Source organism: Eulemur rufifrons, chromosome 8, assembly GCF_041146395.1.
Source record: "Eulemur rufifrons isolate Redbay chromosome 8, OSU_ERuf_1, whole genome shotgun sequence".
Lineage (NCBI taxonomy): Eukaryota > Metazoa > Chordata > Mammalia > Primates > Lemuridae > Eulemur > Eulemur rufifrons.
Genome location: NC_090990.1, coordinates 31,121,252 through 31,234,232, shown reverse-complemented (window position 1 = coordinate 31,234,232; position 112,981 = coordinate 31,121,252). Strand labels below are relative to the sequence as shown.

Here is a 112,981-nt window from a genome sequence, read left to right as displayed (position 1 = left end):
CCCTGCCATGTTGACGTGGACTATCTGGGTGTCTATGCAATTATTTTTCAAAATAAACAGAGTAAGAGTCCCAACTTTGCTTCTTGGATTTAAGTCAAACTATTATATATAAACTATGTACGGTCAGTATGTGAAGTTGAATGCTGCTTTGTTTTGCTTAGTGATTTTAAAGGAAACGAGTAGTTCCAATTTTCCTCCCAAGTTACATTCTTATGTTCTCCTAAAGCATGCCCTTGTGTCTTGGCTCCTAGAATATTTTGAAAACTATTTAAGATATTTCTTTGTTATGTGCAACTCCAAACGCTGGTGTCTTTGTATATCCCATAAGTGCCTTAACTCTCTCTACTGTTTGTTACAATTGCTTTTTGAAGAACCAAGTAAATTTTGCCCAAACAACATTATGAAGTTTTCTTTTGGTTGAAACAAGCAACACATTAACCAGATTCCTCAGTTCTGTCTTTGCCTGAAATCGACTTTACTGATTAATCATTCTTCATATTGATCAGCAAAGAAAGGAAAAGTATCTTTTTCTTATTGTCAAAAGAAAAAAAAAAGAAAAATAAAGTAATTCTATTAAGATTTTTTTTTTTTAGGTTAATAGTAACAATGGTACTTTCACTTAACTTCAGCAGCAACTAAAGCCATCTTGTCAATTCAAAAACAATTTTTGCTGTTTTCCCAGGAAATAACTCTGTAGTGAGAGGAAGTTTATTAGCAAATGCTTTTGGAACATCAGGCTGAGGCTGTGTCCCTGAAGTTAGCAAGTGAGTGTGTGTTTGTGTTTTCACTCTGGTCTGAAAAGATGTGCCAGGTGTTTGTGACAAGCTGTGATGAGGACAGTAGATTACTTGGAATCCATTGTGTTCTTTTCCTTGTTGGAAAAAGAGAGCTTCTAAAAACAAGCCCTTATTTAAAGGAAGCCCCAGTTAATTCAACAAGGCTTTGAATGAAGTCCCTTTTATACAAACTGCTTGACAAAGGCCATTTGGCCCTGCGGAGTCCTATGAGGTCAGAAGCTGAAATCAACGCCACACAGGGTTCAGACAGTTTGAAGTTCAGGACTTATTAAAGCATAACAAACTTTTACTTACCGTGGTCAGAATGAAATTTACTCAGCAATGCAGTCTTGCATTGCTAGAACACCAGCCAACCTCAATTACAATGGCTAACAATTATTAAACATTTACAGGTGCCAGGAAAAGGTGTTAGCTACACTTCATGGACTCCCACCCTTTTAAGATAGGTTTCACTATTATCATCTCCATTCTGCAGATGCAGAAAATGATGCAACCTCAGGTTAGTAAAGTGATGGAGCCACAGCCAGAGTTTAACTATGCACTGGCCTGTTGGACTGTGTTACCTAGACAGGCAGGAGGTTAAGAGTCTCTGCCGGCACACACAGGGAGGCTGCAACCGTCTGCACACGTCATCCCTCAAATGCTTGAAAATGATTTAAGGAAATCAGTCCTTATGTACTCAGAAAGCATTAGAGATTTTATTCTGAACAAACAAGGAGCGTGTGTATTATTGACCGGGCAGGGCCTTTGAAAAGGCACGGACAGACCAGGAGAGATGGGTGAGTGAGAATCTTAAGGGCCTCTTGCCTTTAAAATATACCAGGTCTTTGCTTCACCCCAGGTCACTCTGAAATCCTAGAACCAACAGCACACCCAATAGCACTAGACACAAGTGACTCATTGTCCTTCTGCCTCAAACAATAGCAGCCTACTTAGCATACAAAACACATTTTATGAGGGACAGCTGCCACCACAGGCCACAGCCACACTCTCCTCACGGCCTCCCGGTTGTTCAGTCTTATTTTAATTGTTGGCTTGAGGATAAGAGGTAGTGACAACACAAGGCCATTAGGCTCACTCCTTTTTTTTTTTTTTTATTTCATCTTATTGTTATGGAGGATACAGAATTGCAGGTTACATACGTTGCCCATGTACCATCTGTCCCCCCAAGTCAGAGCTCCAGGCGTGTCCGTTCCCCAGATAGTGCGCGTTGCACCCATCATGTAGGTATATGTCCCTCCCCCCCACCCCCCCCTTCCCGAGTCAGCACCTTCAAGTGTTACCATTCCCCAAGCGGTGTGCAATGCACTCATTGTGTAGGCTCACTCCTTATTTACTTCCTTGTTTACACTGGGATTAGGAAAGAGTTGAAGGCAGCATCCCAACTGCACCCTTTTCTTAACCCTTCTCCACGAAGGCATATTGGCACTTTGCCAGCTCCACCCCTTCCCCACCCTGAGGAAGGGACACTAGTTCCAAATGGGGAGCGGAGGACTGAGTGTGTGCTGTCACAACATGCTGGTGTGGGTGTCCTGCCCCCAGGGGGACAGACCTCTCCTTCCAGGCTTAAGTGGCGTCTGCCACCAGTGAATTTCTACGTGGGAACTGCTCCAACACCCCTGGGGGCTCAGGTGGGCACCGAGCTTCCTATTTCTCCCTTTCTAACATGGCTTCCATGAGAAAGCAAGAATGTGGCAGAGATCACTCTTCGAATTGCCGGGGCCCACCTCTGGCCACTTGCATGGACATGACATCCTCAGGAGAGGGTGTGGTAGTCCCTGCCAAGCCTGCCAAGCTTTGTTCCTCCTGGACCTGGCGGCCCAGAGATAACTAACCACGGGGGCTCAGAGACTGCTAGTCCTTACACTGTGCATGTGTGATGTCTAATCATCTTGGGATATCTGATGTGGCAGGCTGGAGCTGGTGGCTGGGGAAGAAACTGTCTCATGAAGCTGGATGTTGGATGGGACGTGGCAACTCTGTGAGTTAATTATACCGGAGTTTCAGGGTGGTGCGGTTGGTATGCAAGAGGCTGGATCAGCTCTCCCTCGGAGCTTCGTGGGAAGCCCTGGGCCTGGATAGTCTTGTTGCCCTTGGAGAAGTGAGGAAACCCTAGAAGCTGCAATCAGGTAACGTTTCCCTAGTTTCAGGCCTCCTGGGAAGCTCCACTGAGGATATATCCTTTGACCTTACTCTGTGAACTGTGACTTCTTAGAGGTAACTGTTTCAGAGGGCTCGTTTTTGCCAAGCTTCAAGCCCAGTCCTTCGTGGGACCGCAGGGATGCTTCAAATGCTGGGGCATGTCTGGGGAGTTAGGGATGGCAGACCAGGAGTGGGGAAAGGCAGCCTCCCAGGGACGTGGCGACTGACTGAAGGAGGAAGAGTGTGGTGTCCCCCTAAGGACGCTTCTAAGTCCCAAGGAGGTGCTGACTCCTCTCTGGAAGGCTGGAAGTGGCCGGAAGCATGGGAGACAGGCCTCCTCTAGAGGCTTGTAGAGAGAAAGTGCTCTCTACCTATCCACAAGGGTCGTTTGTTTACAATAGAGCAGAGTGAAAAGGGTTAACACCAGCTCTAACCTGGAGTGAGCAAGTGACCCCCTGGAACTAACCATTCGTCCACGCAAGTTTTTCTTGAGCATCTATCAGGGCAGGCCTGTGAGCACATTTGAGACTGGCGACTGGTGCCCTCACGTGTCTTCCTGCTCTCCTCAGCTTCTCAGAGGGGCTCGGCAGCTACCCCAAGGCGGAGGCCCCGGCTGGAAGTCCTTTCTGCTGCAGGCAGGGGTGCGGGTGGGGACGCGGCCCCGGGGTTTGGCTTGTTCAGCATCCATTCCTGGTCTGGTAGCAGCGCCCCGAGCTTCCTTTGGGAAATACAATCCCATTTTGAAAGGAAGGTGATTGCTACCTGTCACTCGGAATGATTGTGAGGACTCGAACACCTTGATTGTCAACGGCACTCCTAGGAGCAGAGGGGTGTAGCTGGGATGTAACTCAAAGGTGCCGGAGCTGGGGTCAGAAGCCTGGGTTGAATCCTGGCTCTGCCGCTCATTAACAGAGCTCTTAGAGTGCCATCCTTGGCCCTCTGCTTCAGAAGGCTGAGTTCATCACGCGCCTCAGATAAGAGAAAACCGCCTTTGGTCTGTAGCCCCCGTCTCCGGGTCACCCCATGGTTCGAACGCTGGGACTGTATCGAGAACTGCCTCCCTCAGGGAGCTTCCATTTCCACGTGGTGACATCCGCCCAACACTTCCCGTTTGCTCCCCTCGCCCTGTCTAGGCCACCAGCAGTCCATCCTGAAATCCACGGATCCTACCACCTTCCCGGTCCCCTGCCGTCTGTGCCCTGGGGCGGGGTTTGCCCGCAGCTGGCCCCCTGGCCCGCTCTCGCTTGGTCCTGGCTCCCTGGCAAATCCCCAGCCCCGCACTTGGAGCGAGTGGCTGGGAGAGGAGAAGACTCAGGCTCCCCCGCTGACCGTGCCCACCCGCTCGGGGGACCTGGTGCTGACTGGCGGACCCTTGCTCTCGCCGGGGCTCTCCACTCGGCTGCCCCTTCCCGCGCTTCCTTCTTGGCTGAGGACAGACGCTGCTGCTTATTTCTTCGGAAAACAGAAGCCAGCGGAAGAACGCTTCCTCGGAAGGACACCGAAGACCTAACGCATTACCTGCGTGGGCCACCTGCGCCTGCCACTCAAGGGTCTCTCCTGCTCCTGCCCAGGCCAGGCCTCCCCGCGCACGTGACACTCCCGCCCCCCATTCCGCCAGGCCTTCCCGCTTGTGTGGTTCCTCTTCTCTTCCGGCTTCATCACCCTTACGCGTCTCTCCTGGCTTGTTCTGATCAGCACACACCTGTCTCACAGCTCCTGGCCTGCGCTCCACCCCGTCCCCAGTGTCTGCCCCATTTCTCTGCTCCTTTTGTAGCAAACTCCTTGGAGCAGCGGCCTCTACTTCCTCTGCTCCCACACACCTGCGTCGCTCCAGTTGCGCGTTTGTCCCCGACACGCTGTCTTGTCTCTTGAAGCTGCTCTTGTCCAGGTCACCAGTGACCGCCACTTGGCTAGTTTCCAAGGTAAATTCTAGTCCATATCTTCGTTGACTGCAGCATTTGGCCAACAGCAAACCAGGCCTTGGCACTTGGAAAGCCGTCCTCTCTGGCCAGGACGCTGCCTCAGTGTTTGCCTCCAGCCTCGCAGCCTCTCCTCACTCTCCATTCCCGCTTTTCCTTGCCACCTGACCTCTGCTCCTGCCTGTTCCAGGGCTCTGCTTCTCTCTCCACACTCCTCCCTGGGGATCCCACCCAGATGCCTGACTTGAAAAGTCATCCACATTTTTCTGGTTCCCAAATCCACGTTCCCCATCTCCCACTGCATCCAGGCTGGTCTCCCCACTGCCTGCTCCACGTGATGCTTGGATGTCTCCCAGGTGTCTAACTCAGCTCCCGGGTCCCCTCCTAGACTCTTCCCGCTTCACTAAATGACGGCTCTCATCTTCCAGTGGCTCAGGCCACCACTTGGAATTATTCCTGATTCCCTTCCTTATCGCAAATCCCACGTCTAATCAGCAAATCGTGTCAGCTTCCCCTTCACAACTTATCTGGAATCTGCGCACTTCTCCCGACTCCTGACTTCTCTGATGCCCTGTGTCCTCTCCCCTGGATGGTTGGTGACACCTCCTAACTGGCCTCCCAGTTTCCACCCTGGCCTCTGCAAGTCCATTCTGCACACTGAAGACACAGCGATCCCTTTAAAATGTGAAGGTCAGTCCTTTGCCGACAGGACCCATGGCTTCCCTTCTCAGGCAAAGACTCCCTCTCCCCAACCCTGAGGCCCCACTGCACTCCATCCAGGTAGGCGTTTGTCCTGGCCATTCCCTTCACCTGGAACACTCTTCCCTAGATACTGGCACACTCGCTGTCTTACCCTTACCCAGATCTCAGCTCAAACGTGCCCTCTTCAGTGAGCTCCCTCTTTTTCTCTCTGCAGTAGCAGTCTCTTCTCATGCTCCCATGAAGCTATCGTGAAGCTATTTTATTTTCTTCATAGCACTCACCGTTATCCGAAATAATCGTATTTATTTCTTTACTTGTGTATTATCCATCTTCTTCCCCACCAGAAGGAAAGCTTTATGGTGGTACAAAGTCTGTCCCCGGTAGTTAGCACAGAGCCTACCACATGGTTGCCTGGGTTGCCACAGAAGGTTGTAAAGGTTGTTCACTGCACCAGAGCTCCTGGCTGAGGAGCTGGTGGGAGCTAGTATAGCCGTCTGCTATTTTGCAACGTGTGCCATGTGGGCTGTGGCTCTGTGGTGGGCATTCAAAAAATATTCATTGAATAAATGACTGAATGATGGATGTGCAGAGCCTTTGCCTATTGTCTTCTGTAGGGGGCAGAGCCTGCAAAGCCTGGGAGGCCAGGAGATAGAAGAGAAAACAGTTTGGCGTGGCTGGAGCAGAGGGGGAAGGTGTTGCCCAGACAAGGTGGGAGAGGTGGAAAGGGTCATGGGTGGTGAGCATTCAGACTCCGTCCTAAGATATTCCAGGCCATACACGAACCCACCTCCACCTTCCAGCTGGTTCTACCTGCCCCACCTGCAATCCCCCTCCACATCCCTGGCTCCAGCCATGCCCTGCGGGTCCCTGTGAATTCCAGTACCTCTAGGACTGAGCAGGTGCAGTCCTTCCCTCCTTAGGTGTTTACTGAGAGCCTGCCCTGGGTCAGGCACTGTGCTGGGAGCTGGGAGCCCAGAGGCTATCAAAGCCTGGCCTCACCCTGAAAGAGCTCCCAGGCTGGGGGGCGGGGAGGGACAGGGGTGGTGGGGGTGGCGGGAGGCAGCGCAGGTGGGAAGAAATGATCACAAGATCCCTAGAGAAGTGCTGCGGTCGAGGGTGCTCTGGGCTCAGAAGAGGCGGGGCTTGTAGGTAGGAGGCTGCAGGGAAGGTGACTCCTAAACTGGGTGTTGAAGGACAAGGAGGCGCCAGGCCCAGGGACTGAGGAGCAGGCAACAGGGAGTCAGGGAGCACCGCGGGAGAGGTTCAGACTCTGGCTAGTGGGGTTGTAGGATCCTTGAGGTCCAGACGAACACACACATGCACACACACACGTTTGCAGGCAATTTTGGAGTGTCCTTAGTCCCTCTGGCTTTGCCTGGGAAGAATGCCCTTCCTTCCCTCTGGTTCCAGCCCACCGCCTTCGCAGGCCTGCAAAGCTCCCTTCAACTCTGGACTTTGTACCTGTCACCGGAAATTCACTTGTTTATTGGGGCCACTAGCCTGAGCAGCTGTGTGCTGCGGTGTCTGCCCCTTCTGGGGCCCACTGAACCTCTCTCTGAATCCCAGCTGTGCCACCCCCAGCATGGGGGTGGGGGTGAGGACTGAACCCGTAAAGTTCTTGGCAAAAGCTTGGGAAGATGCAGATTGAGTCCTCCCGGTTGCAAGCGCTGCCTGCTGCCCCGCCTCCACCCCACCTGCAGCTTGCCCCACCCGCTGCCTCCCCAGGTGAGTCAAGTGGCAGCTCTGGCCCGCCCACCAGTCCAGGTTCTGCCGGCCCCAGCCGGAAGCTTCCTCCACGGACTGTGTACAGTTCCTGAAGGTGGGAGCAGAGGGGGAAGACATTGGGGGGCTGCAAGGGGGTACCCAGGCTCTGCAAGAGCCCCAGGGGCTCCTGGCAGCAGGATAGAGGTACAGATCAGAGCAGGGCTGTGTGTCTGTGTAGAGCGGGGCTGTGTGCTTGTTTGTGGAGGAAAGTGTGACCTGAGGGGGTGGGGTGATGTGTGCGTGTGTGTGTGTGTGTGTGTGTGTGTGTAGGGGGACGGGCAGCTCAGTGTGGGCTGTGAGTTCAGAGGCCTTTTGGGGAGTGTATATGTGCCCTTGGAAGGTTACGGTATGTGTATGTTTGTGTGTGTCTGCGTCTCCTTGGGAAGAATTCACAGGGACAGGGCGGGGAGGAAAGGAATAGGAGTAAAGTCTTAGAAACGGCAAATTGAATTCAATTCATTCCAATTTAACCAATTGTCATTTTTGGAGGACCTAGTGCCTAGGGTGAGGCCCACAGTAGGCTAATGAAGGAACGAGCAGTTTACTGCTCCTTCCCAGTGTGCCCCCCACCCCCTTCATCTCACACATGGCTCTGCGTGGCTGAGTGCCCAGCTCCGTGCGGCACCAGGGCACGGATTCACCAGCCAGTCCTGGCCCTCAGGGAGCTGCCCGTCTGGCAATGGCCAGTTCTGACTGGTGGCTGACTGGGCAGGACAGTGTGGGGTCACCTGGGGGGGGGGCCCTGGGACAACCTCTCGGGCAAGTATGGTCTGATTTGGCCATGATGGACAGGGAGGGGTCCGAAATGCTGAGGAGCGGAATGGCCGGGAAGCCAGAGGGTGGGAGAGTCTGGAAGGGTGTGCTGGTGCTGGGGTGTGGGGGAGGGAGCAGTGGAGAAGAGGGGGAGGGCTTTGGCGTGAGGGCCACGTGCTGGCTTGCAAGGCTTGAAGGACACACTGAGGAGTCTGCAGGCAGCGCTGAGGGTATGGGGAGCTCTTGAAGGAGTTTTAAGCAGGCAAGTGATGGGGTCAGATTTGGGCTTTCGGCCCATCACTCTGGGGAACAGAGTAGAGGTGGGGAGAGACCAGTGGGAGATTCTGGCTAGAGTCGAGGTCCAAGGTAAAGGGGCTTGGACTCAGCAGTGGCAGTAGGTGGGGAGGAAGGGCAGAGTCGTTCCAATGATATTTAGAGGAAGAACTGATAGGGCTTGATGCCAGGTTGGATGTGAGGAGCGAGGGTGTCTTTAAGGCATCTGTGTCAACGAATATGACAGATACTCCCCTCAACTAGGTGCTTCTCTCCTAGGCACTCCTCTAGCCTGGCTACCCTGCCTCCAGCGACTCCCTGGAGTCAGGTGCTCCTCCTGCAGATACTCTCCAGCCCTAGCTGCTCCTCCAGGTATGTCCCTAATGCCGCTGCTCTTCTAGAGACTCCCCAGATTCAGGTGTGCCTCCCCAGACACGCCTTGGATTCAGGTGCTCCTCCTCCAGGTGTTCCCAAGCCTAGATCATCTTCCTCTTGCTACTCCCCTAATCCAGGTGTTCTTCCTCTAGGTGTTCTGGCCTGGGGATTCCCATCCAGGTAATTTCCTGGCTCAGGTGATGCTCGTTTGGATGCTCCCTGGGCTCGAGCCTCCCTCTGGGGGCAGAGTGTGGGCATCCTGTGGGTAGAGGTGGATGGACAGGGTTTTCAGGTGGAGTAGCTGTGGCTCCCACTAGGAGCAGAAGGGCCCCTTCCCTGGGTAGGGACGTGCATCATCCTTCCCATGTGTGGTCTCCACTTTGGCTGGGGAGCCAGGACCTACCTCTGCCCCATCTCCAGTCCTCAGCTTGCCAAGCAGTGCAGCAGACTGGGCTCTGGTGCAGTCTGGGGGCTTTGGTTGAGTCAGTTCCCCATTCTCGGCCTTAGAGCCCTCATCTGCAAAGTGGGGGTAATGCTTATAACCACACTATAGTGTTTTATGAGCCTGGTGCCTGAATCCTAAGGCGTGCTCAGTAAGTTCTAGAATTTATTTATTTTTCTATTATCTTCTAGAGCTGGACTCTGCAACTGTCCCTTACAAATGGCCAGCTGCTATGGGCTCAGCTTGTTTCTCTGCTGTGGATGCCTGGTGTGGCCAGCTGTTCCGTCCCCAGCATTTGTGCAGCACTAACATGGCTGTGAGTGTGACCTGGAGTGTGCACCCTGTGGCCATTCCTGACACCTACACGTATGTATATTTTCCAGGACTGGTGCCCTGGGGCTGCCTGGCATCTGAGGGGGTCTCCTTGGAGCCGGGCTCTTTCTGGCGGAGGCCGAGGTTCACCAGCGTCGTCAGGCTCCTCCATGAATGAGACAAACCAAAGTGAGTGACTGTGGGGCGGTGACTGGGGGAGGCTCCCCTTAGATGCTGGGCTTGGTGGGAAGGACCCTGCCTGCACCCCGCTTGGTGTCCCCAGAGAGCCCCATCCGAGGCTCACACAATGCTGTCCCTTTCTCTGCAGCCATTATGGGGCCCTCGGAGCTCCCCACGGCATCAGCGGTGGCCCCTGGACCAGGCACTGGGTCCCGGGCATGGCCGGTGCTGGTAGGGGTTGTGCTGGGGGCTGTGGTCCTTTCTCTCCTCATCGCACTTGCTGCCAAATTTCACGTCTGTCGCCGGTACTATGCCAGCTATCGGCACCGCCCACTGCCTGAGACAGGGAGGGGGAACCGCCCAGAGTTGGGCGAAGATGAGGATGATGATGGCTTCATTGAGGACAATTATATTCAGCCTGGAGCTGGCGAGCTGGGGACAGAGGGTAGCAGGGAACACTTCTCCCTCTGAGCCCCAATCTTTGGACACCACCCCCTCCCTCCGTGCCTGACAGCTTAAGGACAGTGGCTACTACGTGGGAGCCTTGAGCCTCAGGGACAGAGGCAGAAGGCTGAAGGTTGACGGGGGATAGAGCAATCTTCCCTTCCCTGACACTAGCCACCAAAGTGACAATGACTTCTCCCTTGCTCAATAACCCTCAATGGCTCCCTGCTGTTCTCAGGGCAAAGTCTAACAAAGGCTTGAGTATGGAAAAAGTCCCTCTGTGATCTGCCCTCTTGATTTCCTTCCTTGCCTCTCCCTATGTGACTAAATGTTTGTCATTCCCCACCCTCCACCCCCTGCAGTTTCTCCATGCACCTCTGCTCACATTGTTCCCCTGCCTAAACCTCTATGATGGCGATGAAAACCCCAATCAGTGGGCCCCGTGTGGCCTGCCTACCTGCCAGCATTTCAAATGTGCCCAGATGATAACATTTGAGCAGGTAAAAACCAGTGCCAAGCTCCTTAATGAAATTTTTTCCTATCAATAAAGTGGGTATTCTGGTTATATTTTTCACAGGAATTAATAAACCTATTTTCATTTTGAATAAAAAGTCATAGCCCATTTTTATTTTTCCTGAACTGAAACTTACCCCTCATAGCTGGAAGACACTGCTCAGACGTCCCCTCCTCCAGGGCACCTTCCATGAGCCCATTCCTCTAATAACACCCTGTGAGTCCTGGCCACATTTTATTTTAATCTTTATTACAATGTGCACTTACCCCTTGCTGCACCTGTCCCCACAGCCAGACTGAGCTCTCTGGGGTCCCCAGCTGTGTCTTGTTCTGTGTCCTCAGGTTCTTGCACAAGGCAGATGCCGAATAAATAGTATGAATCACTGTGGGCTGAGAGTGAATGATGAAAGGTGAGGAAGTGGAGTCCGCTGTGGAAGACTTTACAAGAGCCTTGATGGAGAGGGGGAGCACGGGGTCATAGCTGCTGGTGGGGAAACTGAGCAAGGGAAGTAGGTTTAAGGTGGGAGACGCTTGAGTTAAGCTGCTTTCTATCTGTAAGCAACAGAAGGAGTTTGGGGGGAAGTCCTGGCTGTTGCATAGAATCAAAGGGACAGCTGACTTGGGAGGGCAGGAAGCCAGGTGGTCCCAGCAGCCAGAGGTCAGGCCTTGTCACTTAGGGGCATAGGACTCCCGAACTCTCGATTCCAAGTTTCCAGTTCTCAGGAAGAGAATCTTTTGGCCCAGTTTGAGTCAAGTACCCACCACTCGTCCAGTCAGCCAAGGGGGGTTAGGGGCACAGCACATCTGTGGTTTGGGGAGCCCACTCATTTGTTGCAGGTCATTCCCAGACAAGGGACAGTCCTCATGAGCCAGGCAGCCACCCCCGAGTGTGTATCAACCCCCATGTGGTATCAACCTTTGAGGAAGGAGCCAGCAGAGAAGGCGAGTGTTCGATGGGTAACGGGGTGAGGTGCTTGAGGAAGAGGCAGGGGGTTAAGGGGTGCCCACGGCAGTGAGGAAGCCCAGGGGTGGACCGGATTGGTGAGGGCCTTGGATGCCAAGACACAGAGCTCACACTTCAACCTGAGGTGAGGCTCATCTGTGGCAAGGGAGTATCGTAATCATAATAGGGAAGTCCTGGCTGCTGTGCAGAGAGGGATTGGAGGGGAGGTGATAAGACCTGATTAAGGTGTGGCATGGGAACAGAGACTCCAGGGACAGGAGGGAGGCAGAGTTGACTTTGGATATGGGGAGTAGGAAGGCATCAGCAAAGCCGCCCCAGCTTCTGGTGGGGTGGCTGGGTGCACTGAGGAAGAGCAGGCTGGGGGAATGGGGCTTCAATGTTGGATGCAGGATTTCCATGGGGACAGCTGGGTTCCCAGGGGAGAAGTCCAGGCTGGTGACATGGGTTTGGGAATACTCAGCATTCAGGTCACTGGGGGCAGGAGTGGATGAAATCTCCAGGGCTGGGCAGAGCGGAAGGAGGTGTTGAGGACCTAGTAGGGGGCACCCAGGGAGTATCAGCAGAGGAGACTGGGAGGAAGCAGCCAGAGAGGCTGCCCCGGCAGCAGAGCTAAGGGCCTGAGGGCATGTACGGCCTGCAAGGGAAGAGCTGCTGCCCCCACCCACAGGTCCCTCAATGCCCCCTGCACAGAGAGGCCGCCCCGCATGCAGTTCTGTGCCGAGAGCAGCTCGGCTGTCCCCTTTTCACGTACTCTTTGGGACCCGAGTCAAGGCCTCTGAGGGATCCAGGAGACACTAAAGGCTGGATCCCAGATCAGCAATTGCTCCTCCCGAGCCCACACCCCACAAGGGTCCACAAGCTGGGGCTTCCTCTCAGAAGCTACAGTGAGTGACCTGCCTGGCTGAGCAGGGCCCTGGAGTCACAAGAACCCTGGACCCTGTCCTTCAAGACTGCCTGTGATTGGAGGACTCTTTCCCACTGTGTTCTGTGTTCTGTATGCCTGGCCCCAGATGCACAGACAGCACGGCCTGGGTCCACAGGCTCAAAGGGCTGGGGGTGCTGGAGCTGCTCGGGGGGCCTGGGACTCGGCCAGGCCCTCTCTGGTCTGGCCTCTCCAGTGTCAGGCCCAGCCTGGCCCTACGCCTTGTCCCCTACTCCCCAGCAGCTGCTACTGCCTACTCTGCCCTGGGAACCCCAACCCAGACCTGACCATGGGGGTCAATCCAGATACCTGCTGCCTTGGCCTGCTGCCTCCAAGGACAAGGCTGTGTCCCTTACCCTGGGTGAAGGGCACAGACAGGAAGTTTAAGAAATTCCAGCAGCATCCTGGTGGAGTGGGGAAGTGAGTTGGGAGCACAGGTTACTTGGATTCAAATCCCAGCTCTGCCATGTACATGCTGTGTGACCTTGGGCAAGTTACTTAGCCCCTGAGTGCTCTAACCTCCCAGTAAAATGGGGATCCTAACATCACTTACCTCCTATGGGTGTTAGCAGAAGTAAATGAGTTTCTGTGCAAAATGGAATAGAGCAAGTGCTCTGCAAGTGTTAGTTATGTCCCTACGGGCACCCCCAGGGCACTGGCTCCCCACAAGGGGTAACCAGTGTTAATCCTGAGGGAGGAGTTGCCAAGTCTCCTCCTTCCTCAGTCACTTCCTGGCTGGGGATTTGAACATCTCTGTTTCTCAGGACTCAGGTGGTAAGATCTGGTCAGGAGAGCAAAGGATTTGAATTAGAATCTCTGATGCTACAGAATATAATAGCAACACAAACGACAACACTATTATTAGTGTTCTAAGGCCCTGATGTTGTTCTAGCACTTTCTCCTAACAGTCCTGCTGGGCAGGCAACCCCATTTTATAGATCGAGATGCGGCTCAAGCAAGTTAACTGCACCCAGCAATAATGCCATGATCTCACCGCGAAGAAATGATCAAACGGACTCAGAGAGAAAACTCTTGCTTGTTGGACTCGCTCCCATCTTGCTTGGGCTGGCTCCTCCCTCCCCCAGCCTCCTCATCCCCCAGCAAATGGGGCTGAGAAGTTTCGGGGTGCAAGCTCCCGTTTGGGGGAGCAGGCCATGAGGGCAGAACCTGCGGGTCTCGTCAGTGTCTGGGCCTGGCCCTCAGCATTGTGGCCCCTCCCTGGGGCAACTGCCAAGGCTGTGCCCAGGGGAGTCTCACAGGTCCCCTGGCGAAGAATCAAGAAGGCAGCCCCTGTCCTTGTGCAGGAGTCGGGGCATGAGGGGACACGTGTAGGTCCCCTGGGGCCTGGAGGAAGCTCCCCAAGGGAGACTTGAGTGTCTCCAGAAAGCCCAGGTCTCCCGTGGGATGTGACTGGATAGGATGTGAGGACCACCTGGACTGGCCCAGATTTGGCAGTTTCAGAATGATTCTTCCAGTATCAGACCTGCAGGTGACATGGCTGAGAACCTGGAGTTTGACCGTTAAGCCCAGGAGGGACACGTGCCAACTTTCTCTACACTTCACCTGCCACCTCATGGGAGCCTCTAGGTCCAGGCCACTCTCCTGTCTCCCATCAGCTCCCTCTCGCCTTTTCTCTTCGTTCAATACCAGTTTAGATTTTAGGGTCTGGCCCCTTCTTCGTGCTATTCCTTCTTTCTGGGATACGCTTCCCACCCTCGCTAGCTTGGCAGCTTCCCACCCCCTGGTGGCCAGCCAAGATGGGTTGTTTGGCTATTTCTGGGGTTGTTTGGCCATTTCTTCTTATTTTTCTAGGGTCAGTCCTGAGCTCCACACAGTAGCCACCAAGTCCCAAATCCTATCTGGCCACAGGACTCTACTTCCCTGGTTAAAATCTTTCCATGTTTTTCAGTTCCTGAGGACAAAGTCCAAATTCCTCGGCTGGGTGAGTGATGAGTTGCAGAAGTTTAGCCAGATAGTAAGGAGGGTGAAGACAGCAGGGGCAGCTTTAGAGAGAGTGAGCAGAGAGGCTGGTGGGCCACGTAGACCGAGGAGGGCTTTAGAGACATGGTTTGAGCTAGTGGAAGGCAGAGGTTGTGGGAAGTCTGCTTTCGTGACTGAGGAGGTGGAAGCATTTCTGCCTGGCCTGCGCCTCCACCCAGCTCATACTGTCATCTGTCTCCTGTTAGAGTTGGGGTACAGGTGCTGACTTCCGCTACCCTGTGGGCTAGGCCCTCGTGGGGCACAAGGGGGCACAAGCCCTCATCTCAAGCTCATCCCAGGAGCGGCTGGCACTGGCCTTGCCCACGGCGGCTGCTCCATCAGGGGTTTATGCTAACGCTCCTCCTCCCCACCTTCTAGAGCTCTGTGCATCTGTTTTCCTTTAGTTTCTTAAAAGAAATATTGTGAAACTTGTGACACAGTCTGACCTTGTCTTGGATGAAAGGAAAAGGAATTTCTCCCTGTACTATAGAAGGGCATTGGTCATAGCGAGAGATCCCTTTGGGAACCCAGGAAGAAGGAGAACTTCTGGGGTAGAGAGCACAGGGCCTGGGGGGCCAAAAGATTCTGGGACAACAGGGGTAGTGGCCTAACTCCCCCCACCCCAAGTTATAGGGGGTCTCTCCCTGCCCCTTGCACACGCTTGCCTGCTGGCCAAGCCGGAGTTCTTCCCCCACCCAACAAAGCACCGACTTTGTGTCGGGCTCGTGCCAGGAACTAGGGGTGCAGACAAGTGGGCGCAGACTCCGTGGGAGGAGCTCACCTCCTGATCGGGGAGACGGGCACGCAGAAAAGAGGAGAAGAACAAGAAGGCAACGAGAACAGAACTTCCAAGGAAGTGAGAGAACGTGGCAAGTTTGTGGCTCGTGGGGTGCTTTGAGGGGAGAGTGAGACCAAACTGTGGCAGGGAGAGGCGGGGAGCCTCTGGGAGGTTTTAACGTAGACTTTCATTTTAGTTTTTAGGACGATCGCTCTGGCTCAAGTGTGTGTGTGTGCGGGGCTGGGAGAAGGGGATTTGAGGGAAGAGAGCAAACGCAGGGAGAATAGTAAGGAGGATGGTGCGCGATTCAAGCAAAGGCAGAGGGTCCCTTCGAGGTAGTGGGTATGAAAACATGGATTCAGTGTCTGTGAGGGGAGCCGGAGGAATTGGTGATTTGATATTGGACTTGGGTGTCGCGACGGTGAAGCTGCAGTGGCTGTCTTGGGCCGCCGAGGTTTCTCACCTGGATGCCTGCTGAGTGCTGACACCTCCAGACGCGACAGAGGAGCTAGTTAGCTCCAGAGGAGAGAAGCAGGATTTTGAATACGCTGAGCAGAGTCACCCATGGAACACCCAGGGAGAGGCGTGTCCTGGGTGTTTTGTCCCTCTCTCCTCCCGCTGCTCCCTCCCTCAGTCTGCAACACCTTTGCCCTCACCGTCAGCCCAGCATTTTCTCCAGGAGACATCCCTGACCTTGCCTGCTGAAAGCAATTGTTTCTCGTCACAGCCTCTGTAGCTCTAGTGTAATGTCTCTTTGGAGACAGGTCTCCTTTCCCCGCCTCTCTGGGTATGTTCCACGGGGCTCCATGCAGCCTGCACCTCGCAAAGCAGGAAGTGGAGACAAAGTAACCTTGTGCACTGCGTCCAGGGGAACTTTATTGTTGCCACCCAGGAAATGTAACTGCACACCACAGAAGGGGAGCTCCCTTCCACGGCTGACTCCAAGCAGGATGTGACTCTCACCGGCCCAGGAGCCCAGAAGTGGGCCAGCAGGTGCAGCGACTGCACAGACACAGGGCGTTCTGGTTTCAGGGGTGGGGTGGGAGCTGCAGGGAATCAGCTGAAGGGACGCAGTGTGAGGGAGGAGCAGTCTTCAGAGAGACCAGCTCCGGACTGCCCCGTACCAAAGACCTCGTCCTGAACCCGCAAGTGAGCAGACACGAGGGACTCAGCTCCCCGCACCCTCTCCCTGGGACTGCAAACCCACCGCCTTCCCAAAGCTCAGCATCCACTCAACCTGCTCCCCTCCTGGCCTGGCCTGGCTGACTGAGGGGACCTTTGTGGCGCTGTTTATAAGGCTGAGACAGGAGCGAAGAGCTCACTTTGGACAGGTGGGGCGTGGGGGAGGGAGGGGGGTCTCTGGGGAGAGAGGGTCTCTGGGGTGAGACGGTGAGGTCACGACAAGACAGCAGCAGCCACCATTTTATTGCACATCTGCCATGAGCCCAGTCCTTCCATACACGTGACGTTTCATCCTCACGGTCCATGACCACAACCACGGACCGCAAGCAACTGCGGCTGGAGAGGCTAAGTCACTTGCCCCAGTCCCCCAGCTGCCGAGTGCTCCGGGGGGAGACCACGCTAGGTCTGTCCTGTTCCAGAGCCCTGTTCCTCCCACTTTGCCACCAGCTACTCTCGGTCCCTAGTGCCTTCTCTGGGGTGGGCAGTAGTCACCCCTGTGGAAATCCCTGGTGGGTGCTGCAGGATGGGGCTTGAGGGGTGCTGGAAACGGGGGTCAAGAATGGTCAGGGACCCCAGACACAGGCCGTTCCGTGGACACAAATACTCCATTCCGAGGAGGCACACACTAACCTTCCTGGGGTGTGGGGGTGTGGGAGCACATGGGCTCTTGATCACATATCACACAATCCCACTGAGGGCTGCCACAGGCCTGGGCACACGCTAGCCACACACTATGCACATATGCACCACACACGCACACGCCCCGGCACGATTCTGGGGTCACTGAGGCAGGTGGGGAGAAGGGCTCTGGCTCTGTCAGATGAGGTTGGCGATGCTGGATGTGGTCTCATGACGCTGGCCAGCCGACAACTGTCCTGAGACGCTGAAGATGCTGCCACTGCCACCGTGGCCCCCGTGGGTGGAGGGGGCGGCTGTGCAGATGGAGGCACAGTGTCCACTCACGCCCACCTGATACAGCAGCAAGCCCAGCAGCAAGAACGAGCCCAAGGCAGCCAGAGCGATGCCCACCGACAGCATGGCGGCCAGGGGCCGAGCAGGGGCAGGGGCGGCGGCCAGCCCCGCCAGGGTCAGGCCAGTGACCAGCAGCACGAGGCCGCTGAGCAGCACCACGAGGGCATCAGCCCCTCCGCCGCTGCGCAGCAGGGCCACATGGTGGGCCTGGCGTATGCAGTTCATGTCCTGCACGGCCGAGCTCATCAGCTGCTTGACCAGAACCAGCAGGGCCAGCAGGCAGAGCACGGTGCCGGTCGCTAGGCGCCACTCGCCTGAGCGGCTGCTAGTGGACGACAGCAGGACCACGCCACCTGCCCCACAGCCTGCCACAAGGCACACGGCCACGGCAAAGCAGAGCGCCGAGCGTCGCGGCTGCTGGGACCACCACAGCTCCACCTGCTCCGCCAGCACATCCGGGGGCAGCCCCTGGGCCCCCCGGGCTTGGGCCTCCTGCTCAGACATGGCGTGCTCAGGCAGCGGTCAGGGCAGAGGGCAGAGTCAGGGCTCAGAGGGTGCAGTTCATGGCCTGGTGCCCCCACGACCTGCTTGGCAGCTACAGGGCCAGAGTCCTGTTCCTCTTGCAGCGCAGGCTGTGGTCCCCATCGCCTGCAGGGGAAGGATCACAGTCTTACCTCCCCAGCGCACCTGAGCTTCATGGTTGCACCTGGGAGCCTTGGGGACGACCCCTGAGAATCCTCCCCATGTCCCCTGGAATCCCCCCAGGAAAGCCCCTTCCCCGGCTCTGTCCCTTGGGAAGGCATCTCCTGTGACCCCAGGAGAGTTCCCAGCCCCCTACAGTCCCCCCGCACCCTTTGGGGAATCCCCTTGCCCGGCCTCTGACCTCTCTGGCTCTGGCTCTCCCGGTCGCCTGTCCCATCCCGGCTGGCCGAGGGAGCTGGTGCCACGGTGGACGATGGGACGAACAGCCAGAGATAAAGCCTCATTCAGGATCCTACTCACATGGCCTCAGCTGTCACTGCTGGTTCCTGGGGGGAGCTGTGGGGAGGGACGGGGGCTTATGACTTAACCCTTCTGGAACCAGAAGCCTGGCCCTGCATCTGCTCTCTTAGGCCACGTCCTCCTTCTCTGTGGTTTAGGATCGGACTCTGGCACCCCCTCCCCTCACATCCCGACCAGTCTTACAGCCTGATGTGGGCACTATAAACTGCTGGTGCCCAAACCCCTCTCTCCAACCTGATCTCCCTCCCGGGTCAATTGCTACCCTGATGTCCCACAGTCACCCCTGATGCAACAGGTCCCAACCCAAGCTCGTCATCATACCCCAAACCTGCTCTTCCTCCTGCATTCCTCACTTCAGGCACACAAGACAACACCACCCTCTCAGCCACCGCCGGACTCCTCCTCCCTCCCGGCAGCTAATCCACCTCAGCCAGGCCCTTCCCATCCCGGAAGTCCACCTCCAGCATTTCTCCATCCAGTTCCCAGCTCTCCGCCCACCGCTCCTGCCTCCTCACCCCCTGCACCCCTGCTCACCGCTCTCTTCTCCACCCCTACACCCCCATACCATCCTCCTCCATGCTTTCCCAAAAGGGGGAAGGAGAAAGGAGGGCTCTGGACTTGAACCCCACCCCCATCCTTTCCACAGGTGGGAACCTGGCGAGGGATGTGACAGCAGCTGCTCATTTAACCTGTCCTAGAGGACAGCAGGGCAAGAGTGAAGCAGCCGTGGTCCCCGCACTCCAGGAGCCCCGGGCTGCAGCAGGAGACTGAAGCAAGCAGGCCTGGTTCCTGCCCTCAGTGCTGGGCGTGGGGCCCACAAGAGGGGCTTGCGGGAGGGTCTGGGGAAGCCCAGTGCGCTCATCTCTGAGAGCTTCAGTCTCTTTATCTGAAAAGTGAGGACAAGAGCATTTATCTTGGGGGGGGGGTTGACACCTTCATTTCAGAATTCCAATGTGGCCTAGAGCCTGCATAGATGCCCAAAGCATGCTTTCTGAATAAATGAACACGATGTCACCCCTCCGATTCCAGTAGGACATAGGACTTAGGTCCTGGATCATTTCAGGAATATGACTACGTGGCCATGCACAGGTTACACCCTGGCGAGGTATTTGTCCTTCAGGAGACCCTCTGCGGGGGGTGGGGGGGCTGCCCTCCCCCACAGGGTGGGCGGAGCTGGTGCTGACACCCCTGCCCCCGGGGAAGTGGGGGAGGGGCTGTGGGCGGGGCTGTGGAGTCAGGCCCAGCATTCCTGTGGGCTGTGACTTCACTGGTCCAACAGTGCTTGCACAGGTGTGCTGAGACCCAGGGCTGGGATGGGGGTTCTCAGGGGAAGAGCCGTGGGAGGTGGGGGAGAGGGAACTCACGAGAAGCCTGGATGGGCTGCATCTGATCCGAGCAGGCAGGACAGGGCAGGTGGGGCGCTCCAGCTGCGTTTCCGGGGAGACGCTTCACCTGCCTAAGCTGCGCTCAGGTGAGCCTGCGGGGAGAGGGATTAACAGGTGTTGTTTCCAGGCGGGGCCTGAGCCGATTGGCTGACGTGGCACTGCTCCTTCTACTGGGCAGAGGCATTCTTGGGAAGGGAGGGGCCTCTGCCTGCTGCTGTTAGGGCTCAGAACACAATTCGCAGACCTGGGCAGCAGGAGGAATGCTGTGTACCTGTCCCAGAGCCTGGGCCCCACCCACCCCCAGCTCCAACCCCAGTTTAGCTTTAGTCCCAGCCTCAGAACCTAACCTCAACTCCAGCCACAGTTACCAACCCTAACTAGCACTCCCAGCTCCTGTCCCTGCCCCAGCTCCTGCTGCCCATCTGAGCCCCACGCCCCAGCCCCATTTCCAAATCCAGTTCTAGTTCCAGCTCCAAATACAACCCCAAATCTGGCTTGAAATCTCAGCTCCAACTTCTAAGTCTAACCCAAACTCTGGACTTAGGTTCTAGACCCCAACCCCACCCTCAGCCCCAAACTTGATTCCTGTTCCTGAATCCAGCCCCCCAAACCCAATGCCAACACCAGCTGACCCCCAAACCCAGCCCCAGTACCTCCATCCCTTGGCCCCAGGTTGGAGCCCCCCAAAGCCCCTTGTTCATTCTCCTTCAAAGCCTCAAATGCCTGGCCCAGGCAGGCCTTCCCACATGGCCAGACCCTGCTAGGGGAGGCAGGATTTGAGTGAACAGGGAGGAGGGGTAAAGGCCTTTCAGGTGGGAAGCAGGAGCTCCCAGAAGGCACTTCAGAATAAATGCCACCATCCTTCACAAGGCTCACAAAGCCCCTGCCATCCACCCCAGGCCAGGCATTTGCCACTGGCCCCCTGCCCTCCAATCAGTGAGTGGCATTCAGTTCTGCAGGCTTTGCATGCCACTCTGCCCTTCTGGTTTTTGAACCCAGAGTTCCCCTGCCTGAGATATTTACCACTCCCTAGCCTCACATTCTTCAACTAAGTCGACACCTCCTCCAGGAAGTCCCCCATGACCAGCAGGCTGGTTTAGGAGCCTCTTTGGTATACCCACGGCAGCTGTGCTTCCCCCACAACTGCTCATACTGCAGTGTATTTAATTGCCCTTTATTTACTTACCTGTCATCCATTACTAGACATGTGGTCCCCAGTGAGTGCAGGAATAGTGCCTGTTTTGCTAACCATCGTGACCTCAGGTGCCAGCATATGGGGAGTAACCAATAAGTGTGTTGAATGACTGGCTGAAGAAATGAAAGTGGGAAGTGACAGGTGTGGGGTTTTGAGCAGGGAGCATGTGAGATGAAGCTGGAAGACAAGTTTGGCTCAGGCTGCACAGGACCTGGAAGGCCAGGGTGAGGCATTTGGACTGTGTAAGGTGCCCATGGAGGGTTCTGAAGTGTAACAGGGACGTGGCCGGGGCTCTGCTCCTAAAAGGCAAACCTGGCCTTGCACACCCCGTACTCCAGACTGGTGAGGGGGTGGCTGGTTGGAGGGGAGCAGGCTGTCCCTTATCTCCTGCACCCTTACGATGCCTCTTGCTCTCTCCTTGTGATGGGGATGAAACAGAAAAGAAAACCAAAGTCAAAGTTATCTTTCCATTATCAGTTCACAAAATAACTGAGCTTGTCTTTGCCCTGTCCTGTGGAGTTGGTCCGGGCCAATCGTAACTTAGAACAGCCCTGTCCCATAGAGATACGGTGTGAGTTGCATTGCAATTTAAACTTTTCTAACAGCCACATTAAAAAATTAAAAAGAAAGAGGTGAAAATAATACATTGAAATTAAGATATTTTATTTGATTCCAAAATACATTTGAATATACAAGTTATCAATGAGCTATTTCATAGTCTTATTTTGTACAAAGTCTTGACAGTTCAGTGTGTGTTTTACACTTAGACATCTCAGTTCAGACCGGCTGCATTTCAATGCTCAGTCGCTACCTTCGGCTTTCAGCTGTCCTTCCCCTCAGGAAAGGGTTAGGGCAGGCTGGACTGGGGGGACAATGGTGTGGCATTGCAGGCTTTCACCCTGCCCTTTGCAAAGTGATACAAGGGATCTCCTTCATAATAAAGGGGCTTGGCCCACAGGGGCCACAGAGCAGGGGCCGGCAGGGCTCGCTGGCTGTAGACTCCTCTTGCACACATTTGACATTTACTTACCCTCTGGTCCCAAGGAGGGTCCAGCCCCAGCCAGCCCCACAGTCCAGCTATCCTGGGCAGAGCTGGGGCAGGGGACCCATGAGATTTTCTTTCCTTTTCCGTTCCCTTGGGGGTTTGAAGGGAGAAAGGAAGCCTACAAGCTTCCTCAGTTTAAACATTGACTGCGCAAGTCTTTATTCTCCTTCTGGGTCTTACCAGTTAGCTTGGAGTGAAAGTGGAAAGGCAGGCTCCTCTCAGGGCTGCTTCTGTCCCCAAAGCAGAAATTGCTGGGTAGCTGAGATGGCGGTGATGAAGGTCAGGAGCAGGTAGCGGCCCTGGGCACAGAGTGGAAGGGGTGGACGAACCGCCCCCAGATGCATCAGCAGGTGGGGGGCTGGAGTACGGAGGGGAGAACTGAGAGGAGGGGCTGCGGCCGCCTCCCTGCTTCTCACGTCCCACCTCAGGCTAGTCTCAACCCGGTGGCCACAGCGAGCCCATGGCAAGGTAGAGCAGGTCGGGCCACTGCCACCTCCCTCAGAAACAGCGTCCTCCCACCACCTCTAAGGTCCTTGCCGGCTTCATTCCTGCGGCCTCAGAGCCTCTGCGCTGGCTGTTCCCGCTGCCTGGAGGGCGTCTCTCCCACATGGCTCCCTCCCTCCCTTCCTTCGGGAATGTTCTCAGGGAGACCTCCTGGCCACCCCGTCTAAAATCACAACCTCCCCTAATACTTTCTACCCCTGACCTTATTTCTTTTACTGCTTTTATTCCTTATGTTTCTCCTTAGCACTCAGCACTCTCTAATACGCTGTATATTTGTCTTAGCAATCTGGAATTCTGTCTGTCCTCACCCCTAGAATGTAAGCTTCATGAAGGACAGGACTTGAGTCTGTTTGTTCATTGTCATATCCCCAGCTCCTAGGATACGCCTGGCATATGCTTAATACATGTTTTTTTTTTTTTTTTTTTTTTGAGACAGAGTCTCTCTCTGTTGCCCAGGCTAGAGTGAGTGCCGTGGCGTCAGCCTAGCTCACAGCAACCTCAAACTCCTGAACTCAAGCGATCCTCCTGTCTCAGCCTCCCGAGTAGCTGGGACTACAGGCATGCGCCACCATGCCTGGCTAATTTTTTCTATATATATTTTTAGCTGTCCATATAATTTCTTTCTATTTTTAGTAGAGATGGGGTCTCGCTCTTGCTCAGGCTGGTCTCGAACTCCTGAGCTCAAACGATCCGCCCACCTCGGCCTCCCAGAGTGCTAGGATTACAGGCGTGAGCCACCGCGCCCGGCCAGATTTTTTTTTTGTTTCTTAGATATGTGCATTCAATTATTTGAACCTTAAATACAATGCAAATAGTTCCAAATGCTCTTCTTTGCATACAAAAGGACATTACAGAATCTAATCAATAACTATAAACATTTTTAAGTTAGGGACTGTCTGTGTCTTATTTGACTTTATGTCATCAACTCCTAGCATAGTATCTGAGGTACATAGTAGGTTCTCAATAAATGTTTCTTACATGAAAGCATGAATGACAATAACAATTATGAAAACCCAACAAACAAATAAATCAAACTCCAAGCTTCCTTACCTGCTTTTTTTTTCCCCTTTTGACCGGGAACTGGTTCTAAGCTATCTTGGCCTTTTCTCATTAACATAGCAAGTGATGCATCATAAGCTCTGAACAGGTCCACAACCTCATGTAAAGCAACATCTGTTATCAGATCACAGCTCACAACCAGCACATCTGTCTGTCAAATGGAAAAGGGAAAAATCTGTATCACAAAGGACAACAGATAACAAAAATCATCACAGGATAAACTTAGGATGGCTTAGAAGAACACAGAACACACAATACTTTTCAAATATTTTTTATAGCAAAACAAGTGAAATAAAGTGGGGTTGTTCTAGTTGAATTGTGCTGGGGAGGCTCTGGAATCTCTGCCTCTCCCTTGTGTACCTCATGAACTGTGGGGGTAGTCCCTGAGACACCTCTGGAACCCTAGGCTCTAAGGAACAGAGTCTGAAAACCACCACATTATCTATTTCTATGACTATGGAATAAATGATTTTATATTTATATATCTCTTTAGAGTTTAAAAAAGATTTTCACAAAGTGTGATGATTTAATATGGTTATAAAACACTATAGAACAATCACTTTGCTATAGTACTAGGAAATAACAAGACGAATATAATATAATGCCTCATTCTTTGGGAACTTGTATTCTATTTTTATTATTTTTTATAATTTATTATTATTATTATTATTATTTTTTTTTTTTTTTTTGAGACAGAGTCTCACTCTGTTACCCAGGCTAGAGTGAGTGCCGTGGCGTCAGCCTAGCTCACAGCAACCTCAAACTCCTGAGCTCAAGCGATCCTCCTGTCTCAGCCTCCCGAGTAGCTGGGACTACAGGCATGCACCACCATGCCCGGCTAATTTTTCTATATATATATTTTTAGCTGTCCATATAATTTCTATTTTTGGTAGAGATGGGGTCTCGCTCTTGCTCAGGCTGGTCTCGAACTCCTGAGCTCAAACGATCCGCCCACCTCGGCCTCCCAGAGTGCTAGGATTACAGGAGTGAGCCACCGCGCCCGGCCGCTTAATACATGTTTGTTGGATGAATGAATGAATGGTGGAAAGAACACTGGTTTTGGTCTAAATTGGTCTTGAAGGTTCAAGTCTCAGCTCCGGCCGTGTAGCCTTAGAGAAACTGCTGAGACTCTATGCGGCTCAGTCTCTTCATTTGTAAAATGGGGACACCAGTACTTAGTCTGCATAGTTGGGGGGATTAAAAACAATAGAGTTAATTAATTCAGCAAACATTTACCGCATCCCTTCTCCGGAGCAGGTGTTGTGCACATGCTGGACAGACAGTGGTGAGTGACAGAGGTGCCTCCTTGCTGTCCTGAAGGGCAGGCTTGGGGACGCCTCGGCGCAAAGTGCAGCACAACCGCAGGTCCTCAGTGGCCCAGGCACCTCCACCCCATGGTCAGTAAGTGACAGTTCCCCGGGATAGACATCTTTTGGAGTATCAGTCCCACTCACAGTGACCATCCTCACTGCAGGAGAGAACCCCAGCAACCAGGATTATATTTTGTGGCCACCACTACGGCTGTAGTTGATGAGATAGAGTGAGCCCCAACCTAGGCTGAAAAGATTCTCCTTTCGCAACTGAAAATTGGACTAGAGATTTTGTTTCAGCTTGAGGGCTTCTACTAATGAGAGGCACTAAGGTACCCTTCTGCCAGCTGAACTGGCAGTGGGAAGCCGGTCTGCAGAGAGGGGCAAGGACAGGAGAGGGAGAGGGGTTCCAGCAGTGTCCCAGGGCCTGGTTCAAGTCCTTGAGGCCTGGCTGCATCTCTGCCATGAGATTACATGAGACACCGCCAGAGCCAGATAATAAATTCTCCTTTTTTGCTTAAACTGGCTGGAGTTGGTTTCTGTCACTTGTAGCTGAAGAAGGGTACCCCGAGCTCCCAGGTACAGAACAAGAATCTCATAGTCCCACTTAGAATACATTTAATGTATAAATATATGCAGTAGGTACTTAGTAAGTACTAGCTCACGTTCACTGCCCCTGCCAAATCCCACCATATGACACATACTAGATGAGCAATAAATACAAATTCTCGTATACCGTTGGTCATAGTGGGTAATAAATAACGCCAGTCCCTCCTGCTGCCGGGTGCACGCAGCAGGGTGACTTCCTTGTAAATCTGCTCCCCAGCCCGGCCCAGCTCAGGGGAGTCTGACTGCATCTTAAACATGTATAAGCAGGACCTGAACCTCCAGTGGTCTAGGAGAGCTCACCCCAGTGGAGTTCAGGAAGAGTGAACCCCACTCCTGGTCCTGAGACGGCTTCCTTTTCACTTCTCACTCCAAATCCAGAGCAATGATTGTAAGGGGGTCCTACCTCGGCACCCAGGCCCACCAGGGGCACTCAGGTACCTCCTGGGACCAGCTGGTTGGCCATGGCTGACCATGTTTTGTGTGAGAAGCAGGATGGTGATGCCAGAACATCTTGCAGGGCAGGGTCTTCAGTGCTGAGAGAACAGGATGGCAGAGGAGGCTCAGCTGGGCAGCTCACACTGTCTGGCCACAGCTGATGCCAAGATTCTAGAAGAAGAAGAGGGGGCCCAATGGGTGACTGGGGCCCAGAGAGAAGAATCCTGGAGGCTCTTACACCAGGGTGGCACAGCAGCCACCAATGGCACCGGCTGTCACACCAGAATTAAATGAGTCCTCAGAGCCCAACAGTGGATTGCGACTAGCAGAGCAAAAGCGCAGTGCATGCCTGGTCGCTTGGGGGACCAGCAGGGCCTCTGTAGCTGCTGCAGGAGGAGGTGACTTCCAGGCCTGCTCCATCCATGAGGGGTCAACTGTCTGAAGAGACCTTGTGAGGGAGGAGGGGACACCAGGGGAGTGAGTGCCTCTGGCCTCCCACGGAGTCAGGATAGACAAAGGAGAGGGAGGTCTTGGATGCTGCAGCCAGAGAACCAACGCCTCCCAGCAGGTTGCTGTAGCAGCACTGAAGACAGGACATGAAGAGGTGAACAAGGCTGTACCTCTGGCCCTGGAATTTCTAGCAAGAAGCTCTGTTCACCCTGTGTAGCCAAGAAAATACCCTGCCAACCCGCTGGCCAAGGCGCCAGGTTCCACAGGGTGGGGCTCTCCCTGGCCTGGACTTCCTCCTCCTCCTCCTCCTCACCAGCTGGACAGCGGCCAGGTTCAGGCTCAGGTTAGCGTGGCCTGGGAGTTTCAGCTCCTTTAGCCTCTGGTTTAGACTCTCCGGGTGTCACATTCCTGCCCCCTCCACCACTTGGCCTGTTCTGTTCGGGCCTCTCCAGGGCAGGGCACTGGAGCGTGGGCTTGGAGTCACCAGGCAGCCTGTCACTTTACTCCTCTTGGTTTTGATTACTTGTCTGTAAACCAAGGTCCATCTTTACATGAAATGTGATGTCTTGACTCTAAGATATTTTTCAGTTGAAAAATCTATCACTTAAGTGTCGATACGTCCTGGTCACAGAGAAGTTCCTTCTGGGCCTCAGAAAAGCTCCAGCTTCCTCTTCATCGTTCTGCTTCCCGGTGGTGCTCACTCCTGCTTGGCTCGGCCACTCCCGCCATCCCCGAGTCAGAAGCGCTCACGCCTCTCCCTCCCCCTGCCCTCATCTTGGTCCAAGCCACTGTCCTCTCCCAGCTGGACATCGAAAACTTCCCCTACCTGGGCCGCCAGCCTCCACTATCAGGTCCCCTCAGGCGGTTCCCCACGCAGACACCTGAGTGAGCTTTCAAAGCAGGTGCAGCTCTTGCCCTCACGGCTCTCTCCTTGCAGGAGAGGCAGACATGAGGGTGAGGAAGGAGACAGCACGGCGCGTGTCAGACGGAGGAGGGGAGCGTCGGGACTGCCTTTCTGAGGTGACATTGAAGCTAAGGTATGAAGGAGAAGGAGAAGTTCACAAAGCGAGGTGTGGGGCAAGAGCTCTTCAGAAGGCAGAGGAAACCACGTGTGGAACGACCCGGAGGCGGGAAAGACCTCGGCCTCTCATAGGAACTGACGGGCCAGTGCCACGAGGCTTGGAGCACGGTGGGCAGTGACCCCCATGTGCCTTCTGCCCTGCATGGTCTGGCCCTGCCCCCCAACCTCATTTCAAGTCAGTTTCTTCCGCACAGATAAAGCCAAGATGCGAGTTTGGAATGGAGTTTGAGTCCAGGAGAGCCCGCATACCTAGCCTGCAGTGTAATGGGCTGTCATCTTTGCGGCTGAGGCTCTCCGGGGTGTCTGGGCTTTTCCCTGCTCTCTGGACCTGGTCTCCCAGTGGCGGAAGACACGTGGAGAGCATGCGGGTATGGAGGGGACAAGCTGGCTGCTGTGACGGGTGCAGGCTGGGGTGGGGGACGTCGTTGCGCAGGAGAGAGTCCCCTGTAGACGCTGTGGAACACTTGGCTCTGTGGCCTCTGCGTGTACCTTCCTTCTCCTAGCCACAGCCTTCGGGAGAGCCTTGCCAAACACGACAGCCAAGTCCCCGCGATCACTTGAAACTTAGCGCAACAGCAGTGCCCAGAGTTTCGGGAAAGCAGATTAGGGGAAGACGGGAAGATGCCAGGTTTAAGACAGCCAGCCAAAGGTGACCAATGGGGACCAGCAGGGACTGTGGGCTTAAACATTTGTCATTTGGGTATTAGAGGAGTGCCTGGCCTCTGCAGGCAGAAGACAGGGACGCTGGGTTATGTTCCTTTGCTCATCAGTGCCTAAAGAACTATCTTTCCCGGTGCCTCTGTGCGTCTCAGGATGCACCTGAGAGGAACAGCTAGAGGGAGAAGTGCCCAGAAACGGAGGAGTAGGGCAGGGCCCCGCAGAGCAAAGACGGCAAGTGCGGAGTGGTGGAGGGAAGAGGGAAGAGGGCAGAGCTCTGCTTATCGGCCCAAGAACAGGGCCAGCAGATACCATAAGACTTTGGGGGAATTCTTGTAACATTTCCATGTCCATTACTTTGCTGCCATCTTTTCCTCCTCTTTACACAGATATAAAAATCCCCAGAAAGCCTCACTGCATTTCATAAAGCAGAAGCACACATGGCAGGCTTCGTCTGGTCCTGACGGAGCCAGCAGAGGAGAAAGCCCGGGGAGAAGCAGCAGGGAGCCCCATCCTCGAGGCCCAGGGAGGAGAGGGGGTGGCAGGAGGCCAGCCCCAAGTCCAGTGTGATCTCAGTGCCAGGCTGCCCTGTGCCCACACAGGGACAAGCAGCGGTGGCTTTGGACGAGCTGGAGCCCCCAGTTCTCAGGCTCCCCACATCCCCTCCCTGCCCTGGCCCCCAGTTAAGCAGAAGTTGGACAAGGTGTGGGCAAACACCTTTATTCCGACTGTGTCCCAGACTCCCCAGGGCGAGAGGTGGGTGGGGTCACTGCTGCAGGGACTCCAGCTGCAGGCACGCGGTGCGCTTCTGGCTGTGGCCGCACATGGCTCAGCAGAGGGGTCACTTGGTCTGCACCTCGACGTCCACCTCTGAGCTGAGGGAGGGAAGCCGGGTTCTGGCGAGGGTGTGGAAGCCGGGGACCTGCTCCTGCTCCTGAATCTGGTCTCTCAGGCGCTGGATTTCCAGGCGTTGCATTTCGATGATTCTCCCCGTTTCTTCCTGCTTGTTCAGTCTCATGGTGGGGGTGATGCTGAGCTTGTCCCTGCTGGGCGCTGTAAGGGACAGAGCAGGACCAATGTGGGCCTGTTCACTGGACCACCGCCTGTTTTCCCCTCCTCCTTCCTGGCTCCTCAAACATTTATTGGGCACCTACCGTGGGGCAGACAATCCCAGATGCTAAACACAGAGATAAACCACTTCATTGTCTAGCAGAGATGGACAAATGAAGAGACACGTTTCCGAGTGCTGAGGTGAACGGTGAACATGACCCAGCCCGGCCCCTGAGCCCGAGAATCCACCTGCCCTGAGGCCCTGCCCATGGCCCTTTCTCCCGCTCCACACGCCTCGGGGAGGGTGGCGCTCTCCTGTTGACCTGTGTTGGCTTCCAAACCACTAGTCCTCCTCTTGCAAAATCCCTGCTCCTGCAGACAGACACCCCTGCTGGTGTGAACTCACTAATGATGGTCCCTGGCTGAATCATCCTCCCTGTCTCAGGTGCTGCTGTCATCCTGGGCAACATCAGTGTCCACCAGCATCCAGGGGTCACTGTGTTCCCTGGCCTTGCACACTGAGCTGCCAGCAGTAACGGTCTTGGCCTCCACGCCCTGTCAGCATCTGCTCCTGTGGCTTCCCTCCCTCATCACCACCCGGATCCCCATCTTCTAGATCTTTCACTCCAGCACTGTACTCCATTCTTTGGCCACAACCTCTCTAACTGCCTTGTGCACAACACACAAGAGCTCTCACTGAAGTGACACCTCTTCTTCCTGGACAGCTCCATTTGTTACCTACCAGATGGGTTCCTTTTTTAGGGTTACTCCCTTTTCTGGCCAGTGGGACTCACAGTGAGCTTCTTCCTCCATCTTCCTGATGGCCCCTCAGTGTTCCGGCTGCCTGGTCCTCCTGTCCCGTGTGCCCTGAGTGGCCCAGACCTGAGATGCCCACCCCACCCCTTCACTGTCTCCACTGCCACCTCGGGCCACCGTGCACTGCTGCAAAAACTGAGATTCCTGGGCTCCAACCCCAACGGGTTTTGTGTCCACAGTTGGCAAACCTTCTCGTTCGCCACAACAGCATTTCCGAACTTGGACCTCCGCTCCACCTCCTCACCCTCACTCTGCACAGATGGCACTGCCACCTCCTTCACCAACAAACCATCTGCAGCTTCTGACACTGTCCAGCGTTTCTCAGTGCAAGGCGAGACCTTCTCCTGCCCATTGACACCCTTATATGTCTGGAGGAAAAACTGGAAAAGAGCAGACGGTGGAGGCCAAGGAAGAGAGTTTCAAAAAGAAAGTGATCATCCCTGCCTTGGGCCTCTAACAGCTCAGCATTCAAAGAGCACTCAGCCCATCCTGTCCACCTTCCCAGGAGAAGCCTGGACCCTTATCTTTTTGCCTTTTGCTCCTTGACTCTTCTCTTTTTCTGCAGTTTCTAGGCTCTTGATTTTTTTTTTTTTTTTTTTTTTTGAGACAGGGTTTTTCTCTGTTGCTCACAATACAGTACAGTGGTGTCATCACAGCTCACAGCAACCTCAAACTCCTGGGCTCAAGGGATCCTTCTCCCTCAGCCTCCCGAGTAGCTGGGACTACAGGTGTGCACCAACACACCCGGTTAATTTTTTATATTTTTGGTATGGATGGGGTCTCACTCTTGCTCAGGCTGGTCTTGAACTCCTGACCTCAAGTGATCCTCCTGCCTTGGCCTCCCAAAGTGCTTAGGATTAAAGGTATGAGCTACCGCGCCCAGCCCTAGGCTCTTAATCATGAGTACTTCTTCTTTTCCTGGTCTTGACGCTCCATCCTCTCTCTGCTGCTGGTTGCCCCTGGTAACCATCCCCTCAGTCAAGCTGGCCCTGGCCCTGGGCCCCTTGGGGAACAGCTGCCCTGGGGAGGCACAGCACACACAGGCCTGCAAGCCCACTCACCTGCTCTCTGAGCTACCTCCTCTCTTTCCTGGTTGCTAGCACAGTCTCTGATCTTATCCCTGTGTTCTCTCCCATCTGCCTTTACACACAGCTACTTACCCAGTTCACCATCTGGCTGCCTGGGGGACCCACCCTTGTCTGTGAAGCCACAGTCCTAGAGGTACCCAGTGGAGAGAGCCCGACAGGGTTCCAGCACTCGGAATTCTTCCTCTCTCTCTGCTCTGCCACCATCGTCTCTTTGCCCCAATGCTTTTTCAGATATTATAAGGATCTGGAAGCAGAGGCAGCTGTGAGGCCCTCCAGGTTTCCCAGTCACCGGCCGAGGTCCATTGTCCTCAGCGGCTGGGCGGTGCGATGCACTGCACCGGCAGGGTCTTCGGCTCACGTGAGGGAGGGAGACCAGACACCGCAGGGCGGCAGGGCAGGTCTTCCCCTCTAGTTAACCTTTAGTTTCCTAATTCATTCTCTATTGCTTTCACTCTTTTCTTTACTTTTCTTTCTTTCTTTTTTTTTTAAAGATATGCCTGCAATAGAAAACTGGAAGGAAAGCATGCTTTTCCTAATATTTGCTTAATTTAATAATTAGTTATCAAAGTTATATATGCCCATAGTTTGGAGTCAAATAACTTTATAAGCCATATTACAAATAACAGTAATCTCTTGTTCAACATTCCACTTCATTTCTCAATCCTGAGAGGCAACAATTTCAGTTATTTTGGATAATTTTTTTGGAATTTACTTCCACACTCTGCTTTGATTGATGTGCTTGTGTTGCTTCTTCGATTTATCATTTTTAGGCATTAGCCACTGACTTCCCACTATGAACGATGAGGATGTAGCTTTTCTTCAGCACCCTCCCCTGCCCCATGCATGCTTCTCTCCTTCCATCCTCCCAATTTTGAGTGGATTAATAGTCAGGACTTACACTGTTATCATTTATGTAACTGCTGGTCACAGCTGAGCCATGTAGTATACAATGATTCATTTTCCTTTTCTGCACAGTAGTTTGCTTTACCTGGAGTTAATCATTTTTTTATTTGCCTAATTTATATGTACATATTGCTAATTCCATCTCAATTCAACTTTTTGGTAGTTAGTTATGTCAATGTCCTCTCATTAGATACTTAGCTATTCTATCAATTTTATCTTCTCCAAGTGCCTTCTGACCTGCTCAGTCTGGCTGACTGGTCTCCAGTCCTGCGGCACAGCTACAGCTGGCAATCTGCCTTCGTCATCATTTTAGGGATTTTTTTTTTTGCTTCTCACTTATTTAAGTGTCCTGTTTCTTGAATCCTATGCCTTTCTTGCTTTACTGCCTTTATTTGGTGAACATCATCCATTAGTAGCTTCCTGAGAAGTGTGCATGGGAGGGAAATCCACCAAGACACTTGTGTATCTGAAAATGTCTTAATTCTAACCTCTCCCTGATTGCTTGTTTGGCTGGGTTTACAATTTCGTTTTCCTTTGGAAGATTAAAGACATTGGTCCATTGTCTTCTAGCTTCCCGCTAGTACTGAGAAGTCCAATGCAATGGGGATTTGTTGTTGTTATTTGACAGTTTTAGATCCTTTAATGCCAAAAGGCTAAATGAAGAAACCATTTTTTTCCATGGTTATGCATAGATGATGTCATAATTTTTTAAATTTAAAATTTAAAAAAATTGTGGTAAAATCTATATAACATAAAATTTACCCTTTTAAGTGTATAGTTCTGTGGTCTTAAGTACATTCACATGTACAACCATTGCCACCATCCATTTCCAGAGCCTTTTGTCGTACCCAACTAAAACTCTGTGCCCATTACACACACTAATCCCCATTCCCTGTACTCCCCAGCCCCTGGCAACCACCACTCTACTTTCTGCCTCTATGAATTTAACTATTCCGGGAACCTCATTTTAGCGGAATCATATAATATTTGACCTTTTGTGTCTGGCTTATTTCACTTAGCATAATGTCTTCAAAGTTCATCCACATTGTACTATGTGTCAGAATTTCCTTCCTTTTTGAGGCTAAACACTATTCCATCACATATATATCACATTTTGTTTATCCATTCATCCATCAAAGGACATTTGGGCTTCTTCCACTTTTGGCAATTATGAACAATGCTGCTATGAGTCTGGGGGCACACAACTATTTTTGAGTCCCTGGTTTCAATTCTTTTGTGTATATACCCAGAAGTGAAATTGCTGGATCATATAGTGATTCTATTTTTAATTTTATGAGGAAGCGCTGTACTGTTTTCTACAGTGGCTGTACCATTTTACATCCCCACCAGCAGTGCACAAGGGTTCCAATTTCTCTACATCCTTGTCTACAGTTGCTATTTTCTGTTTTTTGTTTTTGTTTTTTGTAATAGCCATCCAAACAGGTGAAAAGTAGTATCTCATTATGATTTGATTTACATTTTCCTACTGCTTAGTGATATGGAACATCTTTTTATGTGCTTATTGGCCATCTGGATATTTTCTTTGGAGAAATGTCTATTCAAGCCCTTTGCCCATTTTAAATTTTTGTTGTTGTTGTAGGAGTCCTTTTATATTCTGGATATTAATCCTTTATCATGTATATGATTTGCAAATATTTCTCTCCCATTCTGTGGGCTGCCTTTTCACTCTGTTGATAGTGTTCTTTGATGCATGAAAGTTTTGAATTTTGATGTAGTCCAATTTATTTTTCTTTGTTACCTGTGCTTTTGGTGTCATCCACCAAAGAAATAATTGCAAAATCCAATGTTATGAAGCTTTTCCTCTATGCTTTCTTCCAAGAGTTTTATAGTTTTAGCTCTTATATTTAGACCTTTAGTCCATTTTGAGTTAATTTTTCCATATAGCATAAGGTAAGGGTCTACCTCAATTCTTTTGCATGTGGATATCCAGTTTTCCCAACATGACTTGTTGAAAAAACTGTCCTTTCCTCATTAAATGGTTTTGGCACCCTTGCTGACAATCATTTGACTGTACATGCAAGGGTTTATTTCTGGGCTCTCTATTCTATTCCATTGGTTTGTATGTTGGTCTTTACACTATAATAGTCTGTATCACACTATTTTGATTACTGTAGCTTTGTAGTAAGCTTTGAAATTAGGAAGTGTGAGACCTCCAACTTTCTTCTTCTTCTTTTTTTTTTTTTTTTGAGACAGAGTCTCACTCTGTTGTCTGGGCTAGAGTGCCATGGCGTCAGCCTAGCTCACAGCAACCTCAAACTCCTGGGCTCAAGCAATCCTCCTGCCTCAGCCTCCCGAATAGCTGGGACTACAGGTGCGCACCACCACACCCAGCTAATTTTTTCTATTTTTAGTAGAGATCATGTCTCACCCTTGCTCAGGCTGGTCTTGAACTCCTGACCGCAAATGATCCTCCTGCCTCGGCCTCACAGAATGCTAGGATTACAGGCGTGAGTCAACACGCCCGGCCTCCAACTTTGTTCTTCTTTATCAAGATTATTATGGCTATTCAGACTACCTTAAGATTCCATACGAATTTTACAAAGGATTTTTCTGTTTCTGCAAAAATGTCATTGAGATTTTGATAGGGATTGCATTGAATCTGTAGATTGCTTTGGGTAGCATTAACATCTTAACAATACTAAGTCTTCCAATCCATGAACACAGGATGTCTTTCCATTTATCAGTGATTAATTTCTTTCAGGAATGCTTTGTAGTTTTCAGTATTTTGCCTCCTTGGTTAAGTTTATTCCTAAGCATTCTATTTTTTTTGATGCAATTTTAAATTCAATTGCTTTCTTAATTTCCTTTTTGTTTTTTTTTTTTTTTTGAGACAGAGTCTCACTCTGTTGCCCAGGCTAGAGTGAGTGCCGTGGCGTCAGCCTAGCTCACAGCAACCTCAAACTCCTGAGCTCAAGCGATCCTCCTGTCTCAGCCTCCCGAGTAGCTGGGACTACAGGCATGCGCCACCATGCCCGGCTAATTTTTTCTATATATATTTTTAGCTGTCCATATAATTTCTTTCTATTTTTTAGTAGAGGTGGGGTCTCGCTCTTGCTCAGGCTGGTCTCGAACTCCTGAGCTCAAACAATCCGCCCACCTCGGCCTCCCAGAGTGCTAGGATTACAGGCGTGAGCCACCGCGCCCGGCCTTAATTTCCTTTTTGGATTGTACATTGTTAGTGTGTAAAAAATGCAACTGTTTTTTATGTGTTGATTTTGTATCTTGTAATTGGGATTATTGATCCTCTGTATGAAAACTTCCCCTATCCCCTTTGGAAGTTTGGAGGATTTTTATCTTTGTACTCTGGTATTCTGAAATTTCATTATGTGGGTCTATTTTTAGCCATTATTGGCTCTAACAGCAGCTTCTGCTTCTTCTTTTTTGAGACAGTCTCTCTCTGTTGCTTGGGCTAGAGTGCAGAGTGCAGCGGCGTCATCATATCTCACAGTGACCTCACACTCCAGGCTCAAGTGATCCCCCTGCCTCAGCCTACCGAGTAGCTGGGACTGTGCATCACCACACCGATGAATTTTTTTTTTTTTTTGTAGAGAGGAGGTCTCCCTATTTTGCCCAGGCTGGTCTTGAATTCCTGGGCTCAAGCAATCCTCCTGCCTCAGTCTCCCAAAGTGCTAGGATTACAGGTATGAGCCACTGTGCCCAGCTTAACAGCTTCTTAAACAGATTTTCTCTCCTGATTTCAGTCCCACCTTTATCTCTGCTTCCAGAGATATCTGCTCCTCATAATTCCCAAGCCTTTTGAGGGTTTTGTGGTGTATGTTAGGTATCTTCTAGGTTCCCCACTCTGGCTTCTGACTTAGGATTCCGGTTTCTCTGATCTATGAAGTCAGTTATTAATCCATCCATTTTTCCAGCTTTCAAAATTTTGTGTGTCTCATTTCCTTTCTTGTTCTCTTTGTTTTTATGGTTTATTTATGCCATTTAGTGGGTTTTCAGCTATCCATATTCAATCAGAAGTTCTAATGATATAGTTTTCATAACTGAAAAACAAGCAAGTGTATTCTATGAGATCTGTTAATTGTCATGTATATGGAGACTTAATATAAATGGTGCTAAAACTAAAATAGTAGTTTGGGAATGACAACTTCTCTTGTTCAGACAAAGAATTCTTAAGAACCAACAGAACTGGTCAATTCCTTAAACAACCTGTGTATTTTGAGCTTACTTGTCCTGGTTGACTCGTGCAAAATCAGAGGTCAGACTTTGGTTTTTTAAGATCAAGACAAACAGTTGGTTATACCTGTCTTCAATTGTTTCAAATGAAATCTTCCTTGAATAAAATGAAATTTTCCTTGAGTGAAATAATGATATGATGTTTAGTTTGCTTCAAAATAATCCATGGTGGGTGTGGGAGGAAATAAGTCGGCGGAGGAGGGGGGGGAGGTTACTGATGAAACAAGAGTGACAGGAGCTGATACTTGTTGAAGTTGGGGAAATGGATTCATGGGAATTCACTAGACTTTTCCCTCAGTTTTAGTATGTCTGGAAATTTCCATAATGATAGTATGAAGAACCTGGCTGTATCATATAGCATCCTAGGGAGGTCCCAACTGAGTATTTGTTAGGATGCTTGGGCATGTTTTAAACATTTTAAAAAAGAAGTCCTGCAATTGTTCACAAGCACATTTGCGCTTTATTTCCAAGAGAAGATGGTTTCAACCTCTAAGAAGTCAAGTCTCTCAGTCTTTATCACACATGCTGTGCTCTCATGTCAGTTCTGTAGACCTAAATATTGCCACTCGGGTACTACTCTTGTCTCAACTTCAACTCTAACCAAAGGGCACGTGAGACAACAAAATTATAAACATATACATATATAATTATATATGTTTAATTTTGTGATTAAATATCTATAGTTATGGAGTGTAAGACTAATAAGAAGTTGCAAAAATAGTACAGAGTTCCTGTGTACCCCCAGCCACCTCCCCCAGTGCTAATATCTTACATAACCATAGTACACGAGACAACTGACATTTGAAAGACCCAATCCATTGCTGTGGGATGTTTCCATTTATCAAGGTCTCTAACCTCTAATCCTGAACGTAAACCACCAGAAAACAAAATATTGGAACTATGTTGGCTTAATTTTCCATAGAAGTGCCTTCTACTCTTGGTTTTTATTGACTGTTCAGATGAGAAGTAGATACTCGAAAAATGTTTATTGCCTGAAAACCTGTAGTTACATGACTGTCCATTGTTATTCAACATTCCTTTCCTAAGGATCCAAGTGATAAGTTTCTCAGAGAATTTAGTGCCAGGAAAAGGTTTGTTTCTCCAGGAAAAAAAAAGGCTTTCTTTGCCATACAATGAAAACTATAGAAACTATCATGTTTCTTTGTTTCCTTTTTTGCCTTGGCTGTCAGAAATTCAGAGAAACTTTAGGATAGTTAATTGCAGTAACTACCTCATTTAATATTTATGTAATTCTTTCCCCTCTCCCTTTAAATAGTTTCTTATCTTTCTTTTTGTCTTCATTTAAATTGTACAGGTTCAAAATCCCTTATCCACAATTCTAAAATTCAAAAAGACCTAAAAATGGAACGCTTTTTGAAATTCAGGAAGCTTAGTGTGAATATTCATATGTCACTACAGAAATACTAAAGTGTTTGATTTCAGAGCACTGCCCCAGACCCCTCTGGGGAAGTTATGTTATATATAGTATGCTCTTTCTAAAATCTGAAAGATTCTTAATTTCGAACCATAGCTAACCCCCAGGATTTCAGACAGGGGACCTGTGTGTGTTTGAATGTAGGAAGGTCCTCACCGATCCTTTACAGAGCAGGCATGTGGCAGGGAAAGGCTCCTAGAAGGCCAGGGGTGCATGTGACCTGATACAGGAGGAAGCCAAAGGGAGACCTACTCATGGCCGCCGTTGGTCCCTTGATCCCAATTCCCATCTCCTCTGGTCACTGGTGACATTACCTGAGTCTGTAACTTCTTGTGGTCGGATTTTCTTGGACAGTTTCAGAGCTGCTTCAAGGTCATAGACTTGGGAGCGAGTGAACTTCAGCTCCCTGCGGAGCTCATTAATTTCCTTGATCAGAGAGACATTTTCCTGCAGAAAAGAAGGAAGAGAGAGGAAGTATGTATGGATGAATGATCAGTGGGCACAGGGCATGACCTCCTGGGGCTGAGGGTGTGGGGAATGGGTAAGGTTGGGTCTGGTCCCAGGTTAACCCTACGGATCCTGTGTTGGGGCCTGAGCCTTTATCCCAGTTCATTGCTCAGCCTCTCGCAGTACCAGCTAACTTACCTTCAGGTAGATTCAGCACCATTCCCATCTATCCATGCTGTTTCCAGCATCAACAGCAACAACAATGCTCTTCTGAGCACCTTTTATATTAAGTGTCAAAATAACCCTATGGCTAGATTCTATTACAATCAATTTTACAGAGGAGGAAACTGAGGCACAAAGAGCTTATGTAACTTGCCCAGATTACATAGCTAGTAAGTGGCAGAGTCAGGATTCCAACCCCAACAGTCTGGCTCCAGAGCTCTTAAATACTGTGCCATATGTTATTCATTCATTGAACCCACATTATAGGTATCTGATAAGTTCTTGGAGTGCAGACATGGTCTGCCCTCAGCAGCATGCTGTTTAGTGAGTAACACAGAAAAGTAAACAGAGAATTAAGATTTGCTACATCCACTGGAATTTCACTTCTCTTATTATATTGTATTGGACAAATATTTATCCATACATCCAACCATCCATCCAATAAATACCTACTATGTAGGCACCCGATATCATGCATGCTCTGTGCTGATCCTGGGGTATGCAAGGAGTAAGTTCTAGCCCCTGCTCCTAAGGAGTGCACAGTTTAGTGGGGGATATGGACACAGCTTAGTTCGGTGGTCCTTGCTGTGACAAAGGAGTAGGGCACAGAGGGCAGGCTCTTAGCCCTGCCTGAACGACTGGAGTGCATTCCTAGGAACCGATTCCTGGGCTGAGGCTTGAAGGAGTTACCAAGGAGAAAGCAAAGGGTGTCCCAGACAACTGGACAGCAGGAGCATAGGCACAGAAGTATGCCACAGCTGGGGGCCCTGCAGCAGTTCTGCGAAGGGAGAAGACGGGAGGAGAGAGGAGTGAAGGTGAAGTTTGCTGGAGGCCAGATGGGGCGGGTTCAGCACTCTGGGACCAAGCAGTATCTTCTCTTCTTTTCCCCAACCTCAAATCTCTGCCTCCCATTTCACACTCAGCACAAGTGCCCTAAGGTGGCACCAAGGAAGAGTCCCTGTCACCATGGATGGGCCCAGAAAGACTGGCCACTTTGCTTTTAAAGCCCACAGCCTCAGTAATCAGCCTGTCTACAGCAGAGCCTTGTATATGGCCGAGCATCTTGTTAGACTGAGCTGTGACTCAGTAGGTCTGGAATGGGTCCTGGGAGTCTGCAAATCTAACCAGGTCCCAAGAGATGCAGCTGCTGGTCCGCTGGCCAGACCGTACTTTGAGTAGCTAGGCCCTGGAGGGTATGAGTACCAGAAAAGCAAATGCAGGCCAAATCTATACAAAACGGACTTGTGCCAGGAACAAACTGTGCTTCTACTTGGGACGTTATCTCAGGAGTGGTGAATACTGGGTCAGATCCCAGAGAACAGGATGGCCTTAAGCACTGTCCTCACTGAACTGTGACAAGCAGTTCTCTGCTTTGGGGATGTGCCTGTGGAGCCCAGGAGGGAGCAGGGGCTGAGCTGGAGACACCCCAGCAGATCCCTTCCCTGCAGAGACTCTTCGTCTAAGCACAGGTCTATACCTTCAGATTTTTAGTGAGCCCTAACCCTAACCCTAGCACCATGTGCAAGTCCTCTTAGTTCACGTTGTAAGTTACTTCCTCTGCTTGGTCATCTCCACCCATTTTGCTGTTAAGTCCTATGGATTTTGTGTCTGCGCTGAATCTGCAATGGCCTCAGATGGAGCCCTCCCCCGGCGTCTCCCCATTCCCATAGCCTCCCCACCACTGTCCCTGCGATTGGGATTCCTGGCTCCTGGCACCTTGTGGAGTGAATGCCTGTTCCAACCCCACTGCCAGCCTTTGACACCTTCACAATGGGACCAAACCTCCAGGGCACGACTCAATCCTTACTAGAGTGTGATGGTGGCCCATGGCTCAAGGCAGCCTGATTCCCTTGTTCTGTTCATTCATTAGAAAAAAATCACCTGAGAACTAGGTCCCGAAAGCTTACTATACACTGGTCATTGCGCCGGACATGGGAGGTCCTGCTTGGCTCCAATGTTGAGAGATGCCGAGAGAGTCTGAAGCAGGGGCCCAAGCCAGTGTGAAGAAGGCTCCCAGGGGAGCCAGGGGATAGAGAAGAGCGTTCCAGGCCTGGAGCCAAGAGGGAGCAGCAGAACTTAAGACCCTAAAAGCTTAATGATGATAATAACAACAAGAATAATCATAACTGCAGGGCTGACCGGATCCCTGCAACGTATCAAGCAGTTTGCACACATTCCCTCCTTCATCCTTCCAATGGCCTTACGAGGAAAGCGAGGCAGTGCACACATGGTGGAGCTGGTGTTGGGATCGGGTTGTGTCTGCCTGCAGAGCGCCCTGTCCCTCTCTGTCCACTGCCACCCACACTCTATTTTCTCACCTCCCATTTATGTCCCCTCCATTCTAATATCTCACAACCCCACATGTGCTATGATGTGATGGCCAAGGACAAGGCAGGCTTCCCCAAAAATGTTTTCTGAGTGGCTGTGTTCCAAGGGGCCCAGAGGTCACATTGAGATTAACTGTATGTGCTTCGTGAATTAAAAATGTGAATCCAATGTGAACCCAGTGGCCTTGTGGAGCCTCCTGTCCCTGACCCCTCCCTGGTCAGGATGGCCTCCAAAAGCCCCTCCAATCCTCCAGACCCCCACCCAGCTACTCCGCTATAGGGAAACTCTGACCTGGGGTCTATCAGGTGCCACGTTTTGGGCAATGTGAGACTGGCCGTGGACGCTCAGGTCTGTTTACATAAAAACCTTTCTAAACAAAGAGCCTACGGTGAGCTGTCCAGAACTGCCTGTGGCCTCTGGAGCTGACCGCTGACTGATGTCCCCAGCAGATCTTTCACAGCGACAGCAGGCAGAGAGGGAAGGGAATGCCCACAGCACCCCCTACTGGCACAGCCTGAGTTGATGCCTTTAAAAATACGGCAGTGTCTCAGTGTGGGAAAAGCAGGCAACAGATTTAGTCCGTGAACTTGGAATCCTTGCATCAGTGGCATCTTTCTGGAACCCACAGTTAGTGGGATCGCCATCTGCCTAACTGCACAAATAAGCCATCCTGGAATCCTTCTCCGCTCTTCTTTCAACCTTCCTCCCATGTCTAACCTGACATTTCTGTGCAGTTTCTACTCTGAAATGCCTTTTTCAGAGTAGAAGGGGACGTCACCGCTGTCCCCTTCCAAGCCCTTCTCATCCACCCTTAACCTGACAGTCGACAGTCATCTCCTAACGGTTTGCCCGCCACCTGCCTCTTTCCCCACCAGTCCTGCGCCTTGCCAACTGAGTTAATCTTTTTGAAACAAAGAAATACCCCTACCTACTAAGAAACCTATGGGGACACCTGTGTACAGGATAAACTCTGTGCTTCTTGGCATGGCATGGAAGGCGCTTTTCAACCTGACCCTCAGCTCCCTCCCACCCCAGTGGGCTCTGCTCCCCGCCCCGTGCCCTGCAATCAGCTCAGGTCTGTGGACGCCACAGGACTCCAGATACCCCACAGGCCTCGCTCTTGTCTGCTTTCTCTCTGCCTGGAAGTCTCTTCCCCTGGTTGTTCCATGATCACCTTCTGCTCACGCTTCAAGGCCCAGCTCAAATGCCTTTCCCCTCAGGAACCTTCTGGTTTTCCAAGGCATAACTGAACCCCACTTCTGTGATGAGCCCACAGCACTGCACACACTGAATTGAGCAGTAAGTACCTGTATCTGGTCCAAGTTCCCTGTGATGAACTCCTTGAGGGCAGGAACACTATCCCATTCATCTTGGAATCTTCCATGGCTGACACATAGCAACTCTTATTTTCATATCTGGAAGTGTGCTGAGGAATGGGTGGGGAGGCCCTGAGATCCTATCTGAATATACAGATGAGACAGTGACCTTATTTTCTGACGCCATGTCTGCCCTGGCCTTCCTCAGCCCTTCTGGACTGAAGTGCCAGGGATCTGGTGCCTGCAATTGTGGCTCCAGCCAGCTCCTGACCAACCAAGGCATCAGGAGCCCTGGTCACCAGCAGGGGTCTGGGATCAGCTGTGCTGTCCCCTTCCCTCCCCCAGGCCACAGGCACCCCAACTATTCTGTGACTCTGGCTCTGAGTCCTCCCACTGGATTCCCACCTCAGATATTTTTTCCCTCCACAGACAGGGTCTTACTCTGTCACCCAGGCTGGAATGCAGTGGCTGATCACAGCTCACTGCAGGTTTGAATTCCTGGGCTCAAGCAATCCTCCTGCCTCAGCCTCCTGAGTAGCTGGGACTACAGGCATGCGCCACCACGCCTGGCTTCCTCTACCTTGTATCTTGAATAGGTCCTTTGCCTGGAAGAAGGGGAGAGACACCGCATTTTTCTGAGCACCTGTTCTGTACCAGGCCAGTGCCTCGTGCTTTGCACTGATCGTCTCATGTGATCTCCCAGTAACCCCTCTCTCCAGGTTGGTGTTTTCTTCCCCATGTTACAGATAAGGAGGTGGCTCCTGCAGGAGTTCAGGAATCTACCCATCATCTCCTGGCAGAAGAGTGGCTGAAGCAGGAAACCGGGGTCTGCACCATGACAGGCCCACTCTCCTCCCACCACTCTCGCTGGGAAGCACCCAGAACAGTGGTGTTGAGAGTTTTCCTTTTTAAAAATCTTCCAAACTTTTTGCAAACAAACTCTTACACAGAGCCCACTGTAATCAGCAAGGAGTATGTCTCTGGTTGAGGGGGTGGGGACCCAGACACCTGCCCCGCTGGGCCCCCTTCCTGCTCCCTGCAGTTGCCAGTCACTTCTTTGGAGCCATGGACTCCACAGCACATGGGCTTACAATGCTCCTGGAGAAAACACTCTTCCAGGGATTTGCCTTGTTGATGGCCCTTCTGCCTAGGTCTCCTCTGCTTCCCACCCCCACCCTGGCCCAGCACCCTCTAGCGTATGGGGGAGCAAAAGACGACAAGGTGCCTGCCCCCAGCAGCCTCATGCTGATGCTTGTACCCTCTGGCTAGCTGTGGTCATCACTTCTTTCCTTCTCTTCCTTCTCCTAGGATGGACATTTGCTTTGGGCATCCCTTGGCATGGAGAGAGGGATCCAGTCCCTGGAGGACCCCTCAGGCCTGTGCTCTGTCTGGTGCCAGGGCGCAGAGGGGCGCTCAGTGTTGTCACCACTGACAACTGCTTCTGTTGTCACCCTGCTCCTACTGCCCCACTCGTTCTCCAGAGCCTGGGGCTCTCCAAGCTCTGGGCACTTGAGCCCCTTAGCAAAGGCTCTGTGTGTGGCCGCTGGTGCCTAAGGGCTCCACCAGTTGATCCACTCCTGTCTCCGGGCCTCCAGCTGCCTTCGTGGCCTGGAGTAGGGCAATGCTTAGATGAACTGGGCTGCTTCTCAGTGGGGGCTGGTGGTAAGATGGCATGAGATCAACTGTGCCTGGTTCTGGCCTGAATCACAGTGTGCTCTGCCCAGCTGTGTGCAAACTGGCCAAGCCGGGAACTGGTTTGTTTCAATCCGACTGCAACCTGTCTCCATTCCAATATTTTAATTATGGCATTAAAGAACATTTCTTATGTGAACATAAAAAGGTATGTGCTTTATAAATGTGATTCTGATGTTCTCTTTTGATATTAATTCACATTAATTGCCTCAGACGATACTGATACCCAAATAGAAATCTGGCAGAAGAATCCCGCCTGGCAGTCCTGCTATTGTGCGTGAGTGGAGGTGGCAGGAATGGGGTCAGGCTCCTGCCAGTGACAGCCGAGGAAGGATCCTGGGAGGTGGGTGTGAGGAGCTCATTAAATCAGTCAGGCCAACTCCAGGTGGCGTGGCTGGGACCCAAGAGATAAGGGTAGGGACCCGAGGCACCAGAAAAGTCAGATGGGGCAGGCGGAGAATGGTATGTTCCAGCAGGGCCGCATGCCATGAATAGCAGGATAAAAGGAGCAAACGAAGTAAGGTGAAACGAGAGTCGGAAACAGAGGAGAGAGGAAGGGGGAGAGTGACTCAGAGAGCTACAGTGACGTGGATATAAGTCTGGAGGGACCAGGGGCCATGAGAGGAGTGAGGCAGGACGCAGGCGCGATTTGGATAAAGATGGGGAAGACAAAAGGAACAGGGTGCCTGGTGAAGTGAGGGGGGCATTAGGGGGGCATGGAGGTGCCTAGAAACCTCCTTGGTGGGCTCTAGGCCATGGTTACAGCCAGCACGAGCTGTGGGGGGCCAGAGGAGAGGAGCCAAAAGCCAAAAGAAAGTCTTAGGGCAAGGTCGCAGGTCCCAAATGTCTCAGAGGGACCCTCAACAAGCCTTTTCCTCTCTGATGGCTCAGCCGCCAAGGGAGCGGAGGGCCGTGCGCAGGTACCTGCATGATGCGGACGTAGTCGGTGCGGTGCAGCTCGCCCTCCTTGACCACCTTCTTCTTGAGTGTGGCCAGGTTCCTCTCCAGGTGCTCCCGCTGCCTGGCATACTCCTGCTGCAGGTCTGTGTTCAGCCCTGCGATCTCCACCTGATGGGCCGAGGGGATGCTCAGCGAGGGCCGGGGGTGGGGGGGGGGAGGCGGGAGGGCAGGGCGGGGCAGGAGGGGAGGCTGAACTCACCATGTCTGCCCGCTGCACGTACTTCATAAAGAGACCGTGCACCTTCTCCTTCAGCAGCCGCGGTTCCTGGATGTAGGCCACGCAGTTGTGAAGGTCTGTCTTGAACCGTCTGACCAGTGCTTCCAAGTCCCGCTCCTGCAATCAGAGACATTTCCTTCTGGCACTGTAGGGTGCTCCCAGCTGGAGGGGCAGGGGCCGAAGGCAGAGGCTAACAGCACAGGAAGGGACAACAGACACATCATATGGGACTTACAGCTAACTGCCAGGGGCCACGCAGGGCATAGAGACCTAGCTGGGCACACAGCTGAGAGGTGGAGGCACCAAAACTCTCGTGCACCTGCCCTGGGTTGGGCACCTGGCCTGGGGAGCCTACCGTGCACCTCATCCTTAAGACACACAGATGGGCTCCTTTACTGGCTCTGGATTCCTTTCAGGACCACAGGCCTTAAAAGATGAAAGGGAGCTCATGTGGCCGCCCATATTCCTTTAGAGCCAAGACAGATGGCACCATTTCTCTTGCAGATCCCTGGCCAGGGCTTCCACGTCCCCCTTATTAGCTCACCCAGTGCTTATTCTTCCCGACACCCAGGAGCAGGGCTGTGAGCGGGCAGGGAACAAATCATACAGCCTGCGGATTGGTTCCTCTGCATACTCAGGCTGGCTCCCCCTCTGCACGCCGCTCTTACCCACCTCCCCGACGCCCTGGCCTGGAGAGAGTCTCTCTTTCCTTTGCTCCCGTAGCCCTTTCTACATATTGTGTCATTTTCCACCTTGCACTACCATTATTGTGCATGATTGGGCACCATTACTGGCCTCTTCAGCTGGAAAAGGGCAGGATCTCCATCCACTCATGTTTGCAGCTCTGCAGCTTCCAGTGTCACCTAGGACAGAGCCGATGCCTAGCGCAGGGGGATGGAAAAACCCAACCTGCTCCAACACATGCTATGGAGTGGCCTGTGCTAGGGGATGAGGGCGCGGCCAAGCGAGGGCCTAGGCTGAGAAGACTGCATTTCCAGCGCTGGCTCTGTGTGTACAGCTAGCCATGGGCACTGGGTGAAGTTTCCTAACCTCCTTATTTCTCTGATCTTACTTTCCTTACTTGAAAATAAAGAGACTGGAATAGATGATCTTTCAGGCTCTCCTAGCCTCAGCAATTTTATGGTAATTAAAGCCTTAAACCAGTGACTACAAATGACCTCTCTGAGCATGTTCTTTCCCAGGCCAACAAGCCAAATGCCCCTGGGAAACTGGCTTCCCACACCATGATCACCTTACCCAAAGCTAGGTATTATCATAATCCCAAATGGCTTTAGTCACGTACATATACGTGGGCCCGAAATCAGGGAGGGCTGTGAGCAAGTGAGGAATGTGAGTTAAAATTGTATCTTTGCAATGGCTGGCTCTGTCTCTTAGAAGCCAGCTGCCCGCTGCAGACAGGCGCCAGATCCCGAATCCAAGAAAACCCTCACACCTTCTGTCGCTCTCTACGCATCTCCTGATCAGTGGCTCTTAATTTCTGCCACAATTCCGTGATGTTCAGCTCCAGTTGCGTGTTCTGCTTATGGAAACGCTCCAGTTCAGTTTCCATCTGTAGAGGACAAGGGAAAAAGAGTCAAGAACAAGAAAGTTAAGAGAATGAAAATTATATTTGAGAGCTGAGGTCTTTTGGTGGGAACGTTTCCCCTGATACCAGGGCATTTATTTTTTCTATTAATAGTTTCAACATACGTTCTCTGGATCAAAACCTTTCTTCTTACTCCTTGCCATCCTCAAATCTCCCCATTCCCGGGACTGATATGTTAAAATAGGACCATGTGGTTCTACGGCCAGGCTGGGAAGCCTTTCCTCCTAGTCACTTACCCTTTCCTTCCACCATGCTGATTACTTTCTCTTCCTGAATTCCTTATCAATGCCTAATGCTCAGGCACTGGAACCTCAACTCTGACGTGAGGCAGGGTTCTCCAGAGAAACACCTTCCTCACCTGCTTTGTGAGGTTGTAAAAGGTGAACCTTGACCCCCTGGGGCCACAAGTCCTTGTAGAGCAGAAAGTCTGGAGTTGACTCTAAAGCAGAAAGTTTTGAGGGACCGGCAGGCACGTAGGCATCCCTGCTTTAAGGCATAAAACAGGAAAGGGGAGGCCGAGAAGGAAGCCCAGCCTCATCATTCTGTTGAAAAAGGCTTAAAAAGTACAACAGAGGAGTGTCCCATCTTCCAAAGAAAAATAAGAAACCACCAGTGAGCTTCTGAAAGATTTCAAAATTTATTGTGGCATTTGTGTTAACCGAAGACATAGGAACGACAACTGGAGCATCTGATTTAAGATGAGACTGGCCATGAGTGAGCTTTCAGTTGACCTAATTCCTGTGCAAAGCAGAGAAGTGAGGTTTGATTTACACACGAAATCTGGTGCACACAGTATTCCTGCTAACAGGGAGGTTCACTGACTGTTCTGGGGGCATGGGAGAGTTCACTGTTTTTTTTTTCATGGATGGATAGCGTTTTCCCCCTAATCTATCCCAGGTCCTTGTGAGGGTCTTGGCAACCTTCTGGGGCATGCCCTAATGAGCCACATCCACGTTCTGGACATGAAGGGGTAGCTTTAAGAAGAATGTTTTCCTCATTATTGGAAGCATTTTGTATAGATAGAATAGCCCTTTGACCCAAGGCCTTGCATAAAGGGTGTACTCAATATATATCTGATGAATGAATGACAAGTGTGGTGGGCAAAGGGGAACAATAGTGAAGGTCATGAGAAGGCCTGAAATGACCTGCTGAGATAAATAGGTAGTGTTGGCGGAGCTATGTAGAGCCACCTTGGCTTGGGCACTTGGCTACACATCAAGTGTGGGTATTTGCACAGCTAAAGAAAGAATGTGCTCATTAGAAAGGGCTGCCAAGCTGTCGTAGGCTTAGGGATATAAAACAGAATAAGAGGTAGTTTCTGTCTTCCAGAGGCCTCAGGTCTGGGACAAGAAAGAAACCAGAAGTTAAGGTGGAACAGGACACACATTGTCTGTGGTCGAGGTAGACAGCACCCCGCGTGTACACAGAGGCGGTGAACAGGCAGCACCCAAAGAAGGCATACCTCAGCTGTTTCTTGTAGGAAGAGTAAGTGTCGGAGGACAAATGGGGAAAGAGAATTCCAGGCAGAGAGGACAGCCTGCACAGAGAGGACTAGAAGCGCAGGCGGCCTGGTGCATCTCTGCAGCTGCAGTGGTTCACGGTGGCTATGGGGGCGGGGAGGCATGTGAGAAAGTGGGGAGAGGAGAAGAGCTGGGGAGGGTGGCTGAGCTAGGTCATGTGGGACCCAAGGGCAGAGGCTTGAATGGTGAGAGGTTTGGTCTTTGTCCCGAAAGCTCAGGGAGTCACTGAAGGATTGTACCAGGAGTGGCCTGATCTAATTTGCATGTTGGAGGGCCTGATGCAGAGGTTCTACTGGAAAGAGCAAGGCTGGAGCCAGGCAGACCAGTCAAGAGGCTGGCGCTGTGGCCTGAGAGAGGAGATGGTGTCCCAGACCGAGGAAATGGCAGCTGGAAGGGAGAAAAACGGCTTCTCCAGTTTGCAGGGCTCCTGAAGGTCATGACTGAGTGCCTACAGCTAACTGTGCTTCTTTCTGTTTAATCTTGCATCGGCAGTGACAGATTAGAACAGAAGAGATACAAAGTATATTATTTACTGCTGCTCTTTTTCCCCCAGGCAAAGCCTCAAACTACTCTAAGAATAAAAGTAAGCCATTTTATAGAAAAATTGTGAAACACGTCAAATTTGAGGAGCTGGCTGCACAGCCAAAAGACTAGTGTAGTGTGTGGGAGTGAGTACCCCTCTCCCGGGGTGGAAATACATCTACTTTTCCACATGCTTGTCATCACACTCAGGGATTCTCAGTGGGGCAGGGGGAGTATTTTGCTCCCCAGGGGACATTTGGTGATGCCTGGAGACTTTTTTTTTTTCATTTTACTTAGTATTTTTATTTCTATTATTAAATATTCAATACATAAAATGATATAAATGCATGGGTAAGACACAAAGGGTGAACATTAAATGAGCATCCATGTATTCACAATCTAGTTTAAGAAATATATCATTGCAAATAATTTTGGTTGTAACACGTTAGGCAGGGGGTGCTACTGGCATTTACTGGCTGGCGACCAGGGATGCTGCTGAATATTCCACAATGCACGGGACAGGCCCTCCACGATACAGAATTATCCATCCCCAAATATCAGTCGTGCCAAGGCTGAGAAAACCCTGCCCTCGACATATAAGTACATGTGTATAAACTAAAAGGACAAGGTTCTGGAAACCTCTCCACTAGGCAGGACAGAGGGACCCTTGAGTCATCAGAGAGAAGCTGGCAAAGGTTTGTGAGGGAAGATATTAATACCTGAATCAGGGAGTGTTATTAGAGGTCACAGCTCTACTTGAGGCTTCCTTCCTACAGGAAAAGGAACTTCGGAGACAGACAGCAGAAGGGCCAAAGGTGTCTATGACCCCCAGAGGGAAGCCCCAAGGTCAGAGGCCTCTGGAAGGATCCAGGCACCACGGGTGGGGGCGGGAGGGGCCCAGGTGTGAATATATTCCCTGCGAAGAATCAAGGCTGTGGTTGGCATGTTACTTCCTGAGAAGGTGAATAATCCCCCAGGTGTGTTGACGTGGAAAGTTAAGCTGAGTTTTAGCAAATGACTGACCCAACCTTAAATCCAGCTGACAGATATGTCTAATGAGGGTGGAGAAATGGGGCAGTGATTTCCAGGGGCCTGCGGCATGCTGACCTTCTAGGTAGGTGGGGCCTCTACTCTTTCTCATCTTCTTGGGCTGCTGCTGTGGTCTGAATGCATGTGTCCCCCCAGAATTCACATGTTGAAACCTAACCCCTAAGGTGATGGTATCAGGAGGTGGGGCCTCAGGGAGGCGATGAGGTCACAGGGGTAGAGCCCTTCTGAATGGGATTAGTGCCCTTACAAGAGGGACCAGAGGGACCTTCTCAGGCCCTTTTGCCCTCTGCCATGTGAGGACACATAGCAGGTGCCATCTATGAGGAACAGGCCCTCAACAGATACCAAATCTGCTGGAGCCTTGATCTTGGCCTTCTTCAGCCTCCAGAACTTTGAGCAATAAATTTTTGTTGTTTATAAATCACCCATTCTATGGTATTTTGCAGCCCAAATGGACTAAGACAACTGTCATCTTTGGGCCCTGACGCCACTCGAGAATGGCAGGAAGCCCAGAGGAGGCTGCTCTGTGGTCAGCTGGGGGCATCCTTCCTCATCCCTGAAGCCTGGGAGAAAGTCATTGCCACAAAGACCCTCTCTGGACCCCCCCAGCCCTGGCTTGATCCCCACCTGGCGTTTTTACTGGGCCTCCCAGAGCAAAGGCTTCACTGGGCAGACTGGCACCACCACAGCTCTTGGATGTCCGATTCTAGTTGGGTCATTAGTGCTCTCTGACACCCTCGTTCCTGTCATCCTTGCTCAGCACAGTTAGAGGAAATGGAGGGGGAGCAGAACCTATTTTGTCTAGGTGATCAGGTAAGGCTTCCTTAAAGAGGTGACATATACGCTGAGACCTGAAAGGTGCAGAGAAACCAGTCATGTGACGATCTGGGGGAAGGGCCTTCCAGGCAGGGGAGCAGCCCCGCAAAGGCCCTGAGATGGAAAAGCTGGGCTCGTTGTAGGAACTGCCAGAAAGCCCGTGCCTGGGGAGGAGGCAGGAGGGGCGGGGAGGCCGGATCATGCAGGGCTTGTGGGTCTGGGCTGATACTTTGGGTTTTAGTCTAGGTGGGACAGGACCCTATTGGGGATTCACTCTGGCCTCCATCACTGGAAGCTGGAGTCAAGTCCAGATGACAGATGGTGGAGGGAGGGACTGGGGTGATAGCAGCCGGGGAAAGAGGGTTGGATCTGAGATATCTTTTGGAAATTGATCAGATAGGCATTGGTGAGGGTTTGGATATAGGAGTTAAGGGAAGGCAGAATCAAGAAAGACTACATTTCTACCTTAAGTAACTGGATGAATGATGGAACTGTTTACTGAGAAACAGGGAAACTGGAGGAAAGGGGAGGGAAAAATCAAGAATTCAGTTTTAGGTTAACCAGGGACCTCACCATCAGCTGCTCTCTGCCCCGTGGGGGGAGGCCGACACATGACAGGTCAGCACACGTGGTAAGGAAATGCGATGAGTGCGATGAGTGCGGGGCACAGGGGACCAAGAGGAGCACTCGTACCTCTCTGGGCTCTCAGAAACCCTTGTCCAGTTGATCTTGCTTCTAATCTCTTTCCTCTCTACCTTCATCCTGTTTGCTTCTCAGAGCATATTCTTAATTATGCCACTCTCCTGCTCAAGAGTCTTATGACCTCTCCTTGTTTATCAGATGAAGTACAAACACCAGGGCCCGCCTAGGGCCCCAACCAACATTTCCAGTTTGAGAAAAAACGCTGAACCAGAGGGGCCTGCTGTCTGGTGGTAGCTGTTGGCTGAGTACACACTGCCCTCTCGTGGCCAAAGGCCCAACAGCTGCGTCTCCCTTTTGAGGGCAAAGTTCATCCCAGGGTCCCAGGGCACGCTAAAGCTAAAAGCATTTTGCTTTTGGACAACTGAGTCCCCAGTTGGGCCACGGCCTTCCCGGTGGAACCTGGAGCAGAGGGGGCTGTGAGGAGAGCTTCCTTTCGTTCCCCCCAGGCCAGCTAGCAATAGTGGAAGAGGAGACAAAGGGTCTGAGAGGCCAGGGTGTTGCAGATGGCTTCTTACCTCCTGAATCTGTTCCTTCATCACCTTGATCTCATTCTCTCGAGGTTCTATTTGCTTTTTCAGCTCCTTTATTTTGTAGTCAAGCACAAACTTGAATTTCTCTAGTTCTTGGTTTTTCTTTTTCAGATCATAAATTCGTTTCTCCTGGGGGATGAGATGAAAGAGTGAGAGATATCACAGGACCTTGGTATATGAAACCCCTTTAGGGCAAGGGACATAAATCGCGTGACTCTCCTGACTAAGGAGAAAAGGCCAAGCAGCTTCCACTTGGCTATGTTGGGACACTTGCTCTGGGGACGCCATCTGCTATGCAAGAAGTCTGACTACACCGAGACCTCCAGGCTCGAGGGCACCTTAGGGACTCTGGTCAAAAGACCCAGCTGAGCCCAGCCTCCAGGCCATCCTTGCCAAGGTGTCAGACATGTGACAAAAGAAGCCACCCTGGATGTTGACCAGCATCCAGCTGTTTGAGTCACCCTTAGCCTTCCCAACTGAGGCCCTAGATGTCAGGGGCAGAGACAAGTCAACCTGCTGTACCCTGTCCAAATTCCAGACCCACAGAATCTTTGAGCATAATAAAACAGTTGTTGTTTTCAATCACTAAGTTTTAAGGTAATTTGTTGCACAGAAATAGTAATTGGAACATAGGTCTATCCATCCATCAAACATTTACTGAACAAAGATCTTTTGCCAAGTATTGGGATTCCAAATATAAACACAATATACCCCTGCCCTTAAGAGAAGACAGTAGCCAGGCAAGCAGATGTATAAACAAATATAACCCTAAAATGTGATAAGTGTTGCAAAAGAGGAAGGCACAGAGGCACAGTACGTATTGAGGGTGCTGAGAAGAACTGGCTTGAGTGTCAAGTGGTGGTTGCGGTGGTTCCCGGGAGGAGGGTGGAGTGAGGCTGGGGGAAGCAGGGCAGGAAGGCAGGCTCTGCAAGTGGGGTTAAAGAGTTCAGAATTTATCCCCTAGGCCAGGGGTTGGCCACTACAGCCTGTGGGGCAAATCTGGCCTGCCATCTATTTTTGTAAATTTCTACCGGAACATAGCCAAGTTCATTCATTAATGTTTTGTCTATGGGTGGTTTCACACTACAGCAGCAGAGCTGATTAGCTGAGACAGAGACCATATGGCTGGTGGAGCCTAAAATACTTACTACCTGGCCCTTTACAGAAAAAGTGTGCTCACCCCTGCGGGAGCAAGGGGAGCTACGAAGGGATTCGAGGGGGCGAGCAGCATCGCTACACTTGCACTCTGGCTGTGCGTGGTGGTGGGAACCAGGGCAGGATGTGGGAAGTGAGGCTGTTCGGCCAGTTAGGAGACTGTTGTGATTTTCCAGGTCTGGAGGCCTTAATATCTTTCTTGTCAAAACATCCTTTGAGAATCTGAGGAGAGCTTTGCATCCTCCAAAAAAAAAAAAAAAAAAAAAAAAAAGCACAGATACGTACACAAACACTCATGTCTCATGTACAGACGTGATATCCAGGCACAATCCCATTGAATCTTTCTAAGACCCCTTGAAGTGGTTACCATCCCTATTCATCCCTAGGTTATAGGTGAGAACATGACGGCTTAGGGAAGTTGGCCAAGGAGCTGTGGCCAGGGAACAGAAGTGCCTGTGCTGGAAACTGGTTGCCTAATGCTGAAGCCTGAGTCCCCCACCTCTAAGGCAGCAGCGACAGATGGGATGGAGAGGAGGGCATGGAGTCTGGACGTGCTCAAAAGGATGACACTGAAGTCTGGATGTAAAGCTGTGTGCCCCACAGAATTCGGTATGTCTGTCTTCTGAGTGTTTTATGAGAAAGGCATCCCAAAACGTGGAACCAGCCTGCTGGGGCAGCAGTTACGGGGCCACTCCCAGGACAGTCCCTCTGTGACCAGGAGGACCACATGGACAATGCAGCAAGTGAGCTGCCCCCAGTCTGTGGGGACGTGTCACCAAGCATGCCTGGAGCAGTGGACTCAGCTGACTGAGGTGCTTTAACCTAAGACTGTCACCTGTAAAGCATGTGACCTTGAGCAGGATGCTCAGCCTTTTGGAACTCAGCTTCCTAAGCCATAATCTGGGTTGTTCATGCTCCTGGGTTGCTGGCAGAATTGAATATGTTGTGTTGACAACAACTAGCCCACTGCCAAGCACTCAGTAGGCACTTTACTGACTGCTCATCCCCCTTCAATGTAAATAAATGCATTCTGGGAAGCTGGGGACCCTCTCTCCCCTGAGCTCTGTCCTTGTCGCCTGAGCCCAGCTAGGCTGTGGCTGAGGAGGAACTTCACCTTGTCTTGAATAGTCTCATCTCTTTCTTGGATCTCTCGCTTGAGGCCTTGGATGTCCTTCTCCAGGGACTTAATGATTCCTTGCAGCTTCACCTGCTCTCCCTTCAGGGTGTCAATGTCATTGGTCCGTTCTTCAATCTCCTTCTGCAGGCTGCTGAACTAAAGAAACAGACGGCAACAGCACAGACCACCAAAGTCTTTGAACTCACGTCCATTCCTCCCAACTGTCCGACTGTGAAGCCCCCCAACATGAGCCAGCTGTGATCTCAACTGCCACCTTCTATGAACTGAAAACACCTAGCACCCAACATTTCTGGGCTTTCAGGAGTGAATATTTGGAGAATTTGGGACAGTTCAGGAATTTTCCAGGCTAAATGGGTGTAGCATTCCGTCCCATAACACCCAGGCCCACTCCCTGGATGTGAGGACTGGTTGTCTCTGCACAGAGCCTCTGGAACCCAGTACCCCGAGTGGACCAGAGACTTCCACAGCCACATTGACCTTGAAAGGTTGGGATGCATGCCCCATCAAGGTCACAGAGATTGGGCCCTAACTGATGAGCCATCTTAGCCACGTCCAAGAAGGGAAGACATGATTGTCCCCCGGATTTACTAGTAGTGTGATTTCTTTTTTTTTTTTTTTTTTTTTTTGAGACAGAGTCTCACTCTGTTTCCCAGGCTAGAGTGCCATGGTGTCAGCCTAGCTCACAGCAACCTCAAACTCCTGGGCTCAAGCAATCCTCCTGCCTCAGCCTTCCAAGTAGCTGGGACTACAGGCACGCGGCACCATGCCCGGCTAATTTTTTCTATATATATTTTTAGCTGTCCATATAATTTCTTTCTATTTTTAGTACAGATGGGGTCTCGCTCTTGCTCAGGTAGTCTTGAACTCCTGAGCTCAAACGATCCACCCGCCTTGGCCTCCCAGAGTGCTAGGATTACAGGCGTGAGCCACCGTGCCTGGCCGTGATTTCTAATAGGAAGAAACTTGAGCTTGCTTTGAAATTAGCTTCTCTAAGGCTAGATATTTTGGGGAAACTGTGGCAATTCTATAAGGATCAATGAGTTGAATCCTTCCTCACCCCAAGCATCACTGAACTAAAAACATCTTCCCCACCTTGTAAACCAAGCGTCCTATATCCCCAACTCGCTCTCCCGCCCATGGAGTCTGAACAGGAGCTGCCCATGACTCTGCACCAAGAGCCCGAGGACAACTGCAGCCTAAGACTTTATCTACCTCATCCCCAGGAGATCTTATTTCCATTCCTATTGGGGGTTTAGCTCTGAGAACAACGACTAAATCCTACTTGGCAATCAGGTAAAGCCGAGAGAGCGTCTATCAGTGCGCAGGGAACCTCCTAGCCCTGTGAAAAGGGAAGAGAAGGGAGGCCCAGACGGTTGCCTTCTCAGAGGATGTGGTGAGGGTCTTCCTGCCTAAAGGTGCACCGGCCACTGCTCCTCCCTAACCTGCTCGGCTCAGAGGAGGATTTCAGGCAGGACCTCTGCCAGGCCAGCCAGGGTGGTCTGGCCACCTGCCCCCAGCTTTCTCTGTGATACTGCCCTGGCCCCTCAGAGAACAGCCTGGTAACCTTCTTCCTCATGATGCCGGTTTCTCCTTTGAGCCGCAGGTTTGACTCCTTTTCTTCACGAAGCTTTTTCTCATACTTGGTTTTGATATCTTGGATTTCTCGGTCTTCGTCTTCTTCAATCTGCTTCTTGGTCTCTTCAAATTCCCGCAGCTGCTGCCTGACATCTTCCTGGGCCTGGCTCAGGGACAGGGAGAGTGTGTGGTCAGGGGAGAAGGGACTCGCGCCACCTTTGTGCCAAGGGGGCTTGGGGAAAATGAGCACAGAGTCCCATCACAGGGAATGGGAGACACTGCCATTCCAGAAATGGACACCATGGCCACAGGTCCCTTGACCTGTCTACCTTCTTCCTGTCTGTCCCTCTGTCTTCCTGTCACCCCCTTTTCCCTACCAGACGAGGCCTCGTGCTCCACACTTACCAACTCCCTGCTCCCACACCCTGTTCTCCTCTGGTCTTCTTCACACAGATACCCAGGCTTCCTTTATTTTTCCTTCACAGAACTTGTGACAGTTGTAATTTTATATTTATTTGTGAAATTACTTGGCTGTCCCTCCCATTAGGCGTAAGTTCTTCTAGGGCAGAAATCCCGCATGTCACAGCCACCACCGCCCTCCCAGCGTGCACCACAGCCGGCACACAGCAGCCGTGCAACGAAGATCTGAATGAACGAGCAAGTCTCTGGTTCTGCCCTCCCTCTCCTTAACCCCATCAACCCTGCCCTTTCTCTGAAAGGGGGCACAGGTGACTTCCTGTGAGTAGCACCTCTTCCAGAAGGGTAGTTTTCTCCTGCAGTTTCGCCTCGTAAAACTCAGTCAGCTCCTCCAGGGCCTGGCTCTTGGTCTCATCGTTATCCCGAAGCTGTTTTTCATACTCTTCCTGCATCCTCTGGGACTTGAGCTGCAACTCCTGGTACTTCTCATATTCTAGAAGCAACTTCTGGTTGTTGCAGCTTTCTGGAGAGACGAGGAAAGGAACTTAAGTTATGAGCAGCACCAGCCCCGGGGCTACCCGTGAGCCCGGGGAGCTTCCCCATTCCTTCCAGCACCAGCTGGAGCAGCTGCCTCCAGAGCCGAGATTCAAAAGCCTGCCGGGCTTCCTCCCCTCCCCGCACCCCATCACGGCTTTAGGAAGCCAAACTCCCTCCCTTCCCCCTCCAGGAAGAAGGTTTCCAGAAAAGTACAAAGTGGGGTTTGGGGGCTCAGGGCCAAGAAGAATGTCCTGCGGGTAAAAACAAGTATCAGTATCCCCATTTTACAGAAGAGCAAACTGAATTTCGGTAAAGTTAGGTGACGCTCTAGAGCACGCGGGGCAAGTAGTGGTGAGTCTGGGACATCAGGTAGTCTATCAGGCTCCAAACTTTTCTGTATCTCCTGCTCTCATGCAGTAGGTGTTTAGTATGTGTTAATGAATGAGCAAATACACAGCAGTGAAAACTAAGGTGAATTCCAGGGGATAAATGTAGCCTGTTTTTAGACAAAGCCCTATTCCCTGGGACTTCCACCATGTCTGGGGGACTCCCAGATGTTTTCCCATGACCTACCTGCTCTTCCAACCCTAGCCCACCACCCTCTCCCCCCAGGCCTCTACTTATGGGCTCACCCAGGTCTTGCAGTTCCCGGTTCTGTTTGTCTAGGAGGTCTTCCATGTGCTCACGGTGGGAAATATCCTGCTTCTCTTTTTCTGTTCTTAGGACCTGAAACAGTCACACTTTCTCATTTCTACACATCTGCTGAAAGCACTACTAGGGCAAGAATTAGTTTTACAAGTAACATCCTCTTTCACTCACACACATTTCTCGAGCCCTTATTTTGGACCATGTACATTCCATGAAGCAACAACCACACTATCACTTTCTATTTACATTATACTCTGCTCTAAAATTTCTGTACCTTCCCTAGCCCTTCCCTCTTTATATCCTTGCTACTAAATGGGGTTGTCAGTGGTGAGTTCAGTTTTGGACATGCATCAAATGGATTTCTGGGTGAAAAAGTAGGGATTCACTCAAATCCTCTGTTGCTGGCACATTGTTGGCCCCTCAATCCTCAAGTATGTTAACCTGTAAGTGTCTAAGGAAGTGTTTTCTTTTTTTTTTTTTATTTCTTTAACTGGGGAGGAAGCTCCTCCAGGCTGGGGAGATGCCATCCGCAGGACCTAACTTTGTGTTTCGCTTATATAGGACACCAAACAAATGCTTACTGACTCGAAGAATGAAATTATAAATGAATGAATTAATAAAATTAATAGCCAAGGGTTTTTTTCAGCCAAACTTTCTGACCCATGGAGATAACATAAACAAAACAAATATCCCATGGGCAAAAAATTGGGAGTTTTAAATAGGGGGCCAGATTTGTATAGAACATAGACTAGATTCTGGGAGAGTCTTAGACCAAATCTAACTACATACAGATCATTAAGACTACTTTTATTTAACTTTCTGACAATCCAGGAATCAATATTCTGCTAGCTCTTCCCCTTCTATACTTTATTATTTTTATCTTTTCATTTTGTTTTTAAATAAGTTTCTCCTGATCATACATTCTGATTGTAGAGAATTTAGAAATTACAAAAAAGTATAAAGAACAAAATTTAAATTATCCAAAGATAATTATACTGTTATCTATTTTCTATGTGTATTTAGTTTACCAATTAATACCATTCACCATAGAGAGGTTTATACTCTGGTTTTTTTCGCTTAGCATTTTGTTTTAGGATTTTCTGATGTCATCAACTGTATTTTAAAATTGAACATTGTTGAATATCTTATTGTTCAAGTATAGCTTGAGCAACATATGCCAGTGCCATCTTGAACAATGTGGAAATTTCTTATTATTTGTGGTTGTTGGTCAGTCTCTCGAACAGACCTGGTTTTTTGTTTTCAGCGACTCCATTTCCTGGATGAACTTGTCTGTTAGTTCCTTAATCTTCTCAGAGTAGTTCAGGTCCTTCAGTCGAAGTTGATACTCATTCTCCATTTTTAATTCTTCTACTCGCGTCTTCAGCTCCAGCATAATCTGAGCCTTTGGGAGAAGGACACAGAATCAAGAACATCGACAGTGGGTCAGTTGGAATATTTAAACCTGTGGCCTTGATCTGAGACCTGCAGCTCTGCCTAGCTTCAAAATCAACACGTCTCAGCTAGAACTTATCTTTCCCCCACAAGACACACAGGCTAAAAACTAGGAGACACACAAGCTTCTCCCTCTTCACAAAATGTGTTTGGTGAGCCCCACTTCATGCCAGGCATTGTGCTAACAACTCTCTCATCTCCTTCAAACCGGCTTCGATGCTTCCTGCCCAGCAAGGCCCACTCGGACCACACGATTTAATCCTGCTACGCCACTTCCCACTCCCAGCACTAGTGGCCTCCTTGCTCTTTATTAATGATAAATGTTTCGTTATTTCCTTAGATCTTGGCACTAATATGTAATTTACTTATTATTTTGTTTACTGTCTTCTTCTTTCTTCCCTCATTCGAACCTGAGCTCCAAGTAGGCTGGGATCTTTGTTGGGTTTGTTTGCTGGTGTAGCCCAAGTACCCAGAACTTTGCCTAACACATAGTAGTCCCTAAAAGATAATTGTACGTCATGATTCCTGCCCCCATGGCAGCCAAATAAACATACAATTACAAATCATGATGAATGCTCAAAGCTCGGCATTCTCAGTACTGCCAGTTTGTCCCTTTTAATGTCTTTTGTGCCCGTGCCTCACTGTTATTCCTTTAATTTAGGTCCTCACTTTTCTGTCTCGCTGGTTCCTATGTCCAGTGTCTTCTTCCCCCATTGTACTCACTGATGCTAAAAATACTGTAATATCCACACCTCTTATTTCCTAAAAAAGTTAATGTTGATGAGAGAGTGGGTGAGAACACAGGTGTTTTCTTCTTGCTCGGCTATGAGGATACCCCTGCATCCCTATCTCATCTTCTCAGCTCTGTCTCCCGTACCGCCCATGAATGACTGGACATGAGGAACACGTTCCTCTCGTTTCTGCATCCCTGGCCAGTGGACTAGTGTGGATCTGGTGCCCAAGAAGTACTGAGATGGGAGATGAACACAATCTGCATGTGCAAAGTCAGGAAGGTAAGAGCGAGGATGCCCGGTCAGGGCACTGCATGTGATTGGGTGCGGGGGTGCCTAGGAAGAGGAGGCTGAGACTAGGTCAGACCATCAAGTACCCTACAGGGTAGGAAGTTTGGATTTTATCCTAGAGGGCTTCCCAAGGTCCTCATTTAATCTGATCAATCTGACTTTGATGTTACAAGGACCTCCCAGATGGCAGTGTGCAACACAAACTAGATTAGAGAAGGACTGAAGGCAGGATGATTATTTGGTGGGGTTGGTGACAGCACGGTCCAGGTGAGAGATGGCAAGGGTTTGGACTGAGGTGGGGGAGGGGAACAGAGAGGTTGGAGAGAGACAGTTCAGAGAAAGTGGCGCCTAATTGGGTGTGGGGTGATGAGTGGATGGAGACTTCGTCCCAGGTAGAATGGCCTGGAGGTGGGGCTTGGCCTGTCTTGTTTCCCTGCTCTGTCCCCAGAGCCTAGCACAGTACCAGCAACAACGTCAGCACCAAGTGAATATTCACCAATGACCCCAGGGGGCTGCCTTGGGCTGGTGGACTATATTCGTTGGTGGGAATAACTCAGCTTCTGACACGCTATGTTTGAGGTCCCTGCTCACTGTCCTTCCTCAATCTATTCTCCGTGTTGCTGCAGAGTAATCTCTCCAGGGTGTGAATCTTGTCAGGTCAGCCCCTAACTTACGTCTGTCAGTGGGTCCTTATATACAATTTCCAAAGTCTAAAACACGGTGTAAATGGCCCCTGGTGATCTGTTTCTCTCTCCAGCTTCGTCTCTGGCCCTTCTCTCTGGCACAGCCTCTGTTCTCCAGCCACACCCAACTGGGAGCATCTCCCCCAGAGAGCACCACTGTCATCCCTCTGCACACGCTCATTCCCCCATGTGGAAGGCCCTTTCCCATTTGTTCTGGAAGGCTCTGGGCAAGGCTTATGTCCTCTGGCACCTGCTGGCCTGGGTCAGGGTCCTTCCTCTGTGCTCCCATAGCCTCATTCTTTCATAGCATCTACTGCACACTTAATTCCCTTTTGTATTTTGCCCAGCCCTCCTCCCAGGCTGTGAGCTAAAGGACACTCTGTGTCTTTTATCTCTGTAATCCCAGACCTTAGTAGAGTGTCAGGTACTTAGCAGAACCCTCTGTAAACACTAGCTGGAGAATGAATAAATGAATGACCAAGTCAGTGGGTAATTCATGGGCTGAGGGGTAGTTACACAGAACACCATTTTATGTAAAGAGACCTGGGAATTCTGGGGAACATGACTTTTGAGGGACAGTGGAGGGAAATCCAGGGAGGGAGCTGGGAAGGAAGGGTCAGAGAGGTTTACAGGGAATAATTAGAGCATGGTCACAGGGACGGTGAGAGAGACGGGACTGTGTGGCAGTGAGCGATGCATACGCTGGTCATTTCCGGCCGGGCAGCACGCTGTCGGGCTCATCTAGGTTGGGGTCAGAAGTCAGCTCAGACATCTCCCGGCCTTTGACACCAGGTTCAGCCTGGTGTCTCCTATTTCGCCTCTTCCCCTACCCTCCAGGAAGAACAGAGGACAACACAGAGAGAAGGAAGAGGAGGAGATGTATTTGCCTGCCTGAAGTAGGTCAGACCCCCATTCTCATGGGCTCTCCCTTATCCTCTCCTCCCCCTTTGCCTTTCCTGTAGAAAGTTCTAGGGAGCTCTAGAAAAGATCTCCAGCAAATGCCAGGGGATTGTCATCCTGCTTTGTGGCAGCTTTGCATTGCTGCTCTGATGGTTTTACTTGTCTCTGTCCCGCACTTGACTGTGAGCTTCCTGATCACAGGGCTCAGGCCTGTCTTGCCACACGTACATCCCCAGTGCCTAGCAGATGGTAGATATTCAGTACATGCACTCAGATTCTGGAAGGACACAAGGAGTACGCAGCTTTGCCATCCTCTGTGAGCCTCACGTGCTTACCATCCATTCAGCTTCTCCCTTAGGGAGCACAGCACAGAGCTATGCACTCATCTCTGCAGAACACATCTCACTAATAGGAGGGAAGTCCCTCTGGCATAGTGATGAAGAGAGAGGGCTCCAGATTAAATCTGGATTAGAGCTCTGGTCCTACTATTTATTAGCTCAGTGACTTTGGACATGTCACTCAACCTCTCTGAACCTCTGTTTCTTGAAACATGGGGGGAATAATAGTATCTTCTTCATAGAGATGTTGTGAGATTTAAATGAGAAAATACTGTACTTATAATTATTAATAGCACAGTGCCTGGTTCATGGCAAATGTTGGTTATCATTACTCTTCTTATTTTATTTTTCAGAGGTATGGGTAAGGGCTTTCAGGAATGTTTTCCTTTTGTTCTTTTTTTTTGAGACAGAGTCTCACTGTGTTACCCAGGCTAGAGTGCCATGGCATCAGCCTAGCTCACAGCAACCTCAAACTCCTGGACTCAAGCAATCCTCCTGTCTTAGCCTCCTGAGTAGCTGGGACTATAGGCGCATGCCACCATGCCTGGCTAATTTTTTTGTTTCTATTTTTAGTTGCCCAGCTAATTTTTTTTGTTTCTATTTTTAGTTGCCCGGCTAATTTTTTTCCTATTTTTAGTACAAATGGGGTCTCACTTTTGCTCAGGCTGGTCATGAACTCCTGAGCTGAAGCAATCCTCCAGCCTCGGCCTCCCAGAGTGCTAGGGTTACAGGCGTGAGCCACTGTGCCTGGCCCCCAGGAATGGTTTCTAAATAACTTTTTTTTTTTTTTTAAAGAAGGCACCATATACTAGCAATTACTGAATTTCACAGATACAACTGGGGTATTTAGTTTGTCAGTTCGAGATTGTAAAAATATATTGATTGTCTTCCATGTGCCTAGTGTGTGCTACAAACTGGTGGACGTACAAGAGCATTGTGTGTTATGGGTCCTGCACTCAAAGAGCAGGAAGAGGAAAGCCAGAAGACAGGATGAAAGTAGAGCACAGCATAAGTCAAGATGGTCACGTGGTGGAAGACAGGCAGGGTGCAGGTGGAAACAGGATCAGTGGCAGAGTGGAGGATGGCTGGGTCACACGGACTAGGACGTGCAGGGAGCCGGGGAGTCTGCACTGGGCACAGGGTGCAGCCAGGCTGTAGAGGGCACGGGGCTGGACCAAGGAGTCTGGACGCAGTCTGGTGAGGAACTTGCCAGGCCCTCTTTGTTAGACCCAATTCTTACCTTCTCTTCCATGTCTGTTTTAGTCACAAGCACCTCTTCAGCAAAGCCCACCTCCCTCTCTCGCTTGATTCCTCGCCCGTCCTTGTCAAACACCCTCCAGGTGAAGAGGCAGCCATCCTCAGCAGCTGTCAGCAGGAACTGGTCATCAAAGGTGAGCAACATCTGAGAGTAAAAGGTCATGGGCAGGAAGTTTCCGAGGCTACGAATGATGGGGCTGAGCGGCTACCGTGCAATCCCTCCCTCCCTGCAGTCACGGCACAGCCCCATGGGGAGGCAGACTGATCCTGGGTGAGGACGAGATGGGAGCCCTCACAGGCTTCTGTTCATGGATAAAAGAAGCAAGGCTCTATCCACATTCCCTGTGGGTTTGGAAGCTGAAGAGTCAGCTATTATCTAGAATGTATAGCGAACTCTCAAAATTCAACAGTAAAAACCCCAAACAATCCAATTAGAAAGTGGGCAAAAGATATGGAGACATTTCATCGAAGAGGATATACAGATAGCAAGTAAGCACATAAAAAAATGTTCAACAATATTAGCCATTAGAGGAATGCAAATTAGGACCAAGATGAGATAACACTATATACCTATTAGAACAGCTAAAATGAAAAATAATGACAGTATCAAGTGCTGGCAATGATGCTCAGAAACTGGGTCCTCATGCTTTCCTTATTGAACATAGACACTACAATATTGGAAAGGGCAATGAAAGGACAATTTACGAATGTGTGCTCGTGTTATTGCCCCCAGGGCCTTTTGTACCCTCAGAGAGCAGTAGGGGCTAATCTCCCAGGCTATGACTTCTTTTAGTCCAAGAAATTCTCTGGAGGAGGAGGCAGTAGTGGATCATTTGCGGGAACACCTACAGCAGCTGGGATGTAACGGTGGTGCGGGCGACACCTACAGCATCCATCAAGCAGCCCATTGTTATGCATAATATTATGGTGAACAACCTCACACATAAATCTTTAGGTGTGTCTCTAGTTATTTCCTAGGCTAAATTCCTAAAAGTAGTTTAAACAAAGAGTACCAATAGTCAATAGAGGTTTACTGAATGAATTGGTGGATGAATAAATAAGGAGAGAGAAAAGATGTGGGGACGTTGAAGGGATGAAGAAGGTAGGTATGTCGCAGGCAGCTCTGGGATGACTCCTGAGGGGTGGGTCCCTCTCACCTTGGTGATAGGACCCGCATGGGCCTGGTACTCGTTGAATTCTTTCTGCAGAGGTAGAGGGTACTTCATTGCACGAATGGTTCCCATCGAGGTGCCCACAAACACCATACGCCCGGAGTGCGAGATGGCAATGGTTGTGTAGGTGATGTCGAATGCCGACATCTCTCGAAGGATCTGGAATGCAGTCAGCTCTGTTCAGCGGGAGGGGCTAAGCAGTATCTCCAGTGTCCCGAAGCCACTCTTTCCCTCTCCTCCAATAGACCCTTAGGGGTCTGTATTTTAAAAATTGTTTTTTTTCTATTCCTTACGGCATCTGGAATAGTGCCTTGCACATAAAAGGCACAAACTAAATATTTCTTGGTTGCTTAACTAATGAATAACCAGTTCTACAAGTCAGGAATGATACTAGTGAAAGGAAATCTTTATGTAGCACTTATGATGTGCCAAGCACTGTTCTATGCCCTTTACATGTTGTTACTTTTTCAGTTCTTACAAAAATCCTCTGAGGTAGCCACTGTTACCTTTATCCTAAAGATGGCAAAACAGCGTCACAGAGGTGGTAAGTAACTTGCCTCGACTCCTATACCTCGTAAGTGGCAGTCTGGCCCCAGTCTCTGCACCTGACTGCTATGCTGTCGTGCATCTCAAAATGAGAGTGGGATTTTTTTTTTTTTTTTTTTTTTTGAGACAGAGTCTCACTCTGTTGCCCAGGCTAGAGTGAGTGCCGTGGCATCAGCCTAGCTCACAGCAACCTCAAACTCCCGGGCTCAAGCGATCCTCCTGCCTCAGCCTCCCGAGTAGTTGGGACTACAGGCATGCACCACCATGCCCGGCTAATTTTTTCTATATATATTTTTAGCTGTCCATATAATTTCTTTCTATTTTTAGTAGAGATGGGGTCTTGCTCTTGCTCAGGCTGGTCTCGAACTCCTGAGCTCAAACGATCTGCCCACCTCGGCCTCCCAGAGTGCTAGGATTACAGGCGTGAGCCACCGCGCCCGGCCGAGAGTGGGATGTTGATCATAAATTTATTCAGCAAATATTTATTAATGCCCATTATATAAACAAAACTATATAGTAGTCCCCCCTCATCTGTGGGGGAGACCTCATCTGTGGATGCCTGAAACCACAGATACCGATATACTGAACCTTGTATATGAAGGCTGTCTGGAAAGTATCCAGCCATAAATGTCTCTATTTTTCATATTACTTGGCTGGATACTTTCCAGACAGCTCTTGTATACTATATTTTTTCTTATGCACACATAACTATGATAAAGTTTAATTTATAAATTAGGGATAGGAAGAGATTAACAGTAACTAAAAATAGAACAATTATAACAATATGCTGTAATACAAGTTAGGTGAATGTAGTCTTCCTCTCCCCGTCTCTCAAAATAACTAACTGTACTGTACTCACCCATTTTCAGACCGTAGTTAACCTTAGGGTACTGAAACTGCAGCTAAGGGGAGACTACTGTACTACCAGGGAACCCATTTATTCCTCTGCTCATGAATGCATTCACCTACCCACCCACCCACCCAGACATTTACTGAATGATGTTGTGGGCCAAGCCGTGGGCCAGCCAGCAGGGCTATCAAGATGAGTGGAACATGGCCCTGCCTAAAGGAGCTTCATTCTGCTGCAGCACTGGAAAAGATGCCGTGGCATCAGGATCAGGCTACGTGGAGGCACGTAGGAGACGCGCCACACTCTGGGCTGCGTTCCAGCCATGGGAGCTTGCTGCTGTGGTACCTGTGCACTCTCCCAGGCACCAGCCCCATGACAGTGATGAGCCCTGAGGAAAATCCAAAGAAGCTAGTGAAGATCAGCTGTTGCTGGGCTCCTGGAGAGGGACATAAGCCACATTGGTATGAAGTGTCTTTGCTGAGCTCTCCTCTCTTCCCTTAACTATTTGGAGCCAAATGTGGTAATTCTAAAATTTCAGAGTTTAGGGATTTCAAAAGAATACAGTGGCCAGCCTAGGTGATAACTGCTAACTATACAGTCATGCATTGCTTGATATGGAGATATGTTCTGAAAAACTCGTGGTTAGGCGATTTCGTCACTGTGTGAACATCACAGAGTGAACTTCCACAAGCCTGGATGGTCTAGCCTACTACACACGTAGGCCATATGGTATAGCCTCTCGCTCCTAGGCTACAAACGTGGATAGCATGTTACGGTACTGAATACTGTAGGCAATTGTAAAACAATAGTAAGTATGTGTGTATCTAAACATAGGAAAAGTACAGTAAATCTGCGGTACTGTAATCTTATGGGTCCACCATTGTATACGCAGTCCGTTACTGATATTATGTGATGTGTGACCGTAGTTGTGTTTTTACCCCAGGGAAGTAAGTGCAGACCAAGGGTAAGAGTGCAGTTGAGAGATGATGTTGACCTCCATGCCTGGAAGGTGGAAGAGAGTTACAGACAGCAAGCAAAACAGAAATGGAAAAGGTCCCCACAATTTAACCCAATCAGGAAGGGCACAGGAAATTCAGGAAGTGACACTAACTGAGCAGCCTGCCCAAAAGGAATAAGAGCCAGGTGTTATTCCATGAAGAGGAGGCACGTACTTTCTGCTGTAAGCACACGGACCAATACAGCAGCCCAGAGACAGGGAGGGGCGGACTCACCGAAGAATCTGCAATCTCCTTGATGGTTTGGTCCGATCCAACAGCAAATATAATTTTGGCATCAGGGGAAATAGTAACACAGTTGTAGCTGCAGGACTTGAGCACACATTCTGTCTCTCTCTTTCCTGTGGACAGATTCCATTCATATACGGCACCATCTGTGCCGCAAGAAATCAGTTTGCTGTCATCTGGATTCCACACAATGGAACGGATCTGCAGGAGATGAAGACATATCCAGTTAAGGGTGCACACGCGCGCACATGCACACACACACATGTACACACCCCGATGTGGAAAAGGCATGAACTCCTCATGTGCTCCACTAGACTGAGGCAAAATGTTCTTTCCTGGTATAGGTCCTTCTGTCAGCACAAAACACAGCTTCTTGGAAATGTTAACATTCTCTTTTCTAAGATGCTTGCAAGCTACTGAAGATGAAACATTCTCATTTCTTTTTCACTTTATGAATGTAAAGACTGAATCATAATGGTTTACTAATGCTACAAACAACCACTTTTTGCTGTTTTTTGAAAACTTTCTTATTTTGACATAATTATATATTCACAGGAAGTTGCAAAAATAGCAGAGAGAGTAGACTTCTGGTATGGCAAGGTAAGGACCTCAGCTGACCTTCTCCCCAATGAAATAAGTTAACTGGCAAATATGATCAAAACAATCATTTAACATCTCTAGAAATTGTCTGTCCTAAGGGCATAGAGCAAATAGAAAAACATTTGTTCAGGAAAATCTACTCAATCTTGGTAAGAACAGAGTCTGCAGCATTTGCTCCGTTACTGCCCCAGCTCCAGAAACTTCACTGCTGTGCACTCTGGGCAGGTGTGGCCAAAACAAAGGGACTCCCTCTCCCCACAGCTCCTGGTCTTGGGTTATGGTTTCACTCTGGAAGGGCAGACTGCTGGCATTTCTTATCTTTGCCCTAGCCCCATGTTGCTGAACCTATATTCCACGCAGGCATTGCCAAGGGGACCTGGACTCCCTTCCCCTGGCCAGTCCCCACTCATTGGTGGAAGCTTCACTTCAAGTACAGCAGGCTGAGAATAATGGTGCCCCAGTCGCTCCTGCCCCCGTTTGCTCAGGGGTGGAGGTTCCAGATCATGAAGGAGACGCTGAAAAGAACAGGGCTTACATATACACACACAAACACACATACAAGTGCCAGTCGCAGAGTGAGGATGTTACCCCTGGAAAAGCAGGAAAATAGAAGAGGAAACACATCTCAACTCATTTTAGGAGGCCAGTACTACTCTGATAACAAAACCATAAAAAACCAGTATAAAAAACACAACACTACAGATCGATAACTCTCATTAACAGGCTCAAAAATCCTCAACAAAATACTTGCATATTGAACCCAGCAATATATGAAAAGAATTATTCAACACAACTAAATAGGGTTTATTTTAGGAATAAGGCTGGTTGAACATTTGTAAATCAGTCAATGTAATCCACCACACTGACAGGCTAACGAAGAAAAATCAGCTTCAAAAAAATCAACTTAAAATATTAACTGATTAAAGTGAAATATAGAAACTTTACTCTGATATAGCTCTATTCATTCCTACCCTCTGTTGTACTATTATTTCCAACAATATTCCTAGATTCACTAATTTTAATAGTTTATATGAACATTCTTTGAATTTTCTACATACCCAATTATGTTGTCTGTAATAACTTTATTTTTTCCTTTCCAATCTTTATGCCTTTTATTTCCTTTTCTTGCCTTATTGCACTGGTTAGGACTCAGTAATAGGCACACAGAAGGCATCATGTTTGTTCTCTATCTCAGAGGGAATGCTTTCATAATTTCATGATCAAGTACACTGTTTGCTGTAGGTTTTCTGTAAATATCTCATTTAAGATTTAGGTAGTTCCTTATTATTTCTAGTTTGTTAAATGCTTTTAAAAAATATCATGGGGAGCCCAAATCTTTCTGTTCAAGGCCTCCCACAAAAATAAAAATATCATGATTGGATGTTAAATTTTATCAATTTTTATTGTATCTGCATTTATAGAGGTGAGCATGTAATTTTTCCTCATTATTATATTAATTGCATTCCTGGAATAAACCCAACTTGGTCATGCTGTGGTATCTTTTTATATATTGCTGAATTGGTCTGACAATATTTTGTTTGGGACTTTTCTATCTATATTCATGACAAATATTGGCTTATTTTTCTTTCTTGTGGTATCTTTGACAGGTTTTGGTAGCATGATTATGCTGGTGTCATTGAACAAAATTGGAAAGTATTCCCTCTTTTAAAAATTTTCTGAAAGTTTTTTTTTCCAAGATTAGTGTTATTTATTCTTTAAGTGCTGATATAATTCTCCAGTGACATGACCTGGGCCTACAGTTTTCTTTGTAGGAAGGTTTTAAATTATAGATTCAATTTTTATAGGAATTTGTCAGTTTCATTTATATGTTTAAAATTATTTGCATAAAGTTGTTCATAATATCCTCTGTGACCTATTTAATGTCTATAGGACCTCTAGTGACATCCTCTTTTTATTCCTTGGTTATTTGTATCTTCTCTCTCTTTCTTTTGTTCTTGATCAGTCACGCCAAAGGTGTGTCTATTCTGTGTTTTCCAAGAATCAAGTTTTGGCTTTGATGATCTTCTTTTGCATGCTTGTTTTCTATTTCATTAACTTCTGCTCTTATCTTTGTTACTTCCTGCCTTTTATTTTCTTTGAATTTAATTTGCTGTTCTTTTTTAACTTCTTGAGATGGATTCTTACATCATTGATTTTCATTCTTTTTTCATTTCTAATACAGTATATGTATTTAAGGTTATAAATTTTCCTGTATGCATGGCTTTAGCTGCATCCTCTATCTGTACTTTTTAAAAAAAATTACACGTGTATTTCTAATATATTCCCCTGATTAGAGAGCAGAGTTATAAGTACTTGTACAGTGATAAAACAAATGGTTGCTTTCCTAGATGGGTGAGGTAGGGCAACAGAATTGCATTCTGAGCTTTCATCTGCATCCCTATAGTCACTTGAGGACTAATTACATTGCTGAAGCTGAGGAAGCTCAGCAGCTCTCAAAAAGAGTGCTTGTGTTTACACAGCACTTTCTCTTCCCAAGGTTTTTGTGGTGTTTTTTTTTCCACTTTTCCTTCTGATGACCTTGTTATTTGCTAAAGTTAATGGCCAGTTTTTAGGCTTTATGTGACCTCTCTCTGACATCTAGCACTGCTGACCACTTCATCCTTTTGGAAATTGTTTAGTTCTTTGGCACTATTCTCTGATTCCAAGTTTCCCTTGTATCTTCATTTTCAGTCTTTCATTAGCTCCTCTTCTTTCACCAAGTTCTTAAATGTTGGCCTAAATTCTTCTCAGATTCCACACACGCCCTCTAACTGACACCTGTCACTTTCCCGACTACATAATCCCCTGAATCTTCATTTTCAGCCTTGACTTCTTTCCTGACCTCCACGCATGCATATCATACGTCCTGGGCACACCAAACATATTATGTCCAAAATGGAGCTAATCTCTTTCTTCTGTCTGTTACTTCTCTCTGTTACTACTATGAAAGCCATGGATAGTTCCTGATCCATCCATCACCTTCATCCTAGTTGGTCTCCATCACTCCAACTTTCCTCCCCTCTAATCCATCCTTAATACTGTTCAGAGAATTACCTTTCTGATTCCATTTACTCCTTTCTGAAATCTTTTCAATTGTTTCTCATCACCTACAGACTAAAGTCCAGTTCCTTGGCATGGCACACCTGCCTTCCATGATGCAGCCAATCTCTGCAGCTCCCACTTTTATCATCCCTCCAATGTGCCCAGTGTCCAGCCACATGAAGCACAAAGCACCATCCTATTCCATACTCCATATCATCATCTCCAGCATGTCCTTTTGCCTAGAATGCCTTTCTTTTTCCATTGCCCCTTCTCTCCAAATTCATCTGCTGACTTCTTCTTACCCTTTCAATCTTTGGCTTCTCCCTCTTATTCATTTCTCACATCCAATCTTACTCCAGGAACTATTGGTTTTACTTCCTAAAATCTTTCAAATACATCCATTTCTCCCTAACTTTACCAACCACCATTATGGTCCAAAATACTATCATCTATTGAGTAGACATCCTCAACAGCTTCCTTACCATTTCTACCTTTGTCCTCTCCAATAGATTCTTCACTCTGCAGTCAAACTAATCTTTTAAAATGCAAATCTGGTCATATCATTCCCTGCCCTGAAAGTCTTCAATGATTTCAAGGAACAAGGGGGATAAAGTATACAATCCTTACCAGGCCAACATGGTTCCATGTTTGTGGGCCTCTGTGAACTCCCCAGTTTCAGCCCCTGCTTCACTCCATGGTTCACCCTGGTACCTACATTCTAGCCCCACAGACTTCAGTTCCTCTGACACCCCATGCAATCTCTCATCTCTGGTCTTCGGATCCCTATCTATTAATACAATGATTATCCCCCCACCCCTCCACCCCCACAACAGTGTTGTCTGGTTTATTCCTAGTCACAGCTCCAGGACCAAACCTTTACAAACACCCCAACCTAAATTATGCCAACCCCTTCAATATTTCCTTTCATAACAACCACATGTTTTTCTTTCATTGAGTTAATTGCAATTAGTAATTAAATCTGTCTGAGCACTTGTTTATTGTCTCTTTTGCCACTGTGCCCCTTGTTTCCCTGGATACTCTTCAGCCACTTACCTTCCCTGTGTGTCCTTTCAGGTTTGAGATGTTCTCTAGGCTTGTGGTGGTAAAAATGTGAATCACGTTTCCATTGACTGCAGCAAACAGGTGACCTCCATTGCTAAAGGAACACTACAGGGAAAGATAGCAAGAGAACAAGCAAGCAAGAAAGAAGTGAACAGTCCAATTGGAGGTTATAGACAAGAGTTGCTGTTCCCAAAGAGTTGAGGCTAAAACTATGTGTGCAGGTGGGAGTGGGAGGAAGGTGCAAAGAGGACTGAGAGGTGGTTGACATTTTCAGACACTTCCACTATTCCTGTAGCCCATAGTGGCCAAGGTGCTGCCACTGCCATGCCCACTAATCACTAAGCCGTTTGGATCACAGAACACTCATTTTGTCTATAGAAGCACCATTTCAGAGTGGGAAAGTGAGTCCTGAAATCACTGTCTTGTTTCTGCAAGTCCTCTCAGGGGGAAACCTGATGGGCTGCTTATTGCCTGTCACTGTTGATGCTTACTTTCCCTGGTCCCTCCCAATCTCCAACCTTGCCTTCCCAGCTGTGACTCTGATCCTCAGATTACTCGTCATTTTCAATATTTGCTAATACTCCACCATTACAGAGGGGACTTATCACAGGTGGGATCTCACAAGGTTTTGGGTACCATGAAATATTTTGGTGGGTAAAGAAAATGGGGATAGAACCATATACTCCGTAAGTTTGTTGGGTGAACAATTGGGTTTTTACCTTTTTTTTTTTTTAAGCTATTAAAGTTCTCTAAGACAGACTTTGGTCCCATCTCCCCAGAGCATGTCAGTTCATGATATTTCCACCTTGGCTTTATCTCCAGCAGCTTTTACCTCTCTGCATCCTCTGACAGAGTATTCTTTGAAAGAACGTATATCATCAATGAGTAGATTCATAAGGCGTAGTTTGTCAGCAAACCCTACTACAATGAAGTGTCCAGACGGATGCAGGCTGATAGTATATGCCTCTTCTGGGTATTCCTTAAACAGGTCCAGAGTGCTGTGAAAAAGATTAATTACTGAATTACAAGCCCAGCCCACTAAATCCCTCAAGTCCTCTTCCGTATCTGGTATATGTTGTTATTACAGCATCTGAGATACTTTATTGCTTGCAATCATTGGCTCCTCTCTTTTCTAGGTTTTGGTTCTTTGAGCATAATGTCCAGCACTGAGTATGGAAAATACATGGACTGGTCAAAGTGCTGTCCATGATGCAGAAGACAAAGTTCTGTTTAGATTCTTCAAATCACAAGGATTGTACAAGTATTTTTCCCCTAGCAGTCCCCAAAGGTGTATGCAAGAGCAGAGAAACAGTGTGGGGCCGACATAGGGTTGGAGATTCTCAGGGAAGCTGTGCCAGAAAGTAAAATCAGTAGGGGGAGTGAGGTGGGGAAGTGAGGAGGATAAACAGGAGGAATGAAGGGTCTGGAGAGCTCCATGAAGCAGAAAGCAGACCTGGGGGGAGTGTGGGGATAGCAGAGCTGGAAGGACATAGGAGTTTGTGTAACAAAGTGAGATACTGGAGTTTTATCTTTATGTCCCTAGTGTCTAGCATAGTGTCTGGCATGGAGTAAGCATTTAATAAACCACAAAGTTTTCTAGCCTATGCAAAAGTGAGAAACAAGTAGGTTGACTGACTTGATTTAAAAAACATCTTTTCGAACTGAAAGTTTCTATTTAAATTTTAAAACTCTCCAATTAAAATAATTCACACGAACAAAATTAACAACTGAACTCCTGCACACTACAGCAGCAAAGCCTTTCATTCCTTACTTTGATTCATAATTCCAGAGGCGAACGGATCGATCCAGAGAACAGGTGGCAATGAGGGGTTTGCGGATGCAGGTAGCTAGCCCGGTGATGGGTGCTGAGTGTAATGGGTACATCAGATACTCAAAGTGAGCAGGCTCCCCCTGGAGAAACCAGACAGAATGAATCCAGCAGGGTAAGCAAAAGGCTGGCTGTGCACATCAGCTCTAATTAGTTCCCATGAACATTAATCAGCCTGGCTGTACACAAATCAGGCTGTGGGCAAACTGCTTTAATATTGTGTGTATTTTCCTGTGCCAATATTATTTTAAAACATTATTTTAATAGCAATGAAATATTTTATTCTATGGATATTCTAGAATTTAACTATTCCTCTAGTGGAGGAACATTTAGGTGGCTTCCCATTTTTATTATTTAGGAATAACACTACACTAAATATCTTTGCATAATATATCCTTGTATTTGTGTACCTCTCCGATTACTTCCTTAGGATACATTTCTAGAAGTGGGATACTGGGTAAAATGGTATGAATGATTTTAAGGATCTGAATAAGTAATACCAAGTTTCTCTCCAGAGAGACTACACTAATTACTCTACCATCAGCAGCAAATTAGAGTTAGGTGAATGACTTTAAATTGAACTGCATTCTATTACACTGGTTATGTAGGTTCCAGATGTCTGTCATCAGAGGAATTATCCCTAGGACATCAGAATGAGGAGTGACAGTTGGGAAATTTAATGAGAAGTACATATTTAGGTCTGTTCACAAGCCAAGACAAAGGCCGAGATGGAAATCCCCTCAAATTCTGGCCTTCCACCACTTATACACTTATGTGCATCCACTCCATCCTACTCTACTATCTCAGAGAAAGAGCTGGTGTGCTGGGGTGGGAGGAAGGCACAGATTAGTCCCATTCTTCTTCCTTCTCCAATATCTTCAACCTGTCTGTCTCTATTAGCACATTCCTATTAGTTTTGAAATACACTCAAATCTCTCTTGACTTAAAAACAAAAGCAATTCTCTCTCATCCTCCTCTTTTCTGTACCTTTGCCTGAGTAGACATGTATTTTAATAATAATGGAGAATCAGACAAGCAGGCTTGCTGGTTTCACTTAGAGTTCATGACCACAAACCTCCAATGAGCATTTAACCTTGCCCAGTAACTCTACCATGTTTTTAAATAAGTTCACCTTCTGAAAATCCAGGATAACTATTTCATACTTCTTATTCTCTCTTTTCAAACCTTTCTTCCATTCCCAAATCTTATCAGATGCCATTATGTAATATTTCTTTAACTTTTTTTTATCTTTGTTTTCTTTATTTTGTATCTTAGGAGTAGAGTTTCAGACTATAATAATGAATTCATGTAAGGCCAATTTTATTTTATGTTTATTTCATTCCCTTCTCCTTCTAATCCTCTTCCTCCTTCTTCTTACTCCTTTTTGTCCCTTGTGATAGGTACCAACTAATGGATTTCATTAATGTCCTTGAATATATACATATATATTTTATATTTCTATAAATGCCATTGTGCTTCAGATCTAATTCTGTATTTTTACTTTTTCCTCTTAACACTATTTCTAAGGAATCATCTGTGTTGCAGTATGTATAATTTATTGCTTCTAACTGATGTTTGGTATTCTATAATATCCATCCAGCTACTTTACTTCTCTATTACCACTAGGGATGGACATGTAGACTGTCTTCAACTCTTCATTGCTACAAACACTATGGTGAGCATCTTTATACATGTTCTTTACTGGCCCTGCAGGATGAAATTCCTGGTATGTATCCAGCGGCACATTACTGGATAACAAGGTATGCACATTCTCTATTTGACCAAGAACTATCAGACTGTTCGGCAGAATGGCTGTACCAGTTTACACTCCCATCATCACCACATTAGGATCACCATTCTCCCCTGTCTTCATATATCTGGCTTCCTTATTCTTGATAATGTAATAAAAAACTTCTTATAAAGAAGCATCTCAGAGTTGTTTTAATTTGCATTTTTCTGTTGACAGGCAATAGAAACTCCTTGGCAGAGTACCCAGATGTGGGATTTAATAGACAAAAGCTTCAAAGTAGCATTTATAAATATGTTCAAACAACTAAAGAAAACCATAATTATAGAAGTCACGAAAGGAATGATGACAATGTCTATCAAATAGAGAATAATAAAAGGATCCCACCAATAAAGGGATGGACAGTATAAAAAAATAGAAGCTCTAGAGTTAAAAAGTACAATAACTGAAATGAAAAATCCACAAGGGGGGCTCAAGAGTAGATCTGAACTGGCAGAAGAATTAGTGAACTTGATAGATCAATAAAGATTACGCAATTTGAAAAACAGAGGAATAAAGAATAAAGAAAAATTAACAGAGCCTCAGATAAATGTGGGACACCACTAAGCATACTAACTAATGCATAATATGAGTATCAGAAGGAAAGGAGAAAGAGAAACAGAAAAAATGTTGCAATAAATAATAGCTAAAAACATTCACAATTTATTGAAAAACATTAAAGTACACACACAGAAAGCCCAATGAACTCCAAGTAGGAAAAACACAAAAGATCCATAAAAATACATGTCATGGTAAAAATACTGAGAGCCAAAGACAAGAAGAAAATTTTGAAAGCATCAAGAGAAAAATGACTGATCACTTACAAGGGAATCTCAATAAGATTAATGGCAGACTTTTCAGCAAAAACAATGGAAGCCAGAAGATCCTAGAATAACATGTTCAAAGTGCTTAAAGAAAAACAAACAAAAAACAAACAAATAAACAAAACCCACTTGTCAACCAAGAATCCTATCTCCAGCAAAGCTATCTTTCAAAACTGAAGGTGAAATAAAAACTTTCCCAACAAACACTGAAAGAATTTATTGCTAACATACCTGCCTTATGGGAAATCCTTCAGGTTGAAAGTAAATGCCCCCGATAGTAATTTGAATCCACACAAAACAGAGAGCACTGGCAAAGGTAACTAGGTAATTATAAAAGACAATATAAATATATATTTAATATTCTTTCTTCTTTTAACTGGTTTAAAAAGCCATTGTATATAATCCTAGCACTCTGGGAGGCCGAGGTGGGTGGATTGTTTGAGCTTAGGAGTTCGAGACCAGCCTGAGCAAGAGCGAGACCCTGTCTCTACTAAAAATAGAAAGAAATTATATGGACAACTAAAAATATATGTAGAAAAAATTAGCTGGGCATGGTGGTGCATGCCTGTAGTCCTAGCTACTTGGGAGGCTGAGGCAGGAGGATTGCTTGAGCCCAGGAGTTTGAGGTTTCTGTGAGCTAGGCTGACGCCACGGCAGCACTCTAGCCGGAGCAACAGAGCGGGACTCTGTCTCAAAAAAAAAAAAAAAAAAAAAGCCATTGTATAAAACCAAATGTATATAGTGTACTGTTTGGGCCTATAACATAGAGAAATATATTTGCCAATAAAAGCATACGGATGGTGGGTGGGAGAAAAATGTGTATTGGATTAAAGAAATGACTCCAATCATAACTCAAACCCACAGGAACAAATGAAGACAACCAGAAATGATAAACAAGAAGGTTAATACAAAAAAGCTATAAATATATAATTGCTCTTCATTATTCCCTTAGCACCTTTAAAAGGCACAAAATGATATAAGATAATTATAACAAGATATTATTGAGTTTATAACATTTATAAATGTACTATATAGACCAATACTACCACAAAAAGGGAAAAAGTGAATGTAGTTATATGAGAGTAACATTTCTATACCATAACTGGCATTAAGTTAGTATTATATAAATCTGAATCTAATTATGACACATTAAAATGTACATGGTAAGCCCTAGGAAATAACTAAAAATATATAGTGAAAAAATAATTAAAGATAAATAAAGTAAAAACTACGATAAAAATTCATTTAAAGTGAAAGAAGGCAGTTAAGGGGGAAAAGTGGAGCAAAAAACCCATGACACACATAGAAAACAAAAGGTAACATAGCAGACATAAATCCAACCATACCAATAAAAATATTACATATAAATGGATTAAATGGTCCAATCAAAAGTCAGAGATTGTCAGACTGATTAATAAATCAAGATTCAATTATATGCTATGTATGGCAGACACACTTTTGAATCAAAGAAACAAATATATTAAAAGTAAAAAGATAGAAAAAGATCTATCATGCAAACAGCAACCACAAGAAATCTGAAGTGGCTAAAGTAATATCAGACAAAATAGGCCTCAAAACAAAAAATGTTACTAGAAATAGAGAGTTATTTTATAATCATAAAAGAGTCAATCCATCAGGAAGATATAATAATTATAAACATGTGCACCAATAGAGCACTGAAATACATGAGGTAAAAACTATAAAGAATGAAGGGGAATATAGACAATTCACCAATAAGAGTTGAAGATTGCAATATCCCACTTTCAATGACAGATAACTAGGCAGACAATAGCAAGAAACAGAAGACTTGAACAACACCAGAAACCAACTAGACCTAACAGACATCTATAGAACACCCAACCCAGTAATAATAGAATATACATTTTTCTCAAGTACACATAGAACATTCTCCAAGACAAACTATATGCGAGGCCATAAAAAAACTTTAATAAATTAAAAAATATATAAATAATACAGAATATGTTCTTCAAGCACAATGGAATGAAATTAGAAATCAATAACAGAAAAAAATTGGGAAACTCACAAACACATGAAAATTAAATAATATACTCCTAAAACAAATGGGTCAAAAAAGAAATCAAAAGGGAAATTAGAAAATATTTGAGATGAATGAAAATGAAGGTACAACATACCAAAACTTACAGGAAGCAGTAATTAGAAGGAAATTTTACAGCTGAAAATACCTATATTAAAAAAGAGGAAAGATCTTAAATAAGTAACCTAATCTTCCACCTCAAGACATTGGGAAAAAAGAGCAAATCAAACCTAAAGGAAGCCAAAGAAAGGAAAACAGTAAAGATTAGAGTGGACATTAATGAAATAGAGAATAGGAAAATAATAGAGAAAAATCAATGAAACCAAAAGCTGATTCTTCGAAGACACCAACAAAATGGGAGAATATCAAATTAATAGAATCAGAAATGAAAGAGGGAACATTACTATCAAGCTTTCAGAAATAGAAAGGATCATAAAGAAATGCTATGGATAATTGTATGTTATTAAATTAGACAACTTAGGTGAAATGGACAAATTCCTAGAAAAGACACTGCTATGAGACTGACTCAAGAAGAAATACATCATCTAAATAGATGTATAACAGGTAAAGAGATTAAATTAATTAAAAAAAACTTCCCACAAAGAAAAAGCCAGGCCCAGATGGCTTCACTGGTAAATTTTACCAAACATTTAAAGAAGAATTAATGCCAATTCTTCACAAACTCTTCAGAAAAATAGAAGAGGCTGGAATACTTCCCAATTCATTCTATGAGGCCCTGATACCAAAAGCAGATAAAGACATCACAAGAGGGCCGGGCGTGGCGACTCATGCCTGTAATCCTAGCACTTCGGGAGGCCAAGGTGGGAGGATCGCTCGAGGACTGGAGTTCAAGACCAGCCTGAGCAAGAGCAAGACCCTGTCTCTACTAAAAATAGAAAGAAATTAGCTGGACAACTAAAAATATATAGAAAAAATTAGCCAGGCATGGTGGCATATGCCTATAGTCCCAGCTACTTGGGAGGCTGAGGCAGGAGGATTGCTCAGCCCAGGAGTTTAAGGTTGCTGTGAGCTAGGCTGAGACCATGGCACTCTAGCCTGGGCAACACAGCAAGACTCTGTCTCAAAAAAAAAGAAAAAAAAAAAGACATCACAAGAAAACTACAGATCAACATCTCTTATAAATAGGGATACAAAAATCCTCAACAAAATATTAGCAAAGTGAATCTAATAACATATACAAAGGATTATATGCCATGACCAAGTGGATTTTATCCCAGAATGCAAGGGTGGTTTAACATCTGAAAATCAATTATTATAATACAATATATTAATAGAATAAAAAACAACACCCACATGATCATCTCAATAGATACAAAGAAAGCACTAGACAAAATCTAATACTCTTTCATGATAAAAGTACTCAATAAACTAGGAACAGAAGGTAACTTTTTTAGCCTAATAAAGAATATCTTCAAAAAACTTACAGATAGCATTATACTTAATAGTGAAAGACTAGATGCTTTCCCCCTAAGATTAGGAACAAAATAAGGATGTCTGCTCTCATCACTTCTATTTAACAAAGTACTAGAAGTTCTAGCCATTACAATTAGCCACGGAAGATAAATAAAAAGACATTCAGATTGGAAACAAAGAGTAAATCCACCTCTATTGAAGATGACATGAACTTATATATAGAAAATTCTAAGGAATCCACTAAAAAACTATTGGAATTCATAAGTGAGTTTGGCAAGGTTGCAGGATACAAGATCAGTACGCAAAAATTAATTCTATTTCTATATACTTGGAATGAACAATCCAAAAATGAAATGAAGAAAACAATTACATTTACAATAGCATCAAAAAGAATAAAATATTTAGAATAAATTTAATAAAAAGTATAAAAGTTATACTCTGAAAACTATAAAACATTGTTGAAACAAATTTTAAAAAGACCTAAATAAATGGAAAATATCCCATGTTTTTGGATTCAAAGTCTTAGTATTATTAAGGTGGCAGGACTCCCCAAATTGATCTACAAATTCAGTGCAATCCCTATCAGGATCCCAGATGGCTTCTTTGTACAAACTTCTAAGCTGATTGCAAAATCCTATGGAATTGTAAGGGACCCAGAACGGCCAAGTCATCTTGAAAAAGAAGAACAAAGTTGGAGCACTCACAAGTCCCAATTTTAAAACTTACTATAAAACTACTGTAATCAAGATGTTGTAGTCCTGGCATAAAGATAGGAAGATAAATCAATGGAACAGAATTGAGAGTCCAGAAATAAACCCATGTGTCAACTGATTTTCAACAAAGGGGACAAGATGATTCAATGGAGAAAGAACGGTCTTTTCAACAAATGATGCTGGGATAACTGGATATCCACATGCAAAAGAAGGAAGGTGAATCCCTATCCCATGCCATATAAACACATTAACTCAAAATGGATCAAAGACCTAAATGTAAGCTAATACTATAAAACTCTTAGAAGAAATACAGGGGTAAATCTTCATGGCCTCAGCATGGCACAGGATTTTTAAATACAACACCAAAGCACAACCAACAAAAGAAAAATAGATAAATTCAATTTATCAAAATTGAAAACTTTTGCTCATCAAAGGACACCATCAAGAAAGTGAAAAGAGGCCGGGCGCGGTGGCTCACGCCTGTAATCCTAGCAATCTGGGAGGCCGAGGTGGGCGGATCGTTTGAGCTCAGGAGTTCGAGACCAGCCTGAGCAAGAGCGAGACCCCATCTCTACTAAAAATAGAAAGAAATTATACGGACAGCTAAAAATATATATAGAAAAAATTAGCCGGGCATGGTGGCGCATGCCTGTAGTCCCAGCTACTCGGGAGGCTGAGACAGGAGGATCGCTTGAGCCCAGGAGTTTGAGGTTGCTGTGAGCTAGGCTGACGCCACGGCACTCACTCTAGCCTGGGCAACAGAGTGAGACTCTGTCAAAAAAAAAAAAAAAAAAAAAAGAAAGTGAAAAGACATGTAATCCTAGCACTCTGGGAGGCCGAGGCAGGAGGATTGCTTGAGCTCAGAAGTTCGAGACTAGTCATCTCTACCCAAAATAGAAAAAATTAGCTAGGTGGTGTTGCGCACACCTGTAGTCCCAGCTACTTAGGAGGCTGAGCCAGGAGGATCACTTGAACCCAGGAATTTGAGGTTGCAGTGAGCTATGATGATGCCACTGCACTCTACCCAAGGTGACACAGTGAGACTCTGTCTCAAAAAAAAAAAAAAAAAAAGAAAAAAGAAAAAAAAACAAAAGAAAGAAAGAAAGTGAAAAGACAATCCACAGAATGGGAGAAAATATTTTCAAATTACATATCTGATAAAGGATTTATATCTAGAATACATAAAGAACCTTTACAACTCAGTAACAAAACATATAACCTAATTTTTAAAATGGGCAAAAGATCCTAATAGACATTTCTCCAACGAAAAAGTACAAATTACCAAATGCACATGAAAATATGTTCAACATTGTTAATCATCAGGGAAAAGCAATCAAAATCACAACGAACTATTACTTCACATCCATTAGAATGGCTATAATAGAAAAGTCAGATAATAACAAGTTTTAGCAGGGATATAGAGAAATCAGAACCTTCATACACTGCTTATGGGAATATAAAATGGTGCAGCCAATATAAAATGGAACAGCCAATCTGGCAGTTCCTCAAATAGTTAAGCACAGAGTTACCATATGACCCAGCAATTCCATTTCTAGCAAGAGAAATTAAAATGTATGCCCACACAAAAACTAGCACAGGAGTGTTCATAGCAGCATTATTTATAAAAGCAGAAAGACAGAAACAATCCAAATGTCCAAATCTGATGAACAGATAAACAAAATTGTTATATAGATACGATGGAATATTATTTGGCCAAAAAAAGGAATAAAGTACTGATACATGCTACAACATGGATGAACACTGAAAACATTATGCTAAGTCAAAGTAACCAGTTATAAAAGTCCATATATTGTATGATTCCATTTATATGAAATGTCTAGAATAGGCAAATCTATAGAAGCATAAAGCATCTAAGTGGTTACCTAGGACAGGGGAGGGGAGGGCCCTTGGATGGGAAGATGGAGGGGAATAATAGCTAAAGGGTATGAGCTCTTTTTGTTTTGAGGTGATGACAATGTTCTATGATTGACTATGGTTATACAACCCTTTGAATATACTAGAAACCATTGAATTATGTACCTTGAATAGGTTATTTTCATGTGAATTATAACTCAGTAAAGCTATTATTGAAAAACACCACACTGAGAAAGATGTTAAAATCTCCTACTATGACTGTAGATGGTCTATTTTCCTTGTTGTTCTGTCCTTTTGCTTTACACATTTCAAATCCTTGTTATTAGGTGCATACAGACAAATTGTAATATCTTATTTTGATAAAGTGGACCTTTTAGAAATACAATATGATCTTTATCTTTAATAATGCTTTTTTGTTATGTCTGCAATGTATTTATACCATTTTTTTGTTATTCCAAAACAATAAAGCCAAAAATAAACCTTTTTATATATACATATTTGTGCACTTGAACAAATATAGTAGCACATTAAATTCTTTGAAGTGCAATTGCTGGGTAAAGGATATATAGGATTTAAACTTGACAATGCTAACATGTCTTCCAAAGACGTCACAGCAATCACACAATCCCACTGAGTGTATCAGAGTGTTTCTACATGGACATCTTAAAACTAGCTTTTTTTTTTTTTTTTTTTTTTTTTGAGACAGAGTCTCACTCTGTCACCTGGGCTAGAGTGCCGTGGCGTCAGCCTAGCTCACAGCAACCTCAAACTCCTGGGCTCAAGTGATCCTCCTGCCTCAGCCTCCCGAGTAGCTGGGACTACAGGCATGCACCACCATGCCCGGCTAATTTTTCTATACATATATTTTTTAGGTGTCCATATAATTTCTTTCTATTTTTAGTACAGACGGAGTCTCAATCTTGCTCAGGCTGGTCTCGAACTCCTGAGCTCAAACAATCCGCCCGCCTTGGCCCCCCAGAGTGCTAGGATTACAGGTGTGAGCCACCGTGCCCGGCCTAAAACTAGAATTTCTTTTGCTCTATTACGAAGGGGTGAATGAGCCCATGCTCAGCTTATTTGGATTAAAATTTGCCCACATGGTGACCGGTCCCCTGGCCAGGCACACAGGCCCTGGTCTGGAAGGAAGCGTTGCTGGAAGACTCGCCTTGCTGATCTCCGTCAGGGACATGGTGATGCTGTACAGTTGGTTCTTACTGGTGCTGGCAATCAGGGTTTCCTCCGAGGGGCTGAAGCACATGCAGAGAACATCCTGTTTGTCAGACTGACTTGGGTCATTGCTCTGTGGGTCCACAGGAATCTGCCCAAGATGCAAAATGGTTATCAATAATTTCCCCACATTGTCAGAGTGTCCTTACGCTTTCAGAGTTTTCTTAGATAATTTTAGCTTATAAATTCCCAGACTAGGATGCTTCCTGGGATCGCCCTCAGGTGTAAAGAAGGCAGGTCTTGAGTTACCTCTGTTTCTGTGGGTTTTAAATGCCACCGTGCATTCATCTTTAAGTGATTAGTGGTGGATAATAAGACAGCAGCGTATGTGGAAATTACCAATCTGAGATCCCCCTTAAAACAACTGTCAGTCTAAATTTACTCTCGCCCACCTGTTGGCAGCCCAGTGCATGTGCTCAGCTGGTACTAAGTACACCAGCGAGCACTGCAGAGCAGCAGAGGGGCATGTGACAGCTCTTCTACCATGTCAGGTAGGTGACAGGGCAATGAAAAAGGTCACACAGCTCCTGCCAATAGTCTTTGAGAGGGTCTGTAGTTCCCAAGTAGACATTATCAAATTAGATTTCCTTTTCCCTGTCATTTATCTTCTTCCATTAAAAACCAAACTTACTGAAGGGCTGGCCTGCACACACCATTTCTGCTTCCTTCCCATACACTCAGTTCTTAATTCCTTAGAATTTGGTTTCCACTGCATCGTCTATTGCAACTACTCCTCATGAAGATCAGAAATTTCCTTATCACCAAAGCCAGAGGCCCCTGCTCAGTCCTCACCTTTCTGACTTTTCTAGAGCCAGTGGTGGTAAGGACAGCACCAGCCTCCCTGGGGTCCAGACACTGTGGTCTCGTGCTTTGCTCTCCCTGCGTGGAGTGCTATGTTTCTACGTATGCCCACTCTGCTTCATGCAGCCAGCACCCCCTGATCTGCCGGGACAGCACAGGCTCTAGGAAGCCTTTCCTGACCCTCCCTGGATTGGATGGGTGCTGGTATTCCCTGAATGTGCCATAGCACCTGGGAGTCCCCGCTGTTGTCATATTTAACACGCTATGTAAAGTGGAATAGGAGCCCTCCGACTGAGGATCTTGTCCATTTTGTCCCACTGCTATATCCCAGTGCTTAGAACAGTGTCTGGCACACAGTAGATGCTCAACAAACAGGTGGATGTTGCCTTGCTCTCCTCCGAGATGGCGAGTTCCTGGAGGGAAGGGGCCATGTCTGACTCATCTGTCTCAGGCACCAAGCATGGAGTCTGTCCCGTGGTAGGTGCACAACAGACACTTGGAGAGTGAGCGAGTGAGTGATTACTCCTTCTCGGTGTCCTCTGCTGGGCTCCCATCCTATCTCAGTCTCTTTTTCTATGTATTTTATCCCTCAGTGATTTTACCTAAGATGAGGGCTTCAGTGAAAATAATAGTAGTAAAAATAATTACAATGATCAATGCTTACAATAACAGAAATAACACATCAACCACATACCAGGCACGTGCTAAGCACTATCTGTGCGCATGTACGTGTATACATTGATCTCGCTCCCACAGTCCAAACCCACATCTCCAATGGCTGTACTTGATTCTGGTCTCTGCTCAAATGCCAATTCCTCAGCGACACCCCCACCCCGACTACTATCTAGAATGGAACCCCTTCTCGCTCCCTCCGGTCTTCCTGGCTTATTTCCTTCCTCGCTTGTTGATTGAGCTTGAAGGGCAGGATCTTCACGTGTTAGTTTCCCCACTGCACCCCCTGCACCTGGCACAGAGCCTGGCACAGAGCAAACACTCAATAAATATTTGTTAAATGCATAAACAAATAAACAACAGAATGAATTGCTTTCTGGGCAAAGAAAACTCATAGTGCTCCTGCCTTCTTCCCCTCAGTCCCCCTCCACCTTGCTCTTACCTCCAATCTTCCTATCTCTGGCACCTTTTCCTAGGTGGCCAGTCTCACAGCCTGGCTGCCCCCTCTGAGAGCTCCCTGCCTCTGGCCTTCCACATCTACTCAGGGAAGTCCTGTAGACCTTCCCAAAGGCATGTTCCCTTCCCACTTCCCCTGTACTCACTGCCCTGATCTTAGACCTCACTACCTCTCGGCTTCAATAACGAAAAAGCCTCTTAACTGATTCCTAACCACAGAGTAATAACTACTATCATTCACTGAGCACCAAGCACCAAGCACTGCACACAGTGACCTACATTGGCTGGTGTTTCATCCTTCGATACCAATGAGAGATGGATCATTTTCTCAAGGAAGAAACATGAGTTTTGCTAGATCCGGCAACTCACGTTGAGGGACTCAGCCAACAAGTGGCAGGCCCAGGTCTGACTCTTTCTGCATGTTTTTAGCCACCCCAAGTCCAATGCCTCTAAAACCACCCCCGCTGTGTACATGGGAAAATTACTTTTCTTAAGCAAAATGCTTTTCCTCTCAAAACCCTTATAGGGTACCTGCAGAACTATGTCCACACCCCTCAGGATGCCGTTTGAGATCGTTTACCAGATTTAGTCCCCTCTTCCCCTCAGGCAACTTCAATCCCTCTCCACTGCTCCCCCTCCACAGTTCCTTTGTTTAATTTTTCCCTCCATCTGGAGTTCCTAATTTGTTTCTTCCTGCCATATGTTATCCATCTCCTAAGACCCTTCCTCAAAGATGATCATCAAACATCAAGAAGCTTTCCTGATTCTCCCCCCCCAGATATGATGTGTCTCTACAACACTCTGTATCACATTCCACAGACATTTGCCTACTGAATGCTTACCATGTGCCAGGTGGTTTGCTTGGCATTAGATATCATCTATCATAATATCATAATAATGTAATTATTATGAGGACATGAAGGTTTTAAGAGGAAATATAATTGGCCAAAGTTCTCTCCCAGGATTTGAATCAAGATCTTCTATTTTTAAACCCCAACTCTTTCGACCCCATCCTAAAACCTCCCGCAGGACAGGTATGTCGAGTCACCGTCTCTGCTCAGCACTCCAGACCCCTCCCTCCCCATCAGACACCTCGTTGGAGCACTGCTGCCAGGGGAACAAATGTCAACAGGACCCTGATGACAGAAGAAGTTTTGCTTCTTCCTTCCTTCCCTCCTTACCCGGATTTCTCTGCTCTCACGGTAAAAATCCTTGTCTTCCAACTTCTCAAAGAGCAGAACCCTCCCTGGCCCGGCAGAACAGACAAAGCCCTTGGAGTAGGCTGCGATGGCAAACACCTGCGGCATCACCAGAGGGCTGTGGCTGCTGGTCCTCACGGTCTGTTCAAAGGAGGGGACTGGAGAACTGGCTGGTGGAAATTCGATCAGGCTGGAAAAGGAAAATAGCATAAAAAGTTTACAGAGACAACTCCAAGGAGATGAATTCTGCTGGGTAGTCCCTGGCTGTGGAAGAAACCACCCAGTGATCCCCTTTCTCACAGCCAAATGCCACCCTTTGGCCTGGGAATGCTACGCAGACTCCAAAGAGAGAAGACTGGAAGGCTTCACATTTACCTGGAAGTGTCACAACCCTGTGTGGTCACTGTAACAGTGACGATGATGATGATTGCCCCCATTTTGTTTAGAAAAAAGTGGCTCAGGAGGGTTGAGTTTTCCAAGATTAGACAACTAGGAAGTGGCAGAGCTAAGATTTGATTCCAGGTTTCTATTTTTTTCATTTATTCATTCATATAGTACTTATATTTGCTTAGAAATGGTTAATTGGTATTCTACTATGTTATCAGCTCTGTGAAACAGTGGTAAGTAAGGCTGACATAGTTCTCACCCTCAGAAGGTTACGGTCTGGGAGGACATGTGCTAAGGACTGTTGGGGGTGGCTGAGTATGACAGGAGCAGCCAGTCCGCAGGTCACAAGGGTTTTCTGAGGATAGTTGCAGAAGAGGAGCACCTATCTGAGAAGAGCAGAGGCTGAGAGCTGAAGGACAAACAGGAGTGTGTGAGGTATGTGCATGTACCTAGGGGAGTGTGGTGGGGGTGGGAGGACAGAGAGGACTGCATATGGCCAAGCCCAGAAACACGAGTGTCGGGTAGACAGAGGCAAGAGCTGCAGAGGGAGAGAACAGCAGGGACACATGGGCCAAGCCAAGGAATCTGGGCTTTGTTCTGGGAGTCCTGCACCCCAGGACAGAAGGACAGTGAACACAGCAAATGGAGAGGGGCATGAAGACTTCTTTGGAAGTTCTTACATAATCATAACAGAAAAGATGTCATTGGCATGGGGGAGGTGACAAAAAATGTGTAGATTGGAAGTTATTGAGGAAGAAGAATCTACAGGATGCCATTGTGGTTGAGGGCTTGGGCTCTAGAGTTAGATCAGGGTTCAAATCATAATTCTGTCACTTGACAGCGTTGTGACCTTGTGTGGATCACTTAACTTTTTGAGCCTCAGTTTCCTTATCTACGAAATGGGCATGATCATAGTACATATTACATAGGGTAAGAATCAAATGGAAATACATAGAAAGTGCTTAAAGCAGTGTCTGGTGCATCCAACGGTGCACGCCAACGTGTGTAAGGTAAGATTTGTACTGGCAGTCCTAGAGGTAGAGTGGTCCCTCTCTTACAGTGGTCAGTCACACCACTCCTTCCTGAGCCTGCGCCTCACCCCCAGCCTCCTATCAGATTTACCTAATAACATTTCTTTGCACTTCTTTGTTGGTCTGTTGCCTCCTACTGAATTGTAAGTTCCTTAAGGACCTATGTATCCGGCACCTAGCAAGATGGCTTTTGCATACTTGCAAGGGCTTGGTGGACATTTATTTAATCAATTCAGTGAATCAGGCAGCCATTAGAACATATATTTTTGAAAAACCATAATTTTAAAGACTAGTATTAAATAATACTAAAACATATATAAAATGAAGTTAGGTATAAAAATAAAAAGAATTGTATCTCAGCTATAGTTATAACTATCAAATTTGTGCTGGAATACAGATTAATGCTGGAAATGAAGAGGGAAAATGAACAAAGTCTACTTTTAAGGTTGAGGGGTTATGAGTGGTTTTTAAAGAGTGCAGTTTTCTGTACATTGCTGTTCGTACAATGAGTGTATGAGCACTGCCCAGAGGCACCGTTACCTCTCTGATTCCTGGATGACCTCCAGGCTCTTTGAGCCATTGGTGGGCTCCTTGACCATTATACTTGTCTCCCAGCGTTGATCTCCAGATTCAAAGAGGAGGAGCCTGCCTGTATCAGTGCCAACGACAATCTTGTCATCAGCCACCCAGGTATGGGCTAAATAGTTCTGGGGTTCTCCCCTCTGGAAATTGGTTTGCTTCAAGGTTCCCTCGGCAAAGCGGAGAAGCTTAAACACCCCATGTCCAGTGACACAAACCTGAGTGTTATCCTGGGGATTAAAGCTCACCTGTAAAATTAAAGAAAAAGATTTATAAAACCAATCTTGATGGAATTATTTCTGATTTTATTAATTAATATTTATTTCAGGTAGGCTCAGAATATTCTTTAAATATCACTAAATCATGTAATTTTATACCACATTTGATAAGGGCACCATCTATAGCCATTATATTTGTAGGGCCCATGAGTCTTAAACTAGGAAATCTACAAAAGCCAAAAAGCAGAATGAACAGGTTTTGACAATAGCCAAACTCTGCCAATGAACAGAATAAAGCTCAGCTAGAAACACAGACAAATGAGAGTCTGACAGGTTCATGTAGCCCTGTCCAGGAGGAAAGGAACCACATGTCAGGGGATGCCATGTGGTCTCCTGCCAACTGAGCACCCTTCATCCATAGCCCCTACTGCAATATACAGATGCTCCTCGACTTACAATGTGGTTACGTCCTGATGAACCCATCATAAGTTGAAAATATCATAAGTTGAAATGTATTTACTACAACTAACCTATCCAACATCATAGCTTAGCCTAGCCTATCTTAAACATGCCCACAACACTTACATTAGCCTACAACTGGGCAAAGTCATCTGGCAACACAATCCTACACTGCAGAGTATCTCAGTGGTTGGTAGTCTACCTTAGTGATCGCATGCTGACTGGGAGCTGTGGCTCACTGCTACCCAGCGTTGTGAGAGAGTACCAGATGGCTGCTTTCTACTAATTGTATATCACTTTTGCACCATCATAAAGTTGAAAATTTTAAGTTGAGCCATCGTAAGTCACGGACGGGCAGTCAACCCAGTAGACAGTGAGCAACTTGAGGGGCTGTGGCTTTTTCATCACTGTATTCCCAGTTCATTATGGGCAGCCCATAAATGTTTATTGAATCTGCTTGACAGGAGGTGGTCTCTGTTCTGAATAGGGATGTGTCACCAGGCCTCACTATGGCATGGCTGAAACCTTGATAACCTTCTGGTTCTGTCTGCCTTTGGACTCATTCTGTGATCACCAAGCAACCTTCTGATTACTAATTTCACCTCTCGACTTCTCTATTACTAGGAAGGGAATACACTGGATAAATGATGTCAGTGTTCTGGTTGTGATATGCTAGTTTATACATCCACCTCTTGTGAGTTGAATAATTCAATCTATGCCTGAGACATGGATTAGCCAATATTTCTGAGCATGAACAGAACTGAGTTCTTGAACTTGTAAAACGGTCCTAGATCCCAGGTTAGCGTGATTGTACCAAAATAAACCTCCTTGGGACTCCCTACCTACACAGTCAGCCAGGCTCCTGATGGGTCGTCTTTATTTTGCCCTCAAACCACAATAGCAAATTCTGCAACTTCATCAACAGTTTCCTAGAGATCTGCCACTTTACATTCCTAAAATCTTCCTAATGCTCAGCAATACTGCTGGAAAGAGGCCAGGGCCAGGGCCAGAGAGCAAGTTTTATTAATCCACCTCTGGGCCCAAACTGTGACCAGAAAGCTGTTCTGGGCCACAGTAAAGAAGACTGGAGCTGGAGTCTGGCTCTACTACTCCCCACCTCTGTGATCTTGGGTGAGTTACTTAACCTCTTGGAGCCTCAGGTCTCTCCTCTCTAAAATGGGGATAATAATCACGTATACCTTATATGGTTGTTGTTAGCCTAAATTTTAAAATGCATGCAAGAAATTAGAACTGTAGTACATAGAAAGCATTCAATATGAGACAGCTCTATTTTTTTTTTTAATAATTTGCACCATGCTTGTTAATGCTACAAGGTACCTGGTAGACAGGGTTGTTTTGAGTGTCGGTTCTAACCATGGCCATTATTCTCTGTTTTTCCCACAGCCAATAGACAAGGTTTGACTCTGGAGGTGATGTCTGAGTCAATAGGTATTTGGAGTCTGGAGAAAAAGCCATGCTAATAAATTTATGAACCGGGAATTCAAAATTACTAAGGACTTTGCGCTTCCGGGAAGGGATGGATGACAATTCATAAATGGTGATGACAGGTTTTTCTTGCACGGTCTCAGAGATAGCGAGGTATCGCCGATTGGGACTGATGGACAAGGCCAACATGCCCTGACTCTTGTCTGAGCCTGCAAACAGAGGTAAAAGGGATGGTAAGTGTAGATCACACTTTCACCATGATTCAACACTAACCAGGCACAGCAGTGGGCACCGCTGACACAAAGGAGGTCATTGCCAATCCCTGGCAGTCCCTTGGTACAACTTGGGCTGGGTATTATGAAAATGACTAGGACAGGCACCTCTGAGAATGAGGTGGGAGGAGAAGTCAGGGATCCCTTCCTGAAGGAGGACAAAGTGGGATGGGGGATGGGAGCAGGTGGCAGGAAGAACTTGAGCAAAGGGGTGGATGTGATGGAGGGTATAGCACAGTGGGAGAGCTGCAAACAGTGGGGCATTGCTGCAATATTGCATTTGAGTCAGGCAGCCAAAAAAGGGTCTAAGGGGGTGGGGTAGGGTCGGATCCTAGAGGTCTTTACCTGCTGGGTGGCCAGCACTCAACACTCTTCTCTAGTCCAGAGCCTGGGATGCTAACTACTGGATTTCTCAGCCTCCCTCACAGTTATGTGATCTATGTGACATTCTGGCCAAGAGATGGCCAGAAGTCTTCTAGAGCAGCTTCATGATAAAGCTTGTGCTTTCTTGAGAACCAGGGACAGATGCATTCTATCCTTTTTTTCCTGGACTACAGAGGTGATGTCTGGACACACAGCAGTCATCTTGCAACCATGAAGTAATAAGCATGAAATGAAAGCTGTGGGACCTTTAGAAAGTAGAGACTGAAGAAAAGATTAAAGTGCAAATAATTTATTTGGAAAATGAAATCAGGGTCATATTATGATTTTTGTGGGCCTTAGGCACTTACTTTTGATTTCACAAGCCCCCTCTCTCATTAAAAAATGTTAAAAATAGTCATATACTTTATGACTGCATTGAATCAAAGAGGAATATAAGCCAGGCTGGATTCACTATTACATATTCATTTCTTTCTGATTTTAAGATAAATTGCAATTAAAGCATTTTCTTGGATCCTAAAAAGTATCGTGGGCTCTAGGCCCTGTAGCTACCGTACCTAGTGGAGAAGTGGTCCATGGATGCAGGCGCAGGGCAGGAGGGTGTGTGAGGCAAGGGGAGATGTGCTGGAAAGTGATGTGATGTGATGTGTCCCCATGTGCTGCTTCATGACAAGCTAAGGAGCGAGGCAGCAAGTTGCTCAGCAGGCAGGGAAGCCCAGCACACAGGAATTCTCTGGAAGGGCTGCAGCGAATACTTGCAGCTCAGAGATGAAACCAGATTCTGGATCACTAAGAGCCTTGCACAGAGTTTGGACTTTACTTGGGAGGCATTCTGGGAAGGAAACTGGTCAGCAGGTTATTTCGAAAAGTGAGAGGTGATGGTAGCAAGAAGCAGTGAGAAGCAATAAGAAGGCAGTAGGGGCAGCAGGAATAGAGAGGAGGGGAGACTAGAGAAACGCTAAGAGGTGAAACCAGTAGGACTCTGTGATCGCCTGGGTGAGGGGGCGAGTGAGAGAAATGAGTAGCGAATGACATTTAGGATTCTGGTTTAGGCGATGGGGAGCGGTGGGTCACCTGTGATGGACAGGCTGAGGAAGCTAGGTGTGACAGTGAAGAGTATGTCTGCTGTCTTTTGCTTAAAATAGCCCACCCAACTGGTATTTATTCATGCTTATTTGCTTCTAGTTTTTTATGGTTTGAAATTTTTGTACTCAAGTTTTTAATCTGTCTTGGATTCATGATGGTAAAAGGTATGAGGCGAGGATCTAAATTACCATTTCCCAAATAACTAACTAGTTGTCCCACAACTAATCACTAATGCCACCTTTATGATATATTAAAGTTATATATTTAGGTAGATATAATTGGGTTTCTGGGATATATCTATAGGGCTATATTGTTTTTATAAACATATCCTTATCACATGTTTGAATATCTGGCAAGGTAGAGTCTTAAGGAAAGAGAGGGAGGAAAAAGGAAATGATAAATTCAATGTTGGATATACTGTGTATGAGGTACATATCGTGGAACCTTCGGGTAAGGAGGCCTAGCAGTGGGATGTGATTCTAAAGCTCGGTGGAGGGGCTGGCACTGAACAAAGGTTTGATGTAAAAGGCACAATGGGAAGTTAAAACCATGAGCATGAGATTGCCCAGAGCGGGCAAAGGAACACTGCTTACTCCCTCTTGTGCTTTTGTGCCAGGCTCGCACCTGACATAGCACTTGTCCTGCTCACTTACAGAGTCCTGCTCCTTTGAACACACACTTGTCTCCACTACAGTACTGAGAGTTCCCGGAGGGCAGAGGTCATGGCTTTCTTGTTCATTCATTCATTCATTCATTCATTCGATCACCAGTGCCTGGTACCTAGTATGTGCTCAATATTAATACATGTTGACTGATTTTTGAGTTTGTAAAATGCTTTTGCATTGTTTTAGCCCAGCTAATGACTCCTCTCCTCCCTGAAATATTTTCACCTCTCGTGCAGATTTCTTCTGATCTTTTTAGCCCCTCCTTCAAAACCTCTTTTGTTGGTTCTTCCTCGTTTCCCCAGCACTAAATGCCGGAGTGCCCTAGAGCTCGCTCTTTAGGCTTCTTCCCTTTTATACATACATCATTCCCTGGAGGACTCTCACCCATTCTAAGGGCTTTAAATTTCACCTCTATGTTGATGACCCTCAAATTCCTAGACCTCTCTCCCTTGAATCAGGTCTGAAATCAAACTGGTTACTTTACATCTCCATTTGGATATCTAGCAGGCACCTCAACCTTAACATGTTCAAAACTAATCTGCTCCATCTTCAGCCTTTTCTGTTTCTATTAACAGCAACTCCATCTTTCCCGTTGCTCAGGCCAAAAGCCTTGCTGCTTCCTTTTTCTCTTCCACCCACATCAGGCCTCTGAGGAAATGTCACTTCTACCTTCAAAATATATCCAGGATTTGGTCTCTTCCCACCATTCCTGTTGCTGCCTCCACCCTGCTCTAAGCACAATTTTCTCTCATCTGGATTATGGCATGCATCCCTGAACTGGTCTTCCTGCTTCCTGCTTCCTCCCTTGTCCCTCCCTGGTTTTTTTTGTTTGTTTGTTTTAAAGAGACAGGGTCTCACTCTGTCGCCCAGGCTGAAGTGCAGTGGTGTCATGAGAGATCACTGCAGCCTTGAATCCTGGGCTCAAGTGATCCTCCCACCTCAGCCTCCTGGGTAACTGGGACTATAGGCATGCACCACCTCGCCTGGCTAATTTTTCTATCTTTTGTAGAGATGGGGTCTTGCTATGTTGTCCAGGCTGGTCTTGAACTCCTGGTCTCAAAAGATCCTCCTGCCTCAGTTTCCCAAAGTGCTGGGATTACAGGCATGAGCCACCATGCCTGGCCCCTTGCCCCTCTTCTTAGATCTATTCTCTGCACAGTAGCCAGAACGAACCTATGGAAATGTAAGTCAGATCATGTTACCACTCAGAACCCGCCTGCCATGGCTTCTCATCTCGCTCAGAGTAAGATCCTGTGACCTGTGTGTTGTTCCCCATCATTTCTTTCCCTCTCCTCTTGCTCCCTCTTGTCTCTCCCCTCCAGCCACACTGGCCTCCTTGCTATTCTCGAACACACTAAGTACCCTCCTAGCTCAGAGCCTTTGCTACTCTCTCTGCTATGCCCCTGGCCCTCTCACATCAGCAAGGCCAGCTCCTTCACTTCCTTCAGTCTACACTCAAAGATCAGCCCTCAGTGAGTCCTCCCCAGCCGCCCCATCTACAACTCCACACTCCCCCAACAGCTTCACCTTCCATGCTTCATTTTTTCCTCATTACCATCTATCACTAATGTATATATTGTACTTCTTTTTGTTTACTGTATTCTCACTTACTAGAATGGAAACACCATGAGGACAAGGTCTTGTGTGTGTTTGTGTGTATCTATCTTGTGCCTAGCACATAGGAAGTACCTAATAACTTTTTGTTAAATGAACAAATGAATACATCTGAGCCTCATCCTGACTCTGAGCCAAGCAAGCTGACCGAGCACTATCCCCATTTACAGATGAGGGGACTGAGGTTCTGTGAGCTTATAAAATGGGGAGCTAGATCAAATCCAGATCTCCCAATTTCATGATCTTTGTATTTTTCACTTCACCAGTAATACTATGAGACTTGGCCACCATGGATCCTTCCCTGGGCCCCATATTTTAGAGTGCCCTGCTGCAGTTCTCCTTTGGCTGTGCGCCTTTCCATTAAGTGGAATCTAGGGGCCACCTGGAGTTTGCACAGCCTCCTCTAGATAACGTTCTACATACCCAGAACTCTGGCATTTCCTGTCCAAATGGTAAATGGCCCTGAGTCTGTTGACAAGACCAGTATTGGCTTCTTCCCAAGCCTATCTCTACCCTTGGCCTGGTCCTGAAGGATGGTAAAAGGATGGTTGTTTACAGGATATATGGGTAGAACTTGAACATATGGGCTGGAAGGATCCACACACACACATACACACATGTAAAGTCCCCTGACATAAGACAGAATTGGAAGAAAAGAAGTGGTGTAGATAGGAAGTGTGAGAATATGAGCACAATAACTGAAATTAAAATCTCAGTGGATACATTAAACAGTAGGATTGAGGCAGATGAAAAGAAAATCAATAAACTACGAGATAAATCTAAAGTAATTATTTAGAATGCAACACAGAGACTAAGAAATTAAAAATCCAAGTAAGAGTTATGAAACTACGGTGGATGGAGTTGAGATGATCTGGAGTTCCAAGGGAGATAATAGAACAGAAAAGATACTATAGTCAAAGTCAAAGTCAAAATTGTTAAAAATTTTCTAGAATCATTGAAAGATACCCTTCCTTAGATCCAGAATCTCAAAGAATCCCTAAGAGGATAAAAAATGAAAACAAAACCTATACTGTATATATATAATAAAAAGAGAGAAGATCTTAGAGGCATCCAGAAAAAAAAAGATAGATCAGCTATAGAAAGAAGACATGATGACTAATTTCTTACCCACAGCAACAAAACAGAAACCAAAAAACAACGGAATAAGACTTATTAACATAATGTGATGACAAAAATTCTATACCTCATGAAATTATCTTTCAAGAATGAGGATGAAATAAAGACATTTTCAGACAAACAAAAACTGGGAGAGTTTATCACTAACACACTATCACTAAATGCAGAAGGAAAATGATCCTAGCTGGAATATTTGATTTGTAAAGAGCATTGGTGGGCAAAGAGTTTGGTAATATGAGAGCAAATATAAATTAATGTTGTCAGAATAAAAGAATGATTGATTAGAAAATCAAATGATCTTATATAAAATACAGAAAATACATGCAATAAAATTTAGTATCTGTTCATGGGAGTGGGAAGCATAGCAAATTAGAAAAAGAAAAGAATTTCTTTACTCTCATAAAGGACATTGAAAAATGCCCACAGCAAATATCCTTCTTTCTAAGAAAATGTTAAAAGAATTCTCTTTATGATCAGAACATGACAAGGGTGTTCATTTTCATTACCCCTATTGAATACTTTCTGGAGGTGCTTACCAGCACAATAACCCAAGAAAAAGGAATAAAACCATCATTATTTTTAGATAATAAGATAGTCTATGTAGAAAACTCTGAAGAATATGTAGCTAAATCATTAGACTTAATAATAGTTTAGCAAATATACTGGATATAAAATCAATAATAAAAGTCAACTCTATTTAATACAGTTTATTCCACCAGAATATTATATCGGGTTTAATAAATGTAACTTCATTAAAACTAAGAATTTATATCCATCAAAAGATAGTGTAAGGAGGGAGAAAATAACAAGCCCCAAACTGGGAGAAATTATTTACAACACATACATCTCACAAATGATTTTTTGGTATACAGAATATATAAAGGGTGCCCATAAATCAGTAAGAAAATTACCCCCCCAAATCCCACAAAAAACTATAGAAAAATGATTTTTTTTTCTATACCATTTAAACAAGCCATTTAACATAAAACTAGAAATACCCAGCCAGGCATGGTGGCTCACCCCTGTGATCCTAGCACTCTGGGAGGCTGAGGTAGGAGGATTGCTTGAGGCCAGGAGTTCGAGACTAGCCTGAGCAAGAGCAAGACCCTGTCTCAACAAAAAATTAAAAAATTAGCTGGGTGTGGTGGTATGTGCCTGTACTCCCAGCTACTTGAGAGGTGAGGCAAGAGGATTGTTCCAGCCCAGGAATTTGAGGTTGCTATGATGACACCACTATACCCTAGTTTGGGTGACAGAGGAAGACCTTGTCTCAAAAAAAAAAAAAAGGAAAGAAAGAAAGAAATAGAAATATCCTACAAACATGTGAAAAGATACTCATACTCATTAGTACTAGAGAAATGCAAATATAAACTACAATAAGATACCTTTTCTCAACCACTAGATGAGCAAAAAATTAGGAAGTTGGACAATACCAAGAGTTGACAAGGTTATGGAGGAATGAGGGCTCTTATGCACTCCTGATGGGAGTGTAGATTGCTGCTATCATATTACTAAGTAATTTTAGTACTGGCTGTGTACCCTGGGGAATTTTTACACAAGTAGATGAGTGTGTATGCACACAAGAATGTTTATAGTGGTATGGCTTGTACTAGCAAATAACTGTTATTTCCCCAATTCCCTCAACGTTAGGATGGATAAATATATTTGTGACATTATATGCATATGATGGAACACTATAGGGCAATAAAATGAACTCAGTCATATGTATCAAGATGCATGAGTCTCAAAACCATGATGCTGAACAAAAGAAGTCATAGGACACATATACTAAGATTCCATTTATATAAAACTGCAAAATAGCAAAAATAAAACTATATCTTGCATAAGGTTAAACACATATGTGATAAAACTATATGGGAAAATGAAAGAATAATTACAAAATCCAAGATGGAGTATGTGAGGAGGGGGGAAGAATGCAGTCAGAGAGAAGCACTGGAACTGGCAATGTTCTATTTCCTATGCTGGGTGGTTGGGTTCGCAGATCTTCATTTTATTGTAATTTTTAAAATATTATGCATATGTAGTATATATTCTTTTGCATGTGCATGTCACAATAGAAAGTGTTCAATGCAACAAAGGGTGGGAAAAAATAAATTAGGTTGTTGAAATCATGAATATCATAGACAGGACCAATGGGAACAAAAACAAATGCTGTAACGTTATACAAATGGTTATTTGTGACTTGGGATAAAATTTCTAGTGTCTTATCACACATGGATTCCAAAGGGGATGTAATGAAGGTGGTGTACTCTGGAAAACTGTTAGACAACTCAAAAAGTGTCCCTGGTGATGACAAAGACAATGATACTGGAGATGCATAAAAAGAGATTCTTTAAAATAATTTTTTCATGAAATTACAGTGAAAAAAGTACTTTTAAATTAATATTTACATGTGATTTTAACTATGTATGTGATTGATTAATCTATAGTTAAATAATGTAAGTCGACATTTATTTCCCCTACATTTATAAAATTACGTGTATATTCAAGTTGGTCCAAAAACCTTTCTTTCCAATCGTCATGTTGGGTGGGATTATGGTGTTATTATGTGGCACACACCATTAATATATGCATCAGGATGGAACTGGTTTTACCTGGAATGAATTTTTGCCATTTCTGATCCACATTGTACTTCACACAGTGATTTCCTGAAGGAAATATGATGATTTGTTCATCGAAGAAGAATACATTGTTGGCTACGTGGGATCGAAGACCAAAAACATGCAGCGACTGAGCTACCACGGTAGACATGGTTTCCCGTCAGAGTTCTGCTAAAGACCGAGCGCAGCTCGTGAGAGTGGAGAAGGGCATCGCCCCGCCCCGCCCCGCAGGACACGCCCCCGACCCCCGTCCCGCCCCTCAGGACACGCCCCCGACCCCCGCCCCGCCCCGCCGGGCATGCCCCTGCCCTCCCGTCCCGCCCCCCAGGACACGCCCCTGACCCCGCCCCAGAGTCCTCCTCCGCCCCGCCCGCCCTCCCCCCCCCCCGGCGACGGCGCTGCCTTCTCCCCTGTCCTTTGCTCCCTCGCGGCTTCTGTTTCCTCCAGGAGACCCCCCCAGGTACCCTCTCCTACCTGTCGCTTCTTCTCTGGGTCACCAGAGCACGCACGTATCGAGAGGTACTACCCTTGCGGATGCCGAGCAACCCGGGCACTTTCAAACGCTGGGTGGTTCCTATAGCAACGACGAACCGGAAGTGTGGGTCTAAGGCCGGAAGCGGAAGTTCCGATCAAAAAGTTGAGCTGTAGCTCTGGGTTGTTGGCGCTGGTGCGGCTGGAGTCCACGTGGAGCCGCGGCGTGAGAGTTGGGGGCCGAAGGCAGGTAGCAGCTGCGAGGGCCGCTCCCTGTCAGCCGCGGGGCCTCGGGCTACTCTGCTGTTTAACGGAGCTGTTGGACGTACGTGCTGCTAGATGGACACTCCACCGCTCTCGGGTTCGGACTCGGATTCTGATGATTCTCTTGTCACAGACAGAGAGGTAGGTGTCAGCCGAGCTCGTGGGCTGGGCGCGGGAGAGGGGGCCTTTCTCCTCTGGTACTGACTGCCGTTGTGTCCTGCAGTTGCAGGATGCGTTTTCCCGAGGGCTTCTGAAGCCAGGCCTCAATGTCGTGCTAGAGGGACCGAAGAAGGCGGTGAACGACGTGGTAAGCTCGGGCGCTGGGCCAAGGGGAACGCGGAGGTGGATGCTTGCAAGGGACTGTTGTGCTCGAGAGACAGATTCTTGTCCCAGGAAAGACGCAACCCGCGCATTGCTAAGAGGGTCAATTACCTGTCTTGGTATTGGGGGTTAGCGCTTTATCCGTTGGCCTAGCACCCTGGGCTTGGAAAAGACAAACTCAGGGTTCCCTTATGAATTTCCTGTCTGAATTTCCTAGAATGGTCTGAAGCAGTGTTTGGCTGAGTTCAAGCGAGATCTGGAATGGGTTGAAAGGCTTGATGTCACCCTTGGTCCGGTGCCGGAGGTCAGTGGATCTGAGGTGCCAACTCCTCAGAACAAGGACCAGAGAGCTGTTAATCCAGAAGACGACTTCCAGCGGGAAATGAGTTTGTATGTTCGTTTTCAAATGCTGGAGAATGAGAGTCCTTGTGCTAGAGCCTGGGGTAGAGAGGAAAGTAGTGAGCCTGCACTCCTCAGAAGGGGCAGGGAGCTAGCATAGCCCATGAGTGGGGAGGACTGCTTCTTTTGACTAAGAAGAGCTAAGAGATTTTCCCTGGTTGAGAGAAGAGCTCCTTGGTCCACCAGTCACGATTCAGTCTGTGGGCTATTTCAAAATATTCCGTGTTAAAGTTTTTTTGAGTGTGTGCATTCAGTTATTAGAACAAAACTTTGCTTATGGAAAGTTCTTGTGTGGACTTTTATTGAGATTACATAAGAATCTATAATTGACATTATTAGTTTGTGTGTTAATGGGTACCTTTAAAGGGGTCATTCTCTTAAAATACTAATTTATTTTTAGCAACACCAACCCCCCCCTTCAAAAATGGTGTACAGCTAAATTTATCCTAGACAAAATTAGTGAGGTTTAATCCAGTTTTTGTTTGTTCATTCTTGCCAATGGAGGTCAGATATTGAGAGTCCTTCTGAGCTTGGATAACTCATGAGAGACAGTGAGAAGGAACGTGAGACTTCTTTCTCTTACTTCATTTCACATTTTGTCCTACAATCTCAGCTACCGTCAAGCCCAAGCCGCAGTGCTTGCAGTATTACCCCGCCTCCACCAGCTCAAAGTCCCTACCAAGCGGCCCACTGATTATTTTGCAGAAATGGCCAAGTCTGATCAGCAGATGCAGAAGGTAAGATACAGGGAAGTTTTTATCTGGAAAGCCAAGGCTCTGTACTCAAGTGTATTCAGCTGGCTCGTCTCTGGGATTACTTATAATACCTAATACATTATTGGGTAGAAGCCCCAAAATGGGGAAAGTGTTGTCAGAGGACAGTTATCTCTTCCAGAGATTGTCTACTTCAGAGTCATGCCAGTCACCACCAGTTAGATAAATATAAGGATGACGTTTTCATTATTAATAATCAAGAGGAAAAGTACTGTGGGAAATTTGGTTCCCAAGGTAAAGATGACCCCTTGCATTTCTAGCTGGCATGGTCATGCCTTGGTCGGTAGAGAAGGCAACAGTTCTTGTCTGGCCATTGCCAGTGAACAGAGCTATAAATTGTAGATAATAACTTTTCTCTGGGCCTCAGTTTTCTCTTCTATAAAATGAAGGATTAATGTGTGGCTCAGAGGTAGTATAATTTAGAGTTAGGTAGAACTTGGTCCTCATTTAACTTTGAGAGGGAGAGAATTGCCAACATCCAATCCAAGATACAGCTGGCCCTCTGAATCCATGGGTTCTGAATCCATGGCTTCCACATCTGTGGATTCAATCAACCACGCATCAAAATTAATTGGGGAAAAAAAATTCCACAAAGTTCCAAAAAGAAACCATGAATTTTCCATGTGCTGAGTACTGTGTTGAATTCATGAGAATGAAATGATGTTTAGGCATTGCATTAGGTGTTGCAAGTAATCCCAGAGATGATTTAAAGTATACAGGAGACTGTGCATAGGTTACATGCAAATATTGTGTCATTGGTGGATTTTGGTGTCTGTGGGGGGTCCTGGAGCCAATCCCCCATGGATACCAAGGGACAACTGTATATTTTAATAGTACTCTTGCATCTCAAGGTGGATTTTAGGGAGCTCTTGTCTTGGTGGTACCCAGGGAAGCTAATCTAGAGGTGAGCCCAGACATGTCTCTGTACAAATTCTCACTGTGAATTCTGTACAAGTTCACACTGACAGCTTCTTATCCTTTCACTGAAATGTGTATGTGTGATGGAAGAGGCCGGGTATCTGCTTGAGTTTGTTGTGTGTGTGGTACATTGGAGAAGGGCACTGAGTCTGCACGCTGGTTTAACCTCAGTGTGGGAACAGTAGGAATGGGGAGAAGTCAGTCTTCCCACCCAGACAGCACAGTGGAAGTGGGAAGTTCACTTTGAACCTCTGGCTCCACCACTGACACTTTTGGTCCCTTCGGCATAACGTGTATAAAACAGAGGGATTGGAATAGATGGTTTACAAGTTCCACAGTTTCCAGAACTTGGAGTATCTGTTCCCTGTTCCAGTGCACCCTAAATAGTGGCCATCCCAGATTCAAATAACAAAAACCGACAACTTTTTTTGTTTCAGATTCGACAGAAGCTGCAGACTAAACAGGCTGCCATGGAGAGGTCTGAAAAGGCTAAGCAACTGCGAGCACTTAGGAAATATGGAAAGAAGGTGAGCAGGAAAATGTGCAGGGAACAGGATGAGCCAAGTGTCTTTGTCAGATCAGATGGCCATGGTCTTCTTAGCCCCATGCCCTGTGTGTTAGATCATGCATTTATTATCTCACAGTGGAGCGTGTGCTAGTGTTCATGAGCACCATCTTGCTTTGACAGCAGCACGCCATCAGGAGTAGCATGGGGACTGCGGGAGAGCCATTCACCTCTCTAGACTCTAGTTTCACACCCATGCAGTGAAGAGTTGGGTCCAGATCAGAGGTTTCCAACCCTGACTTCACCAAGAAAATCAGCAGGGGAAATTTTTCAAGACAGATGTCTAGCCTTCAGAATCTCTGGGACTCTGTGTGTGTTTTCTGCCCTTCTCCAGGAAGCTTCCCAGGGTATGCTGATATGCATCCTGGTTTGGGTCTCACTGACCTATGTGATTGTTAAGTCCCTGAAGAAATTGTACTAATGATTGTCATCCAGCCTGAAAGAAAACAAACGGGGCCTGTGTGTTCGAACTCTGCATGTCTGAGTTTTAATGTGAAACCAGATTAGGCATACCATAAAACTTTTCTTGGTTTTCCTTTTATGTTTCATGGTCACCCAAGTAGGAAGATCATGGGAATTAAAGTTAAGGTTGTGTAAAGAAATGAATGTGAGGAGGATTGGCTTGGGTGTTAAGACTTTGTCAGCATTTTGCACACGAACGCTTGTGATATGGGCTGCAGAACTTTTGTTCACATTGGGAGACATTTCATCGATACATCCTCAGTGAAGGAGAATAGACTAGCGTCCTGTCCTCTATAAGAGGTCTTCTGTGGATTTATCTCCGATCTGGAGGTGGATGGTTGAAATTATCTCAAAGAGATGAGCAATTAGTTTAACCTAACCTAATTTGTAAAACACGAAACCTCAGGCCTATTAGCTTACTATTTCTAATTTTAAGAAACCTTATAACAGTGGTTCTCAACTGGGGGTGAATTTGCCCCCCAGGTGACTTTTGTCACTGTCTGGAGACATTTTTGGTTCTCTCTTCTTGTGGGGAGGGATCTACTTGGGATCTGGTAGGTGGAGGGCAGGGATGCTGCTAAACATCCTGCAGTGCAGGGTCAGGCCCCCCCACCAACAAAGACTTATCTTGTCCACAGCGTCGGTGGTGTCCAGATTGAGAAAGCCTGCATTAGAGTATTTGGTGTACTTTTGTCCTTGAAGCTTTCTACTTATCTGTTTCATGGAAATATTTTTTTTCTCTTCTCTTTTGGTGCTTTCTTGCCTAGTAACAGTGGGTTAGATATTTGATCTGCCCAGATATAATTAATGGGAAAAATTGCATGTAGACTAAACATGATTTCCTACAGTTTTGTCGGCAGGATTGAATAATAGGGTAACAGTGCAGGCTTTGGAGTCAGACTTAGCGTTTTCTCACCTTGTGACATGGGCAAGTTAGGTTGCCTCTCGGTGCTTCCGTTTAGGGGATAAGAATTTCACTTCACTGAATTGTTACAAAGATAAATTGAATATGCTTAGACCCCATAACATAGTTTTTGGCACACAGTAAATGTTAAATGGTAGTGGTATTAATCACAGAGTTGTTATTAAGAGAATATAGACACTTTGAGTAATGGCTTAAAATGGAATTAACTGTCCTTGTGTCCATATCACAGGTGCAAACAGAGGTTCTTCAGAAGAGGCAGCAGGAGAAAGCACATATGATGAATGCCATTAAGAAATATCAGAAAGGTCAGTATGTCTCTCTGCTAAGATACGGGGAAGAAATGTACCAGGTACCTTAGAGTTAATTTTAACACATAGTGCTTTGGAGCCTTCTTGATTGATTTGAAACTATTGAAGCTAAGTTTTGGGACTGAGTGGGGAGCAAGATATGCCTCTTAAGATCAATTTAGTAAATAACAGACTAATTTTGAGGTTTATGCTTTCTTAAAATATAATGGTGCTGATCATAATACTTCTTCATTCACAGGCTTCTCTGATAAACTGGATTTCCTTGAGGGAGATCAGAAACCCATTTCACGGGACAAGAAGGCAGGTGCTAAGGGCCAGCAGATGAAGAAAGGGTAAGACTGTTCTGCTTGATTGGTTTGGTTTTGTGGTGTGTAAAAGACCAACAGCTCTTGAGTGTGGCGGGCAGCTCCACACAGAGCAGCCTCAGCATCAGGAGATGCAACTGCTGCCTGTGGCCATGACTTATAATGACGTGGGATGGGTCTTTTAGCCATGGCAGCCTTTGAAGGTTAAAATAAGGTCCTTTTAAGTGTTTGGCACACTGTAAGTGACTGTAAAGTGCTGATTCCCCATCACACAGTGTGATAGTTAAGAGTACAGACCTAGGTCTAGGTCCTCACTCTGCTACTTGGAAGGACGGTAGCTATGAGCAAGTCACTGTGCCCATCTAAATGTTAATTGCCTCAACTCCTAAAATGAGGAAATCGTATGTACCTCATAGTACTATGAAGATTAAAAGGGAGAATGTTGGCTGTTAGCGTCTTTCTAGTCACCTTTCTGCATTCTTGGACACCAGGCCTAGGGGACATGATAATTTCCATATAATACAGTAACTGCAGTGATGGACACACGTAGGGAGTAGTATGAGACACGTTTTAGAAACAGGTGATGCAGTCTGGGGATGGCTTCCTGAAGGAGGGTCTCACCTAAGCTCAGTCTGAAGGATGAGTAAGAATTGACCAGGAGAGTAGGAGAGAAGCCAGTTTGGCAAGAAGGAAGCACTTGATTGAGCAGAGGTGTAGAGATGTGAAGAGAGGTTTGTGTGTGAGGAGCAGCAGGCATTGGTGTCACCAAGAGCTCAGTGCGAGGCCAGGAGTGCAGCGATGGGGCCGGGGGACCCGGGCTGTTGGTCTGCCTTGTTGAGGTGCTTAGGCTTTGCGGGCAGTGGGGAGACATTCGTGGGTTGTACACACAACAGTGGGTGGGTCATGTTCATGTCTTTAAAAGATTACAGGGGTACTTGTGTAAATGATGGATTAGAAGAAAGCAGGGAACTTGAGGATGGGACTTTTGCAAAAGTCCAGATGAGCAATGATCATGACCTGAAAGTGGTAATGGAGGGAGAAGAGAAAAAGCATTGAAGAAAGGTTTAGGAGGTTAAGTTAGTGGGACTCAGTAATTGAACTGGGCATAGAGAATGAAAGAAGGAAGAATCAAGGTGACTCCCAGGTGTTTGGCCGGGGGGCTGCGTAGATGGTGGCAGCACCAACCTCAAGGTAGGGCATATGTCCAGGAGGGAAAGCCAGTCCAGGAAGGGAGATGATATGTGATTTTGGAGATGTTGCATTTGAAATTCCTGTGGGATGACCAGTTTTACAATACATTACATTTGAAAGCTAACTGCATTTATATACCCTTGCATATATAGAAACAACTAGAAACAACTGATGGTGATTTAGCCATATTTAGTTAAAATAGAAAGCTTTCCAAAGATACCAGGAGGCCACATAATATAATGTAGAGCCTTTCCTGCTTCTTGCTTTGCTGTCCTGCCTTGGTGGTTAGAAGGGCAAATGAGCAACATGAGCTTTCATGGAGAGTTTATAGAATAAGATTGTAGAGCCAAGTTTGAAATTCTGGGTTGCCAAAGTGCCTAAGGGGCTTTGTTTACAGAAAGGAAATGGAGGGTATTGCTGGGCCATAAGATTCATCAGGGTTTCCAGTGCTGCAGTAACCCAGAGGACCACTTTTGTTCAGGCCCAGTGCTAAACGACGCTATAAAAACCAGAAATTTGGTTTTGGTGGAAAGAAGAAAGGTTCAAAGTGGAACACTCGTGAGAGCTACGATGATGTGTCTAGCTTCCGGGCCAAGACAGCTCATGGCAGGGGCCTCAAGAGGCCTGGGAAGAAAGGATCAAATGTAAGTGAGCTGGGTGCCCGGGCAAGGGGCAGCCCAGCCTCCCGTCCCACCCAACAGCTGCCCTCCCCTTTCTTCCTCTGTGTGTTCTCAAGCTGCTGTGTGACCAGATGTGATTTTTCTCTTTCTGTAGAAGAGACCTGGAAAACGAACGAGAGAGAAAATGAAGAACAGAACCCGCTAAACAGCATCTTTGAATACAAAGAACCAGGGAAAAGGGATGAAGCCCTGGACTTTCAAAATACAATTATATCCCTTCTGTTGGTTTCTTTTTGTAAAAAAAATGCTTTCAGTGAATAAACTAAAGAAAAATTATCAAAGGAACATATGTCGTTGGTTAAAAACTTATGATTAAGAGATTTAGAAGTTAATTTGCATATCGAATAATAATTGATGTTTATCAATAATTAAACCTTGAGTCAAAATTGCCTTCTTTCATGATAAATGAAGATATAAGCTATACCTCCTTCCCTTCCTCTTATCAATTCCTTCCAAATGGTTATATCACCATCTGAACCCGTAAAGCTAGATGTATTGTGATAAGATTTCCTTTGTGGTACAGCTTTTGGTTCCACCTTGAGTTAATCGTTACCTTATATTTTTCTCTTGCCTAATTTTCCTTCTGTATCCATAGTTTTTCCAGATTCTTGCTCATTTTAGCCACCTTAAAATTTTTCTGCTATGACCTAGGTTTGTCACACACTCATCTTGTCTCTTTTCTAGACTTATGTTATTTCCAGGAATCCCATACTCTCCTATCTTAGCTTAATGCTTCTTTCATTGTGTTCCATTTTCTAGTTTCCTCCTAAGAAGGGGAACATGAGAGGTCAACTTTTTACCTCCCTGCATTTCTGAAATTGCCTTCAATGGGCCAGTGTGAATTTCCCCTTAGGATGTTGCAGGCACTGCTGCTTTGTCTTGGAGCCTCCTGTGTTCCATTGAGAAATCTAGTGCCATTACGTTCTTCTTTCTGGAAGCTTTTCTTCTTCCTGCCAGTCTTATATTCCATGGTGACATGCCTTGGTGTGGGCCTGTTTTCATTCTTTGATTAGGGTATTTGGAAGTTCTCCATTCTGGGAAATTTTATTTGATACGTTGCTCGCTCCCCCCATTTTCTTTGTTCTGATTCTGCAATTTCTGTTAGTCCATTGTTGAACCTCTTCTACTGGTAACTTCTTAGTTTGTATTTTAGTACTACTTTGATGAAAAGATTTCTTTGATTGTTTTTTCTAATCATTTTATTCACTATTTATTCTAGTTTTTATTCCATTTTATTCTCCAAGACTTTTTGATTCTCTAATGGGTCTTTTTCCACATCATTTTACTCTTATTCTATAGAGGCAGTATCTTATCACATCTCTCAGGATATGAATTATAGTTTTAATTTTTTTTTTCCAAGTTTTTTTCTGTTCCCTTCATTTTGTTTCCTCAGCCCATGCATTTTGATCTCCCTTTTTCATGATGAGCTGTAGTGTATGGTACGAGTGAAAAACATAGACTCTTGGGCCTGGCTCCATTGTTTACTGCTGTTTGAGTCTAGGCAAGTTAATTTTTCTGTGTTTTGTCATCTTTATGGCAAAATATAGACATAGTATCTACCTCATTGGATTCCTGTCAGTATTGAGTTAATATATGGAAAATGTTTAGAGCATTGCCTGCCACATAGATAATATCTTAATACAATTCAGTAATCCTATATCCAATGATCCTCTCATTTTCCCTTGATTAGTATTAGTTTGCTGGGGTAGCTTTCCTTAATGTCTGATGAGCCTTGGCTGTCCCTATTAAGAGGTACTACTATGCTGGCTGGATGCTATGCGTAGGTGGTGTGTGGGTGGGCAGGCCACGTTATGTGGTGGACTTTACTCTATGTAGATAGGTGGTAAGTCAGTTTACCTGCCCTCTCTCCATTTCAGGTTAGAAACCATACTTAACTTTTAGAGAAGCTAGAAATACCTGAGAACTATATAGTATTCTTAAGCAGAAGAAATACTTTCATACTTTCTTCTTTTTAGTAGCATCATTGGTACATAAAAAGACATACCTGGTTTCATACAATTACTGAGTTTCTGGAATTAAAAGAATAAATTTAGTTTTTGTAAGCTAACTGTAACTATACTGTCTTCTGCACAGGTCATGTTTTTAGAAGACAAAAATAGTTTTCTCTGACCTATTGTTGACAATCTGTACAATATTAGTGAATGGGGAGAATGTGTACTAACTTAAATAAGGAGCCTCAGAAGTAGTTAGAGACTTTGAGTTATGCATGGAACATACTGAGAGTTTTAAGAATGGAGAACACAAGTTAACCACATTTCACAATGGTAAGGCCAAAAGCAAGTTATTTATTTTTTTATTTTTATTTTTATTTTTATTTTTTTTGAGACAGAGTCTCACTCTATTGCCCGGGCTAGAGTGCCGTGGCGTCAGCCTAGCTCACAGCAACCTCAAACTCCTGGGCTCAAGCAATCCTACTGTCTCAGCCTTCTGAGTAGCTGGGACTACAGGCATGCGCCACCATGACTGGCTAATTTTTTCTATATATTTTTAGTTGTCCAGCTAATTTCTTTCTATTTTTTTTTTTTTTTAGTAGAGATGGGGTCTTGCTCTTGCTCAGGCTGGTCTCGAACTCCTGACTCAAGCGATCCTCCCACCTCGGCCTCCCAAGTGCTAGGATTACAGGTGTAAGCCACCGCGCCTGGCCCCAAAAGCAAGTTATTAATGCAAAGTACTTTTAGATGATTTGAAAACTATGTCCCTCACTTCCTCCTTTTCATTTTTCCTACATTCCTTCCTCTTCTATTGTAGAGCAAAGGTTAGTTTCAGAGATATCCTCTGTGGTGCTAATTTACATTGCTTCTACCTTTTTAAACCTCAAAATAAAGTATGACCAGGCTGCAGGCAATTTTACCTTTTTATATTGCTTTAAAACAGTCCTACACATTGAAGAATAGGTAGAGACCTAGAAGTTTTCAATACAGGGTATAGGCACTTCTTGCTTGTCATGATTCCAGCATGCATGACTTTCAGTTATCAAGGCGCAGTTAAAAACAGCAGTTCCCAACAGCGCTATTCACATTTCATTTACTAAAGTATTAACTGTGAGTAGTTGCATAAAATAAAATAATTGCTGTTAGCTCTTTAATCCAGAAATCACTACATAATAACAGATGCATAATGATTAGTGAACAATCATCACTTTTTTCAGAGTTGGTCTGTGATTGATCGCCATGCATTTGGTATTCATTTCACACACACACACACAGCAAAGTGCTTGTGTTGCCTCTTATCTCCAGCAATAAACCCACATGCATTTTCAGGAAGTATAATAGATAATTGAGAGAACTGACCAACAGATGGATGTGCAGCCAATAAACTGATAAGGCTGGAAGTGCAATTTGAAAAGAATGCAGATGGAGTTATAGAGATAGCTGATGTGGGAGTGTTGACACTGCTGCTGTTCTGCAGACTCCATATGCAGCCAGAGAAACTGTGCAGGGAAGCACGTTAACCTAAGTGAGGAAAGGGATGAAAAGGATGATGATGTCTCCGAGGAAATGACACTGGTGAAAACTTAACAAACGGACTCTTGGAGGTATGACATTGGAAGCACAAATGATAAAATGTTGGAAGTGAACTTAGAAAGGAGTAAGATGAATTGCCATGGCATATGTAAAAGATGCTTGCTCTGTATGATAAGTTTTATGAAAGAAGGCAAGCACTGTTTTTTACGAAGAAACACCACTTGATTGTTAGTGTTCCTACTGTTTTAAGTAGTAGTCTACTAAATATTAGTTCTACTAAATATTAGTTTTACTATTTTGTTATGCATTTAACAGAGTTTTTAATACTTTGACAGTTTTTTTCATTGCATAATTTAGTTTTCACTTCCAAGACTTTAAGATACATTTTAAAAAGAATTTTTGGCAAAATTTTAAAGTTCACAGAAAAATTGTAAGTTTTTCCAATGATTATGAAGGTCGCTTTGCATGGTGTCAGCAAGCAGGACATATTTATGGTTCTGCACTATTGTGCAAAGTGAAGACTGCCTGCATAGGCTTTCTTAGATGTGCCCAGAGTAACAGCTTTCTTTTTTTTTTTTGTGGAGTTGGAAAGGATGTGAAAGCAGAAGAACCGTGGTTCTCTAAAGAAACAGACCTGCAGGAGCACAATGATGGCTTTCAGACCTAACACCCTTGTGATGAAAACCATTCAGGGATTTAATCTCTTTTATAATTTACACTACATCATAACATTAGACTCACCTCGCTGCATATCAACTAATCCACTTTTTATGCTTTCCTCAAAATTTAAATATTTGTGATTATGAATTCAAGTATAATTCTACTAAGTACATTTTCCAAGTTGAAGACTGAATGCCAAACAGAATATTCCAGAATCTTTTGGTATAAGATGTTTAGGTAGAAGCCATTGGACCTCAACTGCATACATGTAAACTAACTCTTCTGGCCAAATCAGAAATGTCTGCTCATTATCCTTCATATTACCATATGGCTGGTTGAATTAACCCCGGTATTAGATATGCTCATAGAGTTTTGCTGTTCATGATGGTAGCTATGATGAAGAAGTAAACTTCTGCTCATGGCATATATGTAAGAGGAAAATGAGGCTGGGCATGATGGCTCACGTCTGTAATCCTAGCACTCTGGGAGGCCGAGCTGGAAGGATTGCTTGAGCTCAGGAGATCAGCCTGAGCAAGAGTGTGACCCTGTCTCTACTAAAAATAGAAAAAAAATAGCCAGTCAACTAAAAATAGAAGCAAAAAATTAGCCGGACGTGGTGGCTTGCACCTGTAGTCCCAGCTACTGGGGTGGCTGAGGCAGAAGGATTGCTTGAGCCTAGGAGTTTGAGGTTGCTGTGAACTAGGCTGACGCCACTGCACTCAGGTGACAGAGTGAGACTCTGTCTCAAAAAAAAAAAAAAAAGAAAAGAAAAGCCAAAATGATCAGCACATTTCAAAATTTACACATCATCTTTCATTTTTCTCTAAGTCTTTCATACTTTCTAAAAGTTTTTAAAAATGCTAGAATGATCATGTTATAGTTTACAATGTTTTAAAATGTCCTTCAAAGTTCACGTTTTGGAAACTCAATTCCCAATGCAACAGTGTTGAAAGGTGGGACCTTTAAGAGGAAATTCAAACCCTCCTGAGTGGGTTTCTGGTGTTATTGGCATGTGGATTCCCAAGAAAAGGAGGAGTTCAGCTATCCTTCCCTCCCTTCCTTGCTCTTTGACCTTCCACCATAGGATGATGCAGCAGGAAGACCCTCATCAGATGTGCCCCTCAACTTCCCAGCCTCCAGAACTGTGAGCCAAATAGATTTCTTATGTTTATAAATTGCTCATTGTCAGGTTTTCTGTTACATAGCACAAAACAGACTAGGGCATAGTTCAAATTTATAATATCCAGTAAGTAGGAAAACATTTGAAAAGACTAAGAGTAAATTACTATAAAATATTGCATTGGCCCAGAGGGGTAGGGATCATCATCAAAGTTTTCCAGATCATTTTTTCAAATGAGGTCAAAGTAACTTGGTTTTAATTATTGTGATGTCTAGTAACTGATCTGGATATATTCTTTCTTTTGGAAGGAGATTGTTTATCAGAAGGGCATTTGTTTAGCCCTCCACATTTGGATGATGATTTTCTAAGATTCTTAGCTATCATGTTGCTCTGGTCATTTGACACATTTGCTGGGATCTGGGCCAGCGTGACCTTTATTCTGAAAGATCACCATTACTTCTAGATCCTGCATTGCAGTAGGAACTTTGTTCCTTAGAATTTCGCTGAGCAAAGGCGTTTCTGCTAATCCAGGCCATGTGGCCTTACTCCCTTGTTTCAGGCTTTCTTCCAGGAAAACGAGCTAGGACATCACCAAAATGAACTGCTGCATGTCACCTGCCTCTTTCTCCCTGGACTGTCTTGGTGACTCCCAGGGCTTTGCCACTCTGGCCTTTTCCTAACCTGCTCTTCCATACACTTTGACCCTCCTTTCTCCAGTGTCCTGCAGTCCTCTAGCTCTTGGGTGACTTCTTTTTCTGAATTTCACTGGTGTCTTTTGTCACAGTCCAGTTCATAAGCAAGGGCAAGATCCCAGGCTGTGTCCTCTCATGGTCCCTGCTGCTTGCAAGACTGAGCTGGTCAGAGGCTCTCTCGCACACTGCTGGATGGCAGCATTGGTTTCTGCAGTTTTACAAAGACAGCAGCTCTCTTGGCACACACAGTGGCCAACTAAGGTTCTAGCTTGATGGGAGCTGGGAACAAGCCATTAACTTTCCGCAACTCATCATTTGGAGTTTCAGTGGCAGCAAACTTCTTTTCATTTTCCTGTTCCACTCTGTCTTAGACTTCTGTGTGGCGTCATTTCTTCTCTTGTGAGCCTCAGTGTCTGGCTCAATGATCAGTTCCTCAGTTACTTTCCTTAGCCACTGGTGCTTCTGTAAGGACTCCTCTGACATCTAGCCTTTTCCCCCTTCGGCATTCCCTTCTTAGCTCTATGAGGAGCAGGGGGATTATGGATTATCTCTTTCTGGCTCTAGTCTGTTTCCATTCTTGTCTCCTTACTGCTACAGCGGGGGACTGCCAGCAGTGTGCACACACCCTGCAATAAGTTTTGCTGGCATTCTGCTGGGAGGCTTCCTCCTTACCAATCTTAGCTCATGGTGCCTTCCTCTCCACCTAGCTTCTTGCATTTCTTTCCTCCTGGGATCAAATTTCTTCTCTCTCTCTTTTTTTTTTTTTTTTGTGAGACAGGGTCTTGCTCTCTCACCCAGGCTATAGTATAGTGGTATCATCATAGCTCACTGCAACCTCAAACTCCTGGGCTCGAGCGATCCTCCTGTTTCAGCCTCCTGAGCAGCTGGAACTACAGGTATGTGCCATCACACCTGGCTAATTTTTCTATTTTTAGTAGAGATGGGGTCTCACACTTGTTGAGGCTGGTCTCCAATTCCTGGCCTCAGGCAATCCTTCTACAGTGCTAGGAGCCACAAGGCCTGGCCTATTGATTGTTTTAATGAGGGTTTATTAGGGGTGAATTCTCTTAGTGTTTGTTTAGTACTTAGTCTTTAATGATCAACATGTCTTTATTCAGCACTCAATTTTGAATAATTTTGAATGATAATTTGGCTGGGTATGACAGTCTACAGTAATAGTTATTTCCTCTTAGCATTTACAAGATATCACTCCACTCTCTTCTGTCTTTCATTGTTTCTTTAAAGAATTTTGCTTCTAGTTTCATTCCTTTATGGATAATCTATCTATTCTCTCTTACTGCTTCTGAGATCTCTGTCTTCAATGTTCTGCAGTTTCACTCTGTCTTGTCTGGATGTGGATTTCTTATGTTTTCTGCTAAGACTTCAATGTGTGTCTTCAATCTGAGGATACATGAGTTTTATTATTTCTTGAACAAGCTCAGCCATTACCTCTTCAAAT

The 112,981-nt window shown here is 46.7% G+C and overlaps 4 protein-coding genes across 4 annotated transcripts; 2 read left to right on the top strand and 2 right to left on the bottom strand.

Annotated features, from left to right (window-relative positions):
- Positions 1–9,649: 9,649 nt before the first annotated feature.
- On the top strand, positions 9,650–10,432 carry C8H1orf210 (chromosome 8 C1orf210 homolog). The gene is made up of 2 exons (XM_069477824.1): positions 9,650–9,668; positions 9,808–10,432. Exons 1-2 carry the CDS (start codon positions 9,650–9,652, stop codon positions 10,128–10,130), a joined length of 342 nt encoding a protein of 113 aa, XP_069333925.1. The 3' UTR covers positions 10,131–10,432.
- A 6,826-nt stretch (positions 10,433–17,258) lies between these two features.
- On the bottom strand, positions 17,259–18,032 carry TMEM125 (transmembrane protein 125). The gene has a single exon (XM_069477823.1). The coding sequence runs from the start codon at positions 17,916–17,918 to the stop codon at positions 17,259–17,261; it is 660 nt and encodes a 219-aa protein (XP_069333924.1). The 5' UTR covers positions 17,919–18,032.
- A 10,955-nt stretch (positions 18,033–28,987) lies between these two features.
- Positions 28,988–98,134, bottom strand: CFAP57 (cilia and flagella associated protein 57). The gene is given in 24 exon segments (XM_069479163.1): positions 28,988–29,199; positions 37,965–38,097; positions 44,580–44,723; positions 44,815–44,949; positions 46,286–46,402; positions 46,761–46,814; positions 46,816–46,875; positions 51,564–51,707; positions 53,848–54,006; positions 55,436–55,609; positions 56,196–56,386; positions 57,033–57,126; positions 58,295–58,450; positions 62,684–62,845; positions 63,858–64,031; positions 66,501–66,713; positions 71,208–71,321; positions 72,049–72,214; positions 72,988–73,127; positions 82,898–83,050; positions 86,070–86,277; positions 88,046–88,332; positions 90,100–90,416; positions 97,978–98,134. Coding segments are annotated over 24 exon segments (3,864 nt in total).
- Positions 98,135–98,620: 486 nt separating this feature from the next.
- On the top strand, positions 98,621–105,982 carry EBNA1BP2 (EBNA1 binding protein 2). The gene is made up of 9 exons (XM_069477822.1): positions 98,621–98,859; positions 98,942–99,025; positions 99,257–99,429; positions 100,052–100,175; positions 101,567–101,656; positions 103,311–103,386; positions 103,628–103,721; positions 105,367–105,529; positions 105,660–105,982. The coding sequence occupies exons 1-9, from the start codon at positions 98,794–98,796 to the stop codon at positions 105,708–105,710; spliced, it is 921 nt and encodes a 306-aa protein (XP_069333923.1). The 5' UTR covers positions 98,621–98,793; the 3' UTR covers positions 105,711–105,982.
- Positions 105,983–112,981: the final 6,999 nt, after the last annotated feature.

Bases quoted from the DNA above. Each gene is read 5' to 3' on its own strand.
- TMEM125 (XM_069477823.1), bottom strand. From the start codon at position 17,918: ATGTCTGAGCAGGAGGCCCAAGCCCGGGGGGCCCAGGGGCTGCCCCCG.
- EBNA1BP2 (XM_069477822.1), top strand. From the start codon at position 98,794: ATGGACACTCCACCGCTCTCGGGTTCGGACTCGGATTCTGATGATTCT. The intron at 99,430-100,051 runs GTATGTTCGTTT...CTACAATCTCAG, and splicing joins TTCCAGCGGGAAATGAGTTT to CTACCGTCAAGCCCAAGCCG. The intron at 103,387-103,627 runs GTCAGTATGTCT...CTTCATTCACAG, and splicing joins CATTAAGAAATATCAGAAAG to GCTTCTCTGATAAACTGGAT.